Source organism: Bombina bombina, chromosome 8 (genome assembly GCF_027579735.1).
Source record: "Bombina bombina isolate aBomBom1 chromosome 8, aBomBom1.pri, whole genome shotgun sequence".
Classification (NCBI taxonomy): domain Eukaryota; kingdom Metazoa; phylum Chordata; class Amphibia; order Anura; family Bombinatoridae; genus Bombina; species Bombina bombina.
The window spans coordinates 17,823,881-17,968,059 of NC_069506.1; the positions used below are offsets into that span (position 1 = coordinate 17,823,881).

At 39.0% G+C, this 144,179-nt stretch overlaps 2 protein-coding genes across 2 annotated transcripts in view; both read right to left on the minus strand.

The window, feature by feature from the left end:
• Positions 1–59,403: 59,403 nt before the first annotated feature.
• Positions 59,404–101,065, minus strand: TYROBP (transmembrane immune signaling adaptor TYROBP). The gene is made up of 5 exons (XM_053690152.1): positions 100,749–101,065; positions 89,277–89,297; positions 86,363–86,494; positions 61,181–61,221; positions 59,404–59,696 (listed from the first exon to the last, which is right to left on the minus strand). The coding sequence occupies exons 1-5, from the start codon at positions 100,801–100,803 to the stop codon at positions 59,640–59,642; spliced, it is 306 nt and encodes a 101-aa protein (XP_053546127.1). The 5' UTR covers positions 100,804–101,065; the 3' UTR covers positions 59,404–59,639.
• Positions 101,066–120,763: 19,698 nt separating this feature from the next.
• The window catches only part of LOC128638284 (hematopoietic cell signal transducer), a 32,084-nt gene continuing 8,668 nt past the window's right edge, over positions 120,764–144,179 (minus strand). Inside the window, exons 2-4 of the mRNA XM_053690153.1 lie at positions 133,143–133,175; positions 122,238–122,378; positions 120,764–121,637 (exon numbers count right to left, since the gene is read on the minus strand). Of these exons, the coding sequence (XP_053546128.1) occupies positions 121,600–121,637; positions 122,238–122,378; positions 133,143–133,175 (212 nt within the window). The 3' untranslated portion in view covers positions 120,764–121,599. The remainder of the gene's footprint in view (positions 121,638–122,237; positions 122,379–133,142; positions 133,176–144,179) is intronic.

The following is a 144,179-nucleotide window of genomic DNA, read 5'->3' on the forward strand; positions in this document are numbered from 1 at the left end:
CATTGGTTTCTATAGAGTAGTTTATATTATTAACTCTTAGGTTACTAACTTTTAAGTGCTAGTAATATTATTTTGATGCCTGGAAGTCGGCATTAAGAGTAAAGCTTGTCAGATTAACATGCAACACGCTGTACACAGGATTCACCCCCACCAGGTTAGAGAAGACCTAGGGGGCTTTTGGTTATTGAACGTCTTCACCTAACCAATTTGCCAATACTGCTCAGAGATATGAGTTCTTATTGCTACAAATCTGTAGATAAATACTTTCTGTAAAAACATTAGTGCATGCCTCCAACTGTTTGAGGTAGGTACACTAGGGGTCATTCCTGCATAAACAAGCGAGGGGGCAAAAATATGTACAAAATAGCATTTTTTATTGGAAAATCAATAAAATAATATTTTTTTCCTGATGGTGTGCCCATCTTCTGTCATACACGCCCGGCCATCAGGCGCAGCCTATTTGCACCCCAGTTCCTCTCTCATCTCTATGCAACTCAAGAATACTCACTGCACTTAAGAATACTCACTAATCTTAAGAATACTCACTGCACTTAAGAATACTCACTAAACTTAAGAATACTCACTGCACTCAATAATACTCACTGCACTCAAGAATACTCACTGCACTTAAGAATACTCACTAAATTTAAGAATACTCACTGCATTAAAGAATACTCACTGCACTTAAGAAAACTCACTGCACTTAAAGGACCAGTCAGCACAGTAGATTTGCATAATCAAGAAATGCAAGATAACAAGACAATGCAATAGCACTTAGTCTGAACTTCAAATGAGTAGTAGATTTTTTTCTGACAATTTTTAAAGTTATGTATTTTTCCACTCCCCCTGTACCATGTGACAGCCATCAGCCAATCACAAATGCGTACACATTCCATGTGACAGCCATCAGCCATTCACAAATGACGTTTAAATATAAAAAGACTGTGCACATTTAGTTAATGGAAGTAAATTGGAAAGTTGTTTAAAATAGCAATGCATAATGAAAGTTTAATTTGGATTGAGTGTCCCTTTAAGAATACTCACTGCACCTAAGAATGCTCACTGCACTTAAGAATGTTCACTGCACTTAAGAATACTCACTGCACTCAATAATACTCACTGCACTCAAGAATACTCAAAGAATACTCACTGCATTAAAGAATACTCACTGCATTAAAGAATACTCACTGCACTTAAGAATACTCACTGCATTAAAGAATACTCACTGCACTTAAGAATACTCACTGCATTAAAAAAAAAACTCACTGCACTTACGAATACTCACTACACTTAAGAATACTCACTGCATTAAAGAATACTCACTGCACTTACGAATACTCACTGCACTTAAGAATACTCACTGCATTAAAGAATACTCACTGCACTTACGAATACTCACTGCACTTAAGAATACTCACTGCATTAAATAATACTCACTGTTCAGCAGCAACAGGCAAGTCCAAAACGCTGGTCCTAAAAACCAGTCCATTCTGAACCTATAGAAAAACAAAGGTAGAAAGTGTTGCATTTATGTAAGCAGATTAGTTGTGTAAAATGATAACTAAAGTACTGTATTTCTATTGGTGAAATACAAAGCAATAAAAAGTACATTACGTTTTCAAAGGTACAAAGGCAAAATAAGCTTATAGATTTGCATGCACATCATCCCTAAATTGTTTCTCTATCTCTGCATTAAATCTCTATATAATGGGCTAGATTACAAGTATCGCGCTAATGTGGCACGCAATATATTTCAATATCACAGCCATGCTAATTTGCGTGTGTTTTACAAGTTGAAAGTAAACGCGTTTGCTTGAGCACAATAGAATTTAACATGTGTCGGTTTACCACGACTTAAGACAACATATTTACATTTAAATAAACTGTTACATTGATAAAAACACTATCTGACAAAAATTATTTATAGAAATATTAATAAAAAAATATTTATAAGGGTTCAAATTAGAGATGGACGAATGTTTTGCAACATTCGAAAATGAAACTAATTTTAGCACATTCGTTCATTTGTTTCGAATTTCGAATGTGTGTACAACATTCTAACATTCGTTTAATGTAATAGTTTTTCAAATGTTTCTTTAAATGTAATATTTGATTCAAATGTTTCTAATAATTTGATTTGAATTATGCAATATTCTAATTCTCTAGTAATATTTGAATTATGCAATATTCTAATTCTCTAGTAATATTTGAATTATGCAATATTCTAATTCTCTAGTAATATTTGAATTATGCAATATTTGAAACAGAAACATGCATTGTATCTATTATGTATCAATTTACTAAATTCCCTACCACATGAACTATTGAACTTCTGAATAGTATTTGTTAAATAGAATGTTACATTTGAAATTTCGAAAGGGGATATTCAATCTAATTATGAACATTCAACAATAAAAGTAACATTTGAAAACCTGAAATATCATTCAATTATCGAATTTGAATGTATTTTCATTCTTATTAACATTCGATTGCCCAAAACGAATGTCCACAGCGCTATTTGTTCTACCAAACAAATTACACTTTCTGCACATTCGCCCATTCCTGGTTTAAAAGTATATTTTATATGGCCATGTAATTGACAGCAAAGGGCTATATATATATAGGAAACAGGGAGCCAGCACTCACTATTACAGGCAACTTCCAGGGTGCACTTCAAAGCCCGGTATCCAATTCACAAATGCTAGGAAGGCACTCTCCGTTTTTCAAAGAATATTTTATTCAATAGTTGACTATAAATTATTCTTTGAAAAACGGAAAGTGTCTTCCTAACATTTGTGAATTATATATATATATATATATATATATATATATATATATATATATATATATATATATATATATATATATATATGTGCGTGTGTGTGTGTCTAAATAATAGTTCCATAATAATATTTAATAATGTGTTTTACTGTGTATTTACTGTAAATATTTCACATACAGGAAAATTTTATTTTTATTTTATATATATATATATATAGAGAGAAAAGGGAGTGGAGAAAAGCGCTATTTTAGGATCTAGTCCCAAGTACTATTTAATGTTGGTAGTATAAAATATGTATAAGCTTCACACAGCCCCTTTTACGTAATCAGACGATTATTTGTGAATATAAATGTCACTGTATCGCATGTGTAATTATAAGGGTACAATATGAGCAGGATACTTATTGTATATAGTCACAATAGTACATATAGTGAATCATGAATTACACAATAGCTGATAAGTCCATTTTAGTGATATGTTGATAAAATGATAAAGAAATTCACATTAAAAAATATCCGGTTGGTATTGCACTTACTAGAACAAACCTCAATCATATGAGGTAAGTAGCCGCCTCTGTAAGTGGGAAACTTCCGAAGATCTGTAGTGGTAGTCTTTGCTTGGCCGTATATTTGTATCCTTCTCCTCTTAGAGTATGGGATTTATATCCTGATGGAGACTTGTTACCGTTTTCTCCCCAATTTCCAGCAGATTATGCAAGAAGAACAACAAAAAAGAATACATAGTGTAAAACTGTTTAATAGCAAAAATTAAAGTAAAAACAGACAAATGGCCACTCACATTAAAAATCCTCAAACATATGAGGCATGAATAAAACACTCAAGGATAGTCTGTTGGTGAAAACAGAGTTCATGATCCACAGACTATCCTTAAGTGTTTTATTCATGCCTCATATGTTTGAGGATTTTTAATGTGAGTGGCCATTTGTCTGTTTTTACTTTAATGTTTGCTATTAAACAGTTTTACACTATGTATTCTTTTTTTGCTGTTCTTCTTGCATAATCTGCTGGAAATTGGGGAGAAAACGGTAACAAGTCTCCATCAGGATATAAATCCCATACTCTAAGAGGAGAAGGATACAAATATACGGCCAAGCAAAGACTACCACTACAGATCTTCGGAAGTTTCCCACTTACAGAGGTGACTACTTACCTCATATGATTGAGGTTTGTTCTAGTAAGTGCAATACCAACCGGATATTTTTTAGTGTGAATTTCTTTATCATTTTATCAACATATCTCTAAGATGGACTTATCAGCTATTGTGTAATTCATGATTCACTATATGTACTATTGCGACTATATACAATAAGTATCCTGCTCATATTGTACCCTTATAATTACACATGCGATACAGTGACATTTATATTCACAAATAATCTTCTGATTACATAAAAGGGGCTGTGTGAAGCTTATACATATTTTATACTACCAACACTAAATAGTACTTGGGACTAGATCCTAAAATAGCGCTTTTCTCCACTCCCTTTTCTCCATTTCTTCTGCAAGGGTGACTCACCCTTTTCGGGGTGAGTTATCCCTTCGGTTTTTGAGATTTGAGCTGCTTTCACTGGATCTACAACCTACACTAAAACTAACTTAACACACAGCGCTTACTTGCTTTGTGTGGAGAATCCCTCACCCTCTCTTTTTCCTGAGAGACTACGGGCCCTCCACACATCCCACCCTCTATATATATATATATATATATATATATATATATATATATACTGTATATATCTGTCTATACCGATATCTATATATCTTTTCCTATAGATTGATATAGATAGAGAAATATTTTACAATAACATTATCAGATATATATATATATATATATATATATATATATATATATAAATAAAAGTTACATATTTTTTCTTTGTGAAGAACATTGGAATGTAAAATATGCATAACGCATTCAGTTTTGCGCTTTCGGTCCAATGTGGTGGCAGGTTAGCACACATGAAGAATTAGTTATCTTAAGGCGTGTTAATGAAATATGAAATATGAAATTGTATTACAAGTGGTAACCCACGCGTGTAAAAAGATTACTTCTAGCATTGTCTGCGCTTGAGCAGAAGCGCTTATTAGCACGTCACTTGTAATTTAGCCTACTATAAGAGCACTGGACAATCTCTTGGAATGCAGTTTGCTAGTTTAGGCTTAAAAATATTTCTAATATTGTTTGATTCTCATGGGATCTCTCTCTCTCTCTCTCTCTAATCTAATTTGGCCAATCATTTTGTTTATGTTCAAAATGGACCCAGGGATTACCAACTGGTGGTTTATGTGGCACATGCTGCCCTCGTCACACAGTTTTGTGGCCCCTGTTTAACAGCCATAAATATAAATGCATTCCTTAAAGGGACATGAAACACAATTATTTTCTTTCATGATTCAGAAAGCATATACACTTTTAAACAATTTTCCAATTAACTTCTTTTATTTAATTTGCTATGTTCTCTTGGTATCCTTTGCTGAGTAGCATTCCTAGTTAGGCTTAGGCGCTGTGATTTATCTGCTGATTGGAGGCTGCATATATGTGCCACTCGGGATTGGCCTGCCAATGAGATCAGCTAGCTTCTAACAATTCATTGCTACTCCTTCAAGAAAGGATACCAAGAAAATGAAGCAAAATGTATAATTGAAGTAAATTGGAAAGTTGTTTAAAATTATATGCTCTATCTGAACTATGAAAGACATTTTTTTGTTTAATTTACCTTTAAAACTTCTAAAATATTATCTGTGGCCCCTATGTAGTAGGAAGTTAGCCCTCACTGTATGCAATCCATGCAATATCCATGACAAAACAAGAAAGACCACATTTATTTACTGCTTCCCACAGGCCAAGAATAGGATGGCAGTAGTTGATTACCAGCCTATAATGGCCAGAACAAATAAGGAATGTATATATACAGATCTGAATGCTAAATAAGTATTTTATAGTGTCTGTTAAGCACTAGACATATCATATATGGGGAGGCAAAGGGTATCTCTACAGTTTAATAATACTACTAAGTGTAGCTTGAGTCAGTCTGGCAGAGTTTCCCTTTGTATGCACGTCAGTGCAGACATGGGATAAAAAGCAGCCATGTTCTCCAGGGCCTATAGATTGTGGTGTCGTTCCTACTAATATTAAAGGGACATTAAACACTTTGAGATGGTAATATAAAATGATGGTAATATAAAATGATAAATTGTATATAATAAAACAACTCTGCAATATACTTTCATAATTTATTTTGTCCTCTTTGCCTGTAATTCCATTCTGAAATTGTGAGCTTTTCAGTTCCTGTTAGAAATGGAAGTGCAGAACACTGTTAAATCCAGCACAACCATTGGCTGCACACTCTAGTGACCTATTTATATCTGTCCCTAATTGGCCACAGCAGAGAAGGTAACACAAGTTACAACATGGCAGCTCCCAGTGTTTTATAGACACTAAAACTTTACACTTATTTTGTCACTTTTTAAACAACTAATGAAACTTTAAAAAATACATCTACATGTTAGTCATGGACTAATCTTTTCTTTGAATGCATCATTCTATCTAGCATGTATTTAGTGTTTAATGTCCCTTTAAATACCATAGCTAAGTTGAGCATTGGATAGGTGCGTGCAGGTGGGTACCACTAATGGTGTCTCACTATATTAATTCAAGTCTCAGGTACAAATAGTGTTTTATAGCGGTTTAGCCTAGCTTCAGTGATAAGTATCTGGTTTGCTAAATGTTAGAAATTAATCCCATTGAGGAAATCAATAAGTACTGGCACTTTAACACAATTAATAGATTTGTTCCTTGTGTGGATGTCAGTAGTGTTATTCACTGGGAAGCACAAAGTGAAGTGTTAAGATCCCCAGCATGCACGGCTAGTAGTACTGCTCCAAGGGGTATTAAGTAACGTTATTGAGCACTAAGACGTGTGTATTAGATCAGGTACCGCTACTAGTCCAACACTGTATTAATGATTACGAGATCAAGTGAGAAATAGGATTAATTATATATAATAGGGAGCTTTGCTATATAAACACACATCTTATAAGTTCCAATGATACACAGCAAGATCTTTGTATACACTTAGTAGTAAACACATGTGATCCAACTGAATATGATACTATAAGTTTAATACGATAGCAATTATACAATACCTCCTATTTATTGTGTAAAACAGAACTGAAGCTATCAACGTATTGCAACCTTATAGATTGCATCTACGACATTTACCTATTATTATTGGTTTCTAACCTCAGTTTGGGTTCCCAATGGGCAGCCAATATATATTAACAAGAGCTAATTGTGGATGTGACATTTTACTCCCACCGGTTCTTGAGTAAAGGGTGCACCCCCTCATGTGAGTTCAATATCGTGGTCATTCTATCTCCCAACCACGGAAACATATATTATTAGCAGTCTACTTACCTCAATAGTGGATATTTCTGTGCCTGTGTTTTACAATACCACTAGTCTGCATGTGACTCCACTATCACTGACCATTTAGTCTAACAGTGATATAGTCGTACAGGTCGGCACGATACTGTGATTTTATGTTTCTATTACTTTTTCATTTTTCCTATAATAAAAGTTACATTTTATTCCTGCCAATCCGGAAATTCAATATTACAATCTTTTTTCCACTGGTAACATTGTACTGTTCTCATTAGAGTCTTGTTAAGTGCTATGTATGTACATACTTTCCAGTGATTCACTGGTAACATTATACTGATCTCATTAGAGTGTTGTTATTATTATTATTATTATTATTATCAGGTATTTGTAGAGCGCCAACAGATTCCGCAGCGCTGAGTGCTATGTATGTACATACTTTCCAGTGATCCACTGTTTCTTTGTGTAATTTGCCTCTCCTTGTGTACAGCACCCAGCCTTACGTTATACCCAGATCTAGCCCATTACACAGCAGTACTGGTCGCATAACTGATAAAGTAATAGGCAACACCAGTAGTGCCATTGTTTGCCTTTTCTCTCAAGTATCCTAACCTATATCAGTACCAATATCATTACCAGGTTCTGCTCATCTTTTTTTAAGGATTGTTTCACAGGTGTAGTCAAAAGAATACAACTTTTGTTTCTTATTTACTATTAACACAGCACTGTATGTCCTTTTTTTATTGCATTATTTTTCCATTCCATCCTTGTTTCTCTTCCTTCTGTTATTTATATTGTTTAGGATGCCCCTTATGTTCCCTAATATGACCTATTTTCTTACTTTTTTGTACATCCACTGTCCCCTCACACAAAACTAAATTCTCTAGCGGGACAGAACATCTGCATTGGTCCACTTGTGAGAACTAGCCAGATATTGCAGATATAATTGATTAGTTTTAATATGTATATAATATTAATACACACACTGAGATACTGGTGTGACTGGCTATATCTGGTTTAGCAAATAACTCAGTACTTTCACTCACCTGCGCTTGGGCTGGACATGTGATGATCTGCACTTTCGTTGCCTTTACGTAGTTTATATCACTGTGTCTAGACTCCGCCTTTATCCCTTGTCATGTCTTAGACCTGAGTACAATCAGCTGAGGACTTAATATGCCAGGAGGTATCAAATCTTCAAATACCACACTCATTATACCAAATCTCATGCCAATAACAACAAAAGCTTAATTACAGAGAAAACAAATCATATTTAAATATGAAAACTTCTGAGTTTGCACTTCAAAAAATGAATAATATATAAATAACTTTTGAACCAAATTAACTTTAAAAAAAACATCAAAAAGCGTAAAAATGTTAAAGCTTTATATACTATATATATATATATATATTATTTATATTATGTACTAGTTCAAACATACTATAAGGTAGTTCTACCATAACACAGCTTGCAAAAATATATGAAAAAACAAAATATGTTCCTTGCTTCATATGAATATTTTCTCATTAATGAGACACCAGTATCAGATTTTGTTCCCATCAGGATTAGGATGTTTATTCTGTGGTTTTGGAATTGAAATACCTTTGTGACTTTTTTATGATTATTGACAGAATCTATAACCTTAGAAATAAAGAACAGCCCCAAAAATGTAAACTTTCCCCTAATCTCAAGTCTAAAGGGACTTTAATATCATTATTTTCTGTGCCTTAGTGAGGGTATTTGTAACTATTTCACCTCTCAGTTACTTTACACCTCTGTGCTGGAGTAATTAGTAGTCATTTGATTCAATGGGCTAAATTACAAGTAGTGCGATATTTAGCGCTTCCGCTCAAGCATAAACTTTTGCCTTGGGTTGAGCACGTATGACAAGTTGACTTTGCGATTGCTCGACCGCGTTAACATATTATCCCCATAGACATCAATGGAGAGCGCAGAAGAAAAAACCTAACACCTATCACTCGCACACAATAACTCAAGCTATTCATATTTCACAAATGTTATTTTTAATGTAAGTATATATATATATATATATATATATATACCTATATCTATTCCTATAGGATTGATATCTATTATACATTAACATTATCAAATATACTGTATATAGAAATATATATTTAATAATACAAATTATATATTTTTTCTATGTGAAGGACATAGGAATGTAAAATGTGTGTAACGCGATTCGAGATTCGTGCTATAGGCCAAACACGGTGTCGCGTTAGTGCACATGAAGCACATGAAGAATTACTATCATCTCAACATGCGTTCTTTAAATATTAAATTTTAAAAAATAAAAAATAATTATTGCAAACTATTATAGATAATGCAATATAAATATATATATAAACACACACATATATATAAATATATATATATATATATATATATATATATATATATATATATATATATATGTCTGTAAATACATATATACACACATAAATACATAAATACATATGTACACATATATAGACACAAATATATAGACTTACCAGCACTCTCACAACCTTAACAGCATCTGGGGTGCACCTCAAAAACTGCGCATAAAGAATCCAAAGGCGGCACTCTCTGGTTTTGTATAACAAAAATTACTGTACAAAATACATGTAGACGTTTTAGGGTCCTTAAGCCAGAAAACATTTACATGTATTTTGTACAGTAAATTTTGTTATACCGTTTCTTTGGATTCTCTCTCTCTATATATACAGTATATATACTGTATATACATACATAATGGGCAGATTTGTGTTAGTGCTATAAAACCCCTATGCTGCAATATCAGTGAAATAGACTGAACCTTTAAGGTCACTGGGATAAAGGAAGTCTATATAAAAGTCAATGCAAAAAGAGGGAGTCAGACAGCGCTCTCAAGTATGTACGCCAGTATCCGCAGGGTTCAAAAATAGAGAGAGGAACAACAAAACTGAGAAGCAGAAACATCATAGTGTAGTCTGATAATCAATAGCGTGTCAGAGTAATGTGAGTGGTTATGCTCACCTGGTCAACCCTCAAAAGTAAGAGGTATATTATATGCCTGGATGGGAAATATATCCCCACTGTGCTCAAGGTGTCAGCGGTCAAGACATCAGGTCAATCCAAATTGGCAAGGGGTCTCAGTTTTTTGCAGGATATAGAGGTCTTCGTGCAAGATTATCTTTCAAGGAGAGAAAGGCGATTCAGTAGAGGTTACAAAAACAGCACCGGTATGGGTCTCTGTGCTCCTGGACCGCTAAACCAGATGTGACGCCACTCGCTTCATAGCTCCGCCCAACGCAGTGAGTGATGTCACATTCGATTTAGCGCTACAGGATCTACTTAGCAAGTGACGTCACATCCGGTTTAGCAGTCCAGGAGCTACGCAGTGAGAGACGTCACATCTGGTTTAGCAGTCCAGGAGCTACGCAGCGAGTGACGTCACATCAGGTTTAGCAGTCCAGGAGCTACGCAGCGAGTGAAATCACATCCGGTTTTGCAGTACAGGAGCTACACAGCGAGTGAAATCACATCCGGTTTAGCAGTACAGGAGCTACGCAGTGAGTGACGTCACATCAGGTTTAGAAGTCCAGGAGCTACGCAGTGAGTGACGTCACATCCGGTTTAGCAGTACAGGAGCTATGCAGTGAGTGACGTCACATCCGGTTCAGCAGTACAGGAGCTACGCAGTGAGTGACGTCACATCCGGTTCAGCAGTACAGGAGCTACGCAATGAGTAATGTCACATCCAGTTTAGCCATACAGGAGCAACGCAGTGAATGACGTCACATCCGGTTTAGCAGTGCAGGAGCAACGCAGTGAATGACATCACATCCGGTTTAGCAGTGCAGGAGCTACGCAGTGAGTGACGTCACATCCGGTTTAGCAGTACAGGAGCAACGCAGTGAATGACGTCACATCCGGTTTAGCAGTGCAGGAGCTACGCAGTGAGTGACGTCACATCCGGTTTAGCAGTACAGGAGCTATGCAGTGAGTGATGTCACATCCGGTTCAGCAGTACAGGAGCTACGCAGTGAGTGACGTCACATCTGGTTAAGCAGTCCAGGAGCTACGCAGTGAGTGATGTCACATCCGGTTTAGCAGTACAGGAGCTACGCAGTGAGTGACGTCATATCCGGTTTAGCAGTAGAGGAGCAACGCAGTGAGTGACGTCACATTCGGTTTAGCGGTACAGGAGCTACGCAGTGAGTGACATCACATCCGGTTTAGCAGTACAGGAGCTACGCAGTGAGTGACATCACATCCGGTTTAGCAGTACAGCAGCTACACAGTGAGTGACATCACTTCCGTTTTAGCAGTACAGGAGCTATGCAGCGAGTGACGTCACATCCAGTTTAGCAGTACAGGAGCTACGCAGCGAGTGATGTCACATCCGTTCTAGCAGTACAGGAGCTACCAGTGAGTGACGTCAAATTCGGTTTAGCAGTACAGGAGCTACGCAGCGAGTGACGTCAATCCGGTTTAGCAGTACAGGAGCTACTAGTGAGTGACGTCACATCCGGTTTAGCAGTACAGGAGCTACTAGTGAGTGACGTCACATCCGGTTTAGCAGTACAGGAGCTACGCAGCGAGTAACGTCACATCTGGTTTAGCAGTACAGGAGCTACGCAGTGAGTGACGTCACATCCGGTTTAGCAGTACAGGAGCTACCACTGAGTGGCGTCACATCCGGTTTAGCAGTCCAGGAGCTACGCAGCTAGCGACATCACATCTGGGTTAGCAGTACAGGAGCTACGCAGCAAGTGATGTCACATCCGGTTTAGCCGTACAGGAGTTACTCAGTGAGTGACGTCACATCCGGTTTAGCAATACAGGAGCTACGCAGTGAGTGAAGTCAAATCTGGTTTAGCAGTACAGGAGCTACGCAGTGAGTGACATCACCTCTGGTTTAGCAGTACAGGAGCTATGCAGTGAGTGACGTCACATCCGGTTTAGCAGTACAGGAGCTATGCAGTGAGTGACGTCACATCTGGTTTAGCAGTACAGGAGCTACGCAGTGAGTGACGTCACATCCGGTTTAGCAGTACAGGAGCTACTCAGTGAGTGGCGTCACATACGGTTTAGTAGTACAGGAGCTACGCAGTGAGTGATGTCACATCCAGTTTAGTAGTCCAGGAGCTACGCAATGAGTGACGTCACATCCGGTTTAGCAGTACAGGAGCTACGCAGTGAGTGATGTCACATCCGGTTTAGCAGTCCAGGAGCTACGCAGTGAGTGACGTCACATCCAGTTTAGCAGTCCAGGAGCTACGCAGTGAGTGACGTCACATCTGGTTTAGCAGTACAGGAGCTACGCAGTGAGTGACGTCACATCCAGTTTAGTAGTCCAGGAGCTACGCAATGAGTGACGTCACATCCGGTTTAGCAGTACAGGAGCTACGCAGTGAGTGATGTCACATCCGGTTTAGCAGTCCAGGAGCTACGCAGTGAGTGACGTCACATCCAGTTTAGCAGTCCAGGAGCTACGCAGTGAGTGACGTCACATCTGGTTTAGCAGTACAGGAGCTACGCAGTGAGTGACGTCACATCCAGTTTAGCAGTCCAGGAGCTACGCAGTGAGTGACGTCACATCCGGTTTAGCAGTACAGGAGCTACACAGTGAGTGACATCACATCCCGTTTAGCAGTACAGGAGCTACGCAGTGAGTGACGTCACATCCGGTTTAGCAGTCCAGTAGCTACGAAGTGAGTGACATCACATCCGGTTTAGCAGTCCAGGAGCTACACAGTGAGTGACATCACATCCGGTTTAGCAGCCCAGGAGCTACACAGTGAGTGACATCACATACAGTTTAGCCATACAGGAGCAACGCAGTGAGTGACGTCACATCCGGTTTAGCAGTTTAGGAGCTATGCAGCGAGTGACGTCAGATCAGGTTTAGCAGTCCAGGAGCTACGCAGTGAGTGACGTCACATCTGGTTTAGCAGTTTAGGAGCTATGCAGCGAGTGACGTCCGATCAGGTTTAGTAGTCCAGGAGCTACGCAGTGAGTGACGTCACATCTGGTTTAGAAGTCCAGGAGCTACGCAGTGAGTGACGTCACATCTGGTTTAGCAGTACAGGAGCTATGCAGTGAGTGACGTCACATCCGGTTTAGTAGTCCAGGAGCTACGCAGTGAGTGACGTCACATCTGGTTTAGCAGTACAGGAGCTACGCAGTGAGTGACGTCACATCCGGTTTAGCAGTACAGGAGCTACTCAGTGAGTGGCGTCACATACGGTTTAGTAGTACAGGAGCTACGCAGTGAGTGATGTCACATCCAGTTTAGTAGTCCAGGAGCTACGCAATGAGTGACGTCACATCCGGTTTAGCAGTACAGGAGCTACGCAGTGACTGACATCACATCCGGTTTAGCAGTACAGGAGCTACGCAGTGAGTGATGTCACATCCGGTTTAGCAGTCCAGGAGCTACGCAGTGAGTGACGTCACATCCAGTTTAGCAGTCCAGGAGCTACGCAGTGAGTGACGTCACATCTGGTTTAGCAGTACAGGAGCTACGCAGTGAGTGACGTCACATCCAGTTTAGCAGTCCAGGAGCTACGCAGTGAGTGACGTCACATCCGGTTTAGCAGTACAGGAGCTACACAGTGAGTGACATCACATCCCGTTTAGCAGTACAGGAGCTACGCAGTGAGTGACGTCACATCCGGTTTAGCAGTCCAGTAGCTACGAAGTGAGTGACATCACATCCGGTTTAGCAGTCCAGGAGCTACACAGTGAGTGACATCACATCCGGTTTAGCAGCCCAGGAGCTACACAGTGAGTGACATCACATACAGTTTAGCCATACAGGAGCAACGCAGTGAGTGACGTCACATCCGGTTTAGCAGTTTAGGAGCTATGCAGCGAGTGACGTCAGATCAGGTTTAGCAGTCCAGGAGCTACGCAGTGAGTGACGTCACATCTGGTTTAGCAGTTTAGGAGCTATGCAGCGAGTGACGTCAGATCAGGTTTAGTAGTCCAGGAGCTACGCAGTGAGTGACGTCACATCTGGTTTAGAAGTCCAGGAGCTACGCAGTGAGTGACGTCACATCTGGTTTAGCAGTCCAGGAGCTACGCAGTGAGTGACGTCACATCCGGTTTAGCAGTCCAGGAGCTATGCAGTGAGTGACGTCACATCTGGTTTAGCAGTCCAGGAGCTACGCAGTGAGTGACCTCACATCCGGTTTAGCAGTACAGGAGCTACGCAGTGAGTGACGTCACATCTGATTTATCAGTCCAGGAGCTACGCAGTGAGTGACGTCACATCTGGTTTAGCAGTCCAGGAGCTACGCAGTGAGTGACGTCACATCTGGTTTAGCAGTCCAGGAGCTACGCAGTGAGTGGCGTCACATCTGGTTTAGCAGTCCAGGAGCTACGCAGTGAGTGACGTCACATCTGGTTTAGCAGTCCAGGAGCTACGCAGCGAATGACGTCACATCTGCTTTAGCTGTACAGTCGCTACGCAGCGAGTGACGTCACATCCGGTTTAGCGGTCCAGGAGCACAGAGACCCATAATTAGGATTGACCTGATGTCTTGACCTCTGACACCTTTAACACAGTGGGGATATATTTCCCTTTCAGGCATATAATATATATACCTCATACTTTTGAGGGTTGACCAGGTGAGCATAACCACTCACATTACTGTGACACGCTATTGATTATCAGACTACTTTATTAGATGGTGTTATTATGTGTGTAACTGTACTGTGTAATGTATATTTATTAGATAGTGTTATTATAAGTGTAACTGTACTGTGTAATGTATATTTATTAGACGGTGTTATTATGTGTGTAACTGTACTGTGTAATGTATATTTATTAGATGGTGTTATTATGAGTGTAACTGTACTATGTAATGTATATTTATTAGACAGTGTTATTATGAATGGAACTGTACTGTGTAATGTATATTTATTAGATAGTGTTATTATAAGTGTAACTGTACTGTGTAATGTATATTTATTAGACAGTGTTAATATGAGTGTAACTGTACTGTATAATGTATATTTATTAGATGGTGTTATTATAAGTGTAACTGTACTGTGTAATGTATATTTATTAGACAGTGTTAATATGAGTGTAACTGTACTGTGTAATGTATATTTATTAGACAGTGTTAATATGAGTGTAACTGTACTGTGTAATGTATATTTATTAGACAGTGTTAATATGAGTGTAACTGTACTGTGTAATGTATATTTATTAGATGGTGTTATTATGAGTGTAACTGTACTATGTAATGTATATTTATTAGACAGTGTTATTATGAATGGAACTGTACTGTGTAATGTATATTTATTAAATAGTGTTATTATAAGTGTAACTGTACTGTGTAATGTATATTTATTAGACAGTGTTAATATGAGTGTAACTGTACTGTATAATGTATATTTATTAGATGGTGTTATTATAAGTGTAACTGTACTGTGTAAGGTATATTTATTAGAAGATGTTATTATGTGTGTAACTGTACTGTGTAATGTATATTTATTAGATAGTGTTATTATGTGTGTAACTGTACTGTGTAATGTATATTTATTAGACAGTGTTAATATGTGTGTAACTGTACTGTGTAATGTATATTTAAGAGATGGTGTTATTATGAATGGAACTGTACTGTGTAATGTATATTTATTAGATAGTGTTATTATGTGTGTAACTGTACTGTGTAATGTATATTTATTAGACAGTGTTAATATGTGTGTAACTGTACTGTGTAATGTATATTTATTAGATGGTGTTATTATGAATGGAACTGTACTGTGTAATGTATATTTATTAGATGGTGTTATTATGAATGGAACTGTACTGTGTAATGTATATTTATTAGATGGTGTTATTATGTGTGTAACTGTACTGTGTAAGGTATATTTATTAGATGGTGTTATTATGAATGGAACTGTACTGTGTAATGTATATTTATTAGATGGTGTTATTATAAGTGTAACTGTACTGTGTAATGTATATTTATTAGATGGTGTTATTATGAATGGAACTGTTCTGTGTAATGTATATTTATTAGATGGTGTTATTATAAGTGTAACTGTACTGTGTAAGGTATATTTATTAGACGGTGTTATTATGAGTGTAACTGTACTGTGTAATGTATATTTATTAGATGGTGTTATTATAAGTGTAACTGTACTGTGTAATGTATATTTATTAGATGGTGTTATTATGAGTGTAACTGTATTGTGTAATGTATATTTATTAGACAGTGTTATTATGTGTGTAACTGTACTGTGTAATGTATATTTATTAGATAGTGTTATTATTTGTGTAACTGTACTGTGTAATGTATATTTATTAGATAGTGTTATTATGTGTGTAACTGTACTGTTTAATGTATATTTATTAGACAGTGTTATTATGAGTGTAACTGTACTGTGTAATGTATATTTATTATATAGAGTTAATATGAGTGTAACCTTACTGTGTAATGTATATTTATTAGACAGTGTTATTATGTGTGTAACTGTACTGTGTAATGTATATTTATTAGACAGTGTTATTATGTGTGTAACTGTACTGTGTAAGGTATATTTATTAGACGGTGTTATTATAAGTGTAACTGTACTGTGTAATGTATATTTATTAGACAGTGTTATTATGAGTGTAACTGTACTGTGTAATGTATATTTATGAGATAGAGTTATTATGTGTGTAATTGTACTATGTAATGTATATTTATTAGACAGTGTTATTATGTGTGTAACTGTACTGTGTAATGTATATTTATTAGATGGTGTTATTATAAGTGTAACTGTACTGTGTAATGTATATTTATTAGATAGTGTTATTATGAGTGTAACTGTACTGTGTAATGTATATTTATTAGACAGTGTTATTATGAGTGTAACTGTACTGTGTAATGTATATTTATTATACAGTGTTATTATGAGTGTTACTGTACTGTGTAATGTATATTTATTAGACAGTGTTATTATAAGTGTAACTGTACTGTGTAATGTATATTTATTAGATAGTGTTATTATGAGTGTAACTGTACTGTGTAATGTATATTTATTATACAGTGTTATTATGAGTGTTACTGTACTGTGTAATGTATATTTATTAGACAGTGTTATTATGTGTGTAACTGTACTGTGTAATGTATATTTATTAGATAGTGTTATTATGAGTGTAACTGTACTGTGTAATGTATATTTATTAGATGGTGTTATTATGAATGTAACTGTACTGTGTAATGTATTTTTTTATGTGTTTTGTGACACTTTTATGTTTTGCAAAACAGTTAACCACAGCTCTGAGGTCGCAATAACCCGACTAACTTCAATTGCGATTAAGCGATCGCGTTTACTTTTAACTTGTAATAAAAGCCTGACGCGCGCAGTAAGCCTTTATCGCTCGTGTACCACTTGTAATCTGGCTCACTGTGTAATGAAAAGTCCTTATGCCTCACAGGCAATCCTACAGCATATATAAATATTGATGAATTGTTCCGTTTTCTCTGCCCTGTTATGATCCTGTCTTAAGCAGGATGCAAAAAATGAATTAGACTCCTAAACTAATTTATTCTGACACCATACTGGTTGTCATTTATCACCTACGTGATTCCCCCCCCCCCCATAAAATTTCACTTCTAAGAATTTAAGAATGTCGGTCTCTTATACTTGTCTATTAAATAAACACAATACTCCAAACTGAAATGGTCATTAATGAGAACAAAATAAAAATTATATGTTTATTTCTAATTTTATTTATAGGTTATGTACTGTTAAACATTATTTATTATTAAACCATTTCATTTTGGTGTATAAAACCTCCGTGCATAATGAAAATACCTGCAAAAATTAGGACTTGCAATTAAAGGAACATAACTGTAAAAGGGCTTAGGATAAAGCCTGGTGATTTTTGTAAGATTAGGAGAGTGTGAACTTTTTATATTTTCTGAGGCTTCCTTATTTATCTGTTGTTAGAACATTTTTCTCCCTTATTTTTTGCAAAATGTAAAATCTTCATACAAATATAGGGGGCGATCAAATATACGGTGCAGGTTTTGGCGCAAGCGTGGGAACCTGCGCCACCCGTAATTTCACCTTGCACATCTGGGTATTACATAAACCCCGCCGTCAGTTCATAAAGTGCCGTAAGTCGGATAAACTAGCGATGTCCAGAAATGAGCGTAAATACAATTTTCTGGAGTCGCAAGTGACTTACGGCACTTTAGAAACTGCCGGCGCCTAAGAAAAGTAAAGTAAATAACAAATCTCCCGTAAAAGTCTAACACGCCTCCCAAAAATAAGCCCAACACATAAAACCCCTATATCCGCAATCCCCCCTCTCATTACTAATATTTAATGTATTAACCCCTAGACCGACAACCCCCCACAAGGCAATATGCCTATTTAAACTATTAACCCCTAGGGGGGCGGAGCCAGCATCCATTAAGGAAAGACGTGTATTCTGTGAGCTCCGTTAAGAGAGAGATTTAAAATCACCCTTTTGGGGAATAATGACCTAATACTTGGATCCCTAACTAGTCCCTAACTATAACCATCCTCATTGGGCTTTATTCTGAGTAAAAAGGGAAGCAGTTTGAGACGATCTAGAATACAACTTTCAGGCTAAAGTGATACAGCATGGAGGCCGTTACGAAGTGGGAGCGCACAATGCAAATCGCTGTGTCGCAGCATTTTAAACAACTCCATAATGATATCAGAGCTGTGCTGTTTGCAATCACAGCTCATCCACACATTCTGTCAGCGAAGTGTGCGGCACACTCCAAGAGCCCGATCACTAAACAACCTCCTGAGGAACAGACGACTGAGACAGAGCCCGCTATGTCGCCTCCTAACCTGAGCCACATCGCATTGCAGCCTTTGACCCCTGAGAGTGGGGATCCTGGGACCGGAGGGTCTGACATACGGGCTAGTCGAGAGAGCCGCACCTTGGCCACTCAGGAGGTGGGTGAAGTCTTGCCTACCAGGCCCGTGTCTATTTTAGCCTATCATATGGACCGACTGATTGGAAACTTAGCTCCTATGTTATCGTTGAAAGGCGCGGGATTTCTTGACTCCGCTATGATCCTGGGCAGTTTCACCCTGATGGCCTGTTGCTCTGCCAAGGCCCTTATACAAGGGGATGATGTTGGAACTGTAGATCTCCCGATGCGACAAAGAGAATTTTGGCCGGCAGCAGACAGGCTAGGAATTGGATAAACACTGACTCAATGTTTACTACCTTTGCTAGTCTGCCTGATTCAGGTTACGGTCTTAGACATTGACTTGGTGGTAAATGGAACTCATGATTATAATCTAAGACGCTTCTTTATACTAATAGCTATTGCTCTGAGAGCCTGATACTGACTGCTTTGTGTGCAACACAGAACCCTTTATTTTATTGACAGAATTCACTTGCATTTCTACTTGTATTATATTCCTGATTATATTGTGCTCTGCTTACAGATACAGTTAGAGATGAGTCTGCTGGCATTTATATTGCATTTGTACGTTAGAGGATGGGTCAGGAAAATTTACTGTCCTATATGTTTATGCAGGGATAGCTAGCGTTGTGGTATTAGCAAGCTTGGTCTCCTCATTACAGTATACCATGGGATGTCTCATATAAGGGTTCATTGTCCTACTTCATTACTAAGATCATTTTTATATATTGCTGATGTTAATATTGCGTATTTGATGGTGTGACTATTTCTTCCTCTCCAATACCCTATTTACTGTGTAGTTGCTTGTAACTATTTATCTAGGTGAATATTTCTAGTGTGTCTTACTATCTGTCCTCTCCTACCTAACCCCTTGACTTGTACCAAGCGGTATGCCTCCAGCGGCCGAGGTGGCATGCCTCCATAATCTAATTTTATATATACAGAAATACATGTTACAGGGGCTTCATTACATCATGATCACAAGGAGAGGTTTGAGTTGCCTGAGTTTTGTACTAGTATTTGGATAATGTTCTATTGAAGTAGAGGGTATAAGTTATTACTATATATGCTTTAGCCTACAATCTATGTCTAGTGGACATTGAGGGAAGACAAATTTGTAGGGAGCTCATATTCAACTCATTTACTTATCATTCATCGTTTCAAATCCTAGAAGTCCTTGATATATATAGCAGCTATTATACTATTTTTATGTGAGTTTCTCCTACAACTACAAAAACAAAATGTTAAAAATGTATATTTTTTATTGCTCATTCACTGCGAACATATATGGATACAAGAATATATGATTGGATACAGAGCATATTGAGTAAAACTCGTTCCACCTCCCAACCCACATCCGACATACACACCATTTGTTCTAATTATATTTTTCTACAACATGTAGACTCCCCTACCTTATTTTGACACGTAAAGTTGTCATGTAGACCACCCTAGTCCATTTTAAGCATCTCCACTACTGTGTGATAATAGTTCTGCTACTATGGTTATGCAATCCAGTTCAGACCGAGTAACACTCCAGATTATTTCCCAATCTAATCACTAGGTCACCTTACAGTGCTTTTCAGTCAAGTTCTCCTACCTCCCACTACCTTACCTGGTTTAGCTCTTTTTATTAAGTCTTCTTTAAGTCATGGAGTACAAATCTACACCCTGTTGATGTTGATATAGAGGCACTACAATGTGCAGTTTACTATGGAGATATACAGAGTGCTCCTTAAGCAGGCAGGTCCTGCATTATTACTGCTCCCACTTGCACCCTTCTCTTACATTGCATGTCAGATAAACTCCATACCTTATGCAAATCTTGTCAACGTACAACTTTTGACCCCCCAGATTAGGTATTCCCCTACTCTTACCTATACTCAGTATATAAATAACTTGCTATGCTGTATGGACTACCTTCCTCCCCCTCCCACCATATAATATACCTCTTAGCTTAAAAGGACTACCTAAGCGGCTCATTACAACCTCCTCCCCCCGTCACCACCATAATGGACCTCCTATTGCAGGAGAGCTAACTACGCGGCTTGTCTTTTCTATGCCGCATCTTAACCACAGTTCTTTCCCAACCACATAGTATACCTCCAATCAATAACAACCAATATTTTTTATATATCAGACCCAAGAGGGTCTTACCGTGACGCTTTTGGAGCAGTCAACTATAGTTTACTGTAAGTACTTTTTTGGAAAGATAATTAGCATCATCGAAACTTAATCTATAAAACCTGAGGTCTCAGTAGTGAGATCCAAGAGTGGTCTCTCTTTTTTCCTTTATCTTCCTTCACTTTCAGCTATTTCCCCTATGTTCGGTCCCTAGTGGACCTCCAGTGTTCATTTGAGAAGGTTTCCCTTTATATAGGCATTACAAACTAACTCTATTGTTCTGTTTCAGTTTTTAATTTTGTAACATGTTAAGAAAACTTTATGTACGCCATTTTCGTTATATACTTATACTGTTTGTATGCCTATTTTGAGTACCTCAATAAAAATTTATACAAAAAAAAAAAAAACTATTAACCCCTATATCCGCCATCAAACCCACACTGCAAGTAATAACTAAATTATTAACCCCTAAACCACAATAGCGCACAAAGCAATTAACCTATTCAAGTATTAACCCCTAAACCGCCATAGCCCACATAGTCTAATAAATGTATTAACCTCTAATCTGCTGCCGCCAACATCGCTGCCACTATAATAAAGTTATTAACCCCTAAACCTAAGTCTAACCCTAACCCTAACACCGCCTAACTTAAATATTATTTAAATAAATCTAAATAAAATTAATATTATTAACTAAATTATTCCTATTTAAAACTAAATACTTACCTATAAAATAAACCCTAAGATAGCTACAATATAATTAATAATTACATTGTAGCTATTTTAGGATTTATTTTTATTTTACAGGCAACTTTGTATTTATTTTAACTAGGTACAATAGTTATTAAATAGTTATTAACTATTTAATAGCTACCTAGTTAAAATAAATACAAATTTACTTGTAAAATAAATCCTAACCTAAGTTACAATTACACCTAACACTATAATATCATTAAATAAATTAAATTAATTAACTACAATTACCTAAAATGAAATACATTTAAATAAAATAAACTAAAGTACAAAAAAACACACTAAATTACAGAAAATAAAAAAAAAATACAAGAAGTTTAAACTAATTACACCAAATCTAAGTCCCCTAATAAAATAAAAAAGCCCCCCAAAATAATAAAATTCCCTACCCTATACTAAATTACAAATAGCCCTTAAAAGGGCTTTTTGCGGGGCATTGCCCCAAAGTAATCAGCTATTTTACCTGTAAAAAAGATATACATCCCCCCAACATTAAAACCCACCACCCACACACCCAACTTTACTCTAAAACCCACTCAATCCCCCCTTAAAAAAACCTAACACTAACCCCTTGAAGATCACCCTACCTTGAGCCGTCTTCACCCAGGCGGGCAGAAGTCTTCATCCGATCCGGGCAGAAGTCTTCATCGAATCCAGGCAGAAGTGGTCCTCCAGATGGGCAGAAGTCTTCATCCAAGCGGCTTCTTCTATCTTCTTCCATCCGACGAGGAGCGGCTCCATCTTGAAGACATCCGATGCGGAGCATTCTCTTCGTTCGATGTCCAACTGAAGAATGAAGGTTCCTTTAAATGACGTCATCCAAGATGGCGTCCCTTCAATTCCGATTGGCTGATAGAATTCTATCAGCTAATCGGAATTAAGGTAGGAAAAATCCTATTGGCTGATGCAATCAGCCAATAGGATTGACCTCGCATTCTATTGGCTGATTAGAGTAAGGTTGGGTGTGTGGGTGGTGGGTTTTAATGTTGGAGGGGTTGTATATCTTTTTTTACAGATAAAAGAGCTGATTACTTTGGGGCAATGCCCTGCAAAAAAGCACTTTTAAGGGCTATTTGTAATTTAGTATAGGGTAGGGAATTTTATTATTTTGGTGGGCTTTTTTATTTTATTAGGGGGCTTAGATTAGGTGTAATTAGTTTAAACTTCTTGTAATATTTTTTTATTTTCTGTAATTTAGTGTTTTTTTTTGTACTTTAGTTTATTTTATTTAAATGTATTTAATTTTAGGTAATTGTAGTTAATTAATTTAATTCATTTAATGATAGTGTAGTGTTAGGTGTAATTGTAACTTAGGTTAGGATTTATTTTACAAGTAAATTTGTATTTATTTTAACTAGGTAGCTATTAAATAGTTAATAACTATTTAATAACTATTGTACCTAGTTAAAATAAATACAAAGTTGCCTGTAAAATAAAAATAAATCCTAAAATAGCTACAATGTAATTATTAATTATATTGTAGCTATCTTAGGGTTTATTGTATAGGTAAGTATTTAGTTTTAAATAGGAATAATTTAGTTAATAATATTAATTTTATTTAGATTTATTTAAATAATATTTAAGTTAGGGGGTGTTAGGGTTAGGGTTAGACTTAGGTTTAGGGGTTAATAACTTTATTATAGTGGCAGCGACGTTGGTGGCGGGAGATTTGGGGTTAATACATTTAATAAGCTACGTGGGCTATGGCGGTTTAGGGGTTAATACTTGAATAGGTTAATTGCGTTGTGGGCTATGGTGGTTTAGGGGTTAATAATTTAGTTATTACTTGCGGTGTGGGTTTGATGGCGGATATAGGGGTTAATAGACTTTATTAGTTATTGCGGTGGGGGATTGCGGTTGACAGGTAGATAGACATTGCGCATGCGTTAGGTGTTAGTTTATTTTTGCAGGCATTTTTCGGGAGTTACGGTGCTCCCATACTCAGCGCAAGGCCTGCTACGGCTGCCTTTTATGGCGAGGTAAAAATGGAGTACGATTTCTCCATTTTCGCCACGTAAGGCCTTGCGCTGGATATTGGATACCGATTTACAACGCGGTCCCATGTTAGCCTATGGGAGTAATAATTGCAAGCAAAAGGTGAAATATACGCTCGTAACTTATATGCTACGCCGTAAATGTAATACCAAAATTGCGTAAAAACTGGCGGCGGAGGATTTTGCGGGCAACGCTGCATATGTAATGGAGGCCCTAATGAGCAATAATAAAATATGCGATCATGTTTGCGTGCAAGTAGGGCGTTCGTTTTTTTTTTCTCCATTGACTTCTATGTGTGTGAATACAATATTGTGCACGCTATTCTAAATTCGTCTTTTTACCTGCATTGGGTTAGCTTGTCAGCAAAAAACAGTTAACTTTCAACTTGTAATATAAGTGCTATTGAATGCGCACATAAAGCTTACTTCTAGAGGAGTTCGTTCTCTAGCAAGAGCGTTAAATGCACTTCACTTGTAATCTGGCACAAAATGTTTGAAGGGGCATAAAAAAACATAATTATAGGACTTTTCTGCAGTCTTGCAGTAAAGTAACAAACTATCTTACAGTGTAAGTCATCTAATTGAATTAAAGGGACAGTCAAGTCCAAAAAAACTTTTAGGATTCAGATAGGGCATATAATTTTAAACAACTTTCCAATTTACTTTTATCACCAATTTTGCTTTGTTCTCTTGGTATTCTTAGTTGAAAGCTAAACCTAGGAGGTTCATATGCTAATTTTTTAGACCTTGAATGCCACCTCTAATCTAAATGCATTTTGACAGTTTTTCACCACTAGAGGTCGTTAGTTCATGTGTTTCATGTAGCTAACATTGAGCTTATGCACGTGAATTTATCGAGTAGTGAGCACTAATTGGCTAAAATTCAAGTCTCTCAAAAGAACTGAAATAAGGGGGTAGTCTGCAGAGGCTTGGATACAAGGTAATTACAGAGGTAAAACGTGTATTATTATAACTGTGTTGTTTATGCAAAACTAGGGAATAAAGGAATTATCTATCTTTTAAAACAACAAAAATTCTGGTGTTGACTGTCCCTTTAACACCTTGTTTGCTGCAATTGTTTTTTAAAGCACCTCTTGCCCCACTTGCCTTATTTGGAGGAGCCAATCTGGATTTGTATTTACTGAAACAGATTAGGCTTGCTGCTGTCATTTTGTTTACAATCTTTGTTTTGCAGTTTCCCCTTTGATTAACTCTGTTGAGGTCAGTTAGTCTACAGCGGGTACTTCCAGTTCTCAAAATCGGAAAACCCACACATTTTCAAAATAAAATTATAGCAAAAGTAGTCAAATTAAATAATGAGAATATGTTGCATCATTTGTAATGCATAAATATACATTTATATTACTATAGTAGAATGTTTTATCTTCCCTTAATGTTTGTAGTGAGATATTCTAGAGCCAATAGAAAACAATGATGTGGCAGGGTGCGCCTTATGCAGAGCGGTAAGTGTAAAGCACAATAGGCAGCAGCAATTTCAAAATACAAAGGGATCAAGGGAGGTTTTTCCGCAAGTTACGCCAATTTTAAAGGTTACAAATTCTTCCTTTAATTGATCTACAGCTGCATAAAAACTAGAAGGTTCCTTTAACTTATTGCATTTACTCCACAATTATTAAGTTTTACTGCATAAACACAATGACATAAACCTTATTATTCTATAGATACTAATCCTGTGGCATGGAGCGTATTTACCTACAAAGTGAGCAAGATAACTAATAGAAAGATATAACTATGGCTTTTTATTGTAAAACGGACTCTCTGACTTTACTAACTTACAACAGCATAAGGGGTCACCAGTAAAATAAGCCATTATAGGGGTTAAACTAAAGAATTGCCTAAAACCCCAAAACCTTAAGGCCATTTGCACAGAGCTGATTAATTCCAACCTCAAGCAGACAGTATAAATATAGTCTATATAAACACCCCTAGCCTGCTTCATTAACTTACCCTGTGTGTGTTTACCCATCCCAGTGCTGTGCATACACTTACTTTGTTTTCTCAGCCCAAACGCCATCTCTTTGCTCCTTAGCATAATGTTGTTATGTAATTAATAATATTCTCTTTATTTGTAAGGCACCAACAGATTCTGCAGCACTAAACAGGGGGTACAGTAAAATAAAGAAGGGTTACAAAGACCTGCTCTATCTATCTATCTATCTATCTATCTATCTACTGTATCTATATATCTATCATCTATCTATCTATCTATCTATCTATCTACTGTATCTATATATCTATCATCTATCTATCATCTATCTATCTATCATCTATCTATCTATCTATCTATCTATCTATCTATCTATCTATCTATCTATCTATCTATCTATCTATCTATCTACTGTATCTATATATCTATCATCTATCTATCATCTATCTATCTATCATCTATCTATCTATCTATCTATCTATCTACTGTATCTATATATCTATCATCTATCTATCATTTATCTATCTATCAATCTATCATCTATTTATATATCATCTATCTATCTATCTATCTATCTATCTATTTTCTATCTATCTATCTATCTATCTATCTATCTATCATCTATCATTTATCTATCTATATATCTACTGTATCTATCTATCTATCTATCTATCTATCTATCTATCTATCTATCTATCATCTATCTATCTATCTATCATCTATCTATCTATCTATCTATCTATCTATCTATCTATCTATCTATCTATCTATCTATCTATCTACTGTACCTATATGTCTATCATCTATCTATCATCTATCTATCTACTGTATCTATATATCTATCATCTGTCTATCATCTATCTATCTATCTTTTTATCTATCAGTCTGTCTGTCTATCTATCTATCTATCTATCTATCTATCTATCTATCTATCTATCTATCTATCTAGCTGTCTGTATATCTATCTATCTATCTATCTATCTATCTATCTATCTATCTATCTATCTATCTATCTATCTATCTATCTATCTGTCTGTCTGTCTAATATATCTAATTTATCTATCTTTTATATATCTGTCTGTCTATATATTTATCTATCTATCTCTATATATCCATCTATCTATCAATCTATCTATCTATCTATATATATATCTTCTATATATCTATCTATATATCCATCTATCAATCTATCTATTTATCTATCATCTATCTATTTATCTATATATCTATCTATGTCTGTCTGTTTATCTATATATCTATCTATCTATTTATCTGTCTGTCTAATATATCTAATTTATCTATCTATCATCTATATATCTGTCTGTCTATAAATGTATCTATCTATCTATCTATCTATCTATCTATCTATCTATCTATCTATCTGTCTATCTAGTTGTCTGTCTGTCTGTGCATTTATCTATCTATCTATCTATCTATCTATCTATCATCTATCGATCGATCAATCGATCTATCTATCAGCTATCTATCATCTATCTGTCTGACTGTGTATCTATCTATCATCTATCATTTATCTATCTTTCTCTTTATCTATCTGACTGACTGTCTGTCTGTGTATCTATATATCTGTCTGTCTGTCTGTCTGTCTGTCTGTCTGTCTGTCTGACTTGCTTTATCTATCTATCATTATATCATCTATCTATCTATCATCTATCTATCAATCTATTTATCTATCTGTCTGTCTGTCTGTTTATCTATCTATCATCTATCTATCAATCTATGTATCTATCTGTCTGTCTGTTTATCGATCTATCTATCATCTATCTATCTATCTATCTATCTATCTATCTATCTAGCTGTTTGTCTGTCTGTCTAATATATCTAATTTATCTATCTATCCTCTATATATCTGTCTGTCTATATATTTATCTATCAATCTATCTATTTATATATCTATCATCTATCTATCATCTATCAATCTATCTATTTATCAAGATGTCTGTCTCTCTGTCTATCTGTCTAATATATCTAATTTATCTATCTATCATCTATATATCTGTATGTCTGTCTATCTATTTATATATCTTCTATCTATCTATCTATCTATCTATCTATATATCTATCAATCTATCTATTTATCTATCTATCATCTATCTATATATCTATCTATTTATCTGTCTGTCTAATATATCTAATTTATCTATTTATCATCTATCTATCTGTCTGTCTGTCTATCTATTTGTCTGTCTGTGCATCTATCTATCTATTTATCATCTATCTATCTATCTATCTATCATCTATCTATCTATCTATCTATCTATCATCTATCTGTCTGTGTATCTATCTATCATCTATCATCTATCTATCTTTCTCTTTATCTATCTGTCTGACTATCTGTCTGTGTATCTATCTATCTATTTATCTATCTATTTATCTAGCTATCTGTCTGTCTGTCTGACTCTCTTTAGCTATCATCTATCTATCTATCTATCTATCTATCTATAATCTATCTATCTATATCATCTATCTATCATCTATCTATCTATCTATCTATCTATCTATCTATCTATCTATCATCTCTCTGTTTGACTGTCTGTCTTTAGCTATCTATCAATCATATTTATATATTTATCTATCTATTTATTTATCTATCTATAAATATAAAACCAAAAAATACTTCATAGCCCCTTATTGATGAAAAAAAATAAAAAATATCTGCTGTATTTTGTTTTATTGTAAACACCTAAAGAGACTACTGAACAGGAAAATATTAGACCTTCTGAAGTCTATAATTCAAATATGTTGCTGTCAAGGAATTTACCTTTGCTGAAACTATGTGAATCATTAACATTTAAAACATTTCTACAGAACATTTTAAGATGAAAAATTGCAGTTTCAAAAGTAAACACTAGTATTCTTCTAAATATTTACTTCACTCAGACAACATATATATACAGTATATACATATATTAGGGCTTTTTGTGGGGGTACCCCCCCTGCCAACTCATAGGAGGTAATATTTGTCATTGTCATGTAAATATTCTAGTTTTCACAAGAGGGGGCTGAAAAAAACATCAAACATACGGCTAGATTACGAGTTGCGCGTTAGGGTAAAAAAGCAGCGTTAAGAGGTCCTAACGCTGCTTTTTTACGCCCGCTGGTATTATGAGTCTTGGAGGTTTAGGGTCACCGCACACTTCTTTGGCCTTAGCGCAAAACGACTTACATAAACTTTGTAAAGTCTTTTTTCTATGGGACTTCCATAGCGCCGGTATTACGAGTCTGTCCTGGGAGGCCAAAAAGTAAGCGGTACACCCTACCCTGTCAAGAGTTCTAAAGCATTTAAAAGTCAGTAGTTAAGAGTTTTATGGTACAACACCGTAACATAAAACTCATAACTTAAGTGCTAAAAAGTACACTAACACCCATAAACTACCTATTAACCCCTAAACCGAGGCACTCCCGCATCGCAAATACTAAAATAAAAATGTTTAACCCCTAATCTGCCGCTATCATCTATCTATCTTTAGGATTGAAGTTCAATCCTATTGGCTGATCCAATCAGCCAATAGAATTGAGCTTGCATTCTATTGGTTGATTGGAACAGCCAATAGAATGCAAGCTCAATCCTATTGGCTGATTGGATCAGCCAATAGGATTGAACTTCAATCCTATTGACTGATTGCATCAGCCAATAGGATTTTTTCTACCTTAATTCCGATTGGCTGATAGAATTCTATCAGCCAATCAGAATCTAAGGGACGCCATCTTGGATGACGTCACTTAAAGGTATCTTCATTCTGTTTTAGTCGTCGACAGAAGAAGATGCTCCGCGTCGGATGTCTTGAAGATGGACCCGCTCCGCATGGATGAAGATAGAAGATGCCGTCTGGATGAAGACTTCTGCCCGTCTGGAGGACCACTTCTGCCCGGCTTGGATGAAGACTTCTGCCCGTCTGGAGGACCACTTCTGCCCGGCTTGGGTGAAGACTTCTACCCGTCTGGAGGACCACTTCGCCCGGCTTGGATGAAGACGTCTCCCGGTAAGTCGATCTTCAGGGGGTTAGTGTTAGTTTTTTTTAAGGGTGTATTGGGTGGGTTTTATGTTTTAGATTAGGGTTTGGGCGACAAAAGAGCTAACTGCCCTTTTAAAGGCAATGCCCATCCAAATGCCCTTAGTTAGCTTAGTTTTTTTAGATAGTATTTTATTTGGGGTGGTTGGTTGTGTGGGTGGTGGGTGGGTTTTACTGTTGGGGGGGTTGTTTGTATTTTTTTTTACAGGTAAAAGAGCTGATTACTTTGGGGCAATGCCCCGCAAAAGGGCTATTGGTAGTTTAGTTTAGGTTAGGGTTTTTTTTAATTTTGGGGGGCTTTTTTATTTTAATAGGGCTATTAGATTAGGTGCAATTAGTTTAAATTTCTGTAATTTGTTTATTATTTTCAGTAATTTAGTGGGGTTTTTTTTGTACTTTAGCTAATTTAATTTAATATTGGTAATTGTATTTAATTTAGTTAATTTATTTAATTATAGTGTAGTGTTAGGTGTTAGTGTAACTTAGGTAAGGTTTTATTTTACAGGTCAATTTGTACTTATTTTAGCTAGGTAGTTATTAAATAGTTAATAACTATTTAATAACTATTGTACCTAGTTAAAATAAATACAAACTTGCCTGTAAAATAAAAATAAACCCTAAGATAGCTACAATGTAACTATTAGTTATATTGTAGCTAGCTTAGGGTTTATTTTATAGGTAAGTATTTAGTTTTAAATAGGAATTATTTAGTTAATGATAGGAATATTTATTTAGATTTATTTAAATTAAGTTAGTGGGTGTTAGGTTTAGGATTAGATTTAGGTTTAGGGGTTAATAACTTTAATATAGTGACGGCGACGTTGGGGGCAGCAGATTAGGGGTTAATAAATGTAGGTAGGTGACGGCGATGTTAGGGACGGCAAATTAGGGGTTAATAATATTTGTGTGGCGGGAGTGCGGCGGTTTAGGGGTTAATATGTTTATTATAGTGGCGGCGACGTTGGGGGTGGCAGATTAGGGGTTAATAAGTGTAGATAGGTGGTGGCGACATTGGGGGTGGCAGATTAGGGGTTAATAAATAAAATGTAGGTGTCGGCGATGTTGGGGGCAGCAGATTAGGGGTTCATAAGTATAATGTAGGTGGCAGCGGTGTCCGGAGAGGCAGATTAGGGGTTAATAAGTATAATATAGGTGTCGGCGATGTTGGGGCAGCAGATTTGGGGTTAATAAGTGTAAGATTAGGGGTGTTTAGACTCGGGGGTTCATGTTAGGGTGTAGACATAACTTTTATTTCCCCATAGGAATCAATGCTGCTGCGTTACTGAGTTTTACTTAAGCGGACTTAAGCGGCACTGGTATTGGAGTGCGGTAATGAGCAAAATTTTGCTCAATGCTCACTTCTTGTCTCTTAACGATGGGTTTCTGAAAACTCGTAATACCAGTGCTGTAGGTAAGTGAGCGGTGAGAGAAAACTGCTCGTTAGCACCGTACAGCCTCTAATGCAAAACTCATAATGTAGGTGATAGTAAATAATCTCGTCCCTTTGCTTTTCTCAAAGTTACTGAGCAGAATATATCAATTAAAAATCACTGAGTATAGGCACATTTTATTTTACAAAAAAAAGCCCTGTGAGTATATATATATACATGCATAGAAAAATATATAAATACACACAACCACTCACACATAAACACACAAACTCATACATATCCACATGCCACATGCATACACATACAAATACACACATACAAATATGCATATACACAAACATACACACAAACTCATACATACCCACATGCACACACATACATACATGCACACACATACATACACATATACACACAAATATACCCATTCACAGATAGACACACACACATATATATTCACTCATACATACATACACATATGCATACATGGAAACACACACACACATGTACATGTACACATACAAATACACACACACACACACAAATATACATATAAACAAACATACACACATATAAACACAAACTCATACATACCCACATGCACACACATACAAATACACTCACAAATATACATATACACAAACATACACACATATACACACAAATGAATACATACACACATGCACACACATACAAATACGCTCACAGCAAATATACATAGACACATACATGCACACATACACAGACAGACACACACACACACAGTACATACATGCAAACACACACACACATGTACTGTACATGCACGCATACATACACACACATATACAGTACATACATGCAAACAAACTTAGACACATGTACTGTACATGCACACATACATACACACACATATATAGTACATACATGCAAACACACACACATGTACTGTACATGCACGCATACATACACACACATATACAGTACATACATGCAAACACACACACGTACTGTACATGCACACATACATACACACACATATACAGTACATACATGCAAACACACACACACACACATGTACTGTACATGCACACATACATACACAAACATATACAGTACATACATGCAAACACACACACACACACATGTACTGTACATGCACGCATACATACACACACATATACAGTACATACATGCAAACAAACTTACACACATGTACTGTACATGCACACATACATACACACACATATACAGTACATACATGCAAACACACACACACATGTACTGTACATGCACGCATACATACACACACATATACAGTACATACATGCAAACAAACTTACACACATGTACTGTACATGCACACATACATACACACACATATACAGTACATACATGCAAACACACACACATGTACTGTACATGCACACATACATACACACACATATACAGTACATATATGCAAACACACACACACACATGTACTGTACATGAACGCATACATACACACACATATACAGTACATACATGCAAACAAACTTACACACATGTACTGTACATGCACACATACATACACACATATATACAGTACATATATGCAAACACACACACACACATGTACTGTACATGCACACATACATACACAAACATATACAGTAGATACATGCAAACACACACACACACATGTACTGTACATGCACACATACATACATAAACATATACAGTACATACATGCAAACAAACACACACACACACATGTACTGTACATGCACGCATACATACACACACATATACAGTACATACATGCAAACAAACACACACACACATGTACTGTACATGCACGCATACATACACACACATATACAGTACATACATGCAAACAAACACACACACATGTACTGTACATGCACGCATACATACACACACATATACAGTACATACATGCAAACAAACACACACACACATGTACTGTACATGCACACATACATACACACACATATACAGTACATACATACATACAAACACACACACACATGTACTGTACATGCACGCATACATACACACACATATACAGTACATACATGCAAACAAACACACACACACATGTACTGTACATGCACGCATACATACACACACATATACAGTACATACATACACACACATATACAGTACATACATGCAAACAAACTTACACACATGTACTGTACATGCACTCATACATACACACACATATACAGTACATACATGCAAACACACACACACACACACGTAAATGCACACAAACACAGCCAGATACATCTACCCTCTAGGATCTCATGACTGCTTACATGTTTTATCATGAACTATATTACATTTGTAAATGTAATAAGATCTGTAAATGGAATTCAGATGAATTACCAACACTATAACATCATACAAATGTTTTTAACTGCTGCATTGTCTATCATCAAGGCTGCACATATATAGAGTGCTACTGTATGTGGGACCCCTGGTGTTGCAGATCCTGCGGTGATCACACCTCCTGGCCACCATTCCATATATCTGTATGTGGTATTAATGATCTTGTTTGATTCTGTGAAAAAGCACAAGCCTTAAATGTCTATTTTAATAAAATAGTAGTGTGCTCAGGAAGTGGTATGAAGCATAGAAAAGAAAGTAAATACACGGAAGAGAGGGTTATTAAGTTTAAAGCCAGAAAATTCATGTTAAAAAATAAATACAAAATGAGAATTACAGGTGTAAAATAACTTAGGAAAACTGTGCATTAGATCTTATGAATTTTGCAATTAAGAGAGCGACACAATAGATTACCAAGATTCTAATACACCCAAATTCTTGGCTGTTGCTTATTGAGTAAAAAATTCCAATCCATTTGCTAATCTTGGCATAAGCCAATTATCTAAAGATTGACAATTGAATTCTGTCCATTCAAACCACCTTTACATTGTTTAGAGGCATTCAACAATGCTATCCCAATCAATCAATTGATTTTCAAAAACCTTTTTTTTTTGTTTGTTTGTTTTTTCAAATATTATAGTTTAGACTTCTGAAACAACAATTATATAGTACAGAGCATGATGATAGATAAATAATAAAAGCGTTTACCCAAAGCCATTGTCTCCAAATGGGAGCAAGAGCCAAAAGTAATAAGCCAAGGTATATGTTTTAAACAATAAAAGTTGTATATTTGTTCACATATTCAGTTCATGTTTCTCCGTGGCTCCAGAGGATTTCCCAAGCCCAATGCAAAAAACACTACAGGAACAAACAATGGAGAAATGAACATTAAATAAAACAAGGTTTTGTATTTGGAAGATCTGCATAAATTATTGTATTTGTAAAAAATATTCTAGCGCTTACCTTTTCTTTTTGGTTTTGCTTTTCTGTTTATATATTTGTATCTATCATTACCTGTACAGACTAGGGGCTAAATTATTTTGTTTATGGTATAATTCTTTGCAAAATGATTAAAAAGATACATATGTAAAGTACATAGGATATATTTCTATTACTTCCTCTATGTTTGTATTATGAATTATTCTGAACTTGTCTAAAATAAAGAAAATTAAAAAAGGTTAACTATCATATCGTAGCATATCAATACCAAGCTTGGATATCCTCAGTACATGCATCCAAAATCCTCCTACATCTCTGGCTGGTGATAGTGATTTGAGATGCAAATAGCTTAGCACATCTCATTCTCCAAATGAAGAACTCCATTAAACATGTCTGGCTGAAGGTGTGAGTGACCAGATGTATTTTGCAATAATCATAATACCTTTTTGCTTTTTCAATTCCTGAAAACCCACTTTACATGGAAAATGTTGAATGTGAACATTCTTGCACTGCTCAGCTTAAATGACAATAAACCCTATAATTTTTCTCATGAATTAGAAGTAGAGATGTGCATTTGTGCTTTGGGCAAGTACAAAGTCATTAAAATTTTGCTGATTCGTCAATTCGTCAAATACACAAGCATTTAAATACATTTTAAGAAGAAAAAGACTGAGGGCTCCATGTACTAAGCAGTCAGCGAGCTACCCGCAACAAATCTCGCGTCAAAACTCGCAAACTGATATGTACAAAGCCGTCAATTATGTTAAAACTCGCATCTTTAAAATTGCGAGCGTACTTATCCGCCAAACCTCGCTACCGCTCCATTTTTCACTGTAATTAGACACATTTGACCACCAACTCGCCAAAAAACGAATGTACTAAAAAATCTATTTGTCCGCTCGCTACAATTTCCGCTCCCACCTCGCTATTTTTGCCTCGCCACCTTTTAGGTGGCGGGCAAGGTACAAAACAATAGGAAAGTCAATCTAGACGCCAGTCTAGACATATATAAAAGGCAGTAATATCAGCATTGTACTTACAGCATAACTGGCGTCTAATTTGTCTCTCATTTCCATGTACATAAATTGCGCCCAATTTGTCGACTGTAATTAAAGAGTAATCTATTTAAATTTGTATTGTTAGTTGTCAATCTTTATAATTATTTTTATATTAATATTTATATATTATCAGATCCAGATGAAGCCATATCCAAATTGTAAATAAATATTACAAAAATAACGCTCTGTTATCACTCTTCAAAAAATTTTGAACAATAATAAAGTTGTTTCGATAAGTTGAACTTTTATAGGAGCAAAATTCTATTCCCGCGACTACTATGATGTTCGTGACACCTTGCATGTCACGTGTTAATAATTGGCCAGACAATTCAACTGAAAGTTAAGTACCATCAGCTTAGTCGCGGCGAGCGAGGCGTCAAATTTATCAACAATCCGCAACTGCTCGCGGCGGGCTAGACTTGTCTATTTATTGGGGGAATATTAGTACATAGCGACAGCGGACACCATTTCGCCCGCGGTGAGTAACGGCGAGTTTATCCGCGTCTACAATGACGGATGAATTGACGGCTTAGTACATGGAGCCCTGAGGGGTCAATTTATCATGTCCGCTCGACCTTGCTATATGCCGACAGCATTCGCTGTCGGCATTTAATATTGCACAAGCATTTCTTGTGAAATGCTTGTGCAATGCCAACCCCTGCACATTCACAGACAATCAGCCGCTAGTAGGGGGTGTCAATCATCCTGATCGGATCGGAATGATTGCAGTCCACCACCTAAAAGGTTGTGGACAAGTTAAGGAGCAGCGGTCTTAAGACCGCTGTTTCTTAACTTAAGTTCCAGATGGACCTGAAACTTCAGGGTTAGAAAGCAGCTTCCGGTGCTTGTTAAATCTACCCCTAAGAATAAATGATTGCTTGGTGAAAATTTGTGTCATTAGTTTGTGCTGTTTGGTGCCAAAAAAGTGAACTAAGAGGGTAAAGGATTTATATTGTTTGTGGTTAATCAGCTCCTTTGTTTGTAATGATGTACAAGGGGTTATCCAATCCCTATCCAATCATGTGTCCATCCTTCAATCCCCTGATGTTATGCCAGTCAGGTATTACATATTTGATTTTAGTCATAGAGGCTTGTCCAGTCAAGCCTTAACATAGCATAGAGAGATGGGAGACTAGAGAAGGCGCAGACATTTTTCATTGCTTTGACAAAAGCTATTGGAACATGCAGTTTTGTGACTTCTGTGCCTTTGTGAGCTTTGCATTGTCTGAAATTCAGTTAGAGAACTATTGGCTAGATTACGAGTCTTGCGTTAGCCTTAAAAAGCAGCATTGAGAGGTCCCAATGCTGCTTTTTAACGCCCGCTGGTATTACGAGTCTGGCAGGTACAGGTGTATCACTCACTTTTTTTCCGTGACTTGAGCTTACCGCAAATCCCCTTATGTAAATTGCTTATCCTATCTTTTCAATGGGACTTGCCTAACGCCAGTATTACGAGTCTTAGAAGAAGTGAGCAGTAGATCCTCTCCTGTCAAGACTTCTACCGCATTTAAAAGTCAGTAGTTAAGAGTTTTATGGGCTAACGCTGTAACATAAAACTCTTAACTAAAGTGCTAAAAAGTACACTAACACCCATAAACTACCTATTAACCCCTAGTTTTTAACCCCTAATCTGCCGATCGGACATCGCCGCCACTTTAATAAATATATTAACCCCTAAACCGCCGCACTCCCGCTTTGCAAACAAAAGTTAAATTTTATTAACCCCTAATCTGCCGTCCCTAACATCGCCGACACCTACCTACATTTATTAACCCTTAATCTGCTGCCCCCAACGTCGCCGCTACTATATTAAATTTATTAACCCCTAAACCTAAGTCTAACCCTAAGTCTAACCCCCCTAACTTAAATATAATTTAAATAAAATTAAATAAAATAACTACAATTAACTAAATTATTCCTATTTAAAACTCAATACTTACCTATAAAATAAACCCTAAGATAGCTACAATATAACTAATAGTTACATTGTAGCTAGTTTAGGGTTTATTTTTAGTTTACAGGCAAGTTTGTATTTATTTTAACTAGGTACAATAGTTATTAAATAGTTATTAACTATTTAATAACTACCTAGCTAAAATAAATATAAAAGTACCTGTAAAATAAATAATAACCTAAATTACAATTACACCTAACACTACACTATCATTAAATTAATTTACTAAATTGCCTACAATTAACTATAATTAAATAAAAAAAACTAAAGTACAAAAAAAACTCACTAAATTACAGAAAAAAATAAAATAATTACAAGAATTTTAAACTAATTAAACCTAATCTAATCCTCCTAATAAAATAAAAAAGCCCTCCAAAATAATAAAAATCCCTACCCTATACTAAATTACAAATAGCCCTTAAAAGGGCTTTTTGCAGGGCATTGCCCCAAAGTAATCAGCTCTTTTACCTGTAAAAAAAATACACTACCCCCCCAACATTAAAACCCAACACCCACACACCCAAACCTACTCTAAAACCCACCCAATCTCCCCTTAATAAAACCTAACACTACCCCCTTGAAAATCACCCTACCGTGAGACGTCTTCACCCAGCCGGGCACAAGTGGTCCTCCAGAGGGGCAGAAGTCTTCATCCGATCCGGGCAGAAGAGGACCTTCAGATGTGCAGAAGTCTTCATACAGGCGGCATCTTCTATCTTCATCCATCCGGAGAGGAGCGGGTCCATCTTGAAGCCAGCCGACACGGAGCATCCATCCAGACCAACGACTACACGACGTCATCCAAGATGGCGTCCCTTGAATTCCGATTGGCTGATAGGACTCTATCAGCCAATTGGAATTAAGGTAGGAAAAATCCTATTGGCTGATGCAATCAGCCAATAGGATTGAAGTTTAATCCTATTGGCTGATCCAGTCAGCCAATAGGATTGAGATTGCATTCTATTGGCTGTTACAATCAGCCAATAGAATGCAAGCTCAATCCTATTGGCTGATTGGATCAGCCAATAGGATTTTTCCTACCTTAATTCCGATTGGCTGATAGAATCCTATCATTTAAAGGAACCGTCATTCGTCGTATAGTCATCGGTCTGGATGGATGCTCCACGTCGGCTGGCTTCAAGATGGACCCGCTCCACTCCGGATGGATGAAGATAGAAGATGCCGCCTGGATGAAGACTTCTGCACGTCTGGAGATCCTCTTCTGCCCGGATCGGATGAAGACTTCTGCCCCTCTGGAGGACCACTTGTGCCCGGCTGGGTGAAGACATCTCATGGTAGGGTGATCTTCAAGGGGGTAGTGTTAGGTTTTATTAAGGTGGCATTGGGTGGGTTTTAGAGTAGGGTTGGGTGTGTGGGTGGTGGGTTTTAATGTTGGGGGTATTGTATTTTTTTTTACAGGTAAAAGAGCTGATTACTTTGGTGCAATGCCCCACAAAAAGCCCTTTTAAGGGCTATTTGTAATTTAGTATAGGGTAGGGATTTTTTATTATTTTGGGGGGCTTTTTTATTTTATTAGGGGGATTAGATTAGGTGTAATTAGTTTAAAATTCTTGTAATTATTTTATTTTTTTCTGTAATTTAGTGTTTGTTTTTTTGTACTTTAGTTTATTTTATTTTATTGTAATTAATTGTAGGTAATTTAGTAAATTAATTTAATTATAGTGTAGTGTTAGGTGTAATTGTAACTTAGGTTAGGGTTTATTTTACAGGTAAATTTGTACTTATTTTAACTAGGTAGCAATTAAATAGTTAATAACTATTTAATAACTATTGTAGCTAGTTAAAATAAATACAAAGTTGCCTGTAAAATAAAAATAAACCCTAAGCTAGATACAATGTAACTATTAGTTATATTGTAGCTAGCTTAGGGTTTATTTTATAGGTAAGTATTTAGTTTTAAATAGGAATTATTTATTTAATTTTAGTAATTTTATTTAGATTATGTTAAATTATATTTAAGTTAGGTGGGGTTAGGGTTAGGATTAGACTTAGATTTAGGGGTTAATAACTTTATAATAGTGGCGGCGACGTTGGCAGCGGCAGATTAGGGGTTAATAAGTGTAGTTAAGTGGCGCCGACATTGGGGGCGGCAGAGTAGGGGTTAATAAATAAAAAGTAGGTGTCGGTGATGTTGGGGGCAGCAGATTAGGGGTTCATAGGGATAATGTAGGTGGCGGCAGTGTCCGGAGCGGCACATTAGGGGTTAATAATATAATTTACGTGTCGGCGATGTCGGGGGCGGCGGATTAGGGGTTAATAAGTGTAAGATTAGGGGTGTTTAGACTCGGGTTCATGTTAGGGTGTTAGATGTAGATATAAAATGTGTTTCCCCATAGGAATCAATGGGGCTGCGTTAGAAGCTGAACGCTGCTTTTTTGCAGGTGTGAGGTTTTTTCAGCCGATTCTGCCCCATTGATTCCTATGGGGAAATCGTGCATGAGCACGTTTTTCCAGCTCACCGCTACCATAAGCAACGCTGGTATTGAGGTGAGATGTGGAGCTAAATTTTGCTCTACGCTCACTTTTTTGCAGCTAACGCCGGGTTTAAAAAAAACTGTAATACCAGCGTCTTAAGTCTTAAGTGAGCGGTGAAAAAAAAATACTCGTTAGTAACACACCCCTGTTACCGCAAAACTCGTAATCTCTGTGTATATGTTTTGTTAACATTGAAAGATAGATTTTATTAGTTGTTTAAATCCTTTAGCATAAGATTTTTGTTAATATTAGTTGTTTATATTTGCTGTTCCCATTGGAAATAACATTATGGAATCCAAATCCAATATTCATCTGAAAGGAATGTCCACATGGCCAAAGTTTGTCCCAACCAAACGTTTGGTAAAATTAAAAACTAAACTTTTAAATTAGAAGTTAAAAGATATCTTAGGTTAAAGGGACATTGTATTGTAAAATGATCTCCCCTTTAACCCCTTAACAACCACTACCCTTTATGTTGCTGGTTGTTAAGGGTTTTTCGTCCCATAATAGCATGGGGTCTTGCCTCCTCTAGGCCTTCTGAAATAGGGGTGAGACCGCACTATTAAAAAAACAAGCTCTATTGAAAGACTAGGCAGGTACAGGGTACATCATTGGTCGTTAAGGGGTTAATGTGTTCCCAATTATGCAATTTACCTGCTGGGGTTTACTCACAAATAGCTCATTTATGTTGCCATTTCAAATAGTAGCTTTTGCCGCCAACTTCACTAAAAACATGAATACTGCATAACTATCCATAAAATACTTTATGTAAACAAGAGTCCATAGCAGAAATCAATCTCCCAGTGGTGGGTGAGAGATCCCAGCCCATTTCATTTTTGATTGTGCATTTTTTGCTTCCATGAGAACCCCTTTTGTGACATGCTTTTGGGAGACTTCAGATGTGTTTTTGCACAATTTAGCTGGGCTTGGATGTTTTTTTCATAAGAAAAGGCTTCCGTCTTGCCACTCTACCCCATAGCCCAGACATATGAAGAATACGGGCGATTGTTGTCACATGCACCACACAGCCAGTACTTGCCAGATATTCCTGCAACTCCTTTAATGGGGCTGTAGGCCTCTTAGCAGCCTCCCAGACCAGTTTTCTTCTCGTCTTTTCATCAATTTTGGAGGGATATCCAGTTCTTGGTAATGTCACTGTTGCACCATATTTTCTTCACTTGATGATGACTGTCTTCACTGAGTTCCATGGTATATCTAATGCCTTGGAAATTCTTTTGTACCCTTCTCCTGACTGATACCTTTTAACAATGAGATCCCTCTGATGCTTTGGAAGCTCTCTGCGAACCATGGCTTTTGCTGCAGGTTGCGACTAAGAAAATGTCAGGAAAGACCTACTAGAACAGCTGAACTTTATTTGGGGTTAATAAGAGGCACTTTAAATGATGGCAGGTGTGTACTGACTCCTATTTAACATGATTTTGAATGTGATTGCTCAATTCTAAACACAGCTACATCCCCAGTTACAGTTACATCCCCAGTTATGCAACCACATTGTTTCATTTTATTATTTTTACTTCCCTCCACCTTAAAGATTTCAGTTTGTTTTTCCATCAAGTTGTACAGTTTATAGCTCACATTAAAGGTGGAAAAAGTTGTGAAATGATTTATCTTTGTCTCATTTTTTTACATCACAGAAACCTGACATTTTAACAGGGGTGTGTAGACTTTTTATATCCACTGTACATACAGTATATATATATATATATATATATATATATATATATATATATATATATATATATATATATATATATATATATATATATATATATATATATATGTGTGTGTGTGTGTGTGTGTTTAGCAGTTATATAACAGTTTTATTTGTATATATATATATATATATATAGATATATATATATATACACGGTGAAGGAAGGCACTCACTGGTCTTTAATTCAAAAGAAAACTTTTAATAAGCGTGACGTTTCGGGGACACACTCCCCTTCCTCAGACCGAGGATCTGAGGATCTGAGGAAGGGGAGTGTCCCCCCGAAACGTCACGCTTATTAAAAGTTTTCTTTTGAATTAAAGACCAGTGAGTGCCTTCCTTCACCGTGTATATTTAACTGCAGGCACCCTGGCATCAAGATCTGTAAGTGAGAGTGCTCTCTATCTATCTATCTATCTATATATATATATATATATATATATATATATATATATATATATATGTTAAACAGTTATATAACATTTTTAAATAGAAATTCCTATATATATTTATATCTAGATATCTTATCTATATCTATATATAATCATATATCTATATATATATATATAGATATAAATATATATTTGTAAAAATATCAGATATATGTAGAAATATTTATTATGAATAAATAAAACATATTCTGTTATGTTAAGAACATTGGAATATGAAATAGTCATATTTTCATGTTGGGTTAGCTTGATTGCGAAAATGCAATCATATTTGCGCAATAGCCGGTGTTAGGTTTTTTTTACACTTTTTTTTCTCAATTAACTTCTATGGGGGAATAAGTGCAAGTGCACGCAATATTTGATGTTTCGATTTTTGCACTATTCGAATTATCGCTTGTGAAAAATATTTTTTTTTTAACTTGTAATACAAAAGCTTAACCCTAGCAGAGTTTTCACGATTGCGAAAATGCAATATACTGTGCTACTTGTAATCTAGCCCTATATATTTCATTCATATTCCTTTTTTAAACTGAATAATTATATAAATATGACTTATTATTTTTTAAAAGGATATTAAAGTTTCAGATCATAATATAAAATGTTTAACTCTCAGCTAGATTACGAGTTATGCGTGCTATAGGGAAATTAATGAACACAACAAAAGTTGCGTTATTTAACTCTCTATAGCGCAGCCATTACAAGTTTTTAAAAACCCGGCTTGCACGTGCGATATGGTGCTTTTAAGCTCCATACCACACAAGAAAACAAGCACTGTTTTGACGTGCTTGTGCACGCTTTCCCCATAGACATCAATGGGGAGAGTGGGTCAGAAAAAAAAACTAACACCTTGGATTGGGGAGTGAAAAGCTCCGTAACACAGCGCCATTAATGTCTATGGGGAGAAAAAAGGTTTAAACTTAACACCCTAACATAAGCCCCACGTCTAAACACCCCTAATCTGCTGCCCCAAACATCGCCAACACCTACATACAGTTATTAACCCCTAATATGCCGCCCCCGATATCTCCGCCACCTAAATAAAACTATTAGCCCCTAATCTGCCTCTCCCAATATCGCCACCACTATACTAAAGTTATTAACCCATATTCCCCTGCACCCCAATATCGCCCACACTATAATAAATCTATTAACCCCTATTCTGCTGCTCCCCGACATCGCTGCAACTAAATTAAGCTATTAACCACTAATCCTCTGGCCTCCCACATCACTACAACTAAATAAACCTATTAACCCCTAAACCGCCAGCCCCCCACATCGCAACAACCTAAATTAAACTATATTAACCCCTAAACCTAACCCTAATGTAACCCTAAGCCTAACCCTAACCGTAACCCTAACCCTAACGTAACCCTAACACCCCCTAACTTTAACATAATTAAAATATAGCTAAATTAAACTTACAGTTATTACCTAAATAATTCCTATTTAAAACTAAATAAATACCTGTGAAATAAAACCTAAAACAATATAACTAATAGTTATATTGTAGCTAGCTTAGGTTTTATTTTTATTTCACAGGTAAGTTTGTATTTATTTTAACTAGGTAGACTAGTTAGTAAATAGTTATTAACTATTTAATAACTACCTAGTTAAAATAAATACAAAGTTACCTGTAAAATAAAACCTAAGCTGCCTTACACTAAAACCTACCATTACAAGAAGTAACAAACACTAAAATTACAAAAAAAAAAACTACCATTACAAAAAATAACAAACAAAATAATCCAAAACAATAAAAATTATTCCTATTCTAATACCCTTTAAAAAACAAAAATAAAACCTCAAAATAAAAAAAACCTAATCTATAATAAACAACTATGGGCCCTTAAAAGGGCCTTTTGTAGGGCATTGCCCCAGCTCTTTTGCTTCAAAACAAACCACCCCAAACAGTATACAAACCCCCATCCCCCAAAATGGCATTTGTATGGGCATTGTCCTTAAAAGGGCATTTAGCTCTTTTGCTGCCCAAGCCCTAATCTAAAAATAAAAACCCACCCCAAAACGAAAAAAAGACATTATACAAAATAACAAATTATCAAAAATAATAAAAATTATTCCTATTCTAATACCCATTTTTTTAAAAAAACACCCCAAAATAAAAAACCTAATCTAGAATAAACTACCAATAGCCTTTAAAAGGATCTTTTGTAGGGTATTGCCCTAAGTTAAACAGCTCTTTTACCTGAAAAAAAAAGATCTCCTATCTTGATCCCGGCGGCACGGAGCGGGTCCATCCTAAAGACATTCGTTGCGGAGCATCCTCTTCAATGCAAGGTACGCGATTCAAGATGGCGTCCCTTGCATTCTTATTGGCTGAAAAATTTGAATCAGCCAATAGGAATAAGAGCAGCTAAAATTCTATTGGCTGTTCAAATCAGCCAATAGGATTTAAGCAGCTCTCATTCTATTGGATGATCCAGGAATTGTTTAGTTAATAACTGTAAGTGTAATTTAGCTATATTTTAATTAAGTTAAAGTTACGGGGGTGTTAGAGTTACGTTAGGGTTAGGGTTACGGTTAGGTTTAGGGTTAGGGTTAGGGTTAGGCTTAGGGTTACGCTAGGATTAGGGTTTGGTTTAGGGGTTAATATAGTTTAATTTATTATAGTGGCGGCAGTGTAGGGCTTAATAATTTAGTATAGTGGGGGCAATAAGGGCAGACGGCAGATTAGGGATTAATTATATTTAAATAGTGTTTACGATGTGGGAGGGCGGTGGTTTAGGGGTTAATACATTTATTATAGTGGTGATGATGTCGGGGAGTGGCGAAGAGGGGTTAATATTTTTTTAGTGGCGGCAATATCAGGAGCGGCAGATTTTATAAATTTAATATAGTGTAAAGGGCCTCGATTTAGGGGTTAAAGGGACAGTATTCACTAATTTTCATATAACTGCATGTAATAGACACTACTATAAAGAATAAGATGCACAGATACTGATATAAAAATCCAGTATAAAATGGTTTAAAAACGTACTTCGAAGCTTTCAGTTTAACTCTGTTGAAATGGAAAGCCCACTGCAAGTGGGAAATAAGACACTCCCCCCCTCCCTCCCCGTTCTTTTGCATATGAAAAGACCCTTTACACAAACAGGAGCAAGCTGGAGAAGGTAGCTGACGGTATTCACATCAAACTTTGGGGCTTGGTTAGGAGTCTGAAAATCAGAGCAATGTTATTTAAAAAGAAGCAAAACTATACATTTAAAAAAAAAAAAAAAAAAAAAAAACTTTATGAGCTTTATAAATAGATCATCTACAAAACATTAATGCAAAGAAAAAATGAGTGTATAATGTCCCTTTAATAGGTAGTTTATGGGTGTTTAGTGTACTTTGTAGCAGTTTAGTTATGAGTTTTATGTAACAGATTTGTAGCGTAAAACTCATAACTACTGCTTTTAGATGTCGGTATGGATCTTGTTGTTTTAGGCTGTAAAGCAGGCTTTTTAGCCTCACCGCAAAACTCGCAATGGCAGCGCTATGCGAATTACATGAAAAAACGTCATTTTTACGTGTGCGGAACTGACGTTGCGTTACAGGCTAAAAGACTTGTGTTACAGCTATACCGACAAGACTTGTAATGGCTGCGGTGCCGTTTTAACGCTGAAATTACCATTTTTTCAGCCTTAAAACACGAACGCACAACTTGTAATCTAGCTGTATGTGCATTAAAAATAACTTTGTAATACATTTATTTCTCTTCTGCTGAGGAAAATGAAGGACAAATATAAAACAGGCATAAAACATGAGTGTGAAAATAAGGCTGTGAAGAAACCCTGTTACAGTTACTCTAACAATTATATATCACACACAGCCTTATTTGCTCACGATGCACTAACAATTTCAGTTTCAAATAAGAAGTAGATTTGTTTTCCTGATGAATTTCAAAGGTGTCTCCTCTGTATTCAATTGTGTTCTGTGTATCATGTGACAGTCTTCTGCCAATCACAAACTTACAGTATCCCACAAAAGTGAGACATTTGTGTAAATATTTTATTATATCTTTTCATTTGACAGCACTAAAGAAATGACACTTTGCTACAATGTAAAGTAGTGAGTGTGCAGTCTGTATAACAGTGTAAATTTGCTGTCCCCTCAACATAACTCAACACACAGCCATTAAAGGAGCACTCAAGTCAAAATTAAACTTTCATTATTCACATAGAGCATGCAATTTTAAACAACTTTCCATTTTACTTCCATTAACAAAATGGGCACAGTCTTTTTATATTTAAACTTTTTGAGTCACCAGTTCCTACTGAGCATGTGCTAGAATTCACAGAATAAGCGTGTATGCATTTGTGATTGGCTGATGGCTGTCACATGGTACGTGTATGCATTTGTGATTGGCTGATGGCTGTCACATGGCACAGGGGTAGTGGAAATAGACATAACTTTTAAAATTGTCAGAAAAATCTACTACTCATTTAAAGTTCAGACTAAGTGCTATTGCATTGTCTTGTTATCTTGCATTTCCTGATTATGCAAATCTACTGTGTTGACCGTTGGCAACAAAAGTGAGTACACCCCTAAGTGGAAATGTCCAAATTGGGCCCAAAGTGTCAATATTTTGTGTGGACACCATTATTTTCCAGCACTGCCTTAACCCTCTTGGGCATGGAGTTCACCAGAGCTTCACAGGTTGTCACTGAAGTCCTCTTCCACTCCTCCATGACGATATCACGGAGCTGGTGGATGTTAGAGACCTTGCGCTATTCCACCTTTCATTTGAGGATGCCCCACAGATGCTCAATAGGGTTTAGGTCTGGAGACATGCTTGGCCAGTCCATCACCGTTACCCGCAGCTTCTTTAGCAAGTTTAATTGATATTATCTACGTATTTATGTACTTATCATCAGAATCAAGCAAACTGATCTCTTATCAGGACATTTTAACTCTAATGGACTACAGATAATATTGGATAGTTTCCTCCAATGTTAGTAATGGTATAAGTATTTCTGTACCCCTTTTTCTGTACATTCTGACATACTGCACAATGGTATAATACTATTTCTTACACCTATGCAATATGCATATACATGTTGTTAATATTTGGTGTGTCTTTATTATAAATGATTAAGTTCTCTTTATTATAAATGATTGCTGGTCACGTCAACACTAGTATCATCTACCTATCACAGTCATCAATCTGAGATCGTATTTTTATATAAAAAATTGTGACATTGCTTAACTCTATTTAGGACACCACTTCTGGTTTAATTAACATCTGTATCTACAGCATCGTATGTATTTTATGGCTCTTGATAATTTTTTAACAAGAGATGGCTGTTAAATGCCAAATCTGGAACCACACTCTCGGAATGTGAAATATCTATGATGATGCTGGAAGGCGTGTCTGATATCCCCTGTTCCTTATTGGCTAAGGTAAACATACTCTCTGTGACGTAGTATTGTAACATCAATATCTTAGCATTGATATGATTGGCTAAGGGTTTCAAGTCATCATTGCTACTTATCCGTAGATTGGCTAACGGCCCTTTAAATAGGATGCTCTGTGGAGTGTTGGGGGCCTTTGACAAAGCAGATACGAAAGGCGCGTCAGGAGTTCGCACTGCTTCCTCATTCCTCCATGAAAGTTTAATTGTTGGCCTTAATTGGCATATTTTTTAGTAGAACAGCTCTTAGGTTATTTGCTGGTTGGGATAGGATAGACTGTGGGGGCCTGCGGACCGTATTTAACCCCTGCACTCCTGTTCTAGCAGCTATTTGTTTTTGTTTTAAGACTCAGTTCTCTAAACCATATAGTATAATACGGTTAACATTTATATATTTCTTATATAGGTCTGACTAATATTTATAATAAAATGTTGGCCTCACTGGCAATAATGGAGCATACCTCCCTTGTTACTTTGTTGCTTTAGGCTTGTTACTTGTTACAAAGGGCTGATCCTAAGGGATCCTAAGGGCTCTCCCGTTTATGGTATATATATTTTTTCACATTGTAGTAGGGTAACTTGCTCCATATACCATACTTACTCAGAAAGGTCACATTGGAGGAGCAGTGTTATTATCACATTCTGTGTGCTTTTAAAGTATGTTTTACTTATGTGTGGCATTGTCCACACATCATCCACTATATTTTATTTATATGTATTAAACGTTAAAGGGACAGTCTAGTCCAAAATAAACTTTAATTATTCAGATAGGGCATGTCATTTTAAACAACTTTCCAATTAACTTTTATCACCAATTTTGCTTTGTTCTCTTGGTATTCTTAGTTAAAAAATAAACCTAGGAGGTTCATATGCTAATTTCTTAGACATTGAAGGCCGCCTCTAAGCTGAATGCATTTTGACAGTTTTTCAACACTAGAGGGTGTTAGTTCATGTGAGTCATATAGATAACACTGTGCTCACGCACGTGGAGTTAACTAGGAGTAAGCACTTATTGGCTAAAATGCAAGTCTGTCAAAAGAACTGAAATAAGGGGGCAGTCTGTAGAGGCTTAGATATAAGCTAATCACAGAGGTAAAAAGTATATTAATATAACTGTCTTGGTTTTGCAAAACTAGGGAATGGGCAATAAAGGCATTATCTATCTTTTAAAACAATAAAAATTCTGGTGTAGGCCTTCCCTTTAAGTTTTAAAACATCCACACTCCACCCACTACTACTGACCATAATTACCCTTTTCAAGTGTGCCCAAAATGCTTCTTTTCTCTTAACATTTACTATTATTTGTCAAGGCATTAGGCACTACCTCCTTATAATACATAGGATTATATAAGGGGAGTTGAGGTTAATTCATATTTTACCCCACCTCCCCTAGGGGTTACTAGGGAATTTTTTCTTTAATAGATCTTTATGTAGAGCAACAATTCTTTTTTTCAGATCATCAGAGAGTTCTTTGCCATGAGGTGCCATATTGAACTTCCAGTGACCAGTATGAGAGTGTGATAGCGATAACACCAAATTTCTTCAGTGTTATCACATGAAAAGATATAATAATATATTTACAAAAATGTGAGGGGTGTACTCACTTTTGTGACCAGTATGAGAGTGTGATAGCGATAACACCAAATTTCTTCAGTGTTATCACATGAAAAGATATAATAATATATTTACAAAAATGTGAGGGGTGTACTCACTTTTGTGACCAGTATGAGAGTGTGATAGCGATAACACCAAATTTCTTCAGTGTTATCACATGAAAAGATATAATAATATATTTACAAAAATGTGAGGGGTGTACTCACTTTTGTGGGATACTGTGTATATATATATATATATATATATATATATATATATATACAGTATATATATATATATATATATATATATATATATATATATATATATATACAGGGAGTGCAGAATTATTAGGCAAGTTGTATTTTTGAGGATTAATTTTATTATTGAACAACAACCATGTTCTCAATGAACCCAAAAAACTCATTAATATCAAAGCTGAATATTTTTGGAAGTAGTTTTTAGTTTGTTTTTAGTTATAGCTATTTTAGGGGGATATCTGTGTGTGCAGGTGACTATTACTGTGCATAATTATTAGGCAACTTAACAAAAAACAAATATATACCCATTTCAATTATTTATTTTTACCAGTGAAACCAATATAACATCTCAACATTCACAAATATACATTTCTGACATTCAAAAACAAAACAAAAACAAATCAGTGACCAATATAGCCACCTTTCTTTGCAAGGACACTCAAAAGCCTGCCATCCATGGATTCTGTCAGTGTTTTGATCTGTTCACCATCAACATTGCGTGCAGCAGCAACCACAGCCTCCCAGACACTGTTCAGAGAGGTGTACTGTTTTCCCTCCTTGTAAATCTCACATTTGATGATGGACCACAGGTTCTCAATGGGGTTCAGATCAGGTGAACAAGGAGGCCATGTCATTAGATTTTCTTCTTTTATACCCTTTCTTGCCAGCCACGCTGTGGAGTACTTGGACGCGTGTGATGGAGCATTGTCCTGCATGAAAATCATGTTTTTCTTGAAGGATGCAGACTTCTTCCTGTACCACTGCTTGAAGAAGGTGTCTTCCAGAAACTGGCAGTAGGACTGGGAGTTGAGCTTGACTACATCCTCAACCCGAAAAGGCCCCACAAGCTCATCTTTGATGATACCAGCCCAAACCAGTACTCCGCCTCCACCTTGCTGGCGTCTGAGTCGGACTGGAGCTCTCTGCCCTTTACCAATCCAGCCACGGGCCCATCCATCTGGCCCATCAAGACTCACTCTCATTTCATCAGTCCATAAAACCTTAGAAAAATCAGTCTTGAGATATTTCTTGGCCCAGTCTTGATGTTTCAGCTTGTGTGTCTTGTTCAGTGGTGGTCGTCTTTCAGCCTTTCTTACCTTGGCCATGTCTCTGAGTATTGCACACCTTGTGCTTTTGGGCACTCCAGTGATGTTGCAGCTCTGAAATATGGCCAAACTGGTGGCAAGTGGCATCTTGGCAGCTGCACGCTTGACTTTTCTCAGTTCATGGGCAGTTATTTTGCTCCTTGGTTTTTCCACACGCTTCTTGCGACCCTGTTGACTATTTTGAATGAAACGCTTGATTGTTCGATGATCACGCTTCAGAAGCTTTGCAATTTTAAGAGTGCTGCATCCCTCTGCAAGATATCTCACTATTTTTGACTTTTCTGAGCCTGTCAAGTCCTTCTTTTGACCCATTTTGCCAAAGGAAAGGAAGTTGCCTAATAATTATGCACACCTGATATAGGGTGTTGATGTCATTAGACCACACCCCTTCTCATTACAGAGATGCACATCACCTAATATGCTTAATTGGTAGTAGGCTTTCGAGCCTATACAGCTTGGAGTAAGACAACATGCATAAAGAGGATGATGTGGTCAAAATACTCATTTGCCTAATAATTCTGCACTCCCTGTATATATATATATATATATATATATATATACTGTAAACTCTTGCACGTGCTCAGTGAATCTGGTGAATCAGAAAGTGTGCATATAAAAAGACTGCACTATATGATAATGAAATTAATTGGAAAAAAAAATTCTTGTCATGCTCTGTCTGAGTCATATTTTTGACTTTCATGTTTTTTTTAATGCTTTTGCTTGTTGAAACCTCCACCTAAATTAAACATTTCAATACTGCAGAAATAGCTAAAGAAAAAATATTTAAACAAAAGTCATCAGAAGAAAACAGCCTCCAAGTGTGGGATGGGAGAGAGAGAGACACCAGTACTGTTTAAACGGTGTTCCTACATCAGATTTAAATACAACAATCTCTCATCTGCTGCTTGTTTGAGTACACTGCACCTTTTAGTGTAGGAATTTTGTATTTAACCCCATTCTATTGATATGCTATTGTAATCCAACATTTTACTGTTGTATTTATTTAAATCTGGATTTTGTATTCATAATAAGGTGCTGCAGACAAAAAAAAAAAGTGTTCTTCAAAATGTACATTATTGTGCAGGTCCCTGCTGATGGAAATATTATCTCCGTAGCCCACTGTCACTGTAATGGCACAAAAAAGGCAGTAATTCTTTCAGTATCAGCAGTTTATGAGGGTTTATTTGGAAATATTTTCTGTACAGAATATTTTTAGACTTTGCCACTTTCCAACTTCCTCTTGCTGTTTCTGAAGGTTGCTTTTGATGCTCTTAGATGCCTTTGCGATATGTGCAAGAAACAAAAAGAAATTCAGGCACCAATGTTAAAAATAGGGGTACAGACCCACAGTGGGTGGTTCACATAGCAAACTGTGTTTTCCATAAACAAAAGATAAGTTGAAGTAATGGGGATTCCCACTGGACTTTTCCAGCATCTCTATAACTTTTTTTTTAAAGACTTGTAAACACAAATAATTCTATAAATGGCACCAAATAGTTGTAAACATAATATGAAGTGATATCATCAAATACAACAAAACAAGGCTTTTCCAATATAAGGACCATGGGCTAATGCAGTTTGGCACTATATTTTATCGACCTCCTACTTCTTCCTAATAGAGAATAAGCCTCTTATCTGCCCCTGGTCTTTTTCAGTACGCTGTGAGTGTATTTTAGACATATAGGGGCCTATTTATTAATGTGCGAGCGGACATGATCCGATATTGCGGATCATGTCCGCCACACATCGATAAATGCCGACAGCATACGCTGTTGGTATTTATCATTGCATCAGCAGTTCTTGTGAACTGCTGGTGCATCGCCGCCTCCTGCAGATTTGCAGCCAATCGGCCGCCAGCAGGGGGTGTCAATCAACCTGATCGTATTGGATCAGGTTGATTTTCGGCGATGTCTGTCCGCCGGACCGCCACCTCAGAGCAGGCGGACAGGTTATGGAGCAGCGGTCTAAAGTTTAGACCGCTGCTTCATAACTTGTGTTTCTGGCGAGCCTGAAGGTTCGCCAGAAACACGGGGCTTCAAGCTCCATACAGAGCTTGATAAATGGGCCTCATAGTTCTCAATCAGTTTGCACTTTTTCATTATCAGATTTATGGCTTCGTTTTTAAAAAAGTATTATTTCAAGTTTGTTTAGATACAATACACCTCTACCCAGGGCTAGCAGTTTGGGATATGATGCATCATAGACTGGGAGCAAAATGGGCAACTGAGGAGCAGTGTTTTAATTTTCTTATTAACTCCTATTATCAATTTTTCTTCATTCTCTTGGTATCTTTATTTGAAAAATCAGGAATGTAAGCATAGGATCTGGCCCATTTTTGTTACAGCACCTGGGTAGCGCTTTCTGATTGGTGTTGAAATGTAGCCACTAATCAACAAGCTCTACCAAGGTGCTGAACCAAAAATGGTCTGGCTCCTAAGCTTACATTCAAATAAAGATACCAAGAGAATGAAAAAAATTGATAATAGGAGAAAATTAGAAAGTTGTTTAAAATTGCTGCTCTATCTGAATCATGAACGTTTAATTTTGACTAGACTATTCCTTTAATTTAACATAGAGTTATAAAATAGAGTGACTACTGCACTCTAAAGCTCCCTCTATTGGTTGCTTGTATAGCATTGCTTTAGACACAGCTACAGACACATAGGGCTAGATTACAAGTGGGGCACTAAACTAATGCGCTCCAGCAAACCGTCAAATTTGCAGGAGCACAATAATTAACCAGCCATTACAAGTGGCAATTAGCAATTGTGCTTTGTAATATGTATTTAAAATTATGAATTTCTATGTGTTTTTTGCACATCCAGTGTATTTAAAATTTGATTGTGTAATTCACATACAAACTTTACATTTGTGATAAAATACGATTTTTGGTGAACAATGTTGTTATGATTTTTGATGCCCCTTAACAATACATTTGTTTTCCTTTGTATTTTTGTGTGAATGGTACAATTATTTGTTTTGTAAGCTTTTTAATTTAGGATTTTCATTGTGAACCTTTGTAATGTATGCATCTCCTTCCTATATGAAAATGCAGTATACGCCCCTTAGCAAGACACCCTGTTGTATACGCCCCTTAGTGAGACACCCTGTTGTATACGCCCCTTAGCGAGACACCCTGTTGTATACGCCCCTTAGCGAGACACCCTGTTGTATACGCCCCTTAGCGAGACACCCTGTTGTATACGCCCCTTAGACACCCTGTTGTATACGCCCCTTAGTGAGACACCCTGTTGTATACGCCCCTTAGCGAGACACCCTGTTGTATACGCCCCTTAGCGAGACACCCTGTTTTATACACCCCTTAGCAAGACACCCTGTTGTATACCCCCTTAGCGAGACACCCTGTTGTATACGCCCCTTAGCGAGACACCCTGTTGTATATGCCCCTTAGTGAGACACCCTGTTTTATACGCCCCTTAGCGAGACACCCTGTTCTATATGACCCTTAGTGAGACACCCTGTTTTATACGCCCCTTAGCGAGACACCCTGTTGTATACGCCCCTTAGCTAGACACCCTGTTGTATACGCCCCTTAGCGAGACACCCTGTTTTATGCCCCTTAGTGAGACACCCTGTTTTATACGCCCCTTAGCGAGACACCCTGTTGTATATGCCCCTTAGCGAGACACCCTGTTGTATATGCCCCTTAGTGAGACACCCTGTTGTATATGCCCCTTAGTGAGACACCCTGTTGTATATGCCCCTTAGCGAGACACCCTGTTGTATATGCCCCTTAGCGAGACACCCTGTTGTATATGCCCCTTAGCGAGACACCCTGTTGTATACGCCCCTTAGCGAGACACCCTGTTGTATATGCCCCTTAGCGAGACACCCTGTTGTATACGCCCCTTAGCGAGACACCCTGTTGTATATGCCCCTTAGCGAGACACCCTGTTGTATACGCCCCTTAGCGAGACACCCTGTTGTATATGCCCCTTAGCGAGACACCCTGTTGTATATGCCCCTTAGCGAGACACCCTGTTGTATACGCCCCTTAGCGAGACACCCTGTTGTATATGCCCTTTAGCGAGACACCCTGTTTTCAGGGTAAAAAGTAGCTTCAGATCATTCCACCAGGGAAATAGAAGTTCTGGTGAATATTGTTAAATAATCTCATCTACCCAGAGACCTTTAGATCAACTGGCCCCAAAAATAACTTCTAACAGTGCTGAAATGTGAGCAACATCTAAAGGGGTAAATTTATGAGACTTCTGTATTTTTCAAATTCAGAATGTTGTACATGACTCTCGATCTAGCAAAGTTATGCATCTTAGAAACAGTCATTCAAACAAAGGAAAATCTTGGGTAAATCTTAATATTATCAAAAACATTCTTCAAAGGTGATTTCCAATGACAGATGTTGAATAGTCAATTTTTTTTAATCTGTTTAATACTTATTTTTTTGTGGTGAATAATTTTACAAAACACCAGGCTAGTTTCCTAAATTCTTCCACTATGTGGTCAGTACAGGAAGCCGTATAGTACAACTGTATAGATTCATCAAATCTGCTGATTTATTGGAAACTATAGTTCCCATATCCAGTATACACTATCAAAATCCTATGCTTTCTAAATCCTGTGTGTGTGTGTGGGGGGGGGGGGGGTAGAATCTGTGACCATTAAATCTGCTAACTACTAAAGCTCCCTTTCCAAACCATCACAATTCCTGTGAAAATTGATTCATGGCTATATGTCTTTAAAGTTTTCAAATTGAAAGTGAATCTATTTATACATCCCATTTTAGCCCACATCAAATTTCAAATTTGTTGTTTTATAAAACCAATCGGCATAGAACAAGTGGTCTACAAAAAATACTTTTTTCGGAAATCTGGAGTTTTGAAATTCAACATCCTTGATCTTTTAAGGTCCCATTTTGTCCTGATTTGAGTACACATTTCAGCTGATTGTACACTTTCTTCAATGGTAACGTTTTTTAAACAATTCCTAAAAAATGTTTTTTGGTTTAATAAAAGTATAAGAACATAAAAAATATAGCTTCACACATTTGTAAATTATTACATTTGTATCCAACAATAATTATTAGTGCCATTCATCTGCAAGACAAACACCATGGTCACCAAATGTGTTACATTAAAGGAAAAAAACAAATAAAAACAAATAAATACTTTAAAGAAAACACAATGCTGGAAAATGTGTATAAATATGTTTATTCTCCAATGTAACTAGCATAAAAAGTGCATTATTCACAAACTATTTACAACATGCATACAACTGTATCTGTTGCCTGTCTTGTGCACAGTGGCGTCACTAAGGGGGGGCGGGGGTGGCGGGCCGCACCCGGGTGACACCCTCCAGGGGGTGACACCAAAAAAAAAAAAAATATATATATATTTTTTTTATTTTTTATTTTATTGAAATTCAAAGAAATACAATGTTGAGATGCATAGATTTTTTTTATTAGAGGGGCTGGCATTTGTGAACATTGGTGGGACTGGGGAAGTTGTAGACACACAATTTTTTTGCCCCTTGAGCCAGTGCTGCAATTTCAACAAATAGTTTTCCCGGCTGCTTTTGCTTGTTTGTACTTTGCTTCTCCCCTGCCCAATTTCGCTATGAATGTTGTGGGCATGCCGTGGGGCTTGCAAAGTTGCGCTGCTAGCCTAAACCTGCCTGCCTATCTGTGCTCACTGCTCAGTGACATGTGGAGCAGTGGAGTCACTCACTGCTGTGCTGTCTCTCTAAACGGGAACTGGCAAATCATGAGGGGATGCCTGGCACCTGACCGCATGACTGTTTGACACTGTCTTTAAAGTGAAGGAGCCACGTATGATGCCCACCAGACCGGTACGGTTACGGTACACTAAGTGCACACTGAACAGGTAGGAGGGCGGGCAGGGGTCTGGGGGTGGGCAGAGTGCAGAGGTGATTGGCCATAAGAAGCGGTAGGCACGCGGCCCAGGGCTGTGCACTGACAGACTTGGAACAGAGTCAGAGAGCAGAATTTTAATAGTTTGCGCGCCTAAACCTTTTCTTCAGTGATTTATTTTTAGAGTGCTCTGTTTATCTTTCATTTGATGATCTGCTGAGCCAGGGAGCAGCTCTAGGCATGCGCTTTATAATTAATGCAGTGCAGTTTACATATTTTGTAAGTGTGTGTCTGAGTTTTTTTGTGTGTGTGTCTCAGTGTTTTTGTGTGTGTTTTTGTGTGTGTGTCTGAGTGTGTTTCCGAGTGTTTGTGTGTGCATCTCAGTATGTTTTTAAGTGTGTCTGAGTGTTTGTATGAGTGTTTGCCTGTGTTTTTGTGTGTGTCTGCTTTCTGGGGGGGGGGGTGACACCATAACTTACCGCACCGGGTGACACCAACCCTAGTGATGCCACTGCTTGTGCATCATTTTTCAGTGGAACATACTCTCCCAAATCCATACTAGAGGACTTTTAATAAGTTTATTTTTTAATACAGTAATATATTACACCATTTACTCTCCATTAAAAAAAAACCAAAGGCTTTCAGTGTGTTTATTTATAGATATTTACATTTCTGCTAAAGGATACAAACCTCCATGAAATCATGTCCTCTCTTTTTAATCCAAACAGTACAATTATTTTCACTGCTATATCGCAACCATCATCAACTCTTCAGGGTTTACAGATCCCTTTATCACACAGCCAAGCTAATACAAAGTAACACACAAAAACATATTTAAAGGGACACTGAACCCAAATTTTTTCTTTCGTGATTCAGATAGAGCATGACATTTTAAGCAACTTTCTAATTTACTCCTATTATCAAATTTTCTTCATTCTCTTGGTATCTTTATTTGAAATGCAAGAATGTAAGTTTAGATGCCATTTTTGGTGAACAACCTGGGTTGTCCTTACTGATTGGTGGATAAATTCATCCACCAATAAAAACTTGCTGTCTAGAGGCTGAACCAAAAAAAAAGCTTAGATGCCTTCTTTTCAAATAAAGTTAGCAAGAGAATAAAGAAAAATTGATAATAGGAGTAAATTAGAAAGTTGCTTAAAATTGCATGCTTTATCTGAACCATGAAAGAAAAAATGAACATTTTAGAGCATTATCTCTTCCACCTCCCACTGTGAGTATAATATATTCTGCCCGCTGTGTTTACATAGTTAATTAATAGCCTATACCTAGGTATATAAACTTGCATTATAGGTAGGCTGACCATATTGCCGCTTTAAGAAGGGACACATATGAAAAATACATATGACAGGGTTCTTATACAAAACATTTATTTAAAAAGCCCTGAAAATAGCCCTGACATATGTATTTTTCACATGTGTCCCTTTTTAAAGCGGCAATATGGTCACCCAAATTATAGGTAGGGACACTATAGGCTAAATCAGCTATTTCAAATACCAATGTAAAGGCTAAGGATCTACTTTAAAACAATTTAATACTCGCCAGCAGGTAAAATGGATCATTAGGAACAAATTAAAGGAGATAATGTTTTGGGGTAAACTGTCCCATTAAAGGGAAATCAAACCCTTTGAAATTGTAATATAAAATTGTATTTATGTGTTGTAAAAAAAATATTTGTGATTTATTTTCACATTTATTTTGTCCCCTTTTCCTGTAATTTAATTCTGAAAATTGTGGGATTTCCGATTCCCTTTTGGAACTGAAAGTGCAGTTGTTCCAGCTGTTCCTGATTAGCTTCAGAGAACATTATATAAAAGAAACCTAGGTTACAGTGTCAAAAACTTTATGGACACTAAAACATTACATTTATTTTTCAATATTCAAACAACTAATATAATTAAAACATAAAATCTCCATATTATTCTCCGGTGAATCTCCTTTAAATACATCATTCCACCCAGCATTTATTTAGAATTTAATGTCCATGTAACCCTTTAACTTTAAAAATGCAGAGACAAAAACAATTCTCAGGTTACCTATTGATCACAACTTATAAATAAATTATTTTCCTCTATATGAAAATAATTTTTCATTTTTTAAAAAATAGTTTTCTAATATTAATCTATCTGGCTGATAAAATGTGATAAAAATGTAATAGATATTTAAAACAAAGTTGTTGCACTTGAAAAAAGTAAAACAGTGGTAACTATAAGCATTAATAAATTGATCACAACTTTTTTTTAAATGCATTTCTAATATTAATCAATCTGTCTCAAGTAAGAAAAATGTTATAGATATTTAAAACAAACATTCTGAACTTGAAAAAAAAAGTAAATAAAACAGGGTGAAATATATGCATTAAAGTAACATGAACGTGAAGACTATATTTAGCTAATCGGTTAAATTAAAAAATATTTAGAAAAATCTTAAATTCTAGCAGTATTCTCCAGGCTAGCAAATAAAATTACCAAGCCTAACTCACCATCAGATAGCTATATGCAAATCGATGACAAAAATTCTCACACAATTTAAGATTTTTTAAAAATTCTTAATTATATGCAGTGGTAGCTAATGAGGTCCCATTTTTTCACCATTATATATATATATATATATATATATATATATATATATATATATATATATATATATATATATATATATATATATATATATATATATATATCTTACAAGTTCTGTTTTTGTGGAAATTAGCTTTTACTACTTAGTAACTTACTAGTATTTCCTGCTGCTTTAGTGCATTATATCCTTATCTGTTACTGTGATCAGTAAAATATAATTTAAGACCAGAAAATAAAATAAAAGTCTAATACATACAAATGAGTGAATTTATCAGTCAAAATAGTTAAACCAATGCAAGAATACATAAAAACAAGATAGGTTAAGTGAAGCTTTCAATGTAATAATTAGCATTTGTATGTTATCTCCTATTCTTTATTGTCTCATGTTTTTACTTCTAGTATTATTTTTCTCACAATCTATAGGAGAAAATATAAAATATTCTGATACTTAATTAGAGATCTCTAATTTTGCTTCGGTTGTAGAGCAATTCAGTTGTATGGTCGACTTAGGTCATTGTATACCTCTGTTCTTTGTCCTTGGAGCTCCTGAGGAAGAAAACAATACGGATCAGCTATATAATTAGTATTTTTAGAATAGACTTTTAAAGGGACATTTAAAGTCAATATTTTGCTCTCTATCTGAATAATGAAAGTTTCATTTTCACTTACATAATAAAATAATAATAAAATAATATATGTAAAAGTTGACACACTCATAAAAATAACTTTTCAGAAAACTTGTAATGTATTCTGTTGCAAATGAATCTGCACTCAGGGTAAATGTTTTGGTCAAAATATTTATTGATATGAATTGTGGAAAATTATCAAAGCTATATTTTATTATTTATATATGTTTTAGCATTCACTGGGTCAGTCTATTTGACTTAGACATTGTGAACCATTCAGTATTTTGTTCCAATAAATATAATATACATGTGTGTGTGTGTGAATACATTTAAATAGTATACAAACAGTTAAAGGGACAGTCAAGTCCAATTTACTTTTATCACCAATTTTGATTTGTTCTCTTGGTATTCTTAGTTGAAAGCTAAACCTAGGTAGGCTCGTATGCTAATTTCTTAGACCTTGAAGGCCGCTTCTTATGTGAAAACATGTTGGCAGTTTTTCACCACTAGAGGGCTTTAGTTCATGTGTGCCATATAGATAACATTGAGCTCATGCACGTGAAGCTACCTAGGAGTAAGCACTGATTGGCTAAAATGCAAGTGTGTCAAAAGAACTGAAATAAGGGGGCAGCTTGCAGAGGCTTACATACAAGGTAATCACAGAGGTAAACATTATATTAATATAAAAGTGTTGGTTATGCAAAACTGGGGAATAGTTAATAAATGGATTATCTATATTTTTAAACAACAAAAATTCTGGTGTTGACTGTCCCTTTAATATCTATAACCTTTATCTAAAGCCATTTGTAGTCACAGATATGATAGAATGGAAACATGTTTGATCTGCCCTTCAGAATTAGGGTACAATGCTGTAGAGCCCACTGGCATGTAGTGAAATTATCATTCCAACGGTCCTGTGTTAAAACCAGGAAATCCTGCCTCCAATAGAAAGCAATAAAGCTCTCTGGGATCTTGCAGGGGGAATATAAGCATGTTCTGAGACACACTTAGTGTGTGATATTGAGATTATAAAAACTGTGGTAAAATGCGTTAAGAATACAATGAGACCTGAGGGAGAACTTCAGACACACACAAGGAACAAATCTGGTTATTCCACTCTCCAAACCTGGGAGACTCATTTTGCATTAGAAAAATAAACTTTGACTTTGGTACCAAGTTTCAGTATAATTTCAAAGAAAATATTTCTTGTTCTAAAGCCAAACCATGGACTACCCAGACTCCACACATGACCTGCCCCAAGTCCACCCAACCATGCCTCATACCATTTAAACCCCCCACAGAGCACTATCAGGCCTGCCCATAAGTCTCCCTCAAACAGCATGGGCCTCACAGTCTCTGAAGGTTCTGGTAATGGGGGGAGGTGAGTTCTAGTTTGTTACTTACTTCATAAGTAGGTTCCTTTAAGTCATTGACTTTTTTAGTTTCTGAAAAAAAAATACAAAATTAGAAAGACCCCTAATTGGAAAACATAATCATTACTATTCCATTGGATTAGAAGAGCTATGGGATGGTGGTGGATTCTTGGAATAAACATCTGAGTCCCATCGCTTCAGGTCCACCTGAAACAGTATTTAAGAAGCAGCAGTCGTAAGATACAATCGGGATGATTGTCGGTCCCTGCTAGCGTCCGATTGGCTGCCAGTGAGTAGGGGGCAGCATCGCACAAGCATTTCACCAGAAATGCTTGAGCAATGTTAAATGCCAACAGCAGATGCTGTCGGCATTTAGCGAGGTTGAGCGGACATGATGTCCGCTAGACTGTTGTTAAATCTACCCTAAAGACTGTAAAGGAATTAAAAAATGCCTGGGACATGTATTAAGGTATCCTAAGACAAAAGTAACATTTAGGGGCCTAATTATTATTGTGCGAGCGGACATAATACGATATTGCGGACCATGTCCACTGTACATCGATAAATGCCGACAGCATACGCTCTCTGCATTTATCATTGCACCATCAGTTCTTGTGAACTGCTGGTGCAATGCCGCCCCCTGCAGATTCGCGGAAAATCGACTGCTAGCAGGGGGTGTCAATCATCCAGATCGTATTCGATCTGGTTGATTTCTGTCGATTTTTGTCTACCACCTCAGAGCAGGCGGACAGGTTATGGAGCAGTGGTCTTTAGACCGCTACTTCATAACTTCTGTTCAGGCTCGCTGGAAACACGGGGCATCAAGCTCCGTACAGAGCTTGATAAATATGCTGCTTATTATGTGTAGACTTGATGGGACATGCAGAAGGCTATCCTAAGAAAAAAAGTAACATATAATATGGGTAGATTTAATGGGCCTTTTAGTTCTTATCTATTGTCAAATTTTATGTTTCATGTTATGGTGTCTTTTTAAAATTTTACATCATTCCAATCCACCAGAAACTGTGTTCTTTGATTCTATTTTCCATCTCACTCAAAAAAACATGTTATAAAATCACTCAAAAATGGCATTCCCATCCATTAGTAAACTTTTTCGACTAGGATTTTAGAGTTATTCTCTTTATAAGTCTTTTTTGGCTTTTGTCACACAGCATAGCTTCAGCTTGACTTTTCTCACTATTTATTTTAAAAGTTTAATCAAACTTAAATATTCAATTTGAAATTGGCAGGTAGTGTGTTTCAAATTTGACTGGACACAGGTTCCTATTTTATTTAAGTCTGTGCTTTGGGCAGAAAAGTTTAGGAGGATAGCAACATTGTAAGGTTGTTAGTGCCTTTGTATGATGATTTTCCACCACGTTTTACATTATTATTTAGTGCAAATGAATTATGCCTTGTCCTTTAGTTGGGATATGTGACCCATCCATACCTTCCCTTGCCTTGTGGTGGGACAAATGTATACAGAATTGTTGCTGTTATTTCCAGGCAGCAGAAGAACGTAACCACTAGTTAAATACATTTTTGCAATACACATTCATTTGCAGATATTACTCCATTTAAAAATGATCTGACCTTTCTCCTATGCAACTCCAGACATTCAAGCAAATCATACAGCAACAGCTTAATCTGGGTTTAATCAGAATCACTTGATGGCAGGTGTATGCTGTTTACCTATAGGAATGATCTAGAATGTGATTGGTTAACTGTGAACACAGCTAGAGCCCTCATGAAAGACTTATGAAATCAGGTTGTTTTTTTATTGCAATTATTTAAAATGTACCTAATAATTAGCTGTTTGTTTTCTTTAGATTTTTGTTTGTTGGAAGGTTACATTACACATGGAAAAGGTTTAATATTTACATTGTTAATATTTCAGAAACCTCCAATTTCAAATATATCCACTGTATGTACCAATGTTGATTTCAAATTTGACTAATTTATATATTTTAAAGGGACATGAAACCCAAAATATTTCTTTCATAATTCAGAATTTGAATACAATTTTAAACAACATTCCAATTTTCTTTGAATTTTGACATTTGAGATGGTAAGACAAACATTAGTCTGATATTGAAATGATTCTATGGGACAGAAGTTAATGTTTAAATTTCAGATGCAACATTAATTCATCAAATATTATATAAGATAAGAAGATTTTTTCCCCCAAAATATGTAATTTTTAGACAAAAAGTGTCCAACAATCGATATTTTTGTCAAATGTTTTAAAGCATTGGTCCTTTTCCTTATAAAGATGCTTTCTGACTGTTGCAGCATTTAAGAAAAACCTGTTTGTGCATGGAGATTTTTAAAAAAGAAATGCACTCCTAGGCAGGGATAGGCGCAGACAAAGGCTGTGGACATTTTCCAAAGTACAGACCTTAGTGAAGGACACCAAGGTACATTTGAAATTAAAAAAATTTTTTTATAGTACTGGGTGTTATTATACTGATGCAGATACCACTGATCATAGCCCTCCTCTGGCTATACCCATGTGCCAGTGTCACTACTGTGTCATTATATAGCGCTGGGTGTTATTATACTGATGCAGGTACCACTGATCCTATAACCAGCTCTCCTCTGGCTATACCCATGTGCCAGTGTCACTACTGTGTCATTATATAGTGCTGGGTGTTATTATACTGATGCAGATACCACTGATCCTATAACCAGCCCTCCTCTGGCTATACCCATGTGCCAGTGTCACTACTGTGTCATTATATAGTGCTGGGTGTTATTATACTGATACAGATACCACTGATCCTATAACCAGCCCTCCTCTGGCTATACCCATGTGCCAGCGTCATTATATAGTGCTGGGTGTTATTATACTGATGCAGCTACCACTGATCCTAGGCTATAACCAGCCCTCCTCTGGCTATACCCATGTGCCAGTGTCACTACTGTATCATTATATAGAGCTGGGTGTTATTATACTGATGCAGATACCACTGATCCTATAACCTGCCCTCCTCTGGCTATACCCATGTGCCAGTGTCACTACTGTGTCATTATATAGTGCTGGGTGTTATTATACTGATGCAGATACCACTGATCCTATAACCGGCCCTCCTCTGGCTATACCCATGTGCCAGTGTCACTACTGTGTCATTATATAGTGCTGGGTGTTATTATACTGATGCAGATACCACTGATCCTATAACCAGCCCTCCTCTGGCTATACCCATGTGCCAGTGTCACTACTGTATCATTATATAGTGCTGGGTGTTATTATACTGATGCAGATACCACTGATCCTATAACCAGCCCTCCTCTCGCTATACCCATGAGCCAGTGTCACTACTGTGTCATTATATAGCGCTGGGTGTTATTATAGTGATGCAGATACCACTGATTCTATAACCAGCCCTCCTCTGGCTATACCCATGTGCCAGTGTCACTACTGTGTCATTATATAGTGCTGGGTGTTATTATACTGATGCAGATACCACTGATCCTATAACCAGCCCTCCTCTGGCTATACCCATGTGCCAGTGTCACTACTGTGTCATTATATAGTGCTGGGTGTTATTATACTGATGCAGATACCACTACTCCTATAACCAGCCCTCCTCTGGCTATACCCATGAGCCAGTGTCACTACTGTGTCATTATATAGTGCTGGGTGTTATTATACTGATGCAGATACCACTGATCCTATAACCAGCCCTCCTCTGGCTATACCCATGTGCCAGTGTCACTACTGTGTCATTATATAGTGCTGGGTGCTATTATACTGATGCAGATACCACTGACCCTATAACCAGCCCTCCTCTGGCTATACCCATGTGCAAGTGTCACTACTGTGTCATTATATAGAGCTTGGTGTTATTATACTGATACAGATACCACTGATCCTATAACCAGCCCTCATCTGGCTATACCCATGTGCCAGTGTCACTACTGTATCATTATATAGTGCTGGGTGTTATTATACTGATGCAGATACCACTGATCCTATAACCAGCCCTCCTCTGGCTATACCCATGTGCCAGTGTCACTACTGTATCATTATATAGTGCTGGGTGTTATTATACTGATGCAGATACCACTGATCCTATAACCAGCCCTCCTCTCGCTATACCCATGAGCCAGTGTCACTACTGTGTCATTATATAGCGCTGGGTGTTATTATAGTGATGCAGATACCACTGATTCTATAACCAGCCCTCCTCTGGCTATACCCATGTGCCAGTGTCACTACTGTGTCATTATATAGTGCTGGGTGTTATTATACTGATGCAGATACCACTGATCCTATAACCAGCCCTCCTCTGGCTATACCCATGTGCCAGTGTCACTACTGTGTCATTATATAGTGCTGGGTGTTATTATACTGATGCAGATACCACAACTCCTATAACCAGCCCTCCTCTGGCTATACCCATGTGCCAGTGTCACTACTGTGTCATTATATAGTGCTGGGTGTTATTATACTGATGCAGATACCACTGACCCTATAACCAGCCCTCCTCTGGCTATACCCATGTGCCAGTGTCACTACTGTATCATTATATAGTGCTGGGTGCTATTATACTGATGCAGATACCACTGACCCTATAACCAGCCCTCCTCTGGCTATACCCATGTGCCAGTGTCACTACTGTGTCATTATATAGTGCTTGGTGTTATTATACTGATGCAGATACCACTGATCCTATAACCAGCCCTCCTCTGGCTATACCCATGTGCCAGTGTCACTACTGTATCATTATATAGTGCTGGGTGTTATTATACTGATGCAGATACCACTGATCCTATAACCAGCCCTCCTCTGGCTATACCCATGTGTCAGTGTCACTACTGTGTCATTATATAGTGCTGGGTGTTATTATACTGATGCAGATACCACTGATCCTATAATCAGCCCTTGTCTGGCTATACCCATGAGCCAGTGTCACTACTGTGTCATTATATAGTGCTGGGTGTTATTATACTGATGCAGATACCACTGATCCTATAACCAGCCCTCCTCTGGCTATACCCATGTGTCAGTGTCACTACTGTGTCATTATATAGTGCTGGGTGTTATTATACTGATGCAGATACCACTGATCCTATAACCAGCCCTCCTCTGGCTATACCCATGTGCCAGTGTCACTACTGTGTCATTATATAGTGCTGGGTGTTATTATACTGATGCAGATACCACTGATCCTATAACCAGCCCTCCTCTGGCTATACCCATGTGTCAGTGTCACTACTGTGTCATTATATAGTGCTGGGTGTTATTATACTGATGCAGATACCACTGATCCTATAACCAGCCCTCCTCTGGCTATACCCATGTGCCAGTGTCACTACTGTGTCATTATATAGTGCTGGGTGTTATTATACTGATGCAGATACCACTGACGCTATAACCAGCCCTCCTCTGGCTATACCCATGTGCCAGTGTCACTACTGTGTCATTATATAGTGCTGGGTGTTATTATACTGATGCAGATACCACTGATCCTATAACCATCCCTCCTCTGGCTATACCCATGTGCCAGTGTCACTACTGTGTCATTATATAGTGCTGGGTGTTATTATACTGATGCAGATACCACTGACCCTATAACCAGCCCTCCTCTGGCTATACCCATGTGCCAGTGTCACTACTGTGTCATTATATAGCGCTTGGTGTTATTATACTGATGCAGATACCACTGATCCTATAACCAGCCCTCCTCTGGCTATACCCATGTGCCAGTGTCACTACTGTGTCATTATATAGTGCTGGGTGTTATTATACTGATGCAGATACCACTGATCCTATAACCAGCCCTCCTCTGGCTATACCCATGTGCCAGTGTCACTACTGTGTCATTATATAGTGCTGGGTGTTATTATACTGATGCAGATACCACTGATCCTATAACCAGCCCTCCTCTGGCTATACCCATGTGTCAGTGTCACTACTGTGTCATTATATAGTGCTGGGTGTTATTATACTGATGCAGATACCACTGATCCTATAACCAGCCCTCCTCTGGCTATACCCATGTGCCAGTGTCACTACTGTGTCATTATATAGTGCTGGGTGTTATTATACTGATGCAGATACCACTGACGCTATAACCAGCCCTCCTCTGGCTATACCCATGTGCCAGTGTCACTACTGTGTCATTATATAGTGCTGGGTGTTATTATACTGATGCAGATACCACTGATCCTATAACCATCCCTCCTCTGGCTATACCCATGTGCCAGTGTCACTACTGTGTCATTATATAGTGCTGGGTGTTATTATACTGATGCAGATACCACTGATCCTATAACCGGCCCTCCTCTGGCTATACCCATGTGCCAGTGTCACTACTGTGTCATTATATAGTGCTGGGTGTTATTATACTGATGCAGATACCACTGATCCTATAACCAGCCCTCCTCTGGCTATACCCATGTGCCAGTGTCACTACTGTATCATTATATAGTGCTGGGTGTTATTATACTGATGCAGATACCACTGATCCTATAACCAGCCCTCCTCTCGCTATACCCATGAGCCAGTGTCACTACTGTGTCATTATATAGCGCTGGGTGTTATTATAGTGATGCAGATACCACTGATTCTATAACCAGCCCTCCTCTGGCTATACCCATGTGCCAGTGTCACTACTGTGTCATTATATAGTGCTGGGTGTTATTATACTGATGCAGATACCACTGATCCTATAACCAGCCCTCCTCTGGCTATACCCATGTGCCAGTGTCACTACTGTGTCATTATATAGTGCTGGGTGTTATTATACTGATGCAGATACCACTACTCCTATAACCAGCCCTCCTCTGGCTATACCCATGTGCCAGTGTCACTACTGTGTCATTATATAGTGCTGGGTGTTATTATACTGATGCAGATACCACTGATCCTATAACCAGCCCACCTCTGGCTATACCCATGTGCCAGTGTCACTACTGTATCATTATATAGTGCTGGGTGCTATTATACTGATGCAGATACCACTGACCCTATAACCAGCCCTCCTCTGGCTATACCCATGTGCCAGTGTCACTACTGTGTCATTATATAGTGCTTGGTGTTATTATACTGATGCAGATACCACTGATCCTATAACCAGCCCTCCTCTGGCTATACCCATGTGCCAGTGTCACTACTGTATCATTATATAGTGCTGGGTGTTATTATACTGATGCAGATACCACTGATCCTATAACCAGCCCTCCTCTGGCTATACCCATGTGCCAGTGTCACTACTGTATCATTATATAGTGCTGGGTGTTATTATACTGATGCAGATACCACTGATCCTATAACCAGCCCTCCTCTCGCTATACCCATGAGCCAGTGTCACTACTGTGTCATTATATAGCGCTGGGTGTTATTATAGTGATGCAGATACCACTGATTCTATAACCAGCCCTCCTCTGGCTATACCCATGTGCCAGTGTCACTACTGTGTCATTATATAGTGCTGGGTGTTATTATACTGATGCAGATACCACTGATCCTATAACCAGCCCTCCTCTGGCTATACCCATGTGCCAGTGTCACTACTGTGTCATTATATAGTGCTGGGTGTTATTATACTGATGCAGATACCACTACTCCTATAACCAGCCCTCCTCTGGCTATACCCATGTGCCAGTGTCACTACTGTGTCATTATATAGTGCTGGGTGTTATTATACTGATGCAGATACCACTGATCCTATAACCAGCCCTCCTCTGGCTATACCCATGTGCCAGTGTCACTACTGTATCATTATATAGTGCTGGGTGCTATTATACTGATGCAGATACCACTGACCCTATAACCAGCCCTCCTCTGGCTATACCCATGTGCAAGTGTCACTACTGTGTCATTATATAGAGCTTGGTGTTATTATACTGATACAGATACCACTGACCCTATAACCAGCCCTCCTCTGGCTATACGCATGTGCCAGTGTCACTACTGTATCATTATATAGTGCTGGGTGTTATTATACTGATGCAGATACCACTGATCCTATAACCAGCCCTCCTCTGGCTATACCCATGTGTCAGTGTCACTACTGTGTCATTATATAGTGCTGGGTGTTATTATACTGATGCAGATACCACTGATCCTATAATCAGCCCTTGTCTGGCTATACCCATGAGCCAGTGTCACTACTGTGTCATTATATAGTGCTGGGTGTTATTATACTGATGCAGATACCACTGATCCTATAACCAGCCCTCCTCTGGCTATACCCATGTGTCTGTGTCACTACTGTGTCATTATATAGTGCTGGGTGTTATTATACTGATGCAGATACCACTGATCCTATAACCAGCCCTCCTCTGGCTATACCCATGTGCCAGTGTCACTACTGTGTCATTATATAGTGCTGGGTGTTATTATACTGATGCAGATACCACTGATCCTATAACCAGCCCTCCTCTGGCTATACCCCTGTGTCAGTGTCACTACTGTGTCATTATATAGTGCTGGGTGTTATTATACTGATGCAGATACCACTGACCCTATAACCAGCCCTCCTCTGGCTATACCCATGTGCCAGTGTCACTACTGTGTCATTATATAGTGCTGGGTGTTATTATACTGATGCAGATACCACTGACGCTATAACCAGCCCTCCTCTGGCTATACCCATGTGCCAGTGTCACTACTGTGTCATTATATAGTGCTGGGTGTTATTATACTGATGCAGATACCACTGATCCTATAACCATCCCTCCTCTGGCTATACCCATGTGCCAGTGTCACTACTGTGTCATTATATAGTGCTGGGTGTTATTATACTGATGCAGATACCACTGACCCTATAACCAGCCCTCCTCTGGCTATACCCATGTGCCAGTGTCACTACTGTGTCATTATATAGCGCTTGGTGTTATTATACTGATGCAGATACCACTGATCCTATAACCAGCCCTCCTCTGGCTATACCCATGTGCCAGTGTCACTACTGTGTCATTATATAGTGCTGGGTGTTATTATACTGATGCAGATACCACTGATCCTATAACCAGCCCTCCTCTGGCTATACCCATGTGCCAGTGTCACTACTGTGTCATTATATAGTGCTGGGTGTTATTATACTGATGCAGATACCACTGATCCTATAACCAGCCCTCCTCTGGCTATACCCATGTGTCAGTGTCACTACTGTGTCATTATATAGTGCTGGGTGTTATTATACTGATGCAGATACCACTGATCCTATAACCAGCCCTCCTCTGGCTATACCCATGTGCCAGTGTCACTACTGTGTCATTATATAGTGCTGGGTGTTATTATACTGATGCAGATACCACTGACGCTATAACCAGCCCTCCTCTGGCTATACCCATGTGCCAGTGTCACTACTGTGTCATTATATAGTGCTGGGTGTTATTATACTGATGCAGATACCACTGATCCTATAACCAGCCCTCCTCTGGCTATACCCATGTGCCAGTGTCACTACTGTGTCATTATATAGTGCTGGGTGTTATTATACTGATGCAGATACCACTGATCCTATAACCGGCCCTCCTCTGGCTATACCCATGTGCCAGTGTCACTACTGTGTCATTATATAGTGCTGGGTGTTATTATACTGATGCAGATACCACTGATCCTATAACCAGCCCTCCTCTGGCTATACCCATGTGCCAGTGTCACTACTGTATCATTATATAGTGCTGGGTGTTATTATACTGATGCAGATACCACTGATCCTATAACCAGCCCTCCTCTCGCTATACCCATGAGCCAGTGTCACTACTGTGTCATTATATAGCGCTGGGTGTTATTATAGTGATGCAGATACCACTGATTCTATAACCAGCCCTCCTCTGGCTATACCCATGTGCCAGTGTCACTACTGTGTCATTATATAGTGCTGGGTGTTATTATACTGATGCAGATACCACTGATCCTATAACCAGCCCTCCTCTGGCTATACCCATGTGCCAGTGTCACTACTGTGTCATTATATAGTGCTGGGTGTTATTATACTGATGCAGATACCACTACTCCTATAACCAGCCCTCCTCTGGCTATACCCATGTGCCAGTGTCACTACTGTGTCATTATATAGTGCTGGGTGTTATTATACTGATGCAGATACCACTGATCCTATAACCAGCCCTCCTCTGGCTATACCCATGTGCCAGTGTCACTACTGTGTCATTATATAGTGCTGGGTGCTATTATACTGATGCAGATACCACTGACCCTATAACCAGCCCTCCTCTGGCTATACCCATGTGCAAGTGTCACTACTGTGTCATTATATAGAGCTTGGTGTTATTATACTGATACAGATACCACTGACCCTATAACCAGCCCTCCTCTGGCTATACGCATGTGCCAGTGTCACTACTGTGTCATTATATAGTGCTGGGTGTTATTATACTGATGCAGATACCACTGATCCTATAACCAGCCCTCCTCTGGCTATACCCATGTGCCAGTGTCACTACTGTGTCATTATATAGTGCTGGGTGTTATTATACTGATGCAGATACCACTGATCCTATAACCAGCCCTCCTCTCGCTATACCCATGAGCCAGTGTCACTACTGTGTCATTATATAGCGCTGGGTGTTATTATACTGATGCAGATACCACTGATTCTATAACCAGCCCTCCTCTGGCTATACCCATGTGCCAGTGTCACTACTGTGTCATTATATAGTGCTGGGTGTTATTATACTGATGCAGATACCACTGATCCTATAACCAGCCCTCCTCTGGCTATACCCATGTGCCAGTGTCACTACTGTGTCATTATATAGTGCTGGGTGTTATTATACTGATGCAGATACCACTACTCCTATAACCAGCCCTCCTCTGGCTATACCCATGTGCCAGTGTCACTACTGTGTCATTATATAGTGCTGGGTGTTATTATACTGATGCAGATACCACTGATCCTATAACCAGCCCTCCTCTGGCTATACCCATGTGCCAGTGTCACTACTGTGTCATTATATAGTGCTGGGTGCTATTATACTGATGCAGATACCACTGACCCTATAACCAGCCCTCCTCTGGCTATACCCATGTGCCAGTGTCACTACTGTGTCATTATATAGTGCTTGGTGTTATTATACTGATGCAGATACCACTGATCCTATAACCAGCCCTCCTCTGGCTATACCCATGTGCCAGTGTCACTACTGTATCATTATATAGTGCTGGGTGTTATTATACTGATGCAGATACCACTGATCCTATAACCAGCCCTCCTCTGGCTATACCCATGTGTCAGTGTCACTACTGTGTCATTATATAGTGCTGGGTGTTATTATACTGATGCAGATACCACTGATCCTATAATCAGCCCTTGTCTGGCTATACCCATGAGCCAGTGTCACTACTGTGTCATTATATAGTGCTGGGTGTTATTATACTGATGCAGATACCACTGATCCTATAACCAGCCCTCCTCTGGCTATACCCATGTGTCAGTGTCACTACTGTGTCATTATATAGTGCTGGGTGTTATTATACTGATGCAGATACCACTGATCCTATAACCAGCCCTCCTCTGGCTATACCCATGTGCCAGTGTCACTACTGTGTCATTATATAGTGCTGGGTGTTATTATACTGATGCAGATACCACTGATCCTATAACCAGCCCTCCTCTGGCTATACCCATGTGTCAGTGTCACTACTGTGTCATTATATAGTGCTGGGTGTTATTATACTGATGCAGATACCACTGATCCTATAACCAGCCCTCCTCTGGCTATACCCATGTGCCAGTGTCACTACTGTGTCATTATATAGTGCTGGGTGTTATTATACTGATGCAGATACCACTGACGCTATAACCAGCCCTCCTCTGGCTATACCCATGTGCCAGTGTCACTACTGTGTCATTATATAGTGCTGGGTGTTATTATACTGATGCAGATACCACTGATCCTATAACCATCCCTCCTCTGGCTATACCCATGTGCCAGTGTCACTACTGTGTCATTATATAGTGCTGGGTGTTATTATACTGATGCAGATACCACTGACCCTATAACCAGCCCTCCTCTGGCTATACCCATGTGCCAGTGTCACTACTGTGTCATTATATAGCGCTTGGTGTTATTATACTGATGCAGATACCACTGATCCTATAACCAGCCCTCCTCTGGCTATACCCATGTGCCAGTGTCACTACTGTGTCATTATATAGTGCTGGGTGTTATTATACTGATGCAGATACCACTGATCCTATAACCAGCCCTCCTCTGGCTATACCCATGTGCCAGTGTCACTACTGTGTCATTATATAGTGCTGGGTGTTATTATACTGATGCAGATACCACTGATCCTATAACCAGCCCTCCTCTGGCTATACCCATGTGTCAGTGTCACTACTGTGTCATTATATAGTGCTGGGTGTTATTATACTGATGCAGATACCACTGATCCTATAACCAGCCCTCCTCTGGCTATACCCATGTGCCAGTGTCACTACTGTGTCATTATATAGTGCTGGGTGTTATTATACTGATGCAGATACCACTGACCCTATAACCAGCCCTCCTCTGGCTATACCCATGTGCCAGTGTCACTACTGTGTCATTATATAGTGCTGGGTGTTATTATACTGATGCAGATACCACTGATCCTATAACCATCCCTCCTCTGGCTATACCCATGTGCCAGTGTCACTACTGTGTCATTATATAGTGCTGGGTGTTATTATACTGATGCAGATACCACTGACCCTATAACCAGCCCTCCTCTGGCTATACCCATGTGCCAGTGTCACTACTGTGTCATTATATAGCGCTTGGTGTTATTATACTGATGCAGATACCACTGATCCTATAACCAGCCCTCCTCTGGCTATACCCATGTGCCAGTGTCACTACTGTGTCATTATATAGAGCTGGGTGTTATTATACTGATGCAGATACCACTGATCCTATAACCAGCCCTCCTCTGGCTATACCCATGTGCCAGTGTCACTACTGTGTCATTATATAGTGCTGGGTGTTATTATACTGATGCAGATACCACTGATCCTATAACCAGCCCTCCTCTGGCTATACCCATGTGCCAGTGTCACTACTGTGTCATTATATAGTGCTGGGTGTTATTATACTGATGCAGATACCACTGATCCTATAACCAGCCCTCCTCTGGCTATACCCATGTGCCAGTGTCACTACTGTGTCATTATATAGTGCTGGGTGTTATTATACTGATGCAGATACCACTGATCCTATAACCAGCCCTCCTCTGGCTATACCCATGTGCCAGTGTCACTACTGTGTCATTATATAGCGCTGGGTGTTATTATACTGATGCAGATACCACTGATCCTATAACCAGCCCTCCTCTGGCTATACCCATGTGCCAGTGTCACTACTGTGTCATTATATAGCGCTGGGTGTTATTATACTGATGCAGATACCACTGATCCTATAACCAGCCCTCCTCTAGCTATACCCATGTGCCAGTGTCACTATTGTGTCATTATATAGTGCTGGGTGTTATTTTACTGATGCAGATACCACTGATCATAGCCCTCCTCTGGCTATACTCATGTGCCAGTGTCACTACTGTGTCATTATATAGTGCTGGGTGTTATTATACTGATGCAGATACTACTGATGCTATAACCAGCCCTCCTCTGGCTATACCCATGTGCCAGTGTCACTACTGTGTCATTATATATTGCTGGGTGTTATTATACTGATACAGATACCACTGATCCTATAACCAGCCCTTGTCTGGCTATACCCATGTGCCAGTGTCACTCCTGTGTCATTATATAGCACTGGGTGTTATTATACTGATGCAGATACCATTGATCCTATAACCAGCCCTTGTCTGGCTATACCCATGAGCCAGTGTCACTACTGTGTCATTATATAGCGCTGGGTGTTATTATACTGATGCAGATACCACTGATCCTATAACCAGCCCTCCTCTGGCTATACCCATGTGCCAGTGTCACTACTGTGTCATTATATAGCACTGGGTGTTATTATACTGATGCAGATACCATTGATCCTATAACCAGCCCTCCTCTGGCTATACCCATGTGCCAGTGTCACTACTGTGTCATTATATAGCACTGGGTGTTATTATACTGATGCAGATACCATTGATCCTATAACCAGCCCTCCTCTGGCTATACCCATGTGCCAGTGTCACTACTGTGTCATTATATAGCACTGGGTGTTATTATACTGATGCAGATACCACTGATCCTATAACCAGCCCTCCTCTGGCTATACCCATGTGCCAGTGTCACTACTGTGTCATTATATAGTGCTGGGTGTTATTATACTGATGCAGATACCACTGATCCTATAACCAGCCCTCCTCTGGCTATACCCATGTGCCAGTGTCACTACTGTGTCATTATATAGTGCTGGATGTTATTATACTGATGTAGATACCTCTGATCCTATAACCAGTCCTCCTCTGGCTATACCCATGTGCCAGTGTCACTACTGTGTCATTATATAGTGCTGGATGTTATTATACTGATGTAGATACCTCTGATCCTATAACCAGTCCTCCTCTGGCTATACCCATGTGCCAGTGTCACTACTGTGTCATTATATAGTGCTGGGTGTTATTATAGTGATGCAGATACCACTGATACTATAACCAGCCCCCCTCTGGCTATACCCATGTGCCAGTGTCACTACTGTGTCATTATATAGCACTGGGTGTTATTATACTGATGCAGATACCATTGATCCTATAACCAGCCCTCCTCTGGCTATACCCATGTGCCAGTGTCACTACTGTGTCATTATATAGCACTGGGTGTTATTATACTGATGCAGATACCATTGATCCTATAACCAGCCCTCCTCTGGCTATACCCATGTGCCAGTGTCACTACTGTGTCATTATATAGCACTGGGTGTTATTATACTGATGCAGATACCATTGATCCTATAACCAGCCCTCCTCTGGCTATACCCATGTGCCAGTGTCACTACTGTGTCATTATATAGCGCTGGGTGTTATTATACTGATGCAGATACCATTGATCCTATAACCAGCCCTCCTCTGGCTATACCCATGAGCCAGTGTCACTACTGTGTCATTATATAGCACTGGGTGTTATTATACTGATGCAGATACCATTGATCCTATAACCAGCCCTCCTCTGGCTATACCCATGTGCCAGTGTCACTACTGTGTCATTATATAGCGCTGGGTGTTATTATACTGATGCAGATACCATTGATCCTATAACCAGCCCTCCTCTGGCTATACCCATGTGCCAGTGTCACTACTGTGTCATTATATAGCACTGGGTGTTATTATAATGATGCAGATACCATTGATCCTATAACCAGCCCTCCTCTGGCTATACCCATGTGCCAGTGTCACTACTGTGTTACTATATAGTGCTGGGTGTTATTATACTGATGCAGATACCATTGATCCTATAACCAGCCCTCCTCTGGCTATACCCATGTGCCAGTGTCACTACTGTGTCATTATATAGTGCTGGGTGTTATTATACTGATGCAGATACCACTGATCCTATAACCAGCCCTCCTCTGGCTATACCCATGTGCCAGTGTCACTACTGTGTCATTATATAGTGCTGGGTGTTATTATACTGATGCAGATACCACTGATCCTATAACCAGCCCTCCTCTGGCTATACCCATGTGCCAGTGTCACTACTGTGTCATTATATAGTGCTGGGTGTTATTATACTGATGCAGATACCATTGATCCTATAACCAGCCCTCCTCTGGCTATACCCATGTGCCAGTGTCACTACTGTGTCATTATATAGTGCTGGGTGTTATTATACTGATGCAGATACCACTGATCCTATAACCAGCCCTCCTCTGGCTATACCCATGTGCCAGTGTCACTACTGTGTCATTATATAGTGCTGGGTGTTATTATACTGATGCAGATACCATTGATCCTATAACCAGCCCTCCTCTGGCTATACCCATGTGCCAGTGTCACTACTGTGTCATTATATAGTGCTGGGTGTTATTATACTGATGCAGATACCACTGATCCTATAACCAGCCCTCCTCTGGCTATACCCATGTGCCAGTGTCACTACTGTGTCATTATATAGTGCTGGGTGTTATTATACTGATGTAGATACCACTGACCCTATAACCAGCCCTCCTCTGGCTATACCCATGTGCCAGTGTCACTACTGTGTCATTATATAGCACTGGGTGTTATTATACTGATGCAGATACCACTGATCCTATAACCAGCCCTCCTCTGGCTATACCCAGTGCCAGTGTCACTTCTGTGTCTTTGTATAGCGCTGGGTGTTATTATACTGATGCAGATACCACTGATCCTATAAACAGTCCTCCTCTGGCTATACCCATGTGCCAGTGTCACTACTGTGTCTTTGTATAGAGCTGGGTGTTATTATACTGATGCAGATACCACTGATCTTATAACCAGCTCTCCTCTGGCTATACCCATGTGCCAGTGTCACTACTGTGTCATTATATAGTGCTGGGTGTTATTATACTGATGCAGATACCACTGATCCTATAACCAGCCCTCCTCTGGCTATACCCATGAGCCAGTGTCACTACTGTGTCATTATATAGCGCTGGGTGTTATTATACTGATGCAGATACCACTGATCATATAACCAGCTCTCCTCTGGCTATACCCAGTGCCAGTGTCACTACTGTGTCTTTGTATAGAGCTAGGTTTTATTATACAGATGCAGATGCCACTGATCCTATAACCACCCCTCCTCTGGCTATACCCAGTGCCAGTGTCACTTCTGTGTCTTTGTATAGTGCTTGGTGTTATTATACTGATGCAGATACCACTGATACTATAACCAGCCCTTTTCTGGCTATACCCATGTGCCAGTGTCACTACTGTGTCATTATATAGCGCTGGGCGTTATTATACTGATGCAGATACCACTGATTCTATAACCAGCCCTCCTCTGGCTATACCCATGTGCCAGTGTCACTTCTGTGTCTTTGTATAGTGCTTGGTGTTATTATACTGATGCAGATACCACTGATCTTATAACCAGCTCTCCTCTGGCTATACCCATGTGCCAGTGTCACTACTGTGTCATTATATAGCGCTGGGTGTTATTATACTGATGCAGATACCACTGATCATATAACCAGCTCTCCTCTGGCTATACCCATGTGCCAGTGTCACTACTGTGTCTTTGTATAGTGCTGGGTGTTATTATACTGATGCAGATACCACTGATTCTATAACCAGCCCTCCTCTGGCTATACCATGTGCCAGTGTCACTACTGTGTCATTATATAGTGCTGGGTGTTATTATACTGATGCAGATACCACTGATCCTATAACCAGCCATCCTCTGGCTATACCCATGTGCCAGTCACTACTGTGTCATTATATAGCACTGGGTGTTATTATACTGATGCAGATACCACTGATCCTATAACCAGCCCTCCTCTGGCTATACCCATGTGCCAGTGTCACTATTGTGTCATTATATAGCGCTGGGTGTTATTATACTGATGCAGATACCACTGATTCTATAACCAGCCCTCCTCTGGCTATACCCATGTGCCAGTGTCACTACTGTGTCTTTGTATAGAGCTGGGTGTTATTATACTGATGCAGATACCACTGATCATATAACCAGCTCTCCTCTGGCTATACCCATGTGCCAGTGTCACTACTGTGTCTTTGTATAGTGCTGGGTGTTATTATACTGATGCAGATACCACTGATTCTATAACCAGCCCTCCTCTGGCTATACCCATGTGCCAGTGTCACTACTGTGTCATTATATAGTGCTGGGTGTTATTATACTGATGCAGATACCACTGATCCTATAACCAGCCCTCCTCTTGCTATACCCATGTGCCAGTCACTACTGTGTCATTATATAGTGCTGGGTGTTATTATACTGATGCAGATACCACTGATCCTATAACCAACCCTTGTCTTGCTATACCCATGTGCCAGTGTCACTACTGTGTCGTTATCTATTGCTGGGTGTTATTATACTGATGCAGATACCACTGATCCTATAACCAGCCCTCCTCTGGCTATTCCCATGTGCCAGTGTCACTACTGTGTCAGTATATAGTGCTTGGTGTTATAATACTGATGCAGATACCACTGATCCTATAACCAGCCCTCCTCTGGCTATACCCATGTGCCAGTGTCACTACTGTGTCTTTGTATAGAGCTAGGTTTTATTATACAGATGCAGATGCCACTGATCCTATAACCACCCCTCCTCTGGCTATACCCATGTGCCAGTGTCACTATTGTGTCTTTGTATAGTGCTGGGTGTTATTATACAGATGCAGATACCTCTGGTTCTATAACCAGCCCTCCTCTGGCTATACACATCTGCCAGTATCACTACTGTGTCATTATATAGCGCTGGGTGTTATTATATTGATGCAGATACCACTGACCTTATAACCAGCCCTCCTCTGGCTATACCCATGTGCCAGTGTCACTACTGTGTCATTATCTAGTGCTTGGTGTTATTATACAGATGCAGATACCACTGATCCTATAACCAGCCCTCCTCTGGCTATACCCATGTACCAGTGTGACTACTATATCATTATATAGTGCTTGGTGTTATTATACAGATGCAGATACCAATGATCCTATAACCATCCCTTGTCTGGCTATTCTCATGTGCCAGTGTCACTACTGTGTCATAATATAGGGCTGGGTGTTATTATACTGATGTAGATACCCCTGATCCTATAACCATCCCTTGTATGGCTATGTGCCAGTCTCACTACTGTGTCATTATATAGTGCTGGGTGTTATTATACAGATGCAGATACCACTGATCCTATAACCATCCCTTGTATGGCTATGTGCCAGTCTCACTACTGTGTCATTATATAGTGCTGGGTGTTATTATACAGATGCAGATACCACTGATCCTATAACCATCCCTTGTCTGGATATACCTATGTGTCAGTGTCACTACTGTGTCTTTGTATAGTGCTTGTTGTTATTATACTGATGCAGATACCACTGATTCTATAACCAGCCCTGCTCTGGCTATACTCATGTGCCAGTGTCACTACTGTGTCTTTGTATAGAGCTGGGTGTTATTATACTGATGCAGATACCACTGATCCTATAAACAGTCCTCCTCTGGCTATACCCATGTGCCAGTGTCACTACTGTGTCTTTGTATAGTGCTTGGTGTTATTATACTGATGCAGATACCACTGATCTTATAACCAGCTCTCCTCTGGCTATACCCATGTGCTAGTGTCACTACTGTGTCTTTGTATAGTGCTGGGTGTTATTATACTGATGCAGATACCACTGATCCTATAAACAGTCCTCCTCTGGCTATACCCATGTGCCAGTGTCACTACTGTGTCTTTGTATAGTGCTTGGTGTTATTATACTGATGCAGATACCACTGATCTTATAACCAGCTCTCCTCTGGCTATACCCATGTGCCAGTGTCACTACTGTGTCATTATATAGTGCTGGGTGTTATTATACTGATGCAGATACCACTGATCCTATAACCAGCCCTCCTCTGGCTATACCCATGAGCCAGTGTCACTACTGTGTCATTATATAGCGCTGGGTGTTATTATACTGATGCAGATACCACTGATCATATAACCAGCTCTCCTCTGGCTATACCCAGTGCCAGTGTCACTACTGTGTCTTTGTATAGAGCTAGGTTTTATTATACAGATGCAGATGCCACTGATCCTATAACCACCCCTCCTCTGGCTATACCCAGTGCCAGTGTCACTTCTGTGTCTTTGTATAGTGCTTGGTGTTATTATACTGATGCAGATACCACTGATACTATAACCAGCCCTTTTCTGGCTATACCCATGTGCCAGTGTCACTACTGTGTCATTATATAGCGCTGGGCGTTATTATACTGATGCAGATACCACTGATTCTATAACCAGCCCTCCTCTGGCTATACCCATGTGCCAGTGTCACTTCTGTGTCTTTGTATAGTGCTTGGTGTTATTATACTGATGCAGATACCACTGATCTTATAACCAGCTCTCCTCTGGCTATACCCATGTGCCAGTGTCACTACTGTGTCTTTGTATAGTGCTGGGTGTTATTATACTGATGCAGATACCACTGATTCTATAACCAGCCCTCCTCTGGCTATACCATGTGCCAGTGTCACTACTGTGTCATTATATAGTGCTGGGTGTTATTATACTGATGCAGATACCACTGATCCTATAACCAGCCATCCTCTGGCTATACCCATGTGCCAGTCACTACTGTGTCATTATATAGCACTGGGTGTTATTATACTGATGCAGATACCACTGATCCTATAACCAGCCCTCCTCTGGCTATACCCATGTGCCAGTGTCACTATTGTGTCATTATATAGCGCTGGGTGTTATTATACTGATGCAGATACCACTGATTCTATAACCAGCCCTCCTCTGGCTATACCCATGTGCCAGTGTCACTACTGTGTCTTTGTATAGAGCTGGGTGTTATTATACTGATGCAGATACCACTGATCATATAACCAGCTCTCCTCTGGCTATACCCATGTGCCAGTGTCACTACTGTGTCTTTGTATAGTGCTGGGTGTTATTATACTGATGCAGATACCACTGATTCTATAACCAGCCCTCCTCTGGCTATACCCATGTGCCAGTGTCACTACTGTGTCATTATATAGTGCTGGGTGTTATTATACTGATGCAGATACCACTGATCCTATAACCAGCCCTCCTCTTGCTATACCCATGTGCCAGTCACTACTGTGTCATTATATAGCATTGGGTGTTATTATACTGATGCAGATACCACTGATCCTATAACCAGCCCTCCTCTGGCTATTCCCATGTGCCAGTGTCACTACTGTGTCAGTATATAGTGCTTGGTGTTATAATACTGATGCAGATACCACTGATCCTATAACCAGCCCTCCTCTGGCTATACCCATGTGCCAGTGTCACTACTGTGTCTTTGTATAGAGCTAGGTTTTATTATACAGATGCAGATGCCACTGATCCTATAACCACCCCTCCTCTGGCTATACCCATGTGCCAGTGTCACTATTGTGTCTTTGTATAGTGCTGGGTGTTATTATACAGATGCAGATACCTCTGGTTCTATAACCAGCCCTCCTCTGGCTATACACATCTGCCAGTGTCACTACTGTGTCATTATATAGCGCTGGGTGTTATTATATTGATGCAGATACCACTGACCTTATAACCAGCCCTCCTCTGGCTATACCCATGTGCCAGTGTCACTACTGTGTCATTATCTAGTGCTTGGTGTTATTATACAGATGCAGATACCACTGATCCTATAACCAGCCCTCCTCTGGCTATACCCATGTACCAGTGTGACTACTATATCATTATATAGTGCTTGGTGTTATTATACAGATGCAGATACCAATGATCCTATAACCATCCCTTGTCTGGCTATTCTCATGTGCCAGTGTCACTACTGTGTCATAATATAGGGCTGGGTGTTATTATACTGATGTAGATACCCCTGATCCTATAACCATCCCTTGTATGGCTATGTGCCAGTCTCACTACTGTGTCATTATATAGTGCTGGGTGTTATTATACAGATGCAGATACCACTGATCCTATAACCATCCCTTGTATGGCTATGTGCCAGTCTCACTACTGTGTCATTATATAGTGCTGGGTGTTATTATACAGATGCAGATACCACTGATCCTATAACCATCCCTTGTCTGGATATACCTATGTGTCAGTGTCACTACTGTGTCTTTGTATAGTGCTTGTTGTTATTATACTGATGCAGTTACCACTGATTCTATAACCAGCCCTGCTCTGGCTATACTCATGTGCCAGTGTCACTACTGTGTCATTATATAGTGCTGGGTGTTATTATACTGATGCAGATACCACTGATCCTATAACCAGCCCTCCTCTGGCTATATCCATGTGCCAGTGTCACTACTGTGTCTTTGTATAGAGCTGGGTGTTATTATACTGATGCAGATACCACTGATCCTATAACCAGCCCTCCTCTGGCTATACCCATGAGCCAGTGTTACTACTGTGTCATTATGTAGTGCTTGTTGTTGTTATTATACTGATGCAGATACCACTGACCCTATAAACCAGCCCTCCTCTGGCTATACCCATGTGCCAGTGTCACTACTGTGTCATTATATAGCGCTGGGTGTTATTATACTGATGCAGATACCACTGACCCTATAACCAGCCCTCCTCTGGCTATACCCATGTGCCAGTGTCACTACTGTGTCATTATATAGTGCTGGTTGTTATTATACTGATGCAGATACCACTGACCCTTTAACCAGCCCTCCTCTGGCTATACCCACGAGCAAGTGTCACTACTGTGTCATTACATAGTGCTGGGTGTTATTATACTGATGCAGATACCACTGATCATATAACCAGCCCTCCTCTGGCTATACCCATGTGCCAGTGTCACTACTGTGTCATTATATAGTGCTGGGTGTTATTATACTGATGCAGATACCACTGATCCTATAACCAGCCCTCCTCTGGCTATACCCATGAACCAGTGTCACTACTGTGTGATTATATAGTGCTGGGTGTTATTATACTGATGCAGATACCACTGACCCTATAACCAGCCCTCCTCAGGATATACCCATCAGCCAGTGTCACTACTGTGTCATTATACAGTGCTAGGTGTTATTATACTGATGCAGATACCACTGACCCTATAAACCAGCCCTCCTCTGGCTATACCCATGTGCCAATGTCCCTACTGTGTCATTATATAGAGCTGAGTGTTATTATTCTGATGCAGATACCACTGTCCCTATAACCAGCCCTCCTCTGGCTATACCCACGAGCAAGTGTCACTACTGTGTCATTATATAGTGCTGAGTGTTATTATACTGATTCAGATAGCTCTGACCCTACAACCAGCCCTCCTCTGGCTATACCCATGTGCCAGTGTCACTAGCAGTCTCTTGACAAGCCACTAACTTTATTCACACTACATATTTTTTTTATTCCTATTATTTAATCAGAAAGAAAAGATATACTAAGGTTGTGGCAGACACTGCAAGGGCTGTATGGACACCAGTGACCGTGTATGGACACCTTGCCTATCCCTGCTCATAGGTTGCACAGGATTTTAAAGTCTAATTATTTTTCAGCATGTTAAGTTATTTTCATATCAGTACACAAAGAATAAACATTCTGAAAATCTATTCATTTGGACACTTGTTTCATGGAGCACAAATTGCAACACAATTTTTACATTTTGCACGGGGGGATTGGGTGGGTAACATAGTATTACAATGTATGTGTCTTTCCTTCACACCCAATTTTTTATTTTATGATTCAGATAGAACATACGATTTTAAACAACTTTCCAATTTACTTCTATTATCAATTTAGCTTCATTGTCTTGGTATCCTTTATTGAAGGAGATGCAATGTACTACTGGGAGCTAGCTCAACACACACCAGTAAGCCAATGAAAAGAGGCTTTTATGTGCAGCCACCAAGTAACTAGCTCCCAGTTCCTGAGCCTATCTAGATATGCATTTCAACAAAGGATACAAAAAAACCCAAAGTAAATTAGATAATATAAGAAAATGGGATAGTTGTTTAAAATTGTATTCTCTGTCTGAATCCTGAAAAAGACATTTTGTGTTTCATGTCCATTTAAACAGTTCTTAAAGGTACATAATACTCATATGCTAAATCACTTGAAACAAATGCAGTATAACTGTAAAAAGCTGACAGGAAAATATCACCTGAGCATCTCTATGTAAAAAAGGAAGATATTTTACCTCACAATCTCCTCAGCTCAGTAGAGTAAGTGCTGTATAAACAGTTACTACTCAGCTGTAGGTAAAAAAAAAAAAAATGAAGAAATGAACAGCAGCCAATCAGCATCAGCAGTGCTGAGGTCATGAACTCTTTTACTGTAATCTCATGAGATTTCATTGTAAACTTCCCTAATCTGAATAGGGAAATAATATGAGAGTGCACGAGGCTCATCCTTTCAGCTGTCCCGGGACAGACATACTGATTTGCTGCTTAGAAGTCCTTTACAATGGGATGTGGCTACTGAGGAACTTTTGAAGTAAAATATCTTTTTTTTTTTTACATAGAGATGTTCAGGTGATATTTTCTAGTCAGCTTTTTACAGCTATGCTGCATCACTTTCAAGTGTTTCAACATTTGGGTATCATGGCCCTTTAAGCTAATTTATAAGACAATAAGGATTGGATTCTTCAGCTTCACAGTGAGTTTATGTATTTATTCGGTTGTGAAGAATAGGATTAATTTCGAGCAGTGATCTAGGTTATAATAATTACGAATCTCCATGGTTTAATGTGAGTGTTTGATAGTTCAAAATATATTGTCACTTGATATATGCACTGTATGCACTTTTGTTTGTAATTAAAGGGACGCTAAACCCAGATTTTTTTATTTCATGATTCAGACAGATAATGCAATTTTTAGCAACTTTCTAATTTACTCCTATTATCAATTTTTCTTCGTTCTCTTGCTATCTTTATTTTAAAAGCATGAATGTGATGCATAGGAGCCGGCCCATTATTGGTTGAGAACCTTGGTTATGCATGCTTATTGGTGGGTAAATGTAAGCCTCCAATAAGCAAGCGATATCCATGGTGCTGAACCTAAAATGGCCTGGCTGCTAAGATTTACATTCCTGCTTTTAAAATAAAGATAGCAAGAGAACGAAGATTTTTTTTAATAGGAGTAAATTAGAAAGTTGCTTAAAATGTCATGCTCTATCTGAATCATGACAGTAAAAAATGGGTTCAGTGTCCCTTTAACAACATGACTAAATAAGTTATGCACTAATGATAAATAACATATATCCTGACATTGTTTTTGCATTTACATGATGTTTTGTATGTAATTAGCATCAACTGTGATACCTTAGATTAGGTGTAGAGGAAGTGGGAGGAGCTTGTTTGATTATAAAAAAACTGTTTTGTTCACTTTATGGTTGTTTGAGGAAGGGGTGAATGCTCCGAAACATCACACAATAAAGTTGCTGTGGTTTAAATCTAGAGAGTGCATTTGTTGGATTGTGTATATTGTAAAATTTTGCACCCTGGTATTTGTCTGTCCAGCGAGTGGGAGTGCGCTTTTCACCTATTTGTATATATATATATATATATATATATATATATATATATATATATATATATATATATATATATATATATATATAAATATATATTTATTTATTTATTTATTTATTTGCAGTTACTTTTTTTTTCTCTCATCAGTATTTTGTCACTCACCCGCATGCCTCTTCCTCTCCATTCTAAGTGACACGTAATACGCCACGAAAGCTATCAGCACTGTAATGATGACATCACAGACCACAATACCGATCACTGATCCGGAATCCAGATGTAAACAGTTCCCACACTCTACAAAAAAAAAAATCCTAAAAATTTAAATATCAAAAACTCTGTAATCTGAACAAAACAGACAGTGGTTTGGGCTGAAATGGTGCACTGAACTGAAGGTTTTGTACTAATGGAGGAATACATAAGGCTCAGCTATGTTATTGTAAGGTTCAGTGGACTAGGGGTTAAGAGATGAATTATATTAGCCTTATTTATATTAGACACATTAAGGTATAGTTACCAGTTTTTTATGCTTAAAGGGATATGAAACCCACATTTTTTTTCTTCATGATTCAGATAGAACAGCAATTGTAAGCAAGTTTCTAATTTACTCCTATTATCAAATTTTCTTTGTTCTTTTGCTATCTTTATTTGAAAAAGCAGGAAAGTAAGCCCAGGACCAGGACCATTTTTGGTTCAGCACCCTGGATAGCTCTTGTTGATTGGTGGCTACATTAAATTCCTAAGCTTACATTCTTGGTAGGGGGTTCAAAAAAAGATAACAAGAGAATGAAGAAAAATTAATAATAGGATTAAATTATAAAGTTGCTAAAAATGCATGCTCTTTCTAAATCATGAAAAAAATAGATTTTATATCCCTTTAAACAAAAGGATATTGGTGGATCAGCTAAATAATAGCCACAGGGCAATCCAGAAAACTGCTTATTGGCTGAACAACCAAAAGTTAGTAAATTTAGAGACAAAAAAATGGACACTGACAACTAATTATTAATGAATGTACCGTTTTGCTTCTTCAATGCAGCATTTTTCCCACAAATTCTCCAAATTGTCAGCCAAAGCTCACCATAGAATGAGTATTTTACAAGGTTATGTAACTGCAAGCATTGATAAAGTAATTCCTAAAGAAGGTCTATAACTGCAGAAACGCGTTGGTGTTTTTACTGTAGAACTGATTAAATACAGATGCATGTTCCCTTGTTAGTATTTTCCAGTTATTGAGAATTTGTTCACTAATGGGGCTACCTCTATGGATAATTTTGTTTTCCTTAACAAGTGATTAGAGATCTGCTGAGTGAAAGAGCTGTGTGCCACAAGATTTTGATATTTATATGAAATCTTGTGTTTCCTGGAGTGAAACTAACTCTGTAAACTACAAGTTTAATTGTTCTATGGGCCAGATTACAAGTGGAGTGATATTATTTTTTTCCGCTTTTGCACTAAAAGCGGTCAATCTAGTGCAACCGCATTAGCGTGTGTATTACAAGTTGAAAGTAAAAAGTTACTGCACAAGAGAAAGACCAAGGCCTGCTAACTTCAGGACTTTGGATATTGCAACCACGCTAATAAATTCTCCCTATAGACTTCTATGGTGCACACTGAAAAAAAAATTATAGTTATCGCTTTCGCACTAACTCGACACTACACTAGACCAACTGCGCTAAAACCAAAGGTTTTAGGAATACTTTACATTCCTTTGTCCTTCACATGGAAGAAAATGTTCTATTTATTTTTAAATGCAGTTAATATTTACATATATATATATATGATTATTTTTGTAAAATATATATCTATACCTACAGTATATATCTTTAGAGATGTGCAGGTAAGAAAATGTTGTTTCGTACAAAATCTTTGTGGTTGTGTATATTCAGGGAAATTCATTTCCTCAAATATTCGTTGGCTGCACTATTTGGTTTTCGTTTTATTTAAAACTAAACGAAAATCAAATTTTCGTTAAACATTTGCATTAGTTTTTTGTTAAAACAAATGTAAATGTTACAAAGCTACAGGTGAAAAGTTCACCTCTAAATACTATACTTACCTTAATGTGCTCTCCAGGGCATGGGGAGTGACAAGGTAAGTATTAACCACTTAAGAAAACATAAAGGAAACTAATGAATACTGACGATTTTTCTTTTTCTTTATTTTTGTTTGTACTTTCATTCGGATTTTCGTGACGAATGTGCATTCGTCTGAATAGGAGTGCACATCTCTAACACCTATATGTATACTGTATATCCAGCTATAGATATATATTGTATATACATATAGTATATATATATATAGAATATCTATTTTAAAATAAAAAGAACATTTTTTTTCTAAGTGCAGAACATAGGAATTTAAAATATTTATATTCAAAACAGAATAAAACACATTAGAAATAAATAAAAAATAATATTATATGTTTCAAGGTATTTGACTGAGAAGGGCTCAAAAGTATACTGTATTTATATATGTTTATATGTGTATTTATGTGTTTATATGTGTATATATGTATGTGTGCACATACATATATACACATATACACACATGCACATATTTAGCCATAGGTATATGTATAAATTTGAGCCCTTCCCAGTCAAACATACCATATCCTTTTCAAAACCTTTTTATCAAAAATGATATATTTTTATTACATAAATGTATATAGGTGTAATACTGAATTATAATGTGTTTTGTATGTATGTGCAACTTTTTTAACCTTTATAGGTCTCACGTTGTGCTAAATATTCTAGCAAAGTTTCGACTTTCAACTTATTATGAGCGCAAGTTAGCACGTTCACAATATCCATTGAAAGTATATATTGGGCTTGAGTCAAGTCGGCTGCGCTAAACCTTCTCTGGTTAATGCGCTTTACCATGGACTTGTACTATCAAGATGCGCAATAATGTAAACAAGGTCCAGCGATATCTCATATCATGTCCCGCGCTATCATCAGCTCGCCACTTGTAATATGCCCCTATGTGTCTACACCCTTTATAACAGTTGTAAAACTGCTGTGCATTTAAATTTACGTTAATAACTCAGGTAAAGTTTATATAAAATTAGTAATCTTACCATCTTGCCCTTTAACTGCACCTGAAAACAAACAAAAAATATTCAATCAAAACTTCAATATAGCAGTAAAAATAAAACAAGATGGAGGTGCCTTATGGTGCAGTGACTCCAGTAAATGGCCATAAATGAGTAAATATACAATAAGAATAATACAATTGAACATTGCATGCAGTTTCTGTTCTATGTCAAATCTATGACTTTTTTCTGCCAGACTGGTGGATGCGCTTCACTAGTTTCCATCGATACAGCAATGGGAGAAGCCACCCTAGGCAAAAGTCTTTTTTTTCTTTTTTTAGGTGACATTTTCATCTCTTAGCAAATAGCTGTGCAAGCCTTACGGTGCAGTGTCATATGGCTAGCACAACTATTGGCTAAGAGATGGAAATGTCACCTCATTGACTTTTGCCAAAATTGTCGAGGGCTGCTGGAGGCTGAAATCAGTGTTTGAAGTCAGTCTCACCAAGAGGAGTTTTACTGTACTTCTCTCTAGGAGGTAATGCATCTCCGAAACTGGCAGAATTTTAAAGGCAGCTTTGCCACCTACTTTAACAGTGTAAATGATACCGTCACAGAGTATTGAATGGCAATACAATTTACACGTGTCAGCCAAAACTCAATACAATAGCGAAACTAAGAGGTCTGCATTACTGAGTGTGACAGAGGTCTGTATCATACTGAGTGTGACAGAGGTCTGTATTTTTATTTAGTGTGACACAGGTCTGTATTTTTATTGAGTGTTACACAGGTCTGTATAATTACTGAGTGTGACACAGGTTTGTACCATTACTGAGTGTGACACAGGTCTGTATCATTAATGAGTGTGACATAGGTCTGTATCATTACTGAGTGTGACACAGGTCTGTATCATTACTGAGTGTGACACAGGTCTGTATCATTACTGAGTGTGACATAGGTCTGTATGTTTACTGAGTGTGACACAGGTCTGTATGTTTACTGAGTGTGACACAGGTCTGTATCATTACTGAGTGTGACATAGGTCTGTATTATTAATGAGTGTGACACAGGTCTGTATCGTTACTGAGTGTGACACGGGTCTGTATTATTACTGAGTGTGACACGGCTCTGAATCATTACTGAGTGTGACACAGGTCTGTATCGTTACTGAGTGTGACACGGGTCTGTATTATTACTGAGTGTGACATGGCTCTGAATCATTACTGAGTGTGACACAGGTCTGTATCATTACTGAGTGTAACACAGGTCTGTATCGTTACTGAGTGTGACACAGGTCTGTATAATTACTGAGTGTGACACAAGTCCTTATCATTACTGAGTGTGACACAGGTCTGTATCATTACTGAGTGTGACATAGGTCTGTATGTTTGCTGAGTGTGACACAGGTCTGTATCATTACTGAGTGTCACATAGGTCTGTATTTTTACTGAGTGTGACACAGGTCTGTATTATTACTGAGTGTGACACAGGTCTGTATCATTACTGAGTGTGACATAGGTCTGTATTTTTACTGAGTGTGACACAGGTCTGTATCATTACTGAGTGTCACATAGGTCTGCATTTTTACTGAGTGTGACACAAGTTTGTATTATTAATGAGTGTGACACAGGTCTGTATCATTACGGAGTGTGACACAGGTCTGTATCGTTACTGAGTGTGACACGGCTCTCTATCATTACTGAGTGTGACACGGCTCTGAATCATTACTGAGTGTGACAACAGGTCTGTATCATTACTGAGTGTTACACGGGTCTGTATCATTACTGAGTGTGACACAGGTCTGTATCATTACTGAGTGTGACACAGGTCTGTATCATTACTGAGTGTGACACAGGTCTGTATTGTTACTGAGTGTGACACGGGTCTGTATCATTACTGAGTGTGACACGGGTCTGTATCATTACTGAGTGTGACATGGCTCTGAATCATTACTGAGTGTGACACAGGTCTGTATCATTACTGAGTGTGACACAGGTCTGTATTGTTACTGAGTGTGACACGGGTCTGTATCATTACTGAGTGTGACACATGTCTGTATCATTACTGAGTGTGACACAGGTCTGTATTGTTACTGAGTGTTACACGGGTCTGTATCATTACTGAGTGTGACACATGTCTGTATTGTTACTGAGTGTGACACGGGTCTGTATCATTACTGAGTGTGACACGGGTCTGTATCATTACTGAGTGTGACACAGGTCTGTATCATTACTGAGTGTGACACATGTCTGTATTGTTACTGAGTGTGACACGGGTCTGTATCATTACTGAGTGTGACACAGGTCTGTATCATTACTGAGTGTGACACATGTCTGTATCATTACTGAGTGTGACACAGGTCTGTATTGTTACTGAGTGTTACACGGGTCTGTATCATTACTGAGTGTGACACAGGTCTGTATCGTTACTGAGTGTGACACAGGTCTGTATTGTTACTGAGTGTTACACGGGTCTGTATCATTACTGAGTGTGACACATGTCTGTATTGTTACTGAGTGTGACACGGGTCTGTATCATTACTGAGTGTGACACGGGTCTGTATCATTACTGAGTGTGACACAGGTCTGTATCATTACTGAGTGTGACACATGTCTGTATTGTTACTGAGTGTGACACGGGTCTGTATCATTACTGAGTGTGACACAGGTCTGTATCATTACTGAGTGTGACACATGTCTGTATCATTACTGAGTGTGACACAGGTCTGTATTGTTACTGAGTGTTACACGGGTCTGTATCATTACTGAGTGTGACACAGGTCTGTATTGTTACTGAGTGTGACACATGTCTGTATCATTACTGAGTGTGACACAGGTCTGTATTGTTACTGAGTGTGACACATGTCTGTATCATTACTGAGTGTGACACAGGTCTGTATTGTTACTGAGTGTGACACATGTCTGTATCATTACTGAGTGTGACATGGCTCTGAATCATTACTGAGTGTGACACAGGTCTGTATTGTTACTGAGTGTGACACATGTCTGTATCATTACTGAGTGTGACACAGGTCTGTATTGTTACTGAGTGTGACACATGTCTGTATCATTACTGAGTGTGACACATGTCTGTATTGTTACTGAGTGTGACACATGTCTGTATCATTACTGAGTGTGACACAGGTCTGTATTGTTACTGAGTGTTACACGGGTCTGTATCATTACTGAGTGTGACACAGGTCTGTATTGTTACTGAGTGTTACACAGGTCTGTATTGTTACTGAGTGTTACACGGGTCTGTATCATTACTGAGTGTGACACAGGTCTGTATCATTACTGAGTGTGACACAGGTCTGTATTGTTACTGAGTGTGACACATGTCTGTATTGTTACTGAGTGTGACACAGGTCTGTATTGTTACTGAGTGTTACACAGGTCTGTATTGTTACTGAGTGTTACACGGGTCTGTATCATTACTGAGTGTGACACAGGTCTGTATCATTACTGAGTGTGACACAGGTCTGTATTGTTACTGAGTGTGACACATGTCTGTATCATTACTGAGTGTGACACAGGTCTGTATTGTTACTGAGTGTGACACAGGTCTGTATTGTTACTGAGTGTGACACATGTCTGTATCATTACTGAGTGTGACACAGGTCTGTATTGTTACTGAGTGTTACACAGGTCTGTATCATTACTGAGTGCGACACAGGTCTGTATTGTTACTGAGTGTTACACGGGTCTGTATCATTACTGAGTGTGACACAGGTCCTTTCTAGCGTGCTCATTACATTAATAAACTCAAGTATACAATTCATTCTGAAACTGCTGTTCTATGTAAGCACTGTTAATGTGTAAATGTAGGTTGATAACCCATGGTGCCATATAAATTAGTTGCAGGAAGTTTGTGGCCAACTGACCTAATATCACAAAGTGAGAAACGAAAGAGACTCTACATTAGTAAGAAAGAGCACGCTGGTGTCCGTCACATAGAAATACCCTAAATGTCCAGCATTTCTATTATGTATATACTGTACATGATGACTGCCGCAAGATGGATTAGCCGGATCAAGCCAATAGATTTCTATACAATGTTTAACAACTCAGGGGCAGGAAAAGCAGATCACATATATGTGAATCCAATTAGATTAGTTCCTTTCTTCCCACATAGGGTGAGCCAGTGACAAGAGACATCAATCACCAGCTACCTCCCAGTGATTGGCCAACAGAGACTTTTACTGGCAGAAAATTTTTTTTCCAGACCAGTAATTATACGATTTTTAAAGGGACAGTCTACTGCAGAATTTTTATTGTTTAAAAAGATAGATAATCCCTTTATTGCCTATTCTCCAGTTGTGCATAACCAACACTGTTATATTAATATACTTTTTACCTCTGTGATTACCTTGTATCTAAGCCTCTGCAGACTATGCCCTTATTTCTGTTCTTTTGTCAGACTTGCATTTTAGCCAATCAGTGCTGACTCATAAATAGCTCCACAGGAGTGAGCACAACGTTATCTATATGACACATATGAACTAGCAGTGTCTAACTGTGAAAAAAATGTCAAACTGCACTGAGTTAAGAGGCGGTTCAACAGTTTAGAAATTAGCATATTAGTCTACCTAGGTTTAGCTTTCAACAAAGAATACCGATTGAACAAAGCAAATTTGATGATAAAAGTAAAGTGGAAAGTTGTTTAAAATTGCATACCCTATCTGAATCCTGAAAGTTTAGTTTTGACTAGACTGTCCCTTTAAATTTCCAAACAAAACAGCTACTTTTAACTGCTTACAGTAAACTTTCTGAAGTAATCTACCTGGGTCAACCTATCAGGAGTTTTCCTATGAAACGTCTAAAGCAAGATATGAATTTATCCCCTTATGTAATAATCTCAACAAAAAAGGGCTTTAAAGCTGATATAATTTACCTGACAAAATGAAAGCTTCTTCTTCCTGAGGGCCCGAGCCGCCCGGGAATCGCTGACAATAAAACTATTGCTGAAAACTCATTGTTATAATTCTTGAAGTAAAGGAGAATAAATTGAGGAAGGAGAAGGTAGGAAAGGGGAAAGGAAGAGAGGAAGAAGAGACAAAGAAAATATATCATTACATTTTTATACTTAAAGGGATAGTCCAGTCAAAATTAAACGTTCATGATTCAGCTAGAGCAGACATTTTAAGCAACTTTCGAATTTACTCCTATTATCATTTTTTATTCGTTCTCTTGGTATCTTTATGTAAGCTTAGGAGCCGGACCATTTTTGGTTCAGAACCTGGGTAGCACTTGCTTATTGGTGTCTAACTGTAGCCACCAATCAGCAAGCGCTACCCAGGTGCTGAACCAAAAATGAGCTGGCTCCTAACCTTACATTCAAATAAAGATACCAAGCGAATGAAGAAAAATTGATAATAGGAGTAAATTAGAAAGTTGCTTAAAATGTTTGCTCAAGCTGAATCATGAAAGTTTAATTTTGACTGGACTATCCCTTTAAGAAGTTTAAGAAGTTATATTTCTTTTTTTTTTTTTTCTCTTGCTTGATTAACACCTTCTTTACTGAAATAGTTTTTTTTATAGCCTCAATCCACACACTACTTGCATTGTCATTAGGTTAGCAAAGCTTACACTGTTTTGCAGTATCTTATCACCTCTGCTGAGCCAATTTGGTCCAAAATATAGCAAAGTTACACATATGAAGTCTGCGGGGTGCACTTCTAATTCTTACAATTGGAAACCCCAGAATATTCAAAGTTTAATTATAGGAAATTAAATGGAATGTAATAAATGATTAAAGTATATTGCAACACAAAATTAAACATTTTAGTTTACAAACTTAAAGGGCCAGATTACAAGTGGAGCGAAAGATATTGCTTTAGCTAAAGCGATATTTGCGCTCCACTTTGCAATACCAGCGCACACTAATGTGCGTTGGTATAACAAGTTTACAGCAATGCAAATGCGAGCTCACATTTGCATTGCTATTAAGCATTGTGCTCATAATAGCGTGTTTCCATAAGCTCCTACGGGAGCCTCCTTCTTATGCCGTCACAGACGGCATGAGAATCTTGTGCAGCGAAGAGGTAAGTAGCGCAACAATGGGATGCAGTTAGTAAAAATATATGTATATGACTATATACAGTACATATATATTTATGTGTTAATATGGGTATATACACATAATAACAAATAAATATATATGTATATTGTCATACACATGTACAGTATCTCACAAAAGTGAGTACACCCCTCACATTTTTGTAAATATTTTATTATATCTTTCCATGTGACAACACTGAAGAAATAACACTTTGCTTCAATGTAAAGTAGTGAGTGTACAGCCTGTATAACAGTGTAAATGTTCTGTCCCCTCAAAATAACTCAATACAACATTAATATCTAAACCGTTGGCAACAAAAGTAAGTACAAATTGGGCCCAAAGTGTAAATATTTTGTGTGGCCACCATTATTTTCCAGCACTGCCTTAACCCTCTTGGGCATGGAGTTCATCAGAGCTTCACAGGTTGCCACTGGAGTCCTCTTTCAACCCTCCATGACAACATCACGTAGCTGGTAGATGTTAGAGACCTTGCGCTCCCCCACCTTCCATTTGAGGATGCCCCACAGATGCCCAGTAGGGTTTAGGTCTGGAGACATGCTTGGCCAGTCTATCACCTTTACCCTTAGCTTATTTATTCTATCAGCCAATAGAATGCGAGCTCAATCTGATTGGCTGATTGGATCGCCAATCGGATTGAACTTGATTCTGATTGGCTGATTCCATCAGCCAATCAGAAAATTCCTACCTTAATTCCGATTGGCTGATAGAATCCTATCAGCCAATCGGAATTCGAGGGACGCCATCTTGGATGACGTCCCTTAAAGGAACCGTCATTCGTCGGGAGACAACGGAAGAAGAGGATGGATCCGCGTCGCCTGCTTCAAGATGGACCCGCTCCGCACCGGATGGAAGAAGATTGAAGATGCCGCTTGGAGAAGATGTTTGCCGGTCCGGATGTCCTCTTCTTGCCGGATAGGAGGAAGACTTTGGAGCCTCTTCTGGACCTCTTCAGCACCGGATGATGGATCGCCAACCCCCGCTTGGGTTGGATGAAGATGTTGGAGCCAGGACGGATCGGTGAACCTGGTATGGTGAAGATAAGGTAGGAAGATCTTCAGGGGCTTAGTGTTAGGTTTATTTAAGGGGGGTTTGGGTTAGATTAGGGGTATGTGGGTGGTGGGTTGTAATGTTGGGGGGGGGTATGGTATGTTTTTTTTTACAGGCAAAAGAGCTGAATTCCTTGGGGCATGCCCCGCAAAGGGCCCTGTTCAGGGCTGGTAAGGTAAAAGAGCTTGTAACTTTTTTAATTTAGAATAGGGTAGGGAATTTTTTATTTTGGGGGGCTTTGTTATTTTATTAGGGGGCTTAGAGTAGGTGTAATTAGTTTAAAATTGTTGTAATATTTTTCTTATGTTTGTAAATATTTTATTATTTTTTGTAACTTAGTTCTTTTTTATTTTTTGTACTTTAGCTAGTTTATTTAATTGTATTTATTTGTAGCAATTGTGTTTAATTAATTTATTGATAGTGTAGTGTTAGGTTAATTGTAGGTAATTGTAGGTAGTTTATTTAATTAATTTATTGATAGGGTAGTGTTAGGTTTAATTATATCTTAGGTTAGGATTTATTTTACAGGTAAATTTGTTATTATTTTAACTAGGTAACTATTAAATAGTTCTTAACTATTTAATAGCTATTGTACCTGGTTAAAATAATTACAAAGTTGCCTGTAAAATAAATATTAATCCTAAAATAGCTATAATATAATTATAATTTATATTGTAGCTATATTAGGATTTATTTTACAGGTAAGTATTTAGCTTTAAATGGGAATAATTTATTTAATAAGAGTTAATTTATTTCGTTAGATTAAAATTATATTTAATTTAGGGGGGTGTTAGTGTTAGGGTTAGACTTAGCTTTAGGGGTTAATACATTTATTATAGTAGCGGTGAGGTCCGCTCGGCAGATTAGGGGTTAATAATTGAAGGTAGGTGTCGGCGATGTTAGGGAGGGCAGATTAGGGGTTAATACTATTTATGATAGGGTTAGTGAGGCGGATTAGGGGTTAATAACTTTATTATAGTAGCGCTCAGGTCCGCTCGGCAGATTAGGAGTTAATAAGTGTAGGCAGGTGTCGGCGACGTTGAGGGGGGCAGATTAGGGGTTAATAAATATAATATAGGGGTCGGCGATGTTAGGGCAGCAGATTAGGGGTACATAGGGATAACGTAGGTTGCGGCTGTTTACGGAGCGGCAGATTAGGGGTTAAAAAAAATATGCAGGTGTCAGCGATAGCGGGGGCGGCAGATTAGGGGTTAATAAGTGTAAGGTTAGGGGTGTTTAGACTCGGGCTACATGTTAGAGTGTTAGGTGCAGACGTAGGAAGTGTTTCCGCATAGTAAACAATGGGGCTGCGTTAGGAGCTGAACGCTGCTTTTTTGCAGGTGTTAGGTTTTTTTTCAGCTCAAACAGCCCCATTGTTTCCTATGGGAGAATCGTGCACGAGCACGTTTTTGAGGCCGGCCGCGTCCGTAAGCAACTCTGGTATCGAGAGTTGCATTTGCGGTAAAAATGCTCTACGCTCCTTTTTTGGAGCCTAACGCAGCATTTGTTTAAACTCTCGATACCAGAGTTAAATTTATGGTGCGGCCAGAAAAAAGCCCGCGGAGCGTTAACAGCCCTTTTACCGCCGAACTCCAAATCTAGGCCTAAGGGTTTAAAGGGACAGTAAAGTCAAAATTAAACTTTAGTCATTCAGATAGAGCATGCAGGTTTAAACAACTTTCCATTTTACTTCTGTTATCAAATTTGTTCTCTTGGTATCTTTTATTGAAAGTAAAACTAAGTAGGCTCATAAGAGCTCAGGAGTGTGCACGTGTCTTTAGAACTATGATAGCAGTGTTTTGCAACATTTTTTGTAGCTTGGTTATACAATGTTGCAAAACACTGCTGTCATAGTTCTAAAGACACGTGCACACTCCTGAGCTCTTATGAGCCTACTTATTTTTACTTTCAATAAAAGATACCAAGAGAACAATTTTGATAGAAGTAAATTGGAAAGTTTTTTTAAATGACATGCTCTATCTGAATGATTAAAGTTTAATTTTGACTTTACTGTCCCTTTAACCCCTTAAGATACCAAGAGATACCAAGAGAGCAAAGCAAATTTGATAACAGAAGTAAAATAGAAAATTGTTAAAAATTGCTTCTCTATCTGAATCATGAAAGTTTAATTTTGACTTTATTTGTCCCTTTAAGTCTGTTTTCATACTTATTAGATAGATAAATAGATAGATAGATAGATAGATAGATAGATGATAGATAGATAGATAGATAGATAGATAGATAGATAGATAGATAGATAGATAGATAGATAGATAGATAGATAGATAGATAGATAGACAGACGGATAGATAGATAGACGGATGGACGGACAGATAGATAGATAGATGGATAGATAGATAGACAGACAGACAGACAGACGGATAGATAGATAGATAGAAACAGACAGATGGACGGACGGATAGATAGACAGACAGACAGACAGACAGACAGACAGACAGACAGACAGATAGATAGATAGATAGATAGATAGATAGATAGACAGACAGACGGACGGACGGACAGACAGATAGATAGACAGACGGACGGACAAACAGATGGATAGACAGATAGATAGATAGATAGATAGATAGATAGATAGATAGATAGATAGATAGATAGATAGAGAGAGAGATAGATAGATAGATAGATAGATAGATAGATAGATAGATAGATAGATAGATAGATAGATAGATAGATAGATAGATAGATAGATGATAGACAGACAGACAGATAGATAGATAGATGATAGACAGACAGACAGATAGATAGATAGATAGATAGATAGATAGATAGATAGATAGATAGATAGATAGATAGATGAAAGATAGATACATTGTCATTGTCAATTGTTTTATTGTGTTCCTGTTTCCTGCTGTACAAATGATGCCAACAACTAAACACAATATTCTAAGAGAGATCTAACTAATGATGTCATTGCTATTAAATGAAAAAAACAAATAAACCAGTAATACACAGAATGAGACTCCTAAATTACATTTTATAAATGTTTTGTTGTGAAATACATAATGGTTTTTGTTAGAGTTCTTTTGTTTCTTAAAGCAGTGGCGCCTTGCAAGAATATGTCGCAATAACACAACCACTCGTGATCTGTAAACAGGAACTTTAAAAAATATTTTATTTTACATTTTTTTTTTAAATATTTCCATTTTATAAATTCACCTAAACCCACATTCAACATATAATCCATAATTCTATCCACTTTAAGGGACAGTCTAGTCAAAATTAAAATGGATTCATGAGTCAGATAGGACATACAATTTTCCAATTTATTTTTATCATCAAATTTGGTTTGTTCTCTTGGTATTCTTTTTTGAATGCTAAACCTAGGTAGGCTCAAATGCTAATTTCTAAGACCTTGAAGCCCCCCTCTTATCTCAGTGCATTTTGATCGTTTTTCACAGCTAGACAGACCTAGTTCATGTGTGCCATATAGATAACATTGTGCTCACCTCCCTGGAGTTATTTGTGAGTCAGCACTAATTGGCTTAAATGCTAGTCTGTCAAAAGAACTGAGATAAGGGGGCAGTCTGCAGAGACGTAGATATAAGGTAATTACAGAGGTAAAAAGTGTATTAATATAACAGTGTTGGTTATGCAAAACTGAGGAAGGAGTAATAAAGGGATTATCTTTTTTAAACAATACAAATTTTCAAGTAGGCTGTCCCTTTAAATTATACTTATTTGGAATCCACTTTCTTTTTCTTTAAGTACCAAACCTGATATCAGTTACACTTTTTTTTAAACAGAGTGCTCTGCCTTTTTTTCTTTGATTTCCGCACTACCCTGTTTCATGCCTAGTTCCTCATTCTTTGCCATTTGGATATTAAAAAAAAAAAACATTGATTGGACACATTTAGAGATCATATATTCTCTTAAAGTAAAATATATGATTCTGTATCAGCATTTTGAATGTAATATTTTAATAAAAGCATTTAATATACAGTTGTACAAGTGTCCAGACCTACACACACCCAGACCCAAAAGAGGAAAAGCAGAACAGTTCTCCACGTTTTACTGGGTTGAGTTATTTCTGAGTATTCTGTGCAAATAAGAACATAGAGGCAGAGAAGTAACATGAATTACAATACAATAGCTCCAAGATGCTCATACTTATGGACCAAGGGCTATCACACAGTACCACTGCTACCTCTCCAGATAAGGCACAATTATATAAACAGGAGCAAATAGAAAATGGAAGACCCCTTTGTGGTCAGACAGCCTCAGGTTGTTCACTTTGCTTTAGACTGTAGTCCATACTCAGTAAAATATGTTTGTTTCTAGCTGAATTGAACACATTTAGTACTTGTTGCCATGTGACTGCTTTTAATCTATTTGGGGTGTGCATTGAGATGGGAACAGATTACTTACCCAATGCATATAATGCTAGAAGCATAAGGGTGACTTCTGAGTGGGGCCGATACATTTTTCCTGAAATCTGAGCCAAGCGGAGTTCTATGTTGGCAGCACAAGTTTTGCTGTTTTCTGGAACTGTTGGATGCTGTCCTGTTATCCGGGTACAAACTGTGTATAGTTGGCCTTTGCAGTCTCAGAGTAAGGCTGGCTGTATTGAGCTAAGTATGCATCATAAGTGTTAATTCCCCTCTGACCGTCATATACAGAAGTGCTTTAGACATTCTGCAGTGGTCACAGGACTCACTGGCCGGAAGAGGAAAGGGTGACTTGCTAAACCACATTTGTATGCAGCAAACACCAAATCCCTTATGTAAGAGCTCAGTTTCTTACCAGCAAAGGAGAGGAAGAGTTGTGAAATTTACTTTAAAGGGACATAAAACCCCAAAAATGTATTTCTTGAAACAAAACTTTCCTATTTACTTCTGTTATCAAATATACTTAATTCTCTCATTATGCTTTGTTGAAAAGTTAGTAGGAAGGTGTATGAATGTGCATGTGACTGAAGAATTATATGGCAGCTGTTTTCTAGCTGTTATATTGCTAGAGCAGTAGGTTTCAGCAGTGTTTCCTGTCGTGAACTCCAGAAATGTGTATGCTACCTATCTAGGTATTTCTTAAACAAAGAATACCACAAGAAAAAAAGTAAATTTACATTTTTTAAGAAAAAAATGGAATTCTCTGTCTGAAAAAAAATGTGGGTCCTTTTAACTATAATTTTCATTTTAGATGTGATGGGAATATTGTTGTAAAAGCCCACCTGGATTTTTTTTATACCAAGATCTCCAAGACTTCCAAGCTGTGATCCATGGGACTGTGTGTGTGATTAGGGGCAATGCCAGAACATTATCCAACAAAGGGTTCTGTCCATGCACTATAATATACAGGGAGTTATAAGGCACAAGCTATATTTGTACAATGTCAGGCACTGACAAGGGAAGAATTATGACTGATGCTTCTGACTAATGGTTAAAACTTCCTTGGGAGGTCTCTAGGTCTCCTCACTACTGTTGAACCCAAAATCATTTCAATGACAGAAATACTTTGTGGTGATAAGAGTGAGATAGGGTGATCACACATTATAACCTTAAAGGAAGATATTAAATGGACATTCCTATGAAAAACAACATGATCTAATTTATTAGAGTGTGTAATTCGTATGTTACTGACCCTTTTAACTATGTGTTTTACCACTGAAAAGGGGTTAAATACATATATAAAGTTTAACTCGGGGATCACAGGCATTGCTGCTCCTGACCAAAAGACAGCTGATGAGTAAATCAGCAGTAGAAGCTGCACGACCTGTCAGACATCAGCTGACTCCTGCTGAAGAGCAGCAATGCTTGTGGTCCCCGAGTGGGACTTTACATATGTATTTAACCCCTCTGCATGGGTATTTTTTAGTAGAAATAATTCTTACAACATTACTCACTAGTAGCAATGTTGTCCATTATTTTTATGTTGTTCACCTTTTTTAAACTGTATTTATTTATATATATATTACTTTTATGTAGTAACATGAGTAGAAAGAGAGCAGATGCACATTATGTTAGTGGGATTGGTAAGACTTACCTATCAACCAATAAGCATGAACAGGAAGTGCTTGCCAACCAATGAGCATGAGCAGGAAGTGGCTGCCAACCAATGAGTGAGCATGAGCAGGAAGTGACTGCCAACCAATGAGCATGAGCAGGAAGTGTCTGCCAACCAATGAGTGAGCATGAGCAGGAAGTGACTGCCAACCAGTGAGCATGTGCAGGAGGTGACTGCAATGAACATTTGTTTCAAGTGCACAGTTGATACAGTTTAAATGTAACAATCTTTTTCATGCAAAATAAAATAAAATAATAACATTACCGTAAAATGTGGCTCTATCATATGGATGACAGAAATTGTTTGAGTAGATTGTCTCTTTTGACTCACGACAAAACCAAAAATATGTCTGTAAAAAGTTGAATCCATCTAAAAAGTATCTCACTGCAATAAAAGCAAGTCCTAGAGGCATATCCTTGCTTCATTTCCAAACTCGTAGAAATGGCAAATTAAATATATTCATTAAAGTACCTATAGTGAACAAACTAATGGTCTTAAATCGTTTTACCTTTAACCCCTTAACGACCGAGGATGTGCAGGGTACATCCTCAGAAAAAAGGCAGTTAACGCCTGAGGACGTACCCTGCACGTCCTCGGTGTGGAAAGCAGCTGGAAGCGATCCTGCTCGCTTCCAGCTGCTTTCCGGTTATTGCAGTGATGCCTCGATATGGAGGCATCCTGCAATAACCTTTTACGGCCATCCGATGCAGAGAGAGCCACTCTGTGTCCCTCTCTGCACCGGACATCGATGGCCGGTATCGTTGGTGGGTGGGAGCCGGTGTGGGAGGTGGGTGGCGGCCATCGATGGCCTTGGTCATGTAGAGGGGGGCGGGATCGTGGGCAGGTAAGTCCGGGGGTGCGCGCGGGCGCGCGCGCGTGCACGAGGGGGCGGCGGGCGGGCGCGTGCACGGGGAGGGAGCGGGTGGGAACCGCTACACTACGGAAAAAATGTTATTTTGGGACCAAATTTAAATGTATAAAAAAAAACCTTAGGTGTTATTTAGGTGGTGGGGGTTGGTCCGTGGGGGGGGGAGGGGGTTGGGGGATTGAGCTACACTACAGAAAAATAAAAAAATAAAAATAAACATTTGATTGTTCAAACTGGGTACTGGCAGACAGCTGCCAGTACCCAAGATGGCCCCCAATAAGGCTAAGAGGGAGGCTTAGAGAGCTGTTTGGGGAGGGATCAGGGAGGTTGGGGGTTAAGGGGGGATCCTAAACACAGCATATGTAAATATGCTTTTTTTTTTTTTCTTAAAAAAAAAAAAAAAAATTATTTTAGTACTTTCGGCCAGTACTTTTATTTTAGTACTTTCTGCCAGTACTTAAGATGGCGGGGACAATTGTGGGGTGGGGGAGAGAAGGGAGCTGTTTGGGAGGGATCAGGGGGTGGGATGTGTCAGGTGGGAGGCTGATCTCTACACTAAAGCTAAAATTAACCCTGTAAGCTCCCTACAAACTACTTAATTAACCCCTTCACTGCTAGCCATAATACACGTGTGATGCGCAGCAGCATTTAGCGACTTTCTAATTACCATAAAGCAACGCCAAAGTCATATATGTCGGCTATTTCTGAACAAAGGGCATCCCAGAGAAGCATTTACAACCATTTGTGCCATAATTGCACAAGCTGTTTGTAAATAATTTCAGTGAGAAATCTAAAATTGTGAAAAAATTAACGTTTTTTTTACTTTGATCGCATTTGGCGGTGAAATGGGGGCATGAAATATACCAAAATGGGCCTAGATCAATACTTGGGGTTGTCTACTACACTACACTAAAGCTAAAATTAACCCTAGAAGCTCCCTACATGCTCCCTAGTTAACCCCTTCAATGCTGGGCATAATACACGTATTGTGCGCAGTGGCATTTAGCAGCCTTCTAATTACCAAAAAGCAAAGCCAAAGCCATATATGTCTGCTATTTCTGAACAAAGGGGATCCCAGAGAAGCATTTACAACCATTTATTCTATAATTGCATAAGTTGTTTGTAAATAATTTCAGTGAGAAACCTAAAGTTTGTGAAAAAATTTGTGAAAAAGTGAACAATTTTTTTTTATTTGATCGCATTTGGCGGTGAAATAGTGGCATGAAATATACCAAAATGGGCCTAGATCAATGCTTTGGGATGTCTTTGAAAAAAAAAAATATACATGTCAATGGATATTCAGGGATTCCTGAAAGATATTAGTGTCCCAATGTAACTAGCGCTAATTTTGAAAAAAAGTGGTTTGGAAATAGCAAAGTGCTACTTGTATTTATGGCCCTATAACTTGCAAAAAAAGCAAAGAAGATGTAAACATTGGGTATTTCTAAACTCAGGACAAAATTTAGAAACTATTTAACATGGGTGTTTTTTGGTGGTTGTAGATGTGTAACAGATTTTGGGGGTCAAAGTTAGAAAAAGTGTGTTTTTTTCCATTTTTTCTTCATATTTTATAATGTTTTTTATAGTAAATTATAAGATATGATGAAAATAATGGTATCTTTTGAAAGTCCATTTAATGGCGAGAAAAACGGTATATAATATGTGTGGGTACAGTAAATGAGTAAGAGGAAAATTACAGCTAAACACAAACACTGCAAAAATGTAAAAATAGCCTTGGTCCCAAACGGACAGAAAATGGAAAAGTGCTGCGGTCATTAAGGGGTTAAAGGATCAGTAAATACAAAATTCAACTTCTATGTTTCAGATAAAACAAGTCATTTTCAACATTTATCTACAAAAATACCCGTTCATGTTAATGATCATTTTATGTTGAAAACCATTTGATAAGTTTTTTCTAAATGATTTTGATCAACTCCATAGTTAAATCATAAAAGTGACTTAAAGGGACATTATACACTCATTTTTTCTTTGCATAAATGTTTTGTAGATGATCTATTTATATAGCCCATAAAGTTTTTTTTTTTTTTTGCTTTTTTTTAAATGTATAGTTTTGCTTATTTTTAAATAACATTGCTCTGATTTTCAGACTCCTAACCAAGCCCCAAAGTTTTATGAGAATACCGTCAGCTACCTTCTCCAGCTTGCTCCTGTTTGTGTAAAGGGTCTTTTCATATGCAAAGAAGGGGGAGGAGTGAGTGTCTTATTTCCCACTTGCAGTGGGCTTTCCAGCTACCTTTTCAACAGAGCCAAACTGAGAGCTTCTAAGTACGTTTTTAAACCATTTTATACTGGATTTTTATATCAGTATCTGTGCATCTTATTCTTTATAGTAGTGCCTATTACATGCAGTTATATGGAAATGAGTGTATGCTCTCCCTTTAATGCTCAAACAAATTAATTTTGCATTGAAATCTCCCTTTAAATCATAAATGATCTAACCTACATGTGATACTCCCCCCCCCCATGAACACTGTTTATATTGGTGCTGAAGCTTACAGGAAATGAATGCGCATAACTGATAATCTAATATTCTATTGCCCCTGACAACAGCACATTCCTATTGGCACACAAATACAACAAGGACATACTGTACTTGCTTTTAATGCACCGTATTTTAAATGAAAGCCAAAAATACGTTACTGCCCCTTAATGCAAAATGTAATGGTTTAGAAAAAAACAAAACTTGCCAATGTACTTCTATGGTCAAATTTACTTTCTAGTTTTTGTATTCTTTGTTGAATAGGTTCAGAAGAATTCTATGGCAGCAGTTTGCAACAATGTATAACAATAATACAAACATTTGTTACCATATAATGCTGGAGACACATGTGCGCTCCTAAGCTCTTATAAGCCTACCTAGGTTTCCAACAAAGGATAACAAGAAAACAAAAACATTTTGATAACAGGATTAAACTGGAACTTTAAAAAAAAAATGCATTCTGTTCATAAACCACAAAAGTTTCATTTTGACTTTTCTTTCCCTTTTACTCCTGCCTACATTTCTATACAAGAATATATACTAAATATAAAGTCTAAAAAAACAACTCTCATTTCCGTGTATACAATTTATTGGGAAAGACACACAACATTTATACACAAACTGATCTTGATAACAAGCCTTATCTGACCTTCACATCTCCCGCCATTCCCACCCCTCCAGACAGGCTGGCGCCTCCATTGAGTCCATTGTTCCCCAGTGTCCAGCAACATAGGGATAGTGTATTCGGGGTGATCCCCGGTGAGCGGCGGCCCTTACAGGGTGTCCAAAAAGCGCCTTGATCCATGGCTGGGGGTCGGAGTTATGGGCTATTCAACGTACACCGGAAAGGCCATTAAGAAAGGAGATAATGAGGGGGCGTCTGAAACCCCCGGTTCCGGAGAGAGCTCACCCCTAAAAATCATCCCCTCTCTAGTCCTCTCTGAGAGGTCCAAATTCCCAAGAGAGCAGAGCTCTAGGACAAGTAGCCACTGGAGCAACTTGATTTAAAGGGGACTGGGAATCCGAGCTGCTGTGGCCGGGCGGCAATTCTATGGGGCCGGCTGTCTGTTGAATAGGGCTTGGAAACCCCAGTTCCCTATGGAACTCACCTCCGGCAATTGACCCACATCTTACCCTCCCCACGCGGTACCAATCCCCAAAAGAGCAGAGCTCTGGGGCAAGGGGCCTCTGAAGCAGCCAGAGGTAAAGATCTCCAGAGGATACGGGGTGCTGTAGTCGGCCGGTAGATCCAGGGGCCCGGCCGGTCGGAGGGAGATGGTTCAGTCAGCGACCAGCACTTTTTAGATCAGGTTAACATATAAATCAAGGAAAACCAAAGCTCTGGGATATCCTGGGTTGCTCTGAGGAGCCCAAAACCGCTGAGAAACAAGAGGGGGTAGGTGGGGGGGGATAGGAGTTTAGCCTCTGCAGCCCGGCATTCATGACAATAAGCTACAATGAAAAGCCAGATTACAAGTTGAGCACAAAATATTGCTTCTGCAAAAATGATATTTGCCGTCAAATGAGTAATACCAGTGCACGCAAATGTGCACTGGTATATGAGTTAGGTGCAATGGGAACGCAACCTCGCATTCGCATTGCATGGAAGCATTGCGCTCACGAGAGCATGCTTCCATAGGCTCCAATGGGAGCCTCGTTCTGATGCCGTCATACACGGCACAGATCCTAAGCGCAGTGAAGGGGGTAAGAAGCACCGGATGGCAGGATGTATAAATATATATGTATATGCTTATATACTCATATTAACACATAAATATACTGTATATGTACTGTATATAAGCATATACATATATATTTACAGGGAACACACAGTCCCCATAGACCGCAATGTAAAGTCACTTTCAGTGCGGTTTTTTTTCTAACAACCCACACCTGCCACTTTTAACCCGTAAAAACTGCCTAGTGCAGTAGTTTTTATGAAAAAATGGGGTACTATTAGAAAATTAACCAGAGATCTGATCTCTAGTTAATTTTCTGAGCTCTAATCAATTGTAACTGCTTGTTATTTATTGCAAATTTGCCCGTTTGCGGGTGTGTGATAAATTAGCGCTCCACTTGTAATCTATCCTGAAATGTCCATAATCTATTTACCTGCACTTGCTGTAAGATACCTCTGATAACTGTGTCTGCTTTACTAGCTCTAAAGAGAAACATACTTAGGAATAGCAGGTATGACCCTGCAACATTCTACATAGTGATTGGTTAGATCAGTGCTCAAGCCTATTTACATCTGTCACTATGTGACCACAGCAAAAGAGACTTTGACTATGAATTCTACAAGGAGTGTATCCCTGAACTGCTATCAATCTTTAAAACATTGTAAATTGTGTTTAATTATTTCTTTTGCACGCACATTTGCAATACAGGTGATATAAATATCTAAACAAAAAGTGTTGCCCCTTTAAATGTATTAGAAATACAACTTTAATGTATTGAGGAGTATAATACACTGTATTTCTCTTGTTTATTTAATAAAATAAAGGGACATAAAACCCATCATTTTTCTCTCATGGTTTATATTGCGCATAACAAGAAGTTTTTTTTTGTTTTTTTTGTAATTTCTTTTTTTTTTTTTTTTTATGAATTCCACAAAGAACTCCTCAGACTTGAAGGATCTTTGAGTAGCTGCACATACAAGCGTTACGCATTTAGCCTGAAGTCTTTGTGCAAAACCTATTCTTATCCACTAGGGGGAGATAAGCTTGCTGATAACACAGCATACTGTTTTAACCTAAATGCAATACTCACGTATTATTCAATGCTGTATTTCTTTTTGTCAAAGCGCCATTCGCCACTGCTCTTTCCAAAGTGCACTTCAAAGAATTACTCCCCTATAGTTTAGAATGTGAGGTTTGTATTTTACTGTAGATGGTAAGCTCTTGGGAGCAGCCCTCTACTCTCGTATATCTATTTATTTTTTACCAAGTTACCAAACTCATGTACCCAGCTCTGCAGAATTAGGCAGTGATTTACAAATAAATAAATAATAATAATTATTATTATTATTATATATTTAAAAATGGCATATTTAGATGGACATACTGATGATTTCTATATTATTCTGCAATTAAATTTCCATACATATCTGCATTACATAAATATTACATATATTTGGTTACATAGATATATATAATTGTGAGTGTAATATTTGTCACCTGCATAGCTTTTGAAATGGCCAATGTTTCCTCTGTTTTTTCATATTTAATTTGTTTTTAAATTTAAATGTTTTTTTCTAAATATTGGGAGGGTATGAGTCTGAATTTATATGGATTTACAGAAGAAGAAGAATGACCTAAACTGCATTAAAGGGACATAAATCTGCCTGTATTTTTTGTTGCCTTGATCAGTTGCTAACTTCACAACTAATATGTGATCTAGTCCTTAGATATTATAAACAGCCATAGATGACATATCTGATATCTCAAAATTAGAGCTCTTTATTAGACAGATATGAATGTTTCAGCTCATTTGTTAAAAAAAAAAACAAATGTTGGGTCCATTTGTTCTTACTAAATAAATGTTGATTGTATGGCAAACAAATGTATGATTTGAATATCTGTGACCATTACTACTTAAATGTTGACTCTCATAGACTTCCATGTATGTCTATGGATATTAACATTCAAATGTCATATCCTAATGTTACATTTCAATATTTGAATGTTAAGATCCATTCTATAGAAATGAATCAGAAGAACATACTTTCTATCACTGGAATGTCAAACATACATAGCATAATTTATTATAAATTGAATGACTTACCAAAAGGTAACAATGTTACAATAAACATATATATATATATATATATATATATATATATATATATATATATATATATATATATATATATATATATATATATATATATATATTAAAATATTAAAAAAACAAGAGTATTGCATTGAGCAATGATACTTTTTTATTGGACTAACTATACATTTATAAGTTGACAAGTTTTCGGAAGAGTTCCTTCCTTTATCAAGTCTAAAGCAATACTGACCAATTCAATGGAATTTACAGATTGTATCTTAAAACACAGAATAGCTAAGAAGACAGTGCAGGGAGAGGAGGAGGTGTCGTAAAAATCATGAGGGGGGCTTAGGTAACAGGCAGACAGTGTCCAGTGTAGGAGAACAGACAGGGGAAATATATAGCTTTACATAGAGCATATACTGACATAAAGTTATATATCAACATTGAATCAATATCTATAAAGATGTGAAATTGTATATACAGGGGGAATACAAAAGTTAAAAAAAGACAAAAGTGTGGACATAGGCTTACCTGTGTACCTATGTATAAAGAATGTGGAATATACAATGTAATTGACTAAATGAAATTACATTACAAAAAAATGTTGATAATGTGTTAAGAATCCAGAGTCCACATTTAATCCAGAATTAAACAGGTTGAAGTGCATTATCATTTTCATTTCAAAGGTTTTTCTTTCCATTGTGTTTTTGAAGTTGCCTCTGAGAATTTTGATTTTGAGGTTTTGGATGGAGTGGTCAGGTTGGGTGATATGGTGACCAACAGGGGTGCAGTATTTTGTTTCACAGTGGTTTTTGATTGAATGTCTGTGTAAGTTCATTCGAAGGTGCAGTTTTTGGCTTGTTTCTCCAATATAGCATCCCACTTCACATGCAGTGCAATGTATCATGTATACCACATTTGCAGATATACATGAATATGCCCCTTTAATGTTATAGGATTTATTAAGGTGATTTGCTGTGCTGCTTTCACAAATGTGTTGACACAGTTTGCAGAGAGCTTGACCCCCCATTTCTGAGTTCACTCCATCTTTCCTCAATAAAAACAAGACCAAACATTTATGGGGAAGAAAAGGCCGCAGCCTGTTTATTAAACAATAACATAACTTAAACTTCATCAACATTATAACCTGTCGTTTTTCAACAATCCACCCAGTGCTTGCTTTTAACCTCTCCATAAGCCCCCACCCCTTTTCAGGGGCGGGGCGTCCACCATCACTTTCCACTCTCTGTTACCGACAGAAGTACCAGCCACTCTCCATCAGGCGTAAGCCTCAATAGATCACAGCAAGCACCCCGCCGAAGCTGCGACAACCATCCTATCCTCTATTTCTGGGGAGGGAGGGCGGGAAAACTTCCCCCTTCCGTGCTGCTCCTAACTCTGCAACTGCTTGACTTCGGCTGGGGAGGAGTATTTAACTCCTCCCATCGTCCTCCACCCCCACAGCGGAGCCTACCAACGCTCCCAAAAAGTGGGGGTCAAACAGCCCTCTCTTCATTCGGCCTCCGGGCTGTACTTGACCCCCCATTTCTGAGTTCACTCCATCTTTCCTCAATAAAAACAAGACCAAAGATTTATGGGGAAGAAAAGGCTGCAGCCTGTTTATTAAACAATAACATAACTTAAACTTCATCAACATTATAACCTGTCGTTTTTCAACAATCCACCCAGTGCTTGCTTTTAACCTCTCCATAAGCCCCCACCCCTTTTCAGGGGCGGGGCGTCCACCATCACTTTCCACTCTCTGTTACTGACAGAAGTACCAGCCACTCTCCATCAGGCGTAAGCCTCAATAGATCACAGCAAGCACCCCGCCACCACTCGTCTTTAACGAGTACCGCCACACAGGGCTAAGGCCTTTTCGATCCCCTCTTTAATAGTGAAATTAAATAGGTGCAGACCAACTTCATTCAAGTGAACACCATCCCTCAGATAGAAACACCTACCCGACTCCCCTTCAAATTCCACATGTCTAAGGCTCACACCACCCAGTTTCCTCACATATGCACTGACAGTCCTATTCACCTTCCTTCTAGATGCTTCCAACTTCTTAGCGTCCCAAGCTGAACGCCACACTACCCTACTCTCGATCTCTGACCACACTAGGATCAACCCCGGAAACAATGCCAGCAACCTATCAATCCCGTTTTTCATACCCCACAGTAAATCTTTCTGGGACAGGCACCCTAAATCGTTCCCACCCGCATGAATGACCAACACCTGAGGGGGACCAAACACCCTAGCGTACTCCGACACCTTCCCAACCACCTGAGCCCACTTCATACCACGGACCCCCAACCACCTTACTTGCACCTGTTCCCTGGAGAAACCCAACTGCAACCCATTGTCTTTTACAGCTGCCGCTTTCCTCGCCCAAAAAATGTAGGAATGCCCTAAGATCCAGCAAGTCACTGGCCCTGTCAATGAAGAAAAAAATTCCACTCGTCAATACCCCCCCGGTTGCAACGCCAACTCCTGTCTCACATACCCCCTAAATCTTTCAGACCTCCATCTGCCAATCTTTCTGATCACTCCCGCATCCAGCCCCAATGCTGCTGCCTCCGTCGCTGCCCCGATCCTAAATGAATGCGAACTAAAATCCTCGCCTTTCAACCCCAACGCCACTAATGCCTTTCTTACCACCGCCACAAACTGATATGCCGATAAAGGCGTCCCATCCCTATGCACCAACAGCGGTCCCGATGCCTTTTGTGATGCCTCCAAAAATTCTCGGACCGCACCAACCGGGCAGCAACGGCCCCCAATCTCCCCCAACACTACCATGGAACCTTTCCCTTCCTGATCCGTCTTGGACCTCCTAACCCATAACTCAACCGACTTTGCTTTCAACACCACGTCTTGCCTAGCCAAGCCTGTTAGGTCGCGACGATTTCTCCCCATCAATTCCGACACCCTAAACGCTCCGAAAAAGGCCAGCACGCAAGCCACCGTAAATAACTTTTCCTCGTAACTCGAGGAACAAATATTCCTTAGCCTCTCGACCACACCCTCCAATACAGCAAATGTCAACGGGCGCCTCCCATCCTTCCGCGCCCTCCTCCTACACAAACCCTTCACAGCCATTCGTACAACAAAATTTTTTGTCAAGTCTACCTGCCCCAACAGTTTGAACAGAAAGGCTAAAGCCGCCATCCTCTTTCGTATCTCCGAGGGCGATAGCCCCTCACTCTCCCAGCTCCTTACCCACTCCACCAGCGTTCTCACCCCTTCCTCCCTAACTCCTTGTCGGTATGCCAGCTCCACCTTATGTCTCCACATGTTCCACACTCGGACGTAAGCCCTCCATGTGTTCGGAGCTAACGCCCCTTGTACCAGACTCAATGCTCCTGGCAGCCAAGCTGCCACAGATCCTCCGGGCATTCCCTGCCTTCCGCCTCCGCCCCGGGAGCTGCTTCTCGAAATCGATCCCACTGAAACCGGGATAAAGAGTCAGCAATTACATTCAGGCGCCCCGGGACATGCACCGCTCTCCACGATACATTACACCTCAAGCATTCCAGCACAAATGCCCTTAGTAAACGGATCACAGCCGGAGAATTCGCCGTCAGGCGATTAATCGCCCATACTACTCCCAAATTGTCGGAGTGAAAACAAACTCTCTTGTCCTTGAGCTGCTCGGGCCAGATTCTCAACGCAACCACCAGTGGAAACAGCTCCAAGAAAGTCAAATTCTTAGTTAGACCCCATTCGGCCCAGACCTCCGGCCACGCCCCGGCGCACCATTTCCCATCCAAAAATGCCCCAAAACCGTGGACACCCGACGCATCTGTGAATAAGCACAATTGGTCGTCCGACCAACCAGTCTCCTGAATTAGCAGGCGACCATTAAAATCTTCCAAGAAGATTTTCCAAATCCTCAAATCCTCCTTCACATCCGAAGATAATCGGATGTGAAATTTTGGATTGGTCACTCCCACTGTCGCCAGGGACAATCTGCAACAAAAAATCCGCCCGATCGGAATAATCCGCCCGGCAAAGTTTATCTTACCCAGCAACGATTGTACTTCCTTGAGTAAGACTTTTCTGCTGCTCAGGACCCCATCAATCACACCCCGCAAATCCCGGACTTTGTCCTCCGGGAGTCTGCATTCCATTCTGACTGAGTCAATCTCGATTCCCAGAAAACTCAAAACCGAAACCGGGCCCTCTGATTTGTCCGCTGCCACAGGAATGCCGAATTCCTGGGCAACCTCCCCAAAAACCGTCACCAGCTGCTCGCAAATCCCGGATCCTGCCGGGCCCACAAATAGGAAGTCGTCCAAGTAATGCACTACTGAGACTTTCCCAGACCTCCTCTTCACCACCCACTCCACAAATGAGCTGAACCTTTCAAAATATGAACAGGAAATTGAACAGCCCATTGGGAGACAGAGATCCACGTAAAAGTGGTCCTCAAATTTGCACCCCAATAGATGGTGGCACCTTGGGTGTACCGGCAATAACCGGAACGCGGATTCCACATCTGCTTTTGCCAACATGGCACCCCGGCCCGCCTTCCTCACCACCGAGATTGCTTTGTCAAACGAGGCATACTTCACCGATACCAACTCAGGATCGATGCCATCATTAACTGATACACCCCGCGGATGCGACAAGTGGTGTATCATACGGAATTGCCCCGGTGCCTTCTTCGGCACCACCCCCAATGGTGATACCCTTAGGTCCGGTAACGGCGGGAGCCTGAAAGGGCCCGCCATCCGCCCCAGCTGCACCTCTTTCCCCAACTTCTCCCTCAATATGTCCGGAAATTCCCTTGCTGATTTCAAATTCCCCGCGAAGGACAACCCCTTTTGCTCCCTAAATGGGATTAAAAACCCTGAGCTAAACCCCGTTAGGAGCAATTCCGCATCCCCGGCATGCCCCCGCTCACGGGCGTATGCCTCTAGCCACGGGACCATCCTTCTTACTTTCACGGGCGTCCACGCCCGGTAAACCCACCTCTCCTGGCCTGGACCCCAATCTGCCCTTCCTGAAGCATTTTGCCCCAGAATGGATCCCTCCACATACCGAACACTCGTGCTTGTATTTGCACGAGGATCCGAACCTACACTGGCCTTCGTTAAACTGGAAGCACAGCCCTTTACGTATGGCTGTCCCAGTTCCCGTGCCGGCTCCGGCACTGCTGCCTGCCTGTCCGAAACTCCGAAAGGAATGAGTCCCCCGCAATGGGGTCATCATCTCTAACCATATCCCCATGTCCCTATCGTCCCATCGCATCTCTGGGCGAACCGCCATTCGCTGTCTGAACCCCTCATCATACTTCCACCATGCCATCCCCCCATATGTCCCAAATGCGCTAGCTATCTCCTCATAGTAGCAGAAAAGAGATGCCCCCTGCTCGGGGAACTTTTCACAAAACACACTGGCTAATATCCTAAAAGCCCGGGACCAATTTGCAAATGTCTTGGGCAACTTCCTCCATCTTTTCTTTCTCTCCTCCTCTTCTTTCTTGCCTTTCTCCTTCTCATCCTCCTTCACCTCCAAAACGTGCTCCAAGGGCAACAGGGAGAATATCTCCACAAATTCCCTCTTCCCTACTTTTTCCCTCAGCTCGCTCGTTAAATGGATCCCCAACGGGCCCACCGAGCATAGGCAAGGCCTCCTGAGCGCTCCTTCCGGCACCCTAACCACTTCCCGTACCGCTGTAGGTGAACCACCTACTATTGTGGCATCACTATTCTGCGCTACTACTCCCGACGTGCCCGTACCCGAGGCCACCCATGCCGATGCCACCTGGACCCCCAACGCCGCCAATAGCCCCTTCAAACCTGCCACTATCGCTTCTCTCTCACCACTCCCCACCACATTCACTCCTGGTGCACCCCCAGCCGTAACCTCACCTGCAGGCTGCTGCACCGTCATCGCCATCCGTACTGCATCCGTCCCTTGGTCTCTCCTCTGTTCTCTCCTTTCGCTTTCCCGCACTCTGCCGATGTCCAGCCTCCTTCGTGCTGTCTCACGTCTGGCAGGAGAACGCCCCCTGCCGTCCCTGCTCCTGTCCCGATCCCTTTCCCCCCGTGCACGGGGTGGCGACCTTGGCCTGCCTCCTCCCTGAGGCCGCCGTATCGGTGATCTCGATCTCCGGCGACCGCCGGACCCTGCTGCCCTGACCTCGGGCGATGAGCCCCGCTCCCTTCTACCTGCAGCACCTACAGACTGTGAAGAAGACATGATCAAAGTACCCCTCTCCCCCCTGCTCTCCCCTGCCTCCCGACCTCCTCCTCCCTGTCCCACCCTTTCTGCACTCCGTTGGGGAGACAACATTTGAAGAAGCTGCACCAGTGTAGACATACCCCCTACCTGGCCAGCCGTCGCTGCTCCCGACGACGTCCCCTCCAATGGATCCTCATCCTCAAAATTCCCACTGGCCTCCAGTTCCAGTGGTGGATCCGTAATCACCTCCTGACCTTCCCTATGTCCACTCCTCCTGGCTTCTGCAGCCTCCACACCCCTTCTGTCCGCCGCAGCGGGCCCTGTAACCAGAAGAAACAGTTAATACCCCTTTTTACCCCAACCCCTTCAGTAGCCCCTATGAACCCACCCCCCGGCCCCAAACCGTGTGACCTCGCCAAGCTGTATAAGCCACCCCCCCCCTATTCATCCCCTACGGGCAGCACTTTTCATCCCCTACGGGCAGCACCACTCCCTCCCGACCCTCTCTCTGATAAATTAACCCTTTATCCCCTCTTGAAGAGGACTACCCGGCATCATTGCAAACCCCCCCCGCCGACCCCACCCCTTAGTATGATATACATCTTTCCCCCCCCCCCCCCCCTTTTTTTTTTTTTTTTTACCATGATTTCCCCCTGTCTAAACACCTGAAAGCTCTTGCTTGTATTTACCCTACCCTTCACACTCATGTTCAAAAATTTTTTTTTTTTTTTTTTTGCTTCCCCTTCCCGCCTACTGCGCATGCCCACCCTTCATCCTTTCTTTACCTCTCCCCTAAACCCATCTTGGGGCCCCAGCCGCCTCCCTACCCATTTGATTTAATGTAAGAAAATTTTTTTATTTTTTTTTTTGCCTTATCCCCGGCCACGCCCACCTAATAACCCAAATCCCCACCAGCTGAAACAATCCCTATTTCCTTGCATACCACCTGACTCTGATCACCCCGCTACCACTTCTAAGCTACCTGCCTCTCTCCTCTCGTCTCAAACTGATCTACGCTGAACTCCTACCACTCTGATGCGGCTCCCCATACCAAATTGCTGCTCCCTCAGCCCCCCCCATCCCATCCTGAGCCTTATCCCGGCTCCATTTCCATTTTCGCGCCTCATGCAAGCCCGCCCTATATCTCCTACCATCCACTTGCCCCCATAGCTTGCCCTTTCTTTACATCCAAAAACCTCTTTTTGCCTTTTAAAAAACCCTCTCCCCTTTTCAAACCAGTCCCCCCGACCCCGAGCCTTATCCCGGCTCCCCCCCCCCCCCCATCAATTACCCACATGAAAATTGTTGCAGCCTCTCCTTCCCTGCTTATAATGGCCCCCTCTTGCAGCCCACAACTTCGATAGCTCAGCGGTACTCACCTTCCTCCACGCCACCGTTCCCGCTCCTCAATGATCTTCTCCTGCCTCTTCCGGCACCCGGCTCCTCCTGACGCCGTACGACACTGGCGTCAGTCACCGGTGCCGTGCTAGGCCGCGACCCGGCCCCTCCGCCTCCTCGACGTCCTCGACCAGCATCCGACCTTCCAGCAACTTCCTCCGGCCGCCCAGGCCCCGCGCCTCCTCTTCTGGACCTGGCGACGTCAAGCTCCGGACTCAGCCGCTCCGGTGGCCGCGACCTCCTGGCCGGCCGTCCTCTGGTCCTGGTCACCGCCGCCTCCACGCCTGGGACACCGACCGTCACCGCACCTCCGCTCAGCCGCTCCCGGATCCAGTCTTCGCCATTCTGCCTGGTGGCCGCCAGCAACTCCGACAGCAGGGCTTCCATCCGAACGCAGGTAAGAAAAAAAACTTCAAAACTTCCCCCTTCCGTGCTGCTCCTAACTCTGCAACTGCTTGACTTCGGCTGGGGAGGAGTATTTAACTCCTCCCATCGTCCTCCACCCCCACAGCGGAGCCTACCAACGCTCCCAAAAAGTGGGGGTCAAACAGCCCTCTCTTCATTCGGCCTCCGGGCTGTACTTTATAGCAGCACTTGGTTCCATTCTGAGTGTTCTTTTTCTCAAGGGGTAGCTTCCTATGTACCAGTTTCTGCTTTAGGTTAGGTGCTTGTCTGTATGCCAGGATTGGGGGTTTTGGAAAGATTTTTTGAGTGTGGGATCCTCTAAGAGTAGTGGCTGTATGTCTTTTATGATTTTTCGTATCCCTTCCACCGCAGGGTTGTATTTGACTACTAGTGGGATACATGATATGTTTTTCTTCTCCCTGTATTGTAGTAAGTGTTCACGTGGAGTATTGAGGGCAGAGTTAATTTTTTTATTTATAATCCTTGTTTTGTAACCTTTTTCTCTGAATGATTGGGACAGTGTGATGAGGTGTTTGTCACGGTCCTTGGTATCTGAGCAAATTCTGTGGTATCTTGTAGCCTGACTGTAGATTATGGATTTTTTAATGTGATTGGGGTGGGAGCTGGAGCTGTGGAGGTAGCTGCATCTATCTGTTGGTTTCCTGTATACAGATGAGTGTAGTTTGCCATTTGTGATGGATATTGTTGTATCCAGGAAGCTGACACAGTCTCTAGAAAAGTTCATTTTAAGCTTGATTGATGCATGAAATAGATTAAATGATTTATAAAAATGTTCAAGCTTTTTTTCTCCTTCTGTCCATATGATGAAAATATCATCGATGTAGCGAAAGTATTTGAATGGTTTGTGAGGGTGAGTGGCTAGGAATCTCTGTTCTAAGTCAGCCATGAAGAGGTTTGCGTACTGTGGTGCCATTTTGGTGCCCATGGCTGTTCCCATGATTTGTAAGTAGATGGAGTGGTTGAAGATGAAATAATTGTGAGTAAGTATAAATTCTTTAAGTTTACTGACTGTAGAAGCACTATATGTCTGGTTAGGGCTGTTGGAGGAAAGAAAGTTTAAGCAGGCATCAATACCATCTTTATGTGGAATATTGCTGTACAGGGATTCCACATCCATTGTCGCAAGTATAGTATCCTCTGGCAATTCTGTTATCTGGCGGATTTTGTTAAGAAAATCAGTGGTGTCTTTTATAAAGCTAGTGGTGTTAATAACTAAGGGCTTAAGAATATTCTCCACTAGGCCCGATAGTTGCTCAGTCAGAGTGTCCATGCCTGTTATTATTGGTCTTCCTGGGTTCCCTGGTTTGTGGATTTTTGGGAGCATGTAGAATGTCCCTATGCTAGGGTTAGAGGGCACCAGTTTGTCCAGCCCTAACCAGACATATAGTGCTTCTACAGTCAGTAAACTTACAGAATTTATACTTACTCACAATTATTTAATCTTCAACCACTCCATCTACTTACAAATCATGGGAACAGCCATGGGCACCAAAATGGCACCACAGTACGCAAACCTCTTCATGGCTGACTTAGAACAGAGATTCCTAGCCACTCACCCTCACAAACCATTCAAATACTTTCGCTACATCGATGATATTTTCATCATATGGACAGAAGAAGAAAAAAAACTTGAACATTTTCATAAATCATTTAATCTATTTCATGCATCAATCAAGCTTAAAATGAACTTTTCTAGAGACTGTGACAGCTTCCTGGATACAACAATATCCATCACAAATGGCAAACTACACTCATCTGTATACAGGAAACCAACAGATAGATGCAGCTACCTCCACAGCTCCAGCTCCCACCCCAGTCACATTAAAAAATCCATAATCTACAGTCAGGCTACAAGATACCACAGAATTTGCTCAGATACCAAGGACCGTGACAAACACCTCATCACACTGTCCCAATCATTCAGAGAAAAAGGTTACAAAACAAGGATTATAAATAAAAAAAATTAACTCTGCCCTCAATACCCCACGTGAACACTTACTACAATACAGGGAGAAGAAAAACATATCATGTATCCCACTAGTAGTCAAATACAACCCTGCTGTGGAAGGGATACGAAAAATCATAAAAGACTTACAGCCACTACTCTTAGAGAATCCCACACTCAAAAAAATCTTTCCAAAACCCCCAATCCTGGCATACAGACAAGCACCTAACCTAAAGCAGAAACTGGTACATAGGAAGCTACCCCTTGAGAAAAAGAACACTCAGAATGGAACCAAGTGCTGCTATAAAGCTCGCTGCAAACTGTGTCAACACGTTTGTGAAAGCAGCACAGCAAATCACAATAATAAATCTTACAACATTAAAGGGGCATATTCATGTATATCTGCAAATGTGGTATACATGATACATTGCACTGCATGTGAAATGGGATGCTATATTGGAGAAACAAGCCAAAAACTGCACCTTCGAATGAACTTACACAGACACTCAATCAAAAACCACTGTGAAACAAAATACTGCACCCCTGTTGGTCACCATTTCACCCAACCTGACCACTCCATCCAAAACCTCAAAATCAAAATTCTCAGAGGCAACTTCAAAAACACCATGGAAAGAAAAACCTTTGAAATGAAAATGATAATGCACTTCAACCTGTTTAATTCTGGACTAAATGTGGACTCTGGATTCTTAACACATTAGCAAAATTTTTTGTAATGTAATTTCATTTAGTCAATTACATTGTATATTCCACATTCTTTATACATAGGTACACAGGTAAGCCTATGTCCACACTTTTGTCTTTTCTTAACTTTTGTATTCCCCCTGTATATACAATTTCACATCTTTATAGATATTGATTCAATGTTGATATATAACTTTATGTCAGTATATGCTCTATGTAAAGCTATATATTTCCCCTGTCTGTTCTCCTACACTGGACACTGTCTGCCTGTTACCTAAGCCCCCCTCATGATTTTTACGACACCCCCTCCTCTCCCTGCACTGTCTTCTTAGCTATTCTGTGTTTTAAGATACAATCTGTAAATTCCATTGAATTGGTCAGTATTGCTTTAGACTTGATAAAGGAAGGAACTCTTCCGAAAACTTGTCAACTTATAAATGTATAGTTAGTCCAATAAAAAAGTATCATTGCTCAATGCAATACTCTTGTTATTTTGATATCTAAATCTCTGGACTAACATGGCTACTCCAATCAACGTGACTATTAAAATATTGGAAGATGAAGCACAAAACATATAAAACAAAAGTCAGGTGTATTTAATTATACTCCTTTAGAAAAGTTATTAATGGGGTTTTTTTATTTACAAAATGTAATAGTTACATTTGGAAAAAAAAAAAAATAAGCTTTCCTTAAAGGGATAAGAAAGTCAAAATTAAACTTGCACGATTCAGATAGACCCGGTCATTTTAAAACACTTTTAAATTCACTTTTATTTTCAAATGTGCTTCATTCTCTTGGTATCCCTTGTTGAAAAAACACACACATGCTACACTAGAGGGAGATAGCTACTGATTGTTGCCTGCCCACATTTGTCTCTTGTGATTGGCTAACTAGATGTGTTCAGATAGATGCCAGTAGTGCAATGCTGTTCCTTCAGCAAAGGATAACAAGAGAATTAAGCAAATTTAATTATAGTAAATATTAGTAAATTGAAAAGTTGTTTAAAATTGAATGTTCTATCCGAATAATGAAAGAAAATATTAGGGTTTCCTATCCCTTTAAGGATTAGAATATACCTCTATGTTTGTTAATTAATTTATTCATTTATGTGCAAAATGGTTTGGTGCGTTTGATATAAGAAGTAGCCTCAATTGTAGGTGCCTACATATATATATAAAGCTGAGCTTTGTCAGGTAATTTCTTCTATGTGGGCATCAGCTGTGAGCAGAGAAACAGGGAAAGCGACATAGTTTGTGACCCACTGGAACCATCTTCGTTTATGAACGTTTTGCACAGTACACTACAGAGAGTATACATATAAAATATTATTTATAATTATATACAGTGGTTTTTAATTTCAAGAAACCAGATTCTTTATGTTGTCAGTGGTCAGTCAGCAGAAAACTTCGCTTTATCTGCCGGGCATGTTCATATAGATTTTCTTGTCATCTAGAAGATATAAAGGATCAATCTCATTAATGTTTGGAACATTAATAACATTTATTTTCTTCAATTATACTTTATACTCTCATATACAGAGTATATACAGTATATATATATATATATATACAGTATAGTCCAGAGCAAAGACAGCACTCACTGGATATAAGTAAAAAATAACTCTGCCTCCCGGATGTCAGGATTGTACAACGGTTCTCAAGCTGGGTGATGCCATTTGACAAAGGTGTCTGTAGACACCAAAACGTCATGGGACTATGCTTTTAACTTTTTTTCAATAAAAGTTCTTTTTTACTTAACTCCAGTGAGTGCTGACTGTTTATATCTGACACATGCACCCTGGTATATGCTTACCTCAGCCTGGGGTTAAAGAGTGCTTATCCTTTACTTGAATTATATATATATATAACCTGAACTTATAATCATCAATATGCCACCACTGTGTATTAATAATTAGATTAATACATTTTTTGGAGAAAATCAATGTGAGGATTTATGTTGACAAACAGAGATAATTAAAGTAATCAATGCACCTTTTATACTTGTCATTGTTATATTTCACATATCATTATATGGAGGCGTCTAACTTACCAATGACTGATCGTTTCTGGAAGGTTTGCTTTGTACAGAAATATACAACCAAGATAATAATGACCGTTAACAGGATATCCCCCAGGACCACACCAACCAAAGTCACAGTATCAATCCGGTAGCAGTCACCACAAAGAGCTTCTGAAATGAAAGAAGGAAATGACAGCTAGGTATTGGTAAGATAGAGGACACATGTATGATGGGTTGTTAAAACCCTATAAACTAGTGGCGAATCTCAGAGAGTTAGGCAAGATGTTCTATTGTGTGCGCAGCTAGTGAAAGGTAAACCCTTTGAGTGCTAAGCCATTTCCCACCTGGGTGCTAAGCTGGATTTTTTTTTTTAATTTTGTAAATATATAAATTTTTTACTTTTTTTACTTTTTTTCCAGATCCCTGAGATGGAGATGTATACCGTTGGAAAGGTTAGGTGATTACCTTTCCAACGGTGGGTCTTGAGGATCTATAGGTGCTTAGATGCCTGAGATACAGGCTTCTAAGCAGCATGCCGTATTTCCCTATATTGTATATAGTAATTTTTAAATAAAGTTGCGCAGTGCATCATCACGTCATTGCGCGTGATGTCACCACTCGAAACGTGAATCCCCGGCAATGCCTGTCACTATACAGGCCAGATCGCCATGGTGGGAGTCAGTGGGAGCCGCCAGATTGCTCTCAAGGTGGGTGAGTGCTTGTGACGGCTCAAAGCCGTCGTTAGCACTCAAAGGGTTAAATAGAAAGATAATTAGAGGATTAGGCCTTCAGCAGAGGAAAGGTTATTGGATTGATGGATGAATCCATGGATAGCAGATGAGTGATGCATGGGTGGTTGGATTAATGAGGTGGTGAACGATTGTATGGCTGGATTAATAAGAAGGTGGATAAGTGAATGACTAAGTGCTAGATTAAGAATGGAGCGCTATGTATTGCTCCCGTTCGAGCGTTAACACCGCTAGAAGTAAGCTTTTTGCACACGTCAAATCCATGTGCATTAAAAGTTTGAAGTAAAAAGATTTCACTTGCCCGTGTTGGGTTAGCAAAGTTACAATATCGCAGTTGTGTTAATGTATTTCCCCATAAAAGTCAACAGAGCGCATTTTCTCAAGTGCACTAACCAGACATCCCTCCATTGTTCTTCACATAGAAGAATTTTTCCTATATATATATTATAATATATATATATATATAAAAATAAATAATGGTATTTTGGTAAAATATATATCTATACCTATATATATGATTATATATGTATATATATATATATATATATATATATATATATATATATATACATATAGGAATATCTATTTTTATGTGGAGAACATTGGAATGGGAAATATTTACAGTATAAACACAGATAAACACTTGAGTAAATTTGAATATTTCATAAATATGTTTTTTTCATGTTTTCAGCTACATGACTGCAAAGGGCTCCAGTGCACTTATTTATATATATATATATGTATATATATATGTATATATATATATATATATATATATATATATATATATATATATATATATATATATATATATATATATATATATATATGTGTGTTTTGCTGTATATTTACTGTACATATTTCACATTCCAATGTTCTTCATTTACAGGATAATGTTATTTTATTCTTACATACATACATATATGTGTGTGTATACACCAATACCTGCATTTCTATTTCTATAGATATGCAGATATAGGCATAGAAAAATATAACAAATATATAGAGAACTATGTATTTAAGAATAAAAATAATAAGTGAAGATAGTCACGCTTACCCAAATGCACGTTAAATTTGTAAAACCGGTTACTTTCAAATTCCATCCATTGCGTGCACACACCCGCAATAAACCCTGGATTAGTGGGGTAGTTCAGTGAGTGGGTCGGATTAATGGGGTAGTTCAGTAAGTGGGTTGCATTAGTGGAGTAGTTCAGAAAGTGGTGTGCATTAGTGGGGTAGTTCAGTGAATGGGTTGGATTAGTGGGGTAGTTCAGTGTGTGGATTGGATTTGTAGGTTAGTTCAGTGAGTGGGTTGGATTAGTGGGGTAGTCCAGTGAAGGGGTTGGATTAGTGTGGTAGTTCAGTTATTTGGTTGCATTAGTGGGGTAGTTCAGTGAGTGGGTTTGATTAGTGGGGTAATTCAGTGAGTGGGTTGGATTTGTGGGGTAGTTCAGCAAGTGGGTTGGATTAGTGGGGTAGTTCAGTAAGTGGGTTGAATTAGTGGGGAAGTTCAGTGAGTTAGTTGGATTAGTGGGGTAGTTCAGTGACTGGGTTGGATTAGTGGGGTAGTTCAGTGAATGTGTTATATTAGTGGGGTAGTTCAGTGAGTGGGTTGCATTAGTGGGGTAGTTCAGTGAGTGGGTTGGATTAGTGGGGTAGTTCAGTAAGTGGTTAGATTAGTGGGGTAGTTCAGTGAATGTGTTATATTAGTGGGGTAGTTCAGTGAGTGGGTTGCATTAGTGGGGTAGTTCAGTGAGTGGGTTGGATTAATGGGGGTTTTAAGTGAGTGGGTTGGATTAGTGGGGTAGTTCAGTGAGTGGGTTGGATTAGTGGGGATTTTCAGTGAGTGGGTTGGATAAGTGGGGTAGTTCAGTAAGTGGGTGGATTTGTGAGGTAGTTCAGTGAGTGGGTTGGATTTGTGGGGTAGTTCAGTGAGTGAGTTGGATTAGTGGGGTAGATCAGTGAGTGGGTGGGATTAGTGGGGTAGTCCAGTGAGTGGTACCAATTAGTGGGGGTTTTCAGTGAGTGAATTGCATTAGAGGGGTAGTTTAGTGAGTGGGTTGCATTAGTGGGGTAGTTAATTGAGTGGGTTGGATTAGTGGGGGGTTTCAGTGAGTGGGTTGGATTAGTGGGGTAGTTCAGTGAGTGGGTTGGATTTGTGAGGTAGTTCAGTAAGTGGGTTGGATTTGTGGGGTAGTTCAGTAAGTGGGTTGCATTAGTGGGGTAGTTCAGTGAATGGGTTGGATTAGTGGGGTAGTTCAGTGTGTGGATTGGATTTGTAGGTTAGTTCAGTGAGTGGGTTGGATTAGTGGGGTAGTCCAGTGAAGGGGTTGCATTAGTGGGGTAGTTAATTGAGTGGGTTGGATTAGTGGGGGGTTTCAGTGAGTGGGTTGGATTAGTGGGGTAGTTCAGTGAGTGGGTTGGATTTGTGAGGTAGTTCAGTAAGTGGGTTGGATTTGTGGGGTAGTTCAGTAAGTGGGTTGCATTAGTGGAGTAGTTCAGAAAGTGGTGTGCATTAGTGGGGTAGTTCAGTGAATGGGTTGGATTAGTGGGGTAGTTCAGTGTGTGGATTGGATTTGTAGGTTAGTTCAGTGAGTGGGTTGGATTAGTGGGGTAGTCCAGTGAAGGGGTTGGATTAGTGTGGTAGTTCAGTTATTTGGTTGCATTAGTGGGGTAGTTCAGTGAGTGGGTTTGATTAGTGGGGTAATTCAGTGAGTGGGTTGGATTTGTGGGGTAGTTCAGCAAGTGGGTTGGATTAGTGGGGTAGTTCAGTAAGTGGGTTGAATTAGTGGGGAAGTTCAGTGAGTTAGTTGGATTAGTGGGGTAGTTCAGTGACTGGGTTGGATTAGTGGGGTAGTTCAGTGAATGTGTTATATTAGTGGGGTAGTTCAGTGAGTGGGTTGCATTAGTGGGGTAGTTCAGTGAGTGGGTTGGATTAGTGGGGTAGTTCAGTAAGTGGTTAGATTAGTGGGGTAGTTCAGTGAATGTGTTATATTAGTGGGGTAGTTCAGTGAGTGGGTTGCATTAGTGGGGTAGTTCAGTGAGTGGGTTGGATTAATGGGGGTTTTAAGTGAGTGGGTTGGATTAGTGGGGTAGTTCAGTGAGTGGGTTGGATTAGTGGGGATTTTCAGTGAGTGGGTTGGATAAGTGGGGTAGTTCAGTAAGTGGGTGGATTTGTGAGGTAGTTCAGTGAGTGGGTTGGATTTGTGGGGTAGTTCAGTGAGTGAGTTGGATTAGTGGGGTAGATCAGTGAGTGGGTGGGATTAGTGGGGTAGTCCAGTGAGTGGTACCAATTAGTGGGGGTTTTCAGTGAGTGAATTGCATTAGAGGGGTAGTTTAGTGAGTGGGTTGCATTAGTGGGGTAGTTAATTGAGTGGGTTGGATTAGTGGGGGGTTTCAGTGAGTGGGTTGGATTAGTGGGGTAGTTCAGTGAGTGGGTTGGATTTGTGAGGTAGTTCAGTAAGTGGGTTGGATTTGTGGGGTAGTTCAGTGAGTGAGTTGGATTAATGTGGATTTTCAATGAGTGGGATGGATAAATTGGGTAGTTCAGTGAGTGGGTTGGATTTGTGAGGTAGTTCAGTGAGTGGGTTGGATTTGTGGGGTAGTTCAGTTAGTGGGTTGCATTAGTGGGATAGTTCAGTGAATGGGTTGGCTTTGTGGGGTAGTTCAGTGAGTGGGTTGGATTTGTGGGGTAGTTCAGTTAGTGGGTTGAATTTGTTGGGTAGTTCAGCGAGTGGGATGGATTAGTGAGTAGTTCAGTCAGTGGGTTTTATCAGTGGGGTAGTTCAGTCAGTGGGTTGAATTGGTGGGGTAGTTCAGTAAATGGGTTGGATTAGTGGGGTAGTTCAGTGAGTGTGTTGGATTAGTGGGGTAGTTCAGTGATTGGGACCGATTAGTGGGGTAGTTCAGTGAGTGGGTTGCATTAGTGGACTGTTTCAGTGAGTGGGTTGAATTAGTGGGTTGTTTCAGCGAGTGGGTTGCATTAGTGGGGTAGTTCAGTGAGTGAGTTGGATTAGTGGGGTAGTCCAGTGATTGGGTTGGATTAGTGGGGTAGTTCAGTGATTTGGTTATATTAGTGGGGTAGTTCAGTGAGGGGTTGAATTAGTGGGTGGTTTCAGTAAGTGGGTTGCATTAGTGGGGTAGTCAGTGAGTGGGACCAATAAGTGGAGTTTTTCAGTAAGTGGGTTGCATTGAAGGGATAGTTTAGTGAGTTGGTTGCCTTAATGGGCTAGTTTAGTGAGTTGGTTGCATTAGTGGGGTAGTTTAGTGAGTGTGTTGGATTAGTGGGGGAGTTTTGTGAATGGTTTTGATTAGTGGGGTAGTTTAGTGAGTGGGTTATATTAGTGGGGTAGTTCAGTGAGTGGTTGGATTAGTGGGGTAGTTCAGTGATTGGGTCCGATTAGTGGGGTAGTTCAGTGAGTGGGTTGCATTAGTGGGGTAGTTCAGTAAGTGGGTAGCATTAGTGGGGTAGTTCAGTGAATGAGTTGGATTAGTGGGGTAGTTCAGTGTGTGGGTTGGATTTATGGGGTAGTTCAGTGAGTGGGTTGGATTAGTGGGGTAGTTCAGTGAAGGGGTTGGATTAGTGTGGTAGTTCAGTTAGTTGGTTGCATTAGTGGGGTAGTTCAGTGAGTGGGTTTGATTAGTGGGGTAATTCAGTGAGTGGGTTGGATTTGTGGGGTAGTTCAGTGAGTGGGTTGGATTAGTTTGGTAGTTCAGTGAGTGGGTTGTATTAGTGGGGTAGTTCAGTGAGTGGGTTGAATTAGTGGGGTATTTCAGTGAGTTGGTTGGATAATTGGGGTAGTTCAGTGAATTGGTTATATTAGTGGGGTAGTTCAGTGAGTGGGTTGCATATGTGGGGTAGTTCAGTGAGTGGGTTGGATAAGTGGGGGTTTTCAGTAAGTGGGTAGCATTAGTGGGGTAGTTCAGTGAATGAGTTGGATTAGTGGGGTAGTTCAGTGTGTGGGTTGGATTTATGGGGTAGTTCAGTGAGTGGGTTGGATTAGTGGGGTAGTTCAGTGAAGGGGTTGGATTAGTGTGGTAGTTCAGTTAGTTGGTTGCATTAGTGGGGTAGTTCAGTGAGTGGGTTTGATTAGTGGGGTAATTCAGTGAGTGGGTTGGATTTGTGGGGTAGTTCAGTGAGTGGGTTGGATTAGTTTGGTAGTTCAGTGAGTGGGTTGTATTAGTGGGGTAGTTCAGTGAGTGGGTTGAATTAGTGGGGTATTTCAGTGAGTTGGTTGGATAATTGGGGTAGTTCAGTGAATTGGTTATATTAGTGGGGTAGTTCAGTGAGTGGGTTGCATATGTGGGGTAGTTCAGTGAGTGGGTTGGATAAGTGGGGGTTTTCAGTAAGTGGGTAGCATTAGTGGGGTAGTTCAGTGAATGAGTTGGATTAGTGGGGTAGTTCAGTGTGTGGGTTGGATTTATGGGGTAGTTCAGTGAGTGGGTTGGATTAGTGGGGTAGTTCAGTGAAGGGGTTGGATTAGTGTGGTAGTTCAGTTAGTTGGTTGCATTAGTGGGGTAGTTCAGTGAGTGGGTTTGATTAGTGGGGTAATTCAGTGAGTGGGTTGGATTTGTGGGGTAGTTCAGTGAGTGGGTTGGATTAGTTTGGTAGTTCAGTGAGTGGGTTGTATTAGTGGGGTAGTTCAGTGAGTGGGTTGAATTAGTGGGGTATTTCAGTGAGTTGGTTGGATAATTGGGGTAGTTCAGTGAATTGGTTATATTAGTGGGGTAGTTCAGTGAGTGGGTTGCATATGTGGGGTAGTTCAGTGAGTGGGTTGGATAAGTGGGGGTTTTCAGTGAGTGGGTGGGATTAGTGGGGCTTTTCAGTGAGTGGGTTGGATTAGTGGGGTAGTTCAGTCAGTTGGTTGGATTAGTGGGGTAGTTCAGTAAATTGGTTATATTAGTGGGGTAGTTCAGTGAGTGTGTTGCATATGTGGGGTAGTTCAGTGAGTGGGTTGGATAAGTGGGGGTTTTCAGTGAGTGGGTTGGATTAGTGGGGCTTTTCAGTGAATGGGTTGGATGTGTGGGGTAGTTCAGTGAGTGAGTTGGATTAGTGGGGTAGTTCAGTGAGTGGGTGGGATTAGTGGGGTAGTCCAGTGAGTGGGACCAATTAGTGGGGGGTTTCAGTGAATGGGTTGCATTAGAGGGGTAGTTTAGTGAGTGGGTTGCATTAGTGAGGTAGTTTAGTGAGTGGGTTGGATTAGTAGAGGTTTTCAGTGAGTGGGTTGGATTAGTGGGGTAGTTCAGTGAGTGGGTTGGATTAGTGGGGTATTTCAGTAAGTAGGTTGGATTTGTGGGGTAGTTCAGTGTGTAAGTTGGTTTAGTGGGGATTTTCAGTGAGTGGGTTGGATTAGTGGGGTAGTTCAGTGAGTGGGTTGGATTTGTGGGGTAGTTCATTTAGTGGGTTGAATTTGTTGGGTAGTTGAGTGAGTGGGTTGGATTAGTGGGTAGTTCAGTCAGTGGGTTGTATTAGTGGGGTAGTTCAGTAAATGGGTTGGATTAGTAGGACAGTTTAGTGAGTGTGTTGGATTAGTGGGGTGTTTTAGTAAGTTCATTGAGTGGGTTGGATTAGTGGGGTAGTTCAGTGATTGGGACTGATTAGTGGGCTAGTTCAGTGAGTGGGTGGCATTAGTGGGGTAGTTCAGTGAGTGGGACTGATTAGTGGGGTGTTTCAGTGAGTGGGTTGCATTAGAGGGGTAGTTAAGTAAATGGGTTGGATTAGTGGGGTAGTTCAGTTAGTGGGTTGGATTAGTGGGGTGTTTCCATAAATGGGTTGCATTAGTGGGTAGTTCCGTGAGTGGGCATGATTAGTGGGGTAGTTCAGTGAGTGGGACAGATTAATGGTGTTGTTCAGTAAGTGGGTTGCATTAGTGGGGTAGCTGTAGTTCAGTAAATGTGTTGGATTAGTGGGGTTGTTCAGTGAGTGGGTTGAATTAGTGGGTTGTTTCAGTAAGTGGGTTGAATTAGTGGGTATTTCAGTGATTGGGTTGGATTAGTGGGGTAGTTCAGTGAGTGGGTTGGATTAGTGGGGTAGTTCAGTGAGTGGGTTATATTTGTGGGATAGTTCAGTGATTGGGTTATATTAGTGGGGTAGTTCAATGAGGGGTTGAATTAGTGGGTTGTTTCAGTAAGTGGGTTGCATTAGTTGGTAGTTTAGTTTAGTGAGTGGGTTGGATTAGTGGGGTAGTTCAGTGAGTGGGACTGATAAGTGGAAGATTTCAGTGAGTGGGTTGCATTGAAGGGGTAGTTTAGTGAGTGGGTTGCCTTAATGGGGTAGTTTAGTGAGTTGATTGCATTAGTGGGGTAGTTTAGTGAGTGTGTTGGATTAGTGGGGTAGTCCAGTGAGTGGGTTATATTAGTGGGGTAGATCAGTGAGTGGTTGGATTAGTGGGGTAGTTCAGTGATTGGGACCAATTAGTGGGGTAGTTCAGTGAGCGGGTTGCATTAGTGGGGTAGTTCAGTGAGTGGGACAGATTAGTGGTGTGTTTTAGTGAGTGGATTGCATTAGAGGGGTAGTTAAGTAAATTGGTTGGATTAGTGGGGTAGTTCAGTGAGTGGGTTGGATTAGTGGGGGATTTCCGTAAGTGAGTTGCGTTAGTGGTTAGTTCAGTGAGCAGGTTGGATTAGTGGGGTAGTTCAGTGAGTGGGACCGATTAATGGGGTTGTTAAGTAAGTGGGTTGCATTAGTGGGGTAGCCGTAGTTCAGTAAATGGGTTGGATAAGTGGAGTAGTTCAGTGAGTGGGTTGGATTACTGGGGTGTTTCAGTAAGTGGGTTGCATTAGTGGGTGGCTTAGTGAGTGGGTTGGATTAGTGGGGGTTTTCAGTGAGTGGATTGCATTAGAGAGGTAATTTAGTGAGTGAGTTGGACTAGTGGGGGTTTTCAGTGAGTGGGCTGGATAAGTGGGGTAGTTCAGTGAGTGGGTTGGATTAGTGGGTAGTTCAGTGAGTAAATTGGACTAGTGGGGTAGTTCAGTGAGTCGGTTATATTAGTGGGGTAGTTCACTGAGTGGTTGGATTAGTTGGGGGTTTCAGTGAGTAAATTGGACTAGTGGGGTAGTTCAGTGAGTGGGTTATATTAGTGGGGTAGTTCACTGAGTGGTTGGATTAGTTGGGGGTTTCAGTGAGTGGGCTGGATTAGTGGGGTGTATCAGTAAGTGGGTTGCAGTAGTGGGTAGTTCAGTGAGTTGGTTGCATTATTGGGGTAGTCCAGTGAGTGGGACCGATTAGTGGGGGTTTTCAGTGAGTGGGTTGCATTAGAGGGATAGTTTAGTGAGTGGATTGCATTAGTTGGGTAGTTTAGTGAGTGGGTTGCATTAGTGGGGTATTTCAGTGAGTGGATTGGATTAGTGGGGGTTTTCAGTGAGTGGTTGGATTAGTTACGTAGTTCAATGATTGGGTTGGATTAGTGGGGTAGTTGAGTGATTGGGTTGGATTAGTGGGGTAGTTCAGTGAGTGGGTTGGATTAGTGGGGTAGTTCAGTGAGTTGGTTATATTAGTGGGGTAGTTGAGTGATAGGGTTGAATTAGTGGGGTAGTTCAGTGAGTGGGTTATATTATTAGGGTAGTTCAGTGAGTGGGTTATATTAGTGGGGTAGTTCAGTGAGGGGTTGAATCAGTGGGTTGTTTCAATAAGTGGGTTGCATTAGTGGGTAGTTCAGTGAGTGGGTTGGATTAGTGGGGTAGTTCAGTGAGTGGGTTGGATTAGTGGGGTAGTTCAGTGAGTTGGTTATATTAGTGGGGTAGTTGAGTGATAGGGTTGAATTAGTGGGGTAGTTCAGTGAGTGGGTTATATTAGGGTAGTTCAGTGAGTGGGTTATATTAGTGGGGTAGTTCAGTGAGGGGTTGAATCAGTGGGTTGTTTCAATAAGTGGGTTGCATTAGTGGGTAGTTCAGTGAGTGGGTTGGGGGGTTTAATTGTGTAAGAAGACAGAGGCATAGAAAGACAAATAATCCTTAATGGTTTTGTAATTTGTGGTCAACATCTGATAAAAGTGATGTCTATGTTGATATATGTAATTTGCATGCTGTGTGAATCGCCTGTACTGTGCTATGTTAGAAGACTGACGGGGTAATCTATTATTAGTTTACATTTTATAAAGTCATTCTCTAGACAACCTGTATTAGTGTATATCCTCATTGGCAAACAACATTTAAGAAAGCGAAAAAAACCTCATATATGCTCATCAAAGGAATAGTCTGCAGAGTATTTGGTGTCACAGCTGTTCTTTTCCTTCGACTCACTAAAAAGTTCAGCAACTCTTTAGTGAGAGAAAAAAATCTGTAATTCATATGTTACTTTAGTTGTTGGCTCCTTTGCTGACCCATAATCTTATTATTCATAGTTTTTATTGCACCAAACATCTTTTGGATAGACAATGCCACCATCTTGTACAAAATGGTGGTTTAGCTATTAACTGCAATATATTTTATACAGAACTGTCTCCCTGTCCTACACAAATTCACATCTTCTCTGCAGATTTATAATAATGATGATTAAAACACTTCCACCAGTCACCATTGTTAGCTGGGCTAAAAGCAGATAACATTTTTCTTGGGTGTATTACCATTTGGCCAAATGCTGTAACAAGCTCTTTATTGCTTTTATCCCAACTGTATGCATGTGAGTTAGTGCTGACTATTCTGTCTGCAGTGTGATATTTTTATGTGATTTCCCCTATTGGGCTTTGCACCCAAATGGGTCTGTGTTTAACTGTCTGAACCACTGATTTGATTCCAAACACAGCTGCAAGTGAATTCTGTGAATACCCAGACCTGTGAGCTTTGCTAATGGCTTGGGATACACAAACACACACACACACACACACACACACACATATATATATATATGTATACAAGTGCTACTATTGTGTGTCACTTCTCTCTCTCTCTCTCTCTTTTTTTGTTAATATATACTGTATATACAAGCTACAACAAGCAAATAAAGTGCTCTACAGAAAGTTGTTATGCCCTAAATTCACCTATAATTCAAAGGGAAACAATAATTTCCGTTCAACTTTTAAATCATAGACATAATTCAATAAAATTTGTAAAGCATAAATAATCCATATCGTAGGATATGGAAATAGTTATTGACTAGAGAGTTCTTTAAAACTCTCAGTGAATTCTGGGGAATGAAAAGTTGGAAGACCCCAGACAGTTTTTGTTCCAAAATGTTAAAATGACGTACCTGACTCAGAGGTTGCGGACAATGGTTTGCTGGCTGGAAAATAAAGAAAATAATTGTTATAAAGCAGACATGTAGGATGGTTACAGCTTTTGTGTGTAGAGATACAGGATGTGGGTATCTTTATGTTCCTACTAATGCATATGATACAGGGGAGGAAGTGAGGCGCGTCATACAAAAAAACATTATAGATGGGATATCATCTATATATCTCAAGCATTATGGTTTCTATTTAATTGATACGTTTTTGCACTGGCTGATATAGAAGCTATATATTCCATCACGTTGACTCACCCATTGTCACATGTGGCCCCCTCACTGCCCCCATTCTCAGCCCACTGTCACTAACCAACTCTTCCTTGTTCTCTTAGTCATTGGCCTTCCGCTACTGTCACTAATAATTCCTATTTGTCATCAACCTGTAATTTATGTTACTCTACCTCCTCCCTTTGCCTCATTGTTTTGGTCACTATTCCAGTTTGTTATTGGTCTTTTCTGTTTAACACTGTCACCAGACTTTTATTATGGACACATTACTTTGGCACTGTTCTTCTTACTTTTGTCACTAACCCCTCTCTTCTGTCACTGGTCACTCTCTTATGTTACTAGCAGCTCTCCCGTGTGATTGGTCCCTCTCCTGTATCACTGATCCCTCTTCTGACTCACTGGTACATTTCCTGCATCACTGGTACATATCCTGTGTCACTTGTCCCAGAAACAAAAATCAGTGAGTGCTTTTTTCCAATTTAGACTGTCATGTTTTTTGTTGCCGACCCAAACCTGCTCTGCCATACTTGGAAGAAAAAAAACACATTTGAGAGCTTGTTGTTAAATAAAAAGTCCCAAAATCTGAAGAACACATAGTGACAGTGTGCTCAGTAATACAGACAGCATACCTGGTGCTACACTAACAAATTTTATTCCACTATCTCACTTCCCATAAGATTAAAGGGAAACCCCACATAATTTTGGTTATGATTCAGATAGATCATACAATTTTAAATAACTTTCCAACTGACTTATATTAATCAAATTTACTTCATTCTCTTGGTATCCTTTTTTGATGGAACAACAAGGCACCACTGGGAGCTATCTAAACACATAAGATGACCCAATGACAAGAGGCATATATGTGCAGCCACCAATCAGCAGCTAGCTCCTAGTAGTACATTGATGTCTCTGAGCCTTCCTATGCATGCTTTCAAACAAAGGATAACAAGAGAACAAAGCACATTAGACCACACAAGTACATTGGTAAGTTATTTAAAATCATATCTGGTTTATGAAAGCTTAATTTTGACTTTACTGTCCCTTTAACCCTTTTGCCCATATGAACGGAGAATCTACATCATACGGCATATAGCCGATCGTACCACAAAACGTAGATCTATGTCCATAATGATGAAAGCCCAAGCAGTCTGAGTTGCTGCTTGAGGGCTTCCAGCATGTGCCTTCATATGGTAATGGGACAAGATCAGTGCTTCGTTACCATATGAAGGAAGATTGCCATATTGTTATAGACAGTGACACTGTCTGTGTCACTGTCTGTAACAATCTCCATTGGTGCCGGTGGGAGGGAACGTGGGAGGTGGGTTGGAGGTCCAGTGGGGGAGGTAAGAGGTCCGGAGGGTGAGGGGGATCCCTACACAGAATATTAATAAATCATTTTAAAAATGTACTATAAACTGGATACTGGCAGACAGCTGCCAGCACCTAAGATGCTAGTGGGAGGGGTAGGGTTAGAGAGATGTTTGGGAGGGACCAGGGAAGTGGGAGGGTTGAGGAGGCATCCCTATACTGTCTGCCAGTACCTAAGATGGTAGTGAGGAGTGTGGGTGTGGAAGAGAGTTCTTTGGGAGGGATCAGTAACAGATCAGGGAGGTGGGAGGTTTCAGGTGGGTGGGTAATCCCTAAAATATACTATTACCCTTACCAGCAAAGTCATGCATGTCTGCTATTTCTGTACAAAAGGATCCCAGAGAAGCTTTTACAGCCATTTGTGTTATAACTGCACAAGCGTTATGTAAATAATTTAAATGAGAAAACCAAAGTTTCAGAAAAACTTAACTATTTTTTATATGATTGCATTTGGTGGTGAAATGGTTGCATTAAATATATCAAAATAGATCTAGATCAATAACTTGGGTTGTCTACTTAATATATATATAACATTTTGCTATGTAAATAAATAAAAAACATAAGGCTTTCTTTCTGTTTAAATGGAGTGATAGTAAAAATGCAAAAATTCTCTGGTATTTTGGGCAAGTTCTTCTCTGAAATTCCTGGTAGCCAAGAGGTTAACATTTATTAATATCTGTGTATAGCACCAAAATCATTTCCAAGTATACAAAATATTGCACAAATACAAACTTCCTCTTTCAAAATCAGAATAAACAGGTTTAATATAAACATCTTTGACATTCTTAAAGTGACAGTAAAGTCAAAATTAAACTTTTATGATAGAGCATGTGATTTTAAACAACTTTCCAATTGTCTTCTATTATCAAATCTGCTTTATACTCTTGATATTCTATGTAAAGCTAGGTAGCTGGCAGGAGCTCAAGAGCGACCACGTGTCTTTAGCAGTCTATGGCAGCTGTATTTGTATCTATGCATCACATTGCCAGATGGATAGAGACACATGCACACTCATGAACTCACCTAGGATTACTTTTTTACAAAGGATACCAAGAGAACGAAGCAAAATTGATAACAGAAGTAAATTGGAATATTGTCTAAAATTCCATGCTATATCCAGTTTATTTAAGATTCATTTTAACTTTTCTGTTCCTTTAAATAGTTTCAACAGTGTCTTTTACACACAGTTTACATTTTTAGAAATTCAGAATCATTTAGAATTTCACTTGAGTTACAGTCAATGTCTTATTGCCCTGTATTACGCCAAACACAGCAGAACTGTGTGCCAGGGGCGGAACTACTATTGGTGCAGCCCAAGTGCTGGAGGAGCCCAAAGCAGCCAAACTATACATTCACCTGTGCAGAATGTGTACAATCCTAATGTAGGGGAACCTTTCATTAATGCAGGTTGTCTATCCCCAAAATCATTATACAGAACAGTATATATTATTATTATTATTATTTATATAAAGCGCCAACAGATTCCGCAGCGCTGCCCATGGGTACAGGGATAACAGTGCAATGGAGAAGCAATACGATAAAAGACAAAGATTTACAGACAAATACAGGGGGGATTGAGGGCCCTATTCCCATGGGAACTTACAATCTAGATGGGTAAGAGGATGGGAAACAGAAATGCGCTTAAAAAGACAAAGTTAGAATACTCCGACCGCATTAGTCTTTTCCCCCATGGACTTCAATGGAGCACGAAAAATAGAGAAAAAAAAAAAACAAGTGTGCTAACCCGACATGAAATATTAGTATTTCACATTCTAATGTTCTTCACATAGCAGAAAATGTTCTATTTATTCAAAAATACACACATTATATATATATATATATATATATATATATATACAGTATATATATATATATATATATATATATATATATATATATATATATATATATATACTAACAGCACCAAAGATTTAGTAATTTTCATGTCCTCTTTTTCCTCTCGCAAAGAAATATAGGCAGAAAAAAGGTGCACGGAGATTGTCATCAAAAAGATTGCAGAATAGAAGGAAAGAAAACAGAGAAGCAAAAAGCCAATCTTATCCAGCACTAGGGCAGAATGTAACAATTAAGATCACATTACTACGGATCTAACGCCTAGATTACGAGTCTTGCATTAGGGTGAAAAAGCAGCGTTGAGAGGTCCCAACGCTGCTTTTTTCCTAACGCTGGTATTACAAGTCTGGCAGGTACAGGTGTACTGCTCACTTTTTTTCCGTGACTCGAGCATACCGCAAATCCCCTTATGTCAATTGCGTATCCTATCGTTTCAATGGGACTTGCATAACGCCGGTATTACTGCACGGAGATTGTCATCAAAAAGATTGCAGAATAGAAGGAAAGAAAACAGAGAAGCAAAAGCCAATCTTATCCAGCACTAGGGCAGAATGTAACAATTAAGATCACATTACTACGGATCTAACGCCTAGATTACGAGTCTTGCATTAGGGTGAAAAAGCAGCGTTGAGAGGTCCCAACGCTGCTTTTTTCCTAACGCTGGTATTACAAGTCTGGCAGATACAGGTGTACTGCTCACTTTTTTTCTGTGACTCAAGCATACCGCAAATCCCCTTATGTCAATTGCGTATCCTATCGTTTCAATGGGACTTGCATAACGCCGGTATTACGAGTCTTGGAAAAAGTGTGCGGTACACCCTCTCCTGTCAAGACTCTAACGCTGTAACATAAAACTCTTAACTAAAGTGCTAAAAAGTGCACTAACACCCATAAACTACCTATTAACCCCTAAACCGAGCCCCCCCCACATCGCAACCATATATTAAAAATTTTAACCCCTAATCTGCCTAACCAGACATCGCCGCCACTTCAATAAATGTATTAACCCCTAAACCGCCGCACTCCCGCTTCGCAAACTTAGTTAAATATTATTAACCCCTAATCTGCCGTCCCTAACATCACCGACACCTACCTACATTTATTAACCCCTAATCTGCTGACCCCAACGTCGCCGCCACTATATTAAATGTATTAACCCCTAAATCTAAGTCTAACCCTAACCCTAACACCCCCTAACTTAAATATTTTTTTAAATAAATCGAAATAAAATTACTACAATTAAATAAATTATTCCTATTTAAAACTAAATACTTACCTATAAAATAAACCCTAAAATAGCTACAATATAACTAATAGTTACATTGTAGCTAGCTAAGGGTTTATTTTTATTTTACAGGCAACTTTGTATTTATTTTAACTAGGTACAATAGTTAGTAAATAATTATTAACTATTTAATAACTTCCTAGTTAAAATAAATACAAAATTACTTGTAAAATAAAACCTAACCTAAGTTACAATTACACCTAACATTACACTATAATTAAATGAATTACCTAAATTAACTACAATTAAATTAAATAAACTAAAGTACGGAAAAAAACCCCACTAAATTACAGAAAATAATAAAATAATAAAAAAAAATTAAACTAATTACACCTAATCTAATCCCCCTAATAAAATAAAAAAAAACCCCAAAATAATAAAAATCCCTACCCTATACTAAATTACAAATAGCCCTTAAAAGGGCTTTTTGCGGGGCATTGCCCCAAAGTAATCAGCTCTTTTACCTGTAAAAAAAAGTACAATACCCCCCCCAACTCCGGTCCAAAGTCTTTATCATATCCGGGCAGAAGAGGTCCTCCAGATGGGCAGAAGTCTTCATCCAGGCAGCATCTTCTATCTTCATCCATCCGGAGCGGAGCGAGTCCATCTTCAAGACATCTGACGCGGAGCATCCTCTTCGTTTGACGGCGACTGGACCAATGACGGGTCTTTTAAATTACGTCATCCAAGATGGCGTCCCTTCAATTCCGATTGGCTGATAAAATTCTATCAGCCAATCGGAATTAAGGTAGAAAAAATCCTATTGGCTAATCCAATCAGCCAATAGGATTGAGCTCGCATTCCATTGGCTGTTTCAATCAGCCAATAGTATGCAAGCTCAATCCTATTGGCTGTTCTAATCAGCCAATAGGATTGAACTTCAATCCTATTGGCTGATTGGATCAGCCAATAGGATTTTTTCTACCTTAATTCCCATTGGCTGATAGAATTCTATCAGCCAATCGGAATTGAAGGGACGCCATCTTGGATGACGTCATTTAAAGAACCCATCATTGGTCCAGTCGAGGTCAAAGGAAGAGGATGATCCGCGTCGGATGTCTTGAAGATGGACTCGCTCCGCTCCGGATGGGATTAAGACTTTGGACCGTCTGGAGGACCACTTCTGCCCGGGTTGGGTGAAGACGTCTCAAGGTAGGGTTATCTTCAAGGGGTTAGTGTTAGGTTTTATTAAGGGGGATAGGGTGGGTTTTAGAGTAGGGTTGGGTGTGTGGGTGGTGGGTTTTAATGTTGGGGGGGTATTGTACTTTTTTTTACAGGTAAAAGAGCTAATTACTTTGGGGCAATGCCCTGCAAAAGCCCTTTTAAGGGCTATTTGTAATTTAGTATAGGGTAGGGATTTTTATTATTTTGGGGGGCTTTTTTATTTTATTAGGGAAATCAGATTAGGTGTGATTAGTTTAAAAAAAAATGTAATTATTTTATTATTTTCTGTAATTTTGTGGTTTTTTTATATACTTTATTTAATTTAATTGTAATTAATTGTAGTTAATTTAGGTAATTAATTGAATTATAGTGTAGTGTTAGGTGTAATTGTAACTTAGGTTAGGTTTTATTTTACAGGTACTTTTGTATTTATTTTAACTAGGAAGTTATTAAATAGTTAATAACTATTTAATAACTATTGTACCTAGTTAAAATAAATACAAACTTGCCTGTAAAATAAAAATAAACCATAAGATAGCTACAATGTAACTATTAGTTATATTGTAGCTAGCTTAGGGTTTATTTTACAGGTAAGTATTTAGTTTTAAATAGGAATTATTTATTTAATGATAGGAATATTTATTTAGATGTATTTAAATTATATTTAAGTAGGGGGGTGTTAGGGTTAGACTTAGATTTAGGGGTTAATAACTTTATTATAGTGGCGGCGACGTTGGGGGCGGCAGACTAGGGGTTAATAATTGTAGGTAAGTTGCGACGACATTGGGGGCAGCAGAATAGGGGTTAATAAATATAATGTAGATGTCGGCGATGTTGGGGGCGACAGATTAGGGGTTCATAAGTATAATGTAGGTGGCAGTGGTGTCCGGAGCGGCAGATTAGGGGTTAATAATATTATGCATGTGGCGACGATGTCGGGGACGGCAGATTAGGGGTTAATAAGTGTAATATTAGGGGTGTTTAGACTCAGGGTTCATGTTAGGGTGTTAGGTGTAGACATAAAATGTGTCTCCCCATAGGAATCAATGGGGCTGCGTTAGGAGCTTTACGCTGCTTTTTTGCAGGTGTTAGGTTTTTTTTCAGCCGGCTCTGCCCCATTGATCCCTATGGGGAAATTGTGCACAAGCACGTTTTACCTGCTTACCGCTAACGTAAGCAACGCTGTTATTGAGGTGAGATGTGGAGCTAAATTCTGCTCTACGCTCACTTTTTTGCGGCTAACGCCGGGTTTATAAAGACCCGTAATACCAGCGTTACTGTAGGTGAGCGGTAAGGAAAACTTGCGTTAGCAACGCACCCCTTACCAACAAAAACTCGTAATCTAGCCGCAAGTGATTCAATAAAACAAACGAATTGTCATAATGGATAAAGAGTACTATATAAAAGAGGCAGAAAGATTATTAAACGACAATTTAACATATAGGGAACTTAAGAGAGACCCCACAAGAGCCGATCAAATTATTTTAAAGATGCACCTAGATAAAGCGAAGACAAAGGGCATTTTGAACTTAAAAGAATACAATTTTTTATATCCAGTATTTCCAAAAATACCAATATTTTATTTTTTGCCTAAAATACACAAAAATTTAGAAAATCCCCCAGGCCGCCCAATTATATCTGGCATACAGTCATTAACCGCAAATTTGTCACAGTATATTGATAAATTTCTCCAAAAATATGTAAGACAATTGCCTTCTTTTCTGAGAGACTCAACACAAGTTTTACAACTACTGGATAATTTGAAAGTAGAAGGAGAAATAATAATGGCAACATGTGATGTGACATCTCTCTATACGAATATTTCACACGAATTAGGTATTAAGGCGGTCTCTAAATTTCTTCTAAAAGACAACACTATAGACAAAGAGCAAAGAGAATTTATACTTGATAGTATAAGGTTTATATTGGACAATAATATCTTCTCCTTCAACCAGAAGATGTACCTACAAATAAAAGGGACAGCCATGGGCACCAGGTTTGCGCCAAGCTACGCGAACCTTTTTATGGGAGATTGGGAAACCGAATTTCTGAGTTCTAGTTGCTTGGCGCAAAACCTGGTGTCTTACAAAAGGTACATAGATGATATTTTAATAATTTGGAAGGGAAATAATACCTCGCTAATTGAATTTTTCACTGCTATGAATACTAATGATAAAGGACTGTCTTTCACTTATGAACTAAGCAAAGAAAAAATCTCTTTTCTAGATCTTGACATTATACTAGAAACAGACAAATTTATTACTAAAACCTTTTTTAAGAAAGTTGACTCAAACAACTTTATACACGCAGATAGTTGCCATTTGCCAAAATGGAAAAATAATATCCCCAGAGCGCAGTTCCTACGAATAAGAAAGAACTGTTCCAGTGTAATGGACTACGAGGAACAAGCAAAAATCTTGAGTCTAAAATTTGGTGAAAAAGGATATGAAGATAAATTAATAGAAGACAATCTTGAAGAAATTAGGCTTACGGATAGACAGCAGCTACTAAAATATAAAAACAAGACTATAACAGAAAGTAGAGATACTGATGAGATAACAGTCCCCTTTATAACACAATACAATGGAGAACATAAAAGAATAGAGAAAATTATTAGAAAACATTGGCATCATGTCAGAGAGGATCCTATTATAGGAGATAAAATTTCAAAAAATCCGAAATTCATTTACAAAAAAGCTAGAAATTTAAAAACTATGCTAGCACCAAGTGAATTTAAAACAAAACATAATTTAAAAGAACAGGACCTATCAGGTAACCCACTATGTGGTTTTTTCCCATGCCATTGCTGTAGATCTTGCAATTATAGCAGCAAAATTAAAGAATATGAATCAACACAAACCGGTGAGATATTCCCCATTAGAGACATCATACGTTGTACCGATAAGGGTATAATCTATTTACTACAATGTAGCTGTAAAAAACAATACTTGGGGGAGACCTCAAGAACATTAAGGGAACGAATAAGAGAACATCTCTGCATAATAGAGAAAGGAAAAATGGATACTCATTTATATAAACATTTTAGAGATGTACACAATAACAGAATAAAAGACCTTTCCTTTTGGGGTATAATGAAAGTGAAACCTGATTGGAGAGGAGGTAATTATGAGACAAAGCTACTCAAAAAAGAAGCAGAACTAATATATAACATGAAGACCTTACACCCCTTAGGGCTTAACTCAGAATTAGATTTAACACCATTCATGTTTGACTGATAGAGTGAATGTCTGAGCCACATTAGCTATAAGTTTTGAAATCGCTATACATAATTCCTAACAAATATTTTTATAAATATTTTTATTTTTATTTCTATAATTATACTTCTTTATATAATTTATATATATTGCCTTATATCCGTTGAGGTCCACACCCTGCAAGCTATATACTACTAAAAACAAAGAGTAATAGCGCTTTTTGGCAATAGGAATCTCCTGTCTAAACAGTAATTAGTCACCTTGCAAGCTATAGAAGAAGAAAAAGCACTTTTTGGCAATAGGATTTTCCTGTCTATCATGTAATTAGTCCGCTGTCTACATATCACATATAGATGTGACCATAGTTAGTTTGAGGTTTTTTAACACTGTTATATGTACAGAATACTCGTCTGTGTTTTATTCTGAATTAAAGGACTTTCTATTGTGTACTTGGAAAATGGTAATTTTACCAGCACCACCTTAAAGAAGGCACCTGGGAAACTCACACCCTTGTATTAAGATCCTCCAATCACAAACAAGAGGAGGGGTATTTAATAGCACCCAAGACAAACATTTAATACTTCTTGAAAAAGCCCCAAGGAAGGGGGGAAACGCATTGAAGTTGGCCCACTGTTTTACCTTCAAAAGAAAAGAACCTTATTACCTCAAGCGTGAATTTAAAGACGTTTGGTAAGCCCTGCTCCTGAATCGGTTCCTTTTGTTTTGGATACAGCCCAAACCTGAGCACAGCTGTTGACGACCGCATGCAAACCTCAATACACGTAAGCGGAGACGTCACTCTGTTACAGCCAAGGTAACCGGAATAGCCTAAGCAGCCTGCACCGCACACCGCTTTCATAGAGGATAGCGGTAAAGAAAATCAGCCTGCGATAGGTGACAAAGACCCAGAAAACTAAAGATTCAACAAGGGGATTTCCCACAGCACTTGAGTATTGCTAAGAGTGCACGGCTCCTGGCAGCCACCCCCACCAACGGACATAACGCCGGCCACCTCAGGTACCCCTCTCATATGCTAGTGTGATCCAATACTCATCTGAGCAAGATCAACAGCATATGAGAGTGAACTGTTCACAATCTGCATTAAGCCCTTACTTGATCGTATTACCACTTGTACTTATGACCGGTCAATCGCACTTTATTACCTGTCTGCATAGATAGACTCTGTCATTTTTTGGCAGCTACCACTTGCTTAATTAGTTTTACTTCAGCTTTTTTACTATTGTGCTTTTTAACTAATTTGCCTTATTTTATTATTGTATTTTATTACTGGACGTCCAGCCTGCCAATATTTGTATTTATTTGGTTGTATGTATTTTTAACATTCTTAACTTAAGTGTAACTTTGTGATTACTATTGATATCTTTGCTATATTGTTCTTATTTAGGATTAACCAGACATTAATGTGTAGGATAGTTGATATACTTACCTATTGTTATTTGCTTGTTCGAGCTCATCTTTAGAGCTAGGTTATTCAATTGTTCCACTACACACCAGACACATATGTGCAATTTTATTTAGGCTTATTGTTATATTCTTATTATTTTTTGCAATAAACATTCTAGTTTTTTATTAATTTTTTGACCTTTTGTCTTATTTGCTATTTGCTCTTGATTATTATCCATTATTAATAGACTATTGTCACTTTTGCATTTAGGGTATAATCACTCCCTCTTGCTTACCTTGAGAATTACTCACATTATTTATTTAATCACTACCTAGCTGTTAGCGCCAGTACTATCTCTCCCTATATTCTAACTTCTTTTGGTCTCTGTGAGAGAGACCATTTTTGTACTTGGCTGGTAGAAATAAGCGCTGATTCTACTTCTCACCTAAAATTCAATAAAACAAAGTCAACATGCTGAA

Excerpts from the sequence above, each read along its gene's own strand:
- TYROBP (XM_053690152.1), bottom strand. The coding sequence starts at position 100,803 with ATGTATCGGCCCCACTCAGAAGTCACCCTTATGCTTCTAGCATTATAT. Across the intron at positions 61,222-86,362 it reads GGAGAGGAAGAGGCATGCGG|AAACTAAAAAAGTCAATGAC; the intron begins GTGAGTGACAAA and ends TTTTTTTTTCAG. Across the intron at positions 59,697-61,180 it reads TAAAGGAACCTACTTATGAA|GAGCTCCAAGGACAAAGAAC; the intron begins GTAAGTAACAAA and ends TTTCTTCCTCAG.